The 118,259-nt window shown below is 40.9% G+C and overlaps 4 protein-coding genes across 11 annotated transcripts; 3 read left to right on the top strand and 1 right to left on the bottom strand.

Annotated features, from left to right (window-relative positions):
* Window positions 1–945: 945 nt before the first annotated feature.
* Window positions 946–13,581, top strand: c14h1orf198 (chromosome 14 C1orf198 homolog). The gene is made up of 4 exons (XM_078557415.1): window positions 946–1,350; window positions 6,933–6,983; window positions 10,096–10,692; window positions 12,042–13,581. The coding sequence occupies exons 1-4, from the start codon at window positions 1,015–1,017 to the stop codon at window positions 12,096–12,098; spliced, it is 1,041 nt and encodes a 346-aa protein (XP_078413541.1). The 5' UTR covers window positions 946–1,014; the 3' UTR covers window positions 12,099–13,581.
* A 2,311-nt stretch (window positions 13,582–15,892) lies between these two features.
* On the bottom strand, window positions 15,893–79,729 carry ttc13 (tetratricopeptide repeat domain 13). Of its 6 annotated transcripts, none has more exons than XM_078557408.1 (24): window positions 79,522–79,717; window positions 73,782–73,838; window positions 72,330–72,424; window positions 69,948–70,023; window positions 68,520–68,590; window positions 68,019–68,084; window positions 66,860–66,952; window positions 66,613–66,729; window positions 65,374–65,484; window positions 64,160–64,242; window positions 60,349–60,490; window positions 56,026–56,200; window positions 52,911–53,067; window positions 52,060–52,190; window positions 46,052–46,184; window positions 44,197–44,289; window positions 41,747–41,830; window positions 38,878–38,962; window positions 37,511–37,620; window positions 36,736–36,871; window positions 35,415–35,494; window positions 34,189–34,267; window positions 21,097–21,176; window positions 15,893–17,489 (listed from the first exon to the last, which is right to left on the bottom strand). In XM_078557408.1, exons 1-24 carry the CDS (start codon window positions 79,706–79,708, stop codon window positions 17,375–17,377), a joined length of 2,556 nt encoding a protein of 851 aa, XP_078413534.1. In that variant the 5' UTR covers window positions 79,709–79,717; the 3' UTR covers window positions 15,893–17,374. The 6 variants fall into 6 exon arrangements, with proteins under 6 accessions (XP_078413534.1, XP_078413535.1, XP_078413536.1 ...); XM_078557409.1 differs by having other exon boundaries at window positions 37,511–37,617; XM_078557410.1 differs by lacking the exon at window positions 73,782–73,838 and having other exon boundaries at window positions 79,522–79,729.
* Window positions 79,730–79,828: 99 nt separating this feature from the next.
* Window positions 79,829–89,209, top strand: arv1 (ARV1 fatty acid homeostasis modulator). Of its 3 annotated transcripts, none has more exons than XM_078557422.1 (5): window positions 79,829–80,090; window positions 83,576–83,692; window positions 84,045–84,198; window positions 86,059–86,283; window positions 88,618–89,209. In XM_078557422.1, the coding sequence occupies exons 1-5, from the start codon at window positions 79,995–79,997 to the stop codon at window positions 88,722–88,724; spliced, it is 699 nt and encodes a 232-aa protein (XP_078413548.1). In that variant the 5' UTR covers window positions 79,829–79,994; the 3' UTR covers window positions 88,725–89,209. The 3 variants fall into 3 exon arrangements, with proteins under 3 accessions (XP_078413548.1, XP_078413547.1, XP_078413546.1); XM_078557421.1 differs by having other exon boundaries at window positions 79,830–80,090; window positions 83,573–83,692; window positions 88,621–89,209; XM_078557420.1 differs by having other exon boundaries at window positions 79,831–80,090; window positions 83,573–83,692.
* A 9,283-nt stretch (window positions 89,210–98,492) lies between these two features.
* On the top strand, window positions 98,493–117,041 carry LOC144689910 (synaptojanin-2-binding protein-like). The gene is made up of 5 exons (XM_078557416.1): window positions 98,493–98,657; window positions 107,317–107,453; window positions 110,598–110,696; window positions 112,102–112,167; window positions 116,866–117,041. Exons 1-5 carry the CDS (start codon window positions 98,579–98,581, stop codon window positions 117,007–117,009), a joined length of 525 nt encoding a protein of 174 aa, XP_078413542.1. The 5' UTR covers window positions 98,493–98,578; the 3' UTR covers window positions 117,010–117,041.
* The last annotated feature ends 1,218 nt before the right edge of the window (window positions 117,042–118,259 follow it).

The raw sequence follows: 118,259 nt of genomic DNA, 5'->3' as shown, positions 1-118,259 counted from the left end.
TGAGTGCCAGCTATTAATTTAGCTTTATGCCCTGTCAATTTTATTTCGCAGTCTTGGTTAAAAGTTAGGATGAATATTCCCTGACAGAATCAATAGTTCAGCCTGCCCACAGACGTGTGGAAAGCCAACCCAGAACAGGAAAACCCTGGGTAGAACTTGTGGGGAAAAAAAACGTCTATTTGATGCTCAATGTAGATTATAAATATTTTAAAGAGCAGATGAGGAATGAGAGTTGGAAGTTGACCAATTTTGTGCAATGTTCTGTGATTCTTAGTTGTGGCTGATGTGCATTATTTGTGAAGAAAGATGAAACGCCTATATTAATATTGAAGGGTAGAAATGGTCCTTATACTCCGCAGCCTCCTGCTCCACCATGTCAGGGAGTCGCCCAATGGCTTGTTTCTGTTGTTCTTCTGGAATCTCTTTGTCTTTCACTGACACCGCCTGGGTGACGTGGGTGGGGGAGGGGGAGGAGAAACTCGTGCTCCGAGCCTGTCAGCCCGAGGTTCCCGCTCGGGTAACGGTGGAGGGGCTCGCGAGTGAGTGACGGTTCAGGGGCTGAGGGGCGGGGCTTAAGCTGTTGAATGAATGGCAGTTGAGGACGGGGCCTTGTGTTGGCCAATATATGAGCGACAGTTGAGGGGGGGGGGGGGCTCCAGCTGACCAACGCGTGACGGTCGAGAGCGGCTCACGTTGAATGAGTGACATTTGAGCGTGGCTCCAATTGGCTAAATGTGCCACGCTCAGAGGGCGGGCCAATGAATGACGGTCAAGGGTGGCGCGCGCTGAATGAGTGACAGCTTAGGGTAGCACCCGCTGGCCAATGAGTGACGGCTGAGGGCGGCTCCCGCTGGCCAAAGAGTGACGCCTGAGGGCGGCTCCCGCCGGCCAATGAGTGACGTCTGAGGGCGGCTCCCGCTGGCCAATGAGTGACGTCTGAGGGCGGCTCCCGCTTGCCAATGAGTGACGCCTGAGGGAGGCTCGCGCTGCCAGAGGTTACCTCCATTCGCATCCATGGCGTCCGCGGCGGTGGTGATGAGTCGCGAGGTTGGCGAGGCGATGGTTGCCGCCGGCGCTGCCGGGCTGGAGCAGAAGAAGTTCGAGTACTTCTCCTCCATCAGCCCCATGGCCCGGCGGATCATGCTGGAGAGGCAGAAGATCCGCGAGAAGTACGGGCCGCGCTGGGAAAGGCTGGAGCCCAGGCAGCAGGAGGAGATCATCGACAACTGGATAGTGGACCCCCAGATCCGCAGCCGGTACAACCTGCACCGCAGCCAGAGAGAGGAGACGGTCTGTTACCCCCGGCTGCAGCTCCAGACCGGCCAGAAGGTTGTACACTTCGGAGAGGAGGTGAGGGAGGGGCGGGGTGGGCGCTGCTATTTTTCCTGTGCTTTCTAACCGCGATTTAAAAAACTGCACCGTGTCCAGTGGCAAAGGAAATTGGGCCAGAAATGGGACTGACAACAAAGCCCTTTAAAACTTTCGGCACCAAAAAAAAAGGCGCAATTTTAAAACGAAAAAGTGTAAGAACATCCTTGTAGTTTGCCCACTTGAGGGTTAATCCGCCTTTAATCATGCCCCAGTCCGCAGTATGTCAGGAATGTGTCCTGGATCTGTTACAATTAAACCTCTGTGTGGTTTTTCTCTTATTTTCCTTCCAAGACTCTTGCCTCCCTTAAAGTGTTTCTTTGAACAAAGCTTTTTTTTTGTTTCAAGAAATAGATATGCAAGATAGCCAAGTTGTGCAGGGAATTACCAACATCACTTTGCCACTTACCATTTTAGTCATTATTGCAATTTTAAAACTTTTTACCAAACAAAGTTGGAATTAAAAAAAAAACCCAGAAAATGCTTGGAAATACTCTGCAGCAGACCTGGCAGCATCTGTGGAAGGGGAAACAGTTAATATTGAAACGTTCTTTCCAGGATGAAGGAGACGTGGTCCAAGAATTGGAGCCAGACCTTAAGAGTTAAATTAGGAAACACTTGTATATACAGAGGTGGTGGAAGTTTGGAACTTTCACAAATGGCAATTGATGCTAGGTCAATTGTAAATTTTAAATATGCGCTTGATTTTTGCTAACCAAAGGTGCTAAGGGATATGGGGCAAAAGCAGGTATAATATGGGTCATAATCAGCCATGATCTGGTGGAACATACTAGAGGGGGCTAAGCATCTGCAGAATTTGCCATTGATTAAAATATCTTGACTTGTCTACCTTTCAAGTGCCAGCATTTCTTGATTCAGAAAGTTGTGGGTTTATGCCTCACTGTAAATGCTTTCAGCACATAAAGTAGGCTGTATATAAAGGATGATGGAGATTAGTAAACAAAGTGCAAGGCACTGGGGAGCAAGTGGTTACCCATGGGGGAAACAATGTGGTAGTAAGAATAGGCGAGTGATGTTTGGGAGTAGTTTGGATCGTGTTTACAAAAGAAACTGAGTTCCGAATGGTATGTTGCTTCCCAGATACTAGGATTTGGGATGCCATAGAGTAAATGCAAATGATCCTGGAATAGGACAGCAAGCAGCCAGAGTGTGTGGTTCACATGGGGACCAATGACATAGATAGGACTGGATTCAAGTTGCCACAAAGGAGCTAAATTATAGATTAAGGAGTAGAGCTTTCTGGGTAATAATCTCTAGGATGCACACTGAGCCAGACAGGAGAGAAAGATTACAGTTGTCAGTGTTTGCCTGGAACGATGGTGTAGAAGGGAGAGTTTCAGATTTCTTGGACACTGGGACCACTTTTCAGGCTGTACTGACAGAAGAGTCTTCACCCTAAAATGGAGAGACACCATTGCTTGTGGAAGGGGTAAACAGAGCAATAAAATGTTTAAACTAGTTAGTCAGGTGAAAGGGGAAAAATCAACACTGTCAAAAAAAATTGATAGAAAAAGATCAGCAGGACATGTGGGCATGGTGGGGAGAGTTACCCAGAAAAGAGTTCTGGCACACAAATGCGCAAAGCATGAAAAACAAAGGAGTTCAAAGCACAGATTCAATTTAAAGAGTATGATGTAACCTGAGCATGATTGTATGAAATGTAATAAAGTAAATATTCCAGACTTTTGAATTTCTGGAAAGAATGGGAAAAGGAGAGGGTGGCAGTAGTAAAAATTTGCAGGGCAATGGGGACAAGGCAGAGGAGTGGGATTAGATGAGTTCTTGCGAGAGCCGACGTGGACACATCGGGAAGAATGGCCTCCTCCTGTGCAGTAACCATTCCATGATTCAATGTTGATAAAGGGTATCTGCAGTAAAGAGAAAGGAATTTCAGTAAGAATGATCCGGCAGTGGATACGCCACAGGCAGAGTTCAGGATGCAAAACCTCTGATATAAATTGCTCATAACCTCTTGATAATGAGGTCAGGGAAGCAAAGGGTTATATTGGGAGATTTTAATTTTCACAAGTTGGGAGAAACCAAACAGCCCGAGTAGTAAAGGTAATGTTTCTCGAATGTAGTCAGGGTTGTTTTCTGGAAAAGTATGCTTTAAACTCGATAGGTGAACAGGTTGTACTGTATTTAATGATGGGTAATAAACCAAAATAAGTTAACTATCTTACAACAAATGAACATCTTGCAATTATTTCTGTAACGTGATTGAATTTGATATTATGAATGAAATAAGAGTCACAAACCAAGGTTTTAAATTTAAGTAGGCAAACTTTGAACAGATGAAAAATGATTTAACTCCAGTAAACTGGGCTGAACTGTTAATTGGTAAACCTACAAACAACAGTATGAAGTATTCAAAGAAATGTTTGGTACAGTGCAAAATCTGTGCATCATGTCCCTAAAATCCGTATAGGTAAGCAACAATGGTCAACAAACGGAGTTAAGAGAGAGTTTCAGTTTAAAAGAAAAGGCTTGCTGAAATGCAGGGATAAGTGGTATTCCACAGGAATCTGTACTGGCGCTCAGTTTTTCACATGGTAATTGCTTGGATGAAAGATTAAAGAAGTATATATCCAAGTTTGCAGATGAGACTAAATTAGGAGGCACAGTAAGCTACGTAGATGGAAGCAGGGAGTTATAAATGGACATAAGATTGATTGAGCGGGCAAAACTATAGCAGATGGAGTTCACTGTGGGAAATTGAGATCATCCACTTTGGAAAGTCGAAAAATTCTTAAATGGTGAGAGTCTCTGAGCTATGGAGAGTGTGGGGTAATCATGTACCCAGATCGATATAAGTTAGTGTTGAGGTACAAAAAGTAATTAAAAAGGCTTAGTGGAATGTTGGTCCTTGTCTCAATACCAAAATTGAGGAACTCTTGTTTCAGTTGTATAGAGCCTTAGTCAGATCCCATATGGAGAACTGTATGCAGCTTTAGACCTAAGGGTATATTGGCCTTAGAAGGGTACAGTGCAGATTCACCAGAATGAAACAAGGGCTTAAAGAAAGACTTCCATGACCTCAGGATATCCCAAAGTCCTTTCCAGCCAATGAAGTACTTCTGAGGTGCTTAAGGAAGAAAAAAGGTGGCAGCAGGGAGAATTAGGGAGCGTAGGCAGCTCTCGCCCTGTGTTGATTTATGCATGTTACCAGCAGGCGATATCAAGAGTTCAGGTTGCAATTCCTGATTCTCACCTTTATTTTTCATGTCATTTGTAACACCTGCTGCTGCATCCAGCTGAGATCAGCACAGCAGCAGCAACAATTAAATCTGGTACCTTCCATGCTGTATGCTTTAGTACTATATTGAGTGGTGCTTTTATTCACTAGGGGAGAGGTGGTTTCAATAAGCACATATGTGAAGTTCTTGAAAGTTTAATTCAGTATTTACTTTTGTTTCATATATGTCTTGTGTGTAATTTTAGTACTTGAGATATTTATTCATTTCCATCACTTAATCCTATTTTAAATGTAAACCAGTTTCTCTATATACAGTACATGGTAACAGTAACAAGGATAAAACTAATTAGTGACTGCAGATGAAATTCATAAACCACAAGAAAAAGGTTTAACAACGCACATTTCAATGATTGTCATACAACGCACACTAATGTTAATGTTATCTTGTATATGTGTCTTGCTATTGTTTTTGATTTTGGTTTTGTGTTCGGTAGCTCAGGATAGTAACTTAGACAGCTTTTAAGCACGAATAATTTTTGTATTGGAGACATCTTCATCTGCAATCAAGTAGAGCTTTAATTGTTTTTTTATATATTCATATTGTGGTGTGGGTATCGCTGGCTAGACCAGCATTTAATGCCCATCCCGAATTGCCCTTGAGAAGATGGTGGTGAGCTGCTTCTTGAGCTGCTGCAGTCCACATGGTGGGCTAGGCCATTTCAGAGCACATTTAAGAGTCAACCACATTGCTTTAGGTCTGGAGTCACATGCAGGCCAGACCAGGCAAGGACGGCAGATTTCCTTCCCTAAAGGACATTGTGAACCAGATGCGTTTTTATGACAATCGACAGTGGTTTCATGGTCATCATTAGACTTTTAATTCCAGATTTTTTAAGTTAAGATTCCACCATCTGCTGTGGTGGGATTCAAACCTGGGTCATGCAGAGCATTACCCTGGGTCTCTGGATTAGTAATCCAGCGACAATACCACTCTGCTTTATTTACAATAATAATAGCTGTCATCTAAGTGATGATAAAATAGTTGTCAATTAATCCAGTTGATACCATATATTGCTTTATGACTGCTACTTGAGCTGTTATCTGATGTTTGATTAGAGCTTTGGAATTGCTTCTTGTTACTAATTGTTGTTTTGTGTATAATCTGTTTTAGCTCCAAGTTTGTCACCATTTTTTTCTGCTGGCAGATACTGTCCAAGTAAACAACAGTTGGTGCACACCATGTCATTGAAGTGTCATCGTATTTCACTGGCAGAGGAATAATATGCTGAATGTTTACTGAGAATTGATCTGCAGTTTGTTTAACATTTTGTGCACATTGTACATTGGCCATATTTATCTATCATGATGGTGGCAAAAATATACAACAGGAAACTTGCACTGGATATGAAATGATCAAACAGAAAGTACAGAATCCTTTGCAGTTTTTTGCTTCGTGCATTCTTACTAATGGTTTCTGATGGTAAATTAAGTAGGAATGATACCTTATGGAGCACTATTAGACCTTGTCTGGCAGGTAGCAGAACAGTGAAGTAGGATTGTGAGAATGTTTGAGATATGGCATCTTTTCCTTTTTTTTCAGTCGTTTTTTTTCTTGAAGGCCATTATGTTAACCATTTTTAACAAAAGCGCTGAGGTATAAACTGATGGTCTCTCTCTTTGAGAGCTAACAACAACTGAAAATTCAACTCTGAATTCAGATGGAGTTGTGTACAAATTATCTCTTTGGTCCTTCAAAGACCCTATGTGAAATCAAAGGCTAGTAGGATTTTAACCCAACCATTGCAATATTACAAGGAAACACTTAAACTTTATTTTAAAATATAAAGTAATACGGTGGTTCAGGTTGATTTTAAATATGATAAAATGAGTTTTAAAGAAAGTGAAGGAAAAGGGCAAAACAAGAAAAAAAAATTGGACGAGCAGCAGAAGTTTTTGTGCTTACTTCAGACCTTACTTGGTGTTAGCCATGATTCAGTGAGCAGGAGTCAGGAGGTTTGGGGGCTTAAGCCCCAATCCAGAGATTTGAGTATATAATCTAGACTGACACTTTTGGTGTAGTATTGAGGGATTGCTGCACTTTGAGGTGTACGAGTGGTTAAATTGATGGCCTATGCATTCTCAAAAGATTTGTGAAACAATTCAAAGAAGAGCAGGGAACCTTTTCCCGGTGCCTTGGCCAATATACTGTCAATTATCTGGTCATTATCTCATTTCTGTTTGGGACTTCAAGATGTGCAAATTGGTTGCTGCATTTCCTATGTTAAAACAGTGACTATGCTTCAAAAATGGTTAAATGGTTGTAAAGCACTTTGTTTTACCATTTTAGGATATTACATGGCAAGATGAACACTCAGCTCCATTCTCCTGGGAAACGAAGGTAAACCATACAAAGTCTCTCTTTGACATAGTAAAGATTGGTCACTTGTTTTCTTATATAAAATGTAACATGTACAAAACAAAATCCTGTGCTGAAAAATATGAAATCACTTTTGCATACAGTGTATCTTCGCTGCATGCAAGGGCAATTTGAACTTTTACTTTTGTCTTTTTTTAGTGGAGGAACTTCTGGATATCATCAAATAGTAAAAAGTAAAGTACATGAAATCTGTATATTTGAGGTGCACCAGGAAAAACCCCTTATTTGTGAAATTAATTAGTCCAACTAATAACTTGTGATATCAATGTACCTTATCCTGAGATCATAATTATTAATGATGTTGTTTCAAATTGCTGATTGTTTGTGCCTTGTCACAGCAGAGGTGATGCAATGGCATCAAGTCTTGTGGCACTCCTGTTTAGACACGAGGTCGATCTGGGTTCCCAAGCTTTTTGCTTCTGAGACCCCATCCCCCCCTCCCCTTCCCGTGTTAAAGAATTCAATGTAACAACACAAGTATGTTTTCTGTGTTAAAAATAATTGTACAACTAAACATCAATATTTATTGTTTTACTTGTTTAACATGAAACCTGTTCCTGGTGCTGAGCAACAATTGTCTTCGACAAGCACGCACATGCCTGTCTTGGTCAGTGTTCGTTTTGGCTCGGTACTTGTTTTCATTGATGTAAAGTGTCAGTTCAGTTCATAGCACACGTGCCTCTGAGTCACAAGGTTGTGGAGTTAAGTCCCACTACAGAACCTGAACATAAAAATCAAGGCTAATGCTCCAATGCAGCACCAAGGGAGTGCTACACAGTTGGTGCCGTCCTTCGGGTGAGACATTAAACAGAGTCTGTCCTTGCAGTTAAGTGTAAAAGATCCCATGGGGCTATTTCAAAGAAGAGCAAGGGAGTTCTTTCTGGTGTCTTGGCTAATATTTATGCACAATTAACATCACAAAAACAGATTATGTGGTCATTATTACATTTCGTGTGTGTGGCAGCTACAACATGGCATCTATCTGACGATGTGGAAAATTGCCCAGGTATGTCCTGTTCCCAAAAAGCAGGACAAATCCAATCTGGCCAATAACTGCCCCTTCAGGCAACATACTTCTATCACTGATGCTGATTGAGTCATCGATACTGTTATGTGGCAGTTGCACAGCAATAACCTGCTCCCCGATGCTCAGTTTGGGTTCCGTCAGGGTCACTCGGCTCCTGATCTCATTAAAGCCTTGATCCAAACATGGACCAAAAGAGTAAACTCAAGGTGAAGTGAGAGTGACTGCCCTTGATATCAAGGCAGCATTTGACCAAGTTTGGCATCAAGGAGCCCTTGCAAAACTAGTCAGTGGGAATTGGGGCGGCTGGAGGGGGAGAAACTCTCCGCTGGTTGGAGTCATACCTAGCACAAAAGATGTTTGTGGTTGTTGGAGGTCAATCATCTCAATCCCAGGACATTGCTGCAGGAGGTATTCAGGGTAATGTCCTAGGTCCAACCATCTTCAGCTGCTTCATCAATGACTTTCTCTCCATCATAAGGTCAGAAGTGGGGATGTTCACTGATGATTGCACAATGTTCACCATTCACGACTCCTCAGGTACTGAAGCAGTCCATGTCTATATGCAACAAAACCTGGACAATATTGAGGCTTGGGCTGATGAGTGGCAAGTAACATTTGTGCCACACAAGTGCCATCTCCCCATTACATTCATTGCCATTACCAGCGCTGCATCCCCCACTATCAACATGCTGGGGGTTATTGTGAACCAGAAACTGAAGTGGACTAGCCATATAAATACTGTGTAACGAGCAGGTCAGAGGCTGAGAATTCTGTGGCGAGTAACTCAACTTTCTCCCCAAAGCCTGTCCTCCAAGGCACAAGTCAGGAGTGTGATGGAATACTCTCACCTTGCCTGGATGAGTGCGGCTGCAACAACACTTGAAACTCGACATCATTCAGAACACAGCAGTCCACTTAATCAGCACCCCATCCACCAACTTAAACATTCGCTCCCTCTATCACCGACTCTCAGTGGCAGCAGCAATGCACTGCACTCGAGGTTCCTTCGACAGCACCAAGAAGGACACAGGCAGCAGATGCATGGGAACGCTACCACCTGTAAGCCACACACCATCCTGACTTGGAACTATATCACTATTCCTTAATTGTACCTGGATCAAAATCTTAGAACTTCCTTCCTTGCAGCACAGTGGGAGTATCTGCACCAGATGGATTGCAGTAGTTGAAGAAGGTGGCTCCTCATCACCTTCAAGGGCAATTAGGGATGGGCAACAAATGCAGGCCTTGCCAGTGACACCCACACCCCATGAAAGAATTTTAAAAAAAATCAGGCTCTGTATTATGTAATTATTTTGGCAGACCCCTTGAAACCTTCCTGTGGACCCTTGTTGAGAATCCAAGGTAGGTTACATAAACTTGTCAGGCAGAATGAGCTTGTATTCTGTAACTCTTGTTACTAACTTCAGGTTATTTTGAGATTGAGTTCAGTAGGGTTGTAGTTACATTTTGGTTTCAGCTTCGTATGACTACTTCGAACTGCAGTTTGCCAAATACATTCCATTTTTAATCAGAATATGGTTATGTATTATTATTGTATTGGAAAGATTTATACACAGGTTATAATGGGGAGAGTACGCTGATTCAAAGTAATTCTCCATTTTAAAGAAAATTAATATACTTACCAGAATGTTGACAATTTTTTTGGACCATCCTTCAACCTTGCCGGATCACTCTGGTGAACTCATCAGAGAAGCACCCCTTGATCCCAAATTGGCTGTATAGAAAACAAAATGGAGGTTGAGGCTTTGAACTAACCTGAGACACAACCTGAAAAAACACACTGCACACTAAAGGCTTGGAATGCAGAGTAACTAGTCTATAGCATGTTTCCTGTGGACTGGGCTCCTGTTCAGTCCGTCAGTGGTCACAAGCTCCACTCTTCTCCATGCAGCCACTACAGAAAAATCTTATATTGAATAAAAGCAAAAAAAAAAATCTTCATTACTGTTAACTTTAAACTTAAGAAGTACTTCTTCTTAGACTCACCTTATCTTTTTGTAAGTTAAAATAATTTATCAATTACAGAGTCAGATGGAATTCAACTTTGCCTCCACGGCTGCTTCTGAACAAGGGGTTTCTGCCCAAAGTGAACAACGCCAGCCAGTCAAGACATCCCAAGGAAATCACCAACTTAAAGCATCCCAGGGAGGGCAGCCAATCAAACCATCACAAAATGGAAAGACACCAAGCATGGATGGTCTTGCACAAGCCAGAAAGGAAGAGTCGTCGTCCTTCTGGAAACTGAGTACTGAAAGATCCAGGCTGGAGGGTGAACAGTCTGATTACCAGTGTGTAACCCCAAGTCAGATCAAGTCAATGGAGAAAGGAGAAAAGCCACTTCCTTCCTACTTGAGACAAGAATCACTGTCAAAGGAGAAAGATGAAAATAAATCTGAGAAACCTTGGATGAAGAAGCAGGAACGAATAATTAACACCAGTGTCTCATCTGTGTTTATTGATTTGGACAGGCCTCGAACAAGCCAGCCTTCAGTCAGTGTACTTGATGATGTTTTCACTCGTGGCCATCCTGAGAAATCTCCAGATAAAAAGATTGTTTCAAAGGAATCTGAAGATGAAGAACGAGATGACTCCTGTGCATCTGATGCACCCTTTTTCTCACAGGTAAGGTTTAATGTGAATATAAATAGAAATAATATGGATATAATATGGGCCACAGAGTTTTTGAGTATAATGGTAATATTTGTGCATCTGTGAAGAATGTCAAATTGAATGGCAATATTTTGTTATTTTTAAGTAATTGAAAATGATGCAGCATAACAATACAACTCTTTCCACCCCCCCCCCCCCCCCCCAGCCAATTCAAATACTGATAGATAACGTTTAGGGGAAGGGCTCTGTCTTGAATCTCATTTTCTTCCAGGTTTAGAAGGTTTATGGACATTAATGATAATGTGTTGAAAATTTGTGGCCATAAAAGAAGAAAAATATTAAACATTTTTAAGTGAAAATATGTAAAATGTATGTAGATAGGGAAGGGACTCCTTGCACATCTGCAGCGTATAAATTTAGAAAAATTCTTAGATTCAATGCATTGTTTAAAGAAAATTAAAATTCTTGTCTTTAGAACCCTCCGGGGTAGTGGAACAGCTTATCTGACCTTCCCCAACCTTGGGTCTCTTCTCTAAACCTTCAGTCTTTTTTATGCACTGCCCAGCTCCTTTTAATAGTTTACATTTGCCTCTTCACGTTTCCACTTGCCTTTCCATCTTTTAAAAACCTTCGGGAAACCCATTTGGCCAAATGTTTTGTCATCCTTTCTAACACTGCTTCATGGCTTAATGTTAGTTCTGTTACTAATTTCCAACCCCTTGAAGTTTTTAATGTTAAAATTGTTATATAAACATAAGGTATTGTTGCAGTTGGCACCAGCTCTGTAGGGAGTTTTGCAAATAATCCTTTTCCACTCTGGATGGTGATTATAAAATGAGAACAAAGGAATTGTAGCTCAATAGATTTCATAGGTGATGTGATGTCATTGTACTCCGTGTTGAAGCTGGTAAATTGACTTACAAAACAGCTAACCAGATAATGCTGTCCATTTAAGAAAGTATCATTATTGTGAAACTTTTTGTTGAGGCATGTTCCGGTATGTAACTTTCACATTTTTGAATGTTAGTTTTGTAGACACCATTTTTAAGGATTTTATACAGACCCCTTGATTTATCTATTCTTCACAAAAGGTGGGCCTGAATTCTCTTGACCTAGTCTGTTTGGGAGCGTATTTGCACAGAATTATAAACAGATGGTTTGCTGCATTCGCAGGCTGTTGTGAATTAAAATATTTTCATTCCAAGCCTAGCCAAGGTAAATGCAAAGTCTGATAAAAGGTGCAACTTCAAATATAGTGATGTGAGATAATATTTAAAGATACATCCTTTGTGTAGGAAAGGTGATGACCCTAAAGTCAGAACTGTTGTAACTTTTAATTCATATTGTCTTTTCCTCTACAGATTAATACGAGTAGTTCTATTCTAAAGACTGGATTTGATTTCCTGGATAATTGGTAATTTCTCCTGCTTCCTTCACAACCCAAAAACCCACTTTTTGGCCAATTATTATGAAAGTAACACTTCGTTAAAAGTTCTGGAGTAGAGGTGGATGAAAGTGAAAATATTACTCAACTGAATCCTCAGCAGTTATTCTTCTAGTCAACCAATTAAGATAACATTGCAGTTAGTAGTATATGATATGTTTAAATTTGTTTTCTGTATGTGAAAATTAATCCCTTGAAATTATTAACTGGGTATGCAAACATTGAATTGAGTTAATTTACCCTTTAAAATGCTCCACGGTGAGATTCAAGTGTATATTTCAAGCCAGGATTCCTGCTTCTGCTCATCATTCCATGGACATCCAGTGGAGATAGGATTGGTTCTCTTGATCAATATTTGAAGAACTGTAACTTTACGAAGCAAAGAACCCCAGATCAGCGGAGGAAGGGAAGGAAAATAAGTGGAAAGTCTTGATACCGTACAATGTTGAATATGCAAGTACAGAAGCTAAGGGCAAGTAAAACCCAGCAGGTGTAAAGTTGCTATCTTCCAAATTGATGAATACAAGGTTACTCCAGATCAGTTTTTATATTTATGCATGCACACATTATGTAAAAAAAAATTCTAAATATCAGTTGTCCTAGAGGATTCCAAAGTAAGGAAAAGTATCCATGGTGCTAAGAAGTGAATTAGTGGCAAGTTTCCTGTACAAGGAATGACTGTACTGAAGGTCAGGTGATCAGAACTACATTTTCATATAAAATTTGCAGTGAAAACAAAGTGAAATAGCCCCACTTAGACTGACTATTCAAACATTGGCTACAATGACATTTTACAGAAAGTAACATGTTAGTTCATCCAATGTAAATGAGTGAAAACTCAAGTTGAAAATCACTTTATAACAGCAAGGGGGATTCATTGCTTAAAAGACCGTATGGATTACAAAATAACATTCCAGGGTTGTTTTAACTTTTGAAATGGATATAAAGTAAATTCCTTAGCATAGGAAGAAAACATTCTTGAATCATCTCGCTTGGGGACATATTAATGAATGCCACATGCACTTACATCTACACTAAAGCAATAAAATCCTTCAGAAAATTTTGCTTGTTATTTCTGCATTACATCTGCTGGAATTATAAACGTGTTCAGTAGTACTGCAGATTCAAACAACAGCTAGCCACTTTAAATACTTTCATGTGTGTGACAACTATTAACCTCAATTATAAATAGTGATTAAGATAATTTAAAATGTTGAGGCTGTTGAGTGTAACTAATAAATCATATTCAAGTAGAGAGCTTACTTGTCCTGACATTTAGGTTGTAAATGCTGTTGATATGTCTGTCTTGCATCATAGAGGATTCTTGTCTTCCACAGGCCTTTTCTATAATATTGCCTATCCAATCAGCTGTGCCAACTTGTATAAAAGTGTAGTTATCAAATGGCTTAATGTTTTTACTGAAATATATTATGTTGCAGATAAATTTTTGAAATACCTAGTTATCTTGTGTTTTATTCTAATGAACTGCATTCATTTTCAATTCAGCACTCTACCCACTATTGCAGGTTTGAGCCTGCTGTACCCTACCTGCTGAACTTCAACAACCAGCAACACAGCCTTTGTTCTGCTCCACACTTGAGGTGTAATCAAGACACAAGTTGGCTGGTTCCTGAAACCTCCTTTGTGATGGCCTTGAGCAGAGCTAATGCCTTGCGAAAACTGAACAGATTGACACTTGGTTCCATTCCAAGAATGTCAGCACCATACATGAAAGGTACCATACCGTACAGGCAAACCCTTCACTACCTCACTGCTATGGTACTCTATAACAGGCTCCCTTTGACATCTTTAGCTTAGCAGCAAAGTTAAGGTCACAAATTCAATATGGCACTCTAATTTGCCCCGATACCATCTTCAATCAAAAACCTCAGCCGCCGCCTTAGTCTCAGTGAGAACAATGTTAAGTCTGCACTTTACCTGCCTTTCTCCACCATAAGGGACTTGGAAATGGCTCTTTATCCAGTGACTGCATGTGACTCTGCAGACAATGACTATGCAAAGGCTACCTGTGTGATTACATAGCATATGCAGTACAAAAAGAGGCAATTCAGCCCAAACAGTATGCTGGTGTTTATGCTCTCTCATCTTAACTAAACTTCTATTTCCTCCTCTATGTGCTTTTAGAGTAGTTATTTATGGCATAGAAGGCCATTCAGGCCATCAATTTAATCAGTTCCCTGAAGAGCACACCTGGTCTGGTCCCTGTAGCCCTGCAAGTTTATTTCCTTCAAATTTCCTTTTGAATTAATTGATTATTTCGGCATCCACCACCCTTGTGGGTAATGAGTTCTAAGACATTATCACTGTGTAAAAAGGTTCTGGAGCTAAAAATAAAAATGGAGTCAGTACTGTGGAATTTTGACCTTCCCTGTTTGCCCATTGTGACTACACTGGGACCAGCTTTCAGTATACCAAAGCCATTAGTTAAGAAGTGTGACTGGTTACTACCTTCAAACCCCCACTGACTGCAGCTCATTAATCGCCAGGCATTTTACACCTCAGCTACATCCTATCCTTCCCAGTCTGAGTCAAAAATCTCTGGATTTAAGACAGCCAGTGTGTGTGGGTGGGTCTCTATCTTTATCTGCCTGTGTTCACATTCTGAGAAGGGCTGTACCAGATAACCTCTTCAGAGTGGCAAGGACTTCCAAACATGAGTGAGAGATGCTCACCAATTACCGACAGGCTAACACTGCAGTATTTATCAATAGTCTTGGGGTGGGAGTAATTTTGACTGCTGAGCCAGGCCAGAAGACTGGCATTTATAAGAATTATCTTAAAGGTGAAAATTACACACCCTGACCAATGCATACAAAACAACGATGGGGGCTTCCCAATGAGATCTCCCATTTTCTAGGTTCCCCTTAAACAATAATATTCACCATGTTCTCACCGCTATCTAGCTAAAGGATGAATTCCCTGGTGATTATCCTATATTTTTGGCCTCTACTTGTGGGGAAGAGCAAAACTAGAAATATTGTCTAAAATTAAAGGTTTTGATATTAGGTCACTCTTCAACCTTCTCTTTTCAAGAGAAAAAAAGATCCAGCTTGTTCTATTCCTGATAGAACCTCAGTTCCAGTATCATATTTGTAAATCTTTTCTGCATCCTCTCCAGTACCTCTAGATTTTAATATGACAAACAGAATTAGGGAGCCATATTCATCTATCCATTCAATACTGTGGCAACCAAAAGTTTGAACACTTTGCCTCCACTGCCTTGCAGGGAGTTAATTATTTAACAGTTGCATGCAGTAGTGGTGGAGAAAGGGGATCTAGGAGGAGGCTGCTAAATGACCTTCCTCATCTGCATCTGTTCAGTAATCATCTTGAAATCTCAGTGGTTTAGCAAGATGACAGGCAAAACAAAAAAAAAAACAATAAAATTTCAGAGTTGACATACCCTAATCACTCTTGGGCCACAGATTCACTCTTCTTGCTAGGGAGCAGATTATCTTATACAGGGAACATCTCCACCAATAGTTTAATAGATGCTGAAAACCTAGAGCTTTTCTGAAATGGAAGTAATGTCTTGAAAGAAGACCTTCAGCACAAAAAGATTGCAACAAAACATTCTTTTGCAAGAAGCGTGCTAATAGGTATCTGTAATAGAAATGTGAAATCTTAGAGCAAGTTTTTCCCCCTAACAGAAATAGTACTTGCTCTAAAAAGTAGCTGACTGTATTTGACAAACATGCAACCAGCTACCACTCCCACAGCTTTGTTTGAGAACATACAATAGGCAACTCAAGATTGATCAGCACTTTTAATTAGACAAAATTAATTTCCTTTACAAAATGTATTATGAACATTAATTTTAAGTAAACAAAACACATACAAAATGCCACTGAATGTTCTACCATAATGTAGAAGAAAAGCATGTTTGTAATTAGGAGTTTCTGCAAAAAAAGTTTGAAAAATATAGTGCAAATTTAAAACTGAATCTCAGTGGCATTGTGAAAAGAACCAAACATAAAGTTGAATCGATGGAAGGTTAGATGTTCTGGAAGATGGCTGGACCATATGAAACATGTTCACTTTATTTTAGGGGGTAAAGTACAGCTCTCTGAGCAATTATTTTGAGACAAAAAACAACAAAAACTCTACTGGCAACCAAATCAACGTCAACCAATTTGGCTTTCCAGCAAAATAAGTTATTTTTTAGTTTAAAAAAATACACATTGGTTCAGAATCTTATAACAGTTATTTAGCTGTAAACTTCCCATATGAGTGATGCCATTGCACTTACCCATGTGAACATGTCCCAGTTTCCAGTTCCCATTCACACAAAAAACTGCAAGCAGAAATGTGTGTTAAAAGCCCACTGGTCTGCATGACTTTTGAAATATAAAAGTCTAATAGAGGCCATGGAGGTTATAGCACCAGAGCGAGATGGACGTGTGCTACAAGAGTTGGCTTCTGTCTGTTTCTCTATATCACATAAGGCGAGAGATGTTTTTGTGACCCAAACTGAATTTTGTTTTGAGTTTATGGGGATGACAGTGAATCTCTTTTCAGATTAGGATGCCCCATAGCAGTGATAGCTTTGAAACTCTGTTGAGGTTTCTTATACAGCTCTTGAGCCCTTATTTGCCAAACTGCTTTAGTTTGAGAGCTCCTAAAGTGTATAAATTCATAGCAATTCAAGTCACAGATCCAACAATTGCACAATGCTCCTCCAATTCATGATGGCCTACGGAAGAAAATCCACCAAAAAACAGTAAACCAAACCAGGAAAAACTCCAACTAAAATGTAGAGCTTCTGAAATGTAGAGGTGTTACTAAAAATTGTTTTATGCAGACGAGCAGAGTCTGAAGAGGTACATGTAGAAAACATATTTGACAGACCTGCAGTGTTGATGCAGGAATTAGTTAACCAATATCGATGTTTATAAAGACCTGATCTGAAAGTAAATTGCTGTCAGCACTTTGATCATTGATAAAATTACTTGCATAACGTAGTCAGGTAGTAGTCTGTTTATAAATTATCAACCCGTTCTTTAAGTACAATACCTCTCAATATCCTAATAAGAAATAAGCAATACCCATTCCTTATATCATGAAGAAATCCAATGAAGAGGTTAAAGTTTTTTCTTCCATATATTAAATTAAGCAATATCAAAAAGTACCAAAAATCAAAAGGATCTCATTCCTTTACATCTTTTTTATTATAAAAATAACTTAATATGAAGCAAAGAAAGCTATACTTTGTTCAGTCTTCAGGAGCTCCTATGAGTTTTTGGGACAATGAGAAGAGGAGTCTGTATTAAGCACTTCTATCATTGTTCTTTTTGTTGGAAAAGTCTCCAATACAGCTGGAAGACTGGAGTACGATGCTGGTAGGCTAAAGGGTTGAAATAAATAACAGTATTATATACTACACCAGTCAGTTCATGAATTTTTAAAAATGCTTCAAAGTTTAGAATGTCACTTTTTATGAAAAACAGTACCACTCAATCATAAACCTAAAAACTTGAAAGGTTATTGCAGACAACTGGTTTAGCCATCCACCACCCGATCACGCTAAAGCACAATTGGGATCTGCTCTCGTTTGCTGAAACTGCATCCTGGAATGCAAAAATAAACCCCCAACTTATTTTTTCTCAACAGATCATCATCTTAAACTCCTCTCCCTATCCTCACCAACAATAAGTGTCAGGAGCTCATGGACTTCTTTGTCACAAAGATAAAGACTATCCAATCAGCAGCCACTTCTGCATCCCTCTTCCACTTGCCTACCAGGCCAAACTTCATCTAAAAATCTCCCCTGGCCTAGTCCTGAACTCACAGCTTTTTCCAGTTTCTCTCTTATCTCCCTCTTATCATGCCCTCTCCGAACTCATATTTTCCAGGAGGCCCACCACCAGCTCCCTTAACCCTATTCCCACTAAACTGTTGACCCAGCTTCCCCTTCTGGTCCCCATGTTAGCTGATATTGTAAACAGCTGTTATAGTCAGGTGTTGACACTTTCCTTTAAATCTGCCATCATCACCCTCTCTTCAAAACTTCAACCCTTCACCCTACTGTCCTTGCAAATTATTGCCCCATCTCCAACCTCCCATTTCTCTCCAAAGTCCTTGAATGTGCTTTCACCTCACAAATCCATGCCCATCTTTCAATCCATCCAATCAGGCTTTCACCCTGCTGCAATTCTGAAACAGCTCTTATCAAAGTCATAAATAACATCCTATGCGACTCTAACGAAGGTAAACGATCCCTCTTCATCCTTCTCAAATTGTCTACAGCCTTTGACACCGCTGTCCATTACATCCTCCTCCAATATCTCATCACTGTCGTCCAGGTGAGCAGGACTGCTCTCACCTGGCTCCATTTTTATCTACCTAATCAGAGCCAGAGAATCACTTACAATGTCTTCTCTTCCTGCACCCTTACCTCTGATGACCCCCAAGGATCTATCCTTGGCCCCCACCTATTTTGCGTCTACTTGCTGCCCCTCCATGTCATCATCCAAAAGCATGGTATCAAGTTTTCACGCAAACATTGACGACACTCAGTTCTAATTCACTACCACCTCTCTCAGCTCCTCTACTGTTGTTAAACTATCAAACTGCTTACCCAACATCCAATATTGGGTGAGGAGAAATTTTCTTAATTAAATATTGGGAAGACTAAAGCCACTGTTTTCAGTCCCCACTCTAAACTTCATTCACTAGCTAACAAATTCATTCCCTTCTCTCCAGAATCTCCTCCTCACACCCCTCTACTTCACCTTCCTTCTTTAAACCACTCCTTAAAGCCTATCCTCTTTGACCAATCTTTTAGTCATCTGACATAATACCTCCTTAAGTGACTCAGTGTCACATTTTGTTTTATTCCAGAAGGCATTTGATTAAGTGCCACATCAAAGGTTATTGCAGAAAATAAAAGCTCATGGTGTAGGGAGTAACATATTGGCATAGATGGAAGATTGGCTAGCTAACAGGAAGCAGAGAGTTGGCATAAATGGCAATCTTTCTCTGGTTGGCAGGGTGTAATGAGTGGTGTGCCACAGGGATCAGTGTTGGGGCTTCAACTTTTCACAACTTCTTTAAATGACTTGGTTGAAGGGACCGAAGGAATGGTTGCTAAATTTGCTGAGGACATAGATAGATAGGGAAGTAAATTGTGAAGAGGACATAAGGTGGCTACAAAGGGATATAGGTAGGTTAAGTGATTGGGCAAAGATCTGGCAAATGGAGTATAATGTGGGCAAATGTGAAATTGTCTATTTTGGCAGGAAGAATAAAAAAGCTTATTATCTAAATGGTGAGAGATTGCAGAGTTCTGAGATTCAGAGGGATCTGGATGTCCGAGTGCATGAATCATAAATGGCCAGTACGCAGATAATTAGGAAAGCTAATAGAATGTTACCATTTATTGTGAGGGGAATTGATTACAAAAGTAGGGAGGTTATGCTTCAGTTGTACAGGGCACTGGTGAGAGCACATCTGGAGTATTGTGCACAGTACTGGTTTCCTTATTTAAGGAAAGATGTAAATGCGGTGGAAGCAGTTCAGGGAAGGTTTACTAGACTAATACCAGGAATGGGCATGTTGTCTTATGAGGAAAGGTTGGACAGGTTAGGCTTGTATCCACTGGAGTTTAGAAGAGTAAGAGGCGAGTTGACTGAAAGCTTTAAGATCCAGAGGGGTCTTGACAGGGTGAATGTGGAGTGGATATTTCATCTTGTGGGAGAATCTAGAACTAGGGGTCACTGTTTAAAAATAAGAGGTTGCTTATTTAAGACAGAGATGAGGAGAAATTTTCTCTCTCAGAGGGTCATTGAGTCTTTAGAACGCTTTTCCTCAAAAGGCGGTGGAAGCAGAGTCTCTGAATATTTTTAAGGCAGAGCTAGATAGATTCTTGATTAACAAGGGGGTGAAAGGTTATTGGGATAGGCAGGAATGTGGGGTTGCGGTCACAATCAGATCAGCCATGATCTTATTGAATGGCAGAGCAGGCTTGAGGGGCCGAGTGGTCTACTCCTGCTCCTAATTTGTACGTTCGTACATTTTATTAAGCTCCTGTGAAATGCCATGGGACATCTTATTAGATTAAAGATGGTATATAAAAATAAGTTGTTAGAATGAGTCAATGATTCATTTCCTTTGATATTTGCAGTATTTAATGGTACAAGGATTACAATCAATTCCTTCATACATCAGGGAAGCAATTTTAACCAATGGTCTCCATTTGGTAGTTTCCATGCTGAAACAACACAAACACAGAGGGCAGATGTCACATTTTAACATTGGAAATGACCTTATAATAAACATTTTGTTGTTGCGTTAGAATTATTGCCTTCGATTAAATAAAGGACTAAATGAAACATAGTAATGAAACATATTAACAGGAGCAGTGTGGAACATAGTCATGTGCTACTGCTTGCAACATTCAAACCTAATTCCATGGAAAAACATAAATGTTAATGAGATGGTTATTAAAGTCATTCAGCACACGCACAAAGCATCTTGTGAAGTACAAACATACCAAAACAAAAAATGCTGAATTTAAACCTTGATTGCAAAAACAAGCTTGTGCTACTTTAGCATTGGTCCTCCTTGTTAGGCTTAGGAATGTTGTGTTTCAACAAATACCAATCCACATGACACGAGATTTTTCCTCTCAATGATGTAATCTCATTCTTCTAGTCAGCTCAGCTAGGATCAGAAAGGGACGCCTTGTTACTGCACTATGCTATCAAGATATGCTTGGCATATTCCTCTAAATGTGCACTTTATGTTATCATTAAGTGCCATTTATGGTATGATGGTATAAATCAGCAATGTGCCAAAAAGCTCTAGTCAAGTTAAAAAAAAAATCTAGTGTTCGATTTGGGATATCAAATCCAAATTCAATTTTTAGTTAAAAACCTGATCAATTTTCATGGAACCCACTGTCATTAAACTCAAGACTCAAAGCATTATCAACTTGTTCCTAAATTTCTTACCTTTTCAAATTCATCCAACTTTTTCCTATTTTACTGAAAGCCTCTGGACTTGGTGTTGTCATAGCTTCAAAATCTACTAACTGAAAATAATGAAAGAGTGATTAAAATACTCATCTAAAACGTTAGCTAACAAAGAACGCGTTTTAACAAAAGTCAACAGATTAATACATGGGTGTCCAAACTGTGGCCAAGCAGCCATTGAACTCAAACAATGCACCTCACGAAGCTCATGGAAGTAAAGTTGTGATTTTCTTCTGTATTTGTCACAATTTGAATTTTGTCGAGTTTAGGAAAGGGCTGTTCTTAGTGCTAGTACTCACTCTTGGACAAATCCTACAATAGAAAATTTAGGTCTGTCAATATCTGCAGCTGGAGATAAATACATAAATGGACACTGACTGCAAATTGATATTTGGCACTTAAAGTTCCAAGTTACCCACCGAAGCAGTCCATGAGGTCAAAACATTGGATAAACTTGCTTCAACAGCTTTGTGTTTAATTGCCTTATACACTTTTTAAAAACATGTTTGTAAAAAGCAAAATATTGATCACATCATGGGCTAAAACTAACCACAATCTACTCAACATTGAGGTAGCATGAATCTGAATTCACAATTATATTGAGACAGTTCATAATGTTGTGGTGCTTGTTGCATGGCTCATTTGCAAATAACAATGTTGAATTATCACCTAGTCACTTTCAATAGTTTGGCTTTTCAGACCCTTGAGTCTTCACGTTATGGAAAAAGTGAATAATGTTTATTCACCTTATCTCCCCATCCAACTCCAGTGAGATTAAAAAACATTTCAAATAGACTGAGGACACAAAGCAAAAGAAGACCATAAGACATAGGAGCAGAAATTAGGCCATTTGGCCCAAAGAGTCTGTCCCGCCATTCAATCATGGCTGATAAGTTTCTCAACCCCATTCTCCCGCCTTCTCCCCATAACCTTTGATCTCCTTACCAATCAAGAACCTATCAATCTCGGTCTTAAACACACTCAATGACCTGGCCTCCACAGCCTTCTGTGGCAATGAATTCCATAGATTCACCACTCTCTGGCTAAAGAAGTTTCTCCTCATCTCTGTTCTAAAAGGTCTTCCCTTTACTCTGAGGCTGTGCCCTCGGGTTCTAGTCTCTCCTACTAATGGAAACATCTTCCCCACGTCCACTCTATCCAGGCCTTTCAGTATTCTATAAGTTTCAATCAGATTCCCCCTCATCCTTCTAAACTCTATCGAGAATAGACCCAGAGTCCTCAAACGTTCCTCATATGTTAAGCCTTTCATTCCTGGGATCATTCTCGTGAACCTCCTCTGGACCCTCTCCAGGGCCAGCACATCCTTCCTGAGATACGGGGCCCAAAATTGCTCACAATATTCTAAATGTGGTCTGACCAGAGCCTTATAAAGCCTCAGCAGCACATCCCTGCTTTTATATTCTAGTCCTCTCAAAATAAATGCCAACATTGCATTTGCCTTCCTAACTACCGACTCAACCTGCAAGTTAACCTTAAGAGAATCCTGGACTAGGATTCCCAAGTCCCTTTGCACTCCAGATTTCTGAATTCTCTCCCCATTTAGAAAATAGTCTATGCCTCTATTCTTCCTACCAAAGTGCATGACCTCACACTTCCCCACATTGTATTCCATCTGCCACTTCTTTGCCCATTCTCCTAACCTGTCCAAATCCTTCTGCAGCCTCCCCGCTTCCTCAATATTACCTGTCCCTCCACCTATCTTTGTATCATCTGCAAACTTAGCCAGGATGCCCTCAGTTCCTTCATCTAGATCATTAATGTATAAAGTGAAAAGTTGTGGTCCCAACACTGACCCCTGCGGAACTGCACTAGTCACCGGCCGCCATCCTGAGAAGGACCCCCTTATCCCCACTCTCTGCCTCCTGCCAGACAGCCAATCTTCCATCCATGCTAGTACCTTGCTTCTAACACCATGGGCTCTTATCTTACTCAGCAGCCTCCTGTGCGACACCTTGTCAAAGGCCTTCTGGAAGTCCAAGTAGATAACATCCATTGGCTCTCCTTTGTCTAACCTACTCGTTAGCTCCTCGAAGAATTCTAACAGATTTGTCAGGCATGACCTCCCCTTGATGAAACCATGCTGACTTTGCCCTATTTTACCATGCACTTCCAAGTATTCTGAAATCTCATTCTTAATAATGGACTCTCAAATCTTACCAACGACTGAGGTCAGGCTAATCGGCCTGTAATTTCCTGTCTTTTGCCTCACTCCCTTCTTAAACAGGGGGGTTACATTAGCGATTTTCCAGTCCTCTGGGACCCTCCCTGACTCTAATGATTCCTGAAAGATCACCACTAACGCCTCCACTATCTCTTCAGCTATCTCCTTCAGAACTCTGGGGTGTAATCCATCTGGTCCAGGTGATTTATCCACCTTCAGACCTTTCAGTTTTCCTAGCACCTTCTCCTTGGTAATGGCCACCATACTCACCTCTGCCCCCCTGACTCTCTTGAACTTTGGGGATGTCATTCGTGTCTTCCACCGTGAAGACTGACGCAAAGTACCTATTCAGTTCCTCCGCCATTTCTTTGTTCCCCACTACTACTTCTCCAGCGTCATTTTCCAGCAGCCCAATGTCCACTTTTGCCTCTCTCTTACCCTTTATATATCTAAAAAAACTCTTGCAATCTTCTTTTATATTACTGGCTAGTTTACCCTCATATTTAATCTTCTCCCTCATTTCTTTTTTAGTTGTCCTCTGTTGGTCTTTGTAGGCATCCCAATCCCCTGGTTTCCCACTGCTCTTCGCCGCGTTGTATGCTTTCTCTTTAGCTTTTATGCTGTCCCTGACTTCCCTTGTCAGCCATGGTTGCCTCGTCCTCCCTTTAGTATGCTTCTTCTTCCTAGGGATGAATTTTTGCTGTTTCCCCCAAATTACTCCCAGAAACTCCTGCCATTGCTGTTCCACTATCTTTCCTGCTAGGCTCATCTCCCAGTCAATTCTGGCCAGCTCCTCCCTCATGCCTCTGTAGTTGCCTTTATTCAACTGTAATACCGTTACATCTGTTTCCAGCTTTTTCCTCTCAAATTGCAGGGTAAATTCTATCATATTATGGTCACTTCCCCCTAAGGGTTCCTTCATCTTAAGCTCCCTTATCAAATCTGCCTCATTACACATCACTAAATCTAGAATTGCCTGTTCCCTAGTGGGCTCCACCACAAGCTGCTCCAAAAAGCCATCTCGTAGACATTCCACAAATTCCTTTTCTTGGGATCCACTACCAACCTATTTTCCCAGTCTACCTGCATATTGAAATCCCCCATGATCATTGTAACCTTGCCTTTCTTACACATCTTTTCTATCTCCTGGTGTATCTTGTGCCCCACATCCTGACTACTGTTCGGAGGCCTGTACATAACTCCCATTATGGTTTTTTTTACCTTTGCGGTTCCTCAACTCTACCCACACAGATTCTACATCATCTGACCTTACATCATTTCTTGCTATCGATTTAATTTCATTTCTTACTAACAAAGCAACCCTGCCCCCTCTGCCAACCTGCCTATCTTTTCGATAAGATGTATATCCTTGGAAATCTGTGTCAATAGGCAATAATAAATATCCACAAGTTTTAACAGGACTGTCCTCAGCAATGAACTAGACAACAACTTGTATCGTATACACCTTTAATGGAAAAACCTATCAGATCTTCACAGGAGCATAACAGAATCATTAAGGGTGAAATATCGCTTTCTCAATGAGCAAGTAGATAATTTGCAGAGCCTTGTGTTTTACTGAGAAGTACGAGATGTACTTAGGCACAGCAGCAGCAGTGTGTACCATCTACAAGATGCATCGCAGGAATTCACCAAGGCCCCTTCAACAGCACCTTCCAAACCCACAACCACTACCATCTAGAAGGACAAGGGCAGCAGATGGATGGGAGTTACCCTCCAAGTCACTCACCATCCTGACTTGGAAATGTATCACCGTTCCTTCACTGTTACTGGGTCAAAATCCTGGAACTCCCTTCCTAACGGTACTGTGGGTGTACCTACACCAGATGGACTGCAGCACTTCAAGGAGGCAGCTCACCACCACCTTATCATGGGCAACTAGGAACGGGCAATAAATGCTGGCCCACCAGCGAAGCCCACATCCCATGAATGAATTAAAAAAAAGAAAGTCGAAAGTTTGATCTTCAATTTGTGTTCAGCAAAGCTAATTTCAGCTGGGGCTCTAACTGAATACAACTGAGCAATCTGTGGTAAATATTTGCACAAACTTGTGAGTAAAGTATCCTTTGAATTGTTCAAAGTCCTGTGAAGCTTTTCAGTTAAATATGGAAGGAGTGCTTCAGATTATAACAATCAACTGGAGAACTTGCAGTGAGGGATAGATGGCTTAAAATCAAAGAGAAAACCACCACTATTGTGTATGACTTAAATTTATTATGTGATGTTATGAATATTTCAAAGAAAAAATCTTTTTTTTCATTTCTGTACTATTCTAAAGATGAGCAAAAGGAGTTATGTTTTGGAATGTGTCCAATTTGTGCTTTCTACCCCCCCCGCCTCAGAAGTCAGGCACCATTAAAATCCTAATCTTCCTAAGAAATGTAAACAAAAATTATTTAGCACATGACAGACTACATTCTCCAAATTCTTACAAATCCAAAAGGCGAAGGTTGCAATAGTCCATTTTAAAATTCAGGAGTGCTGCACTGAGGTGAGGACAGCCGACAGGATTACAAATTACCGGTAAAATCTAGAATACTTGAAATGTGAACCAAAACTCCTCAGTCTGTGACTCCTCAGAATGTGCACTTTTTTTCCCACTGCCCAACTTTCTCCAATCAAAGATGGATTGAAAAATCCAACTCCTTAGGGTAGAAACAGGTTTTTCCTTTATATATGGAATAATCTGTCAAATTATACTTATTGCCTTATGGTTCATGGTAACTGGTGTTTGGTATAGTTTTCAGATCCTGCCAACTAAAAATGCTTTTGTTAAAAAATTGCTGTCCAATCTTGTTTCCACACCTGTATATCATTTTACCACTATTTACATCCCTTCCCATCTTCTGAAGAGTTAGATCAATTTGTCCTAGCTTTTCCTCTCTCCTTCTCCCTCCCCTATACCGATTATCCCACCCATTCCCTAACCAAGATTCCTGGCCATCTTGGAACCTGCTCATTAAACCCGGTTAACAACCAAACAAGCTTGCATCCAAATGCAAGTCATGTCAATCATTTGCTGGATCAGGTGGAGGACATCTCACTCTACTGGAACATTTTCATATGAGGAAGGGCAGAATTAAAAAAAAAGGAGAAACAGGTATGGAAAAAAATATGACTTGCTCTCTGTTCACTGAAAGGTGCCCCGTCAGATCAATGAGTTGAATGATTGATGAAAATTAATGAGGAGAAAGCCGCCCATAGGTGATCGTTACTAGTTCAGTCACTATCCGTTGTCAGATTGGGATGTTGAATGGAGCACTATGCGAAGCAAACTTGTTCCATCTTGAGAAATTTATTTTTACATGTCTTTAACTACATCATGAAGAAAATATAGATTATACACATTTTCAACTAAGTTTCAGAAAAATCCACACCCTTTCTATTGCGCCTGCTGAAAAAGGCTATTTTAAAAAATTCATTCATGGAACGCGGGCTTCGCTGGTTGGGCCAGCTGTTATGGCACATCAGACGGTAAATGCTGAGCTGCTCAGATCCCAAATGGAAACTTGAAACAACTGTTTTGCAATTTGTATAAATTTCGAGATGCATGCCTTGAAATCAGTAGTAATAAGACCGAGTCTTATAGATTTCTTATAAAACTAAATTAAACCTTTATTAATAAAAGAAATTATTTTAAGTACACACACAGATCTACAAATTACCACTATGATAATTTCTAAATCCCCTAGTTAACCTAACTCCCAGTTATACTTTCGTTAAGGCAACAGTAAGACACACAGGTTTTAAAAGACCCAGGCAAAGAAACACGATACCCTGAACAATCCAATTCAAAGTGAGTTTTCTTAACTTCAGTTCCTTGTAGACAGCAGCTTGAGGCTTAGATGCTGGGGGCTTTTTCACACTTGTTTTAGATCTTAGAATGCCTGCCCTTACACACAATCTTCGCTCCTTTATACATATTTTCCCTATTGTTTCACTACCTATTTGGGCTTTACCTCCATATTAATAAAACCCATCAAAGTACCAATTTTACCAGTAATCTTTGGGAAAACGAAACACTGTTTCTTAACTTCTCCAGATGAGGTGAAACATTTCAACCCTCCTTTGAAATCAATCTAGTCTGGTTTATTTAAAAATGCAAATATTCCCTTTACACCTATGTTTACCTACTTCACATTTCAAACCTAACTTAACTTCTGTTACAACAAAGCCTTCAGACCAGCTGCCTTTAATTAAGGACATCACTGCAGGAGTTCCTCAGGGTAGTGTCCTTGGCCCAAACATCTTCAGCTGCTTCACTAATGACCTTCCTTCCATCATAGGTTCAGAAGTGTAGATGTTTGCTGATGATTGCACAATGTTCAGCACCATTTGCGACTCCTCAGATACTGAAGCAGTCCAAATGCAGCAAGGCCTGGACAATATCCAGGCTTGGGCTGAGAAGTGGCAAGTAACATTCATGTCACAGAAGTGTCAGGCAATGACCATCTCCAACAAGAGAGAATCCAACCATCGCCCCTTGATGTTCAATGGCATTACCATCGCTGATTACTCCACTAACTACATCCTGGAGGGGTGGGGGGGTACCTTTGACCAGAAAGTGAACTGGACCAGTCATATAAATACTGTGGCTACAAGAGTAGGTCTGAGACTAGGAAGTGTGCGATGAGTAACTCACCTCCTGATTCCCCAAAGCCTGTCCACCATCTACAAAGCTCAAGTCAGGAGTGTGATGGAATACTCCCCACTTGCCTGGATGAGTGCAGTTCCCACAACACTCAAGAAGCTCGACAACATCCAGGACAAAGCAGTCTGCTTGATTGGCATCCTATCCACAAACATTCACTCCCTCCACCACTGACGCACAGTGGCAGCAGTGTGTACCATCTGCAGGAATTCACCAAGGCTCCTTCGACAGCACCTTCCAAACCCACAACCACTACCATCTGGAAGGACAAGGACAGCAGATAGATGGGAACACCACCACCTGGAAATCGCCCTCCAAGTCAATCACCATTCTGACTTGGAAATTTATCGCCATTCCTTCACTGTTGCTGGGTCAAAATCCTAGAACTCCCTTCCTAACAGCACTGTGGGTGTACCTACACCAAACGGACTGCAGCGGTTCAAGGCGGCAGCTCATCATCACCTTCTGAAGGGCAACTAGGGATGGGCAATAAATGCTGGCCCAACAAGTGACACCCAAATCCTGAGAATGAATAAAGAATAAAGAAATGACGTCACAGTCTCTCTCACACACAGACAGACATAGACACAGAAAGACAGACACAGACAGACATAGACACCACTATTACTCTACAGCAAATTCCAATAACATTTTGAAAATTATTATATCCTCCTGACACAGCATTTATTGCCCATCCCTATTTTCCTTGAGAAGGTGGTGGTGAGCTGCCTTCTTGAACCACTGCAGTCCATGTGGTGTAGGTATACCCCCAGTGCTGTTAGGAGGGGAGTTTCAGGATTTTGACCCAGCAACTGTGAAGGAATGGCGATATATCTCCAAGTCAGGATGGTGAGTGACTTGGAGGGGAACTTTCAGGCGGCGGTGTTCCCATCGATCTGCTGCCCTTGTCCTTCTAGGTGGTAGTGGGTTCAGAAGGTGCTGTCAAAGGATTCTTGGTGAATTCCTGCAGTGCATCTTGCTGCCACTGTGCATCAGTGGTGGAGAGAGTCAATGTTCGTGGATGTGGTGCCAATCAAGCAGACTGCTTTGTCCTGGATGTTGTCAAGCTTCTTGAGTGTTGTGGGAGCTGCACTGATCCAGGCAAGTGGGGAGTATTCCATCACACTCCTGACTTGTGCCTTGTAGATGGTGGACAGGTTTTGGGGAGTCAGGAGGTGAGTCACTCGTCGCAGGATTCCTAGCCTCTGACCTGCTCTTGTAGCCACAGTATTTATATGGCTAGTCCCGTTCAGTTTCTGGTCAATGGTAACCCCCCAGGATGTAGATAGTGGGGGATTCAGTGATGGTAATGCCATTGAACATCAAGGGACGATGGTTGGATTCTCTCTTGTTGGAGATGGTCATTGCCTGACACTTGGGTGGTATGAATGTTACTTGCCACTTGTCAGCCCAAGCCTGGATATTGTCCAGGTCTTGCTACATTTGGACATGGACTGCTCAGTATCTGAGTCGTGAATGGTGCTGAACATTGTGCAATCATCAGCGAACATCCCCACTTCTGACCTTAAGCAGCTGAAGATGGTTGGGCCTAGGACACTACCCGTGAGGAACTCCTGCAGCGATGTCCTGGAGCTGAGATGACTGACCACCAACAACCACAACCATCTTCCTTTGTGCTAGGTATGACTCAAATCAGAGGAGCATTTTCCCCCTAATTACCATGGATTCCAGTTTTGCTAGGGCTCCTTGATGCCGCATTGGTCAAAAGTGGCCCCGATGTCAAGGGCAGTCACTCGCACCTCACCTTGGGAGTTCAGCTCTTTTGTCTATGTTTGAACCAAGATTGTAATGAGGTCAGGGGCTGAGTGGCCCTGGTGAAACCCCAAATGGGTGTCAGTGAACAGGTTATTATTAAGCAAGTGTCACTTGATAGCACTGTTGATGACCTCTTCCATTACTTCACTGATGATTGAGAGTAGACTGATGGGACGGTAATTGACAAGGTTGGATTTTGTGTACAGGACATACCTGGGCAATTTTCCACATAGCCGGGTAGAAGCCAGGGCTGTAGCTGTACTGGAACAGCTTGGCTAGGGGCACGGCAAGTTCTGGAGTACAAGTCTTCAGTACTATTGCCTGAATATTGTCAGGCTCCATAGCCTTTGCACTATCCAGTGCCTTCAGTCATTTCTTGATATCCCATGGACTGAATTGAATTGGCTGAAGACTGGCATCTGTGATACTGGGGACCTCTGGAGGAAGCTGAGATGGAACATCCACTTGGCACTACTGGTTGAAGATTGTAGCAAATGCTTCAGCCTCATCATATGCACTGATGTGCTGGGCTCCCCATCATTGAGGATGGGGATATTTGTGAAGCTGCCTCCTCCTCCTGTGAGTTGTTTAATTGTCCACCACAATTCAAGACAGGATGTGGTATGACTGCAGAACTTAGATATTATCCTTTGGTTGTGGGATCACTTAGCTCCGTCTATCACTTGCTGCTTGTGCTTTTTGGCACACAAGTAGTACTGTGTTGTAGCTTCACCAGGTTGACACCTCATTTTTAGGTATGCCTGGTGCTGCTCCTGGCATGCTCTCCTACACTCTTCATTGGACCAGGGTTGATCCCATGGCTTGTGGGGGATATGCCAAGCCATGAGGTTACAGATTGTGTTTGAGTCCAATTCTGCTGCTGATGATGGCCCACAGCGTCTCATGGATGCCCAGTCGAGTTGCTCGATCTGTTCGAAATCTATCCCATTTAGCAGTGTGGTAGTGCCACACAACATGATGGAGGGTATCCTCAATGTGAAGGTGGGACTTCATCTCCACAACGATTGTGCGGTGGTCACTCTTAACTAATACTGTCATGGACAGATGCATCTGCAGCAGGCAGGTTGGTGAGGATGAGGTCAAGTACATTTTTCCCTCTTGTTGGTTCCCTCACCACCTGCTGCAGACCCAGTCTAGCAGCTATGTCCTTTAGGACTCAGGCAGTAGCCACTCTTCATGATGTACATTGAAGAGTACATTCTGCACCCTTGCCACCCTCAGTGCTTCCTCCAAGCGATGTTCAACATGGAGGAGCACTGATTCCTCAGCTGAGCGAGGGTGGTACATGGTAATCAGCAGGAGGTTTCTTTGCCATTTTTTGACCTGATGCCATGAAGCTTCATGGGGTCCAGAGTCGATGTTGAGGACTCCCAGGGCACCTTCCTTCCAACTGCTTACCACTGTGCCACCACCTCTGCTGGATCTGTCCTGCGGTGGGACAGGACATACCCTGGAATGGTGATGATGTCTGGGACGTTATCTGTAAGGTATGATTCTGTGAGGATGCTTAATTAGTCTGCCAATTTTGGCACCAGCCCCCAGGGTCGTTTCCGGTGTTGTTTCTAGGTCGATGTCAGGTGGCACCAGAAACAACCGATGCCTTTTTTGAGATTTTTTGGCGGTTTGATACAACTCAGTGGCTTTCTAGGCCATTTCAGAGGACATTTAAGAGTCAACATGTAGGCCAGACCAGATTTCCTTTCCTAAAGGACATCATTGAACCACATTACAACATTAGACTTTTAATTCCAGATTTTTATTGAATTCAAATCGTCTTCGTGGCAGGATTCGAACTTGGGTCCCAATTACTCTGGGTCTCTGGATTACTAGTCCAGCAACAATACCATTACGCCATTGCCTCCCACATATGTAGAGGAGACACCCATATTTGACTCATTCCAATATTCAGGTAGCCTGGATGATGAGTTCATGAAGTGTTTAGAGCAGCATGTTTTAGCACCAACCAGACAACAGGCTATACTGGATTTGGTAGTGTGCAATGAGACAGGATTAATGAATAACCTCAGTGAAGGCGCCCCTAGATAGCAGTGTTCATAATATGATTGAATTTCACATTTAGTTTGAGGGAGAAAGGAGTGGATTTAATTTCACATTTAGTTTGAGGGAGAGAGGAGTGGATCTAAGACTAGTGTTTTAAACTTAAATAAGGGTAATTATGTGGGCGTGAAGACAGAGCTGGCTAAAGTGAACTGGGAAATTAGGTTAAGGGATAGGTCAGTAGAGATGCAGCAGCAGACATTTAAGGAGATATTTCAGAATACTCAAAAGAAACATTCCAGTGAGAAAGAATGACTCTAAGGTAAGGAGACAACATCAGTCACTAACTAAATTGGTTAAAGATAGTAATAAATTGAAAGAAAAAGTGTATAATTCCGCCAAGATGAGGGACAGGTCACAAGATTGGACAGAATATAAAGAACAGCAAAGAACAATTAAAATATTAATAAGGAGGGAGAAATTAGAGTAGGAGAGAAAGCTAGCTAGAAACATAAGAACAGATAGTAAGATTTGCTACAGGTATTTAAAAAGGAAAAGATTGAGCGTTGGTCCCCTAGAGTGTGAGGATGGGGAATTAATAATGGAAAATAAGGAAATGGCGGATCAACTGAACAGATATTTTGAATCCGTCTTGACTGTAGAGGATACAAATAACAGAAATAATTGCGAATCAGGAGGTGAAAGGGAGGGAGAAACTTAAAACAATTACAATCAGCAGAGAAAGGGTACTGAGAAAATTATTAGATCTAAAACTGACAAGTCCCCAGGTCCTGATGGACTTCATCCCAGGGGCTTAAAAGAAGTGGCTGCTGAGATAGTAGGTGCATTGGTTTTTAATTTTCCAAAATTCCCTAGATTCAAGAAAGGTCCCATCAGATTGGAAAATAGTCAATGTGACTCCTCTAGTCAAGAAAGGAAGGAAACAAAAAGCAGGAAATTACAGGCCAGTTAGCTTAACATATGTCATAGAGAAATTGCTGGAATCTGTCATTAAGGAGGTCATAGCGAGGCACTTAGAAAATTTCAGTGCAATCTAGCAGAGTCAACATGGTTTTGTGAAAGGGAAATGTGTTTGACTAATTTATTGGAATTATTTGAGGAAGTAACAAGCAACATGGATAAAGGGAAACCTGTGGATGTGCATTTCCAGAAGGCATTTGATAAGGTGCCAAATCAAAGGTTACTACGCAAAATATGAGTTCAAAGTGTAGGGGCTAACATATTAGCATGGAGAGAGGACTGGTTAGCCAACAGGAAGCAGGGAGTAAGGATAAATAGGCCTTTTTTGGGTTGGCAAGATGTAACAAGTGGATTGCCACAGGAATCAGTGCTGGGGCCTCAACTATTTACAATTTATATCAATGACTTGAATGAAGGGACCAAATGGATGGTTGCTAAATTTACTGATGACCCACAAAGATACGTAGGAAGGTACATTGTGAAGCAGACATAAGGATTCTGCAAAGGGACATTGATAGATTAAGTGAGTGGGCAAAAATTTGGCAGATAGTGTATAATGTAGGAAAAGGTGAATTTGTCCACATTGGCAGGAAGAATAGAAAACAGAATGTTATTTAAATGGAGAGAGATTGCAAAACTCTTGAGATACAGAGGGATCTTCATATCCTGGTACATGAATCAGGGAAAGTTTGTATGGAAGTACAGTAAGTGCTTAGGAAGGCAAATGGAATGTTGGCGTTTATTGCGAGGGGAATGTGATACAAAAGCAGGGATGTTTTGCTACATCTGTACAGGGCATTGGTGAGACCACATCTAAAGTATAGTTTTGGTGTCCTTATTTAAGAAATAATATAAATGCATTAGAAGCAGTTCAGAGAAAGTTCACTCAACTGATAGCTGGGATGGTGGAGGGGGGGTTATCTTATGAAGAAAGCTTAGACATGCTGGGCTTGTATCCATAGGAGTATAGAAGATTTAGAGGTGATCTTACTGAAATATAAGATCCTGTGGGGACTTGACAGGCTGGATGCTGAAAGGATGTTTCCCCTTGTGAGAGAGAACTTGGGGACAGAGTTTAAAAATAATGGTCAGATGATCCATTTTAGAGACTAGAACGAGGGTGGGGGGGTGGAAAACACAGTTTAAAAATATGGGGTCTCCCATTTAAGATAGAGATGAGAAGTAATTTTTTCTCTCAGGGGCTTGCGAATCTTTGGAACTCTCTTTCCTAAAGCGAGGTGGAGGCAGGGTCATTGAATATTTTTTAAGGCAGAAGTAGATAGATTCTTGACTAACAAAGGAGTCAAAGGTTATCAGGGGTAGGTACAATGTGGAATTGAGGCCACAATTAGGTCAGCCAAGGTCTTATTGAATGGCAGAGCAGGCTCGCGGGGCTAAATGGCCTACTCCTGCTCCTAATTCGTATGTACATGTTCAGACTTACCTTTCCTTTGGGGATTCTCCCCGTGATCTCCTTCCCACTAGCCATTAGTGCTCCCATGATTACTGAATATGCCACCACACTAGAAGACAAAGCACATTACCATCAAAACACAGAAGCATTCAATATGGTTTAAAGCAGAACGTAAATCTACAGGGTCATACCATGTATGCTAAATATTTACACCCCTGACCAGTATCAGATTTTACAATCCTCCTCTGCAGTAATGTGACCTTGAAAGGCAGTTGCAATCATTACAATAGGCGCCTCATCGAGTCCAAGACAAATGGCCATTCTCCAACTAAAAAAAAATGGTCATGGAGCTTCGCTTGGATCATGTCCAGTAATGTTGGAGTGTAGCAGGCCTGTTTAGAGACCAATTGAAAGTGATTTTCAGAAAAAAAAAACTCTCCTGTTCCCCACCCCCCCAAACTTTTTTTTAATAAATAAAAGCTCAACAAGAAATCAGTGGGACTAATTGTTGTATTTTCCTAAAAGAAGTTTCTAATCTTTCTGCTAATGCACCAGCTGCATTCCTGATAAGGCAGAGGTAGCAGACACAAAACACTACAGCATGAATATTCAAACTGTCCAGGGATAAACCGAGTATCCACCTGAAAGCTCCTTCAAGAACTTTCTGGAAAGTAATGGCAGACAATCGAAAAATAAATCACTGAGCAAATTGCTAGGAAAAATACTGGCATTTATGTTGTAACTTTCATGACCTCACGATATGTCTCAGCCCTTTACAGTCAATGAAGTACTTTTGAAGTGTAGTCGCTGTTATAATGTAGGAAACACAGCAGCCAATTTGCACACAGCAAGCTCCCACAAACAACAATGTGACGATGAACAGATAATCTTCTTCTGGTGTTGTTGATTGAGGGTTAAATATTGACCAGGTCAATGTATACCCTGTTCTTATTCAAAATAACATCATGCAATCTTTTAAATCCAGAAGAAGGCTGAGGGAGCCTCAGTTTAACATCACATTCAAAAGACAGCACCTCCAACAGTTCAGGACTCCTTCAGTACTACTGAGGTGGGACTATCTGTCTAGATTTCTGTACTCAAGTCATTGGAGCAGCGTTTGAACATGCCATATTTTGACTTAGAGGTGGAGTCCTATCAACTGACCAATGCTGACATTTCTCATTCCCAAAGTACTTTTTTTAAGACTTACTTTCTCCTTTAGCACATTTAATAGCAAAAAGTTATACTCTACTAACCTGGATCCTCTAGAGAGAGGCATTAGATTGTAAAAGTAATACACCAAAGAAAGGATTAGGTTGCACACTGCATCTGCCTCCTGGTTTAAAGAGAAAATAAAACAAACATTATTCATGAAAACAGCAGTTTTTTATCAATTAAATATAGAGAGAAGGCACAGTACGCTTCTTATGGGTAGAGAGGGTGGGCAACTTGCTTGTAGGCCTCATTATTGAACTGGCTGCTTAGAGGCACTTGAGAGCGATTTCAGAGGTGACTTAAACTCCCCTTCTTTAACTTCCATTCAGCATACCCACACAATAAGGCTGCATTTATGAATTATGTGCAGTCTAATCTAATGTCAGATTCGAAGATACATGCTGCCACTGCACACTGATGCTCCAATGGCCCACAGCGATAGAGTTGTATGATTTAAAGCAAAAATAATTCCCATTTTAACGAACTTTCATTCAATAAAGCAAACATGATCTTGAAGCAAACCTCAAATAAAATTGAACAGTCTAACTGTTAGAAAATAAGGAAAACTGCAAATAGAAAATCAATGGACAAAACTGAACAATCACCAAGATTCACTTCTGTTGCTGTTAGAGATGCAAGGTTAGATTATAGGCACTTGGTGTCTCGAGTCCCCATTAACACAGACTTGACACTGTTCCCCTACTCACAGGTGCTTCAAATTAAACTGATTCTTTAAAAAAATCATGGGACCTGGAGGGATGGATTGGTCATTAGAGAATGGTATTCTTTATCCTCAATTCTAGACAACTTGGAAGCCTACAGATAAAATAGTCCTAGCTTGGCTTACAGCAGGAAGATCTTTGTTGGTAAGCTAGCCGGTATTAGACAGTTAAACTGCAGCATTACTTTTACGTGTAGTTGGAAATCCCTTCGCCTCAGTCCTTACCATTCTGTGCTCAAGTAGCCCAGATAAATGACCAAAGTCCACTCCACATTAGGCAAGCAGGAACTCTACATATCTAAATAGCTTGGCTTGGAGATTATTTGGCATGACGATGGGTTTCTGTGTATATCACATGTCTGATCACTAAAAGATTGCAGCTGAATATATACTGTGGATACTTTATTATCCTAACCAAAAGTGTAACCTTTTAAGATGGTTATTTTGAGGGAATGTAAGTATGGACAAGTTATCATATACAAACTATAGGTTGAGACATAGTGGGAAGTTATGTCCATCTTTTGAAAGAGTAAATAATAATCCCCATTGCACCATGAACTAGAAATATTCTTAAAATCTTCAGATTATATGCCATGCCTCCAGAAATTGTGATCTTAAGGAAAACACCATGTTGTTCTTACCCCAAGCTCAGTGGAAAGTATCAATGCTTTTCCTTTGCTACTCAGGTCTTTATACAATGCTTCTATTTCATCGTGGTATTGCTGTGTTCTCTCTTCTGTTGTTTGGGTTTCCACAGAAAAGAGCATGTTTCCAACTCTAGTGAAAAAATAAACGACACGGAAAGCATTGAAGGGAAAGTTATATTTAATGTATTGTATTTCTTAATGACAATTTCATAGAATAAGTCAATTCAGAAACAAACTTTGATGCTCATCAAGGGATGGCAATGGGACTTTGTCCTTTGCACTGAGTACAATCATCAGCACCCTCATGTCAGATATACTCTGCTCTATTGCAACAATGGGATGGAGGCACAATCTCAAAAAAACGTACACACTTCTGCACCCAATTGACACCCGCATTCTCCACACCAGCTATTCATATATGCTAAGTAACCAGCCCGATTGTGTGCTGAATTTTGGATGGTATTGTGTACTTAGGAACTGGGTTAAGGCTGGCTAAAAACAGATCACTTAGGCCACATACTGACAAAACAGAAAGCCAGGGCAATTTTATCCATCAGTCCAGCTGGACAGAGATGAAGAAATGCCATTTGGCCCATCAAAAGTCATTTCTCTAGTGCATAAACTCTTCTATCTTGACATCGGATTGTATTTTTGATAACTCTTGCCTTGTCTTTATACATGTGCCATTCCTATTCAATAATAATTACAACATGAATAAAAGTCAAACTTTACACCAATTATTTATTCACTTGTAGAGAGTTCAACCAACCTGTCACCCGTTATGGTAATGGTGAATCCATCATACTCCTTTCCTTGATTTTTTAAACTGGGCACCTTTGTGTTTACTGTGAAGCCATCCCGAGTTTTGCTGTTGAACTGCTTCCAAACAAAGAAAAAATGTCAAGATTACCATTGGCAATTTTCAAGTCGTGCCAAAATTTTAAAACCTGCATCTTCCAAAGAATTCCTTCCCTCCTTCCCAATAAACTTAAAGGTCATAAGAACTAGGAGCAGGAGTCGTACACACACAGCCCCTCGAGCCTGTTCCACTAGTTAATACAATCATGGCTGATATTCTGCCTCAACTTCACTTTCCCTCCTGCTCCCCATATCCCTCGATTCCAAGACACCAAAAATCTGTCTATCTCAGGCGTGAATATGCTCAATGATGGAGCGACCACAACTGTCTGGGGTAGACAATTCCAAAGATTCAGAACCTGAGTGAAGAAATGTCTCAACTTAGTCATAAATGATTGATCCCTTATTCCTGACACTATGTCCCTGTTCAAATACATTATCTGTTTTCTCATACAAAGAACCTTAACTTAATGATGCATTGGTTACATATGCAGAAAGTTCCTGGTGTCTCAGCTGGTAAATTTCACTGTCTAGCATGGAACTGAACCATACTAATTTAATCAGTTTGAGGTTTGATTTGCTGAAATTGCACATTATTAAGTGTTGGATTGTTGCAGGTTATGCATGCAAGGTTTACCAGTTGGTCAAATATCTTCCAATAATCCACCTTGGCAAATTACAGATTCACAGAACAAGCAATGACACATCAAAATATTGACTATTTGCACTTTCTTTGACAGAGTTTAGCAAGTGTTAGCAAAAAAACAGCTATCTCCTAAAAATTTGGAAGGTATTGGAAAGACAATGCTTTTAGAATATGTCCTACACCATCTACTGTTTCTCCCCAGAGTAGACAACTAATGTGTTCCCAGGCCTCAACCTCACGATTTGACTGCTATTCCCAAATTACTGATTTTAATGTTATTTGAAAGTGAGGTTGTAAACTGGATGTGAATCCAGACAGGTCTCTGGTCATTTTCAGATTCTAGGATACTGGCATCAGTACTACTAAATCAAGCTCCCTTATCCCAGCAGCAGACTCATAGGTCTTAAGGTTTACACCAGTAGATACAGCAAGAACCAGCTCATGGAACCTGAGTTAAAATAAGGTCAGTAGCTTCCAGAGTCAAATAGTCACTCATCCTGCCATCAGGGACCCATTCAAACCCAGGTATCAGAAGTGAAATGCAGTCTTAACATCAATATCTAATGGTCCAAGTTTCAAAACAAATATCAAATATTTTAATATTGTGAAAACATTTTCTTTGACAAATTTACTTTCATAATTGGAAGAAGGTCTTCAATTTTTTTCACTTTCTCCAGGGCATCTCGCACTTCGGAAAGGCCTTTGGGATTATTAGCACTAGAAGAGAGGAGGGAAAAATAACTTCTATTTTTAGAAAGACATCTTAATTTTAACTGAAGTCAGAAAGTCTCATTCCCAAGTCATTTTCTACATACTTGAAAACTACAAGCATTCAAAATTGAAGAGCAGGAAAAGACCGTCTGGCCCATCAAGCCCGCCCCACATCATTAGGGACAAACATTTTCTCTAAAAAAAAACTCTTCCTTCCCTCCACATCATTGATGCGCAATATCCGGGGAGAGGCAAAAAGAGAGAAAAAAAAAATGAAGAAAATCCCAGGACGAGATTGGGGAAAAAAATACTCTGGGAAATTCCTGACTGCACCCTCCGCTACCCCAGCAATTGAAACTAGTGCAGGAAATCACGAGACAAAATGATGTCTAAAAGACACTACAAAACCAGGCACACTGTTAGATAGATTAAAAAGTGTGAAATTATACTGCCTTAATTAAACCATCTGGTAATGGTAGCATCTAAACTGAACCCTACAGAATAGAAATTGCAAGGATAGATTCTTAGCCTGTGCTTAAATTAGTTCATCTTAGCCACATTGCTGTAAGCTAGATGCAACACCCCTGAATTAGGGACAGAAAAGCAGAAGAAAGTCAAATTTCTTTAGCCAAATCAGAATGAATGACTAGGGCTAAAAAGAGCACGAGGGGGGATACTGAGTGAGGGCAGTGATGGGCTCAGCTGCCATGTCCCCTTGGTAGGACAGCCTGTCAACACTCAACTATATAAATTCATACTTGAAGAGGGGGTATGCACTACAGAACATGCCCAACAATTGTTAATCCCTCAGACAAGGAAATGGTGAGAAAATAGGCACAAAAAAAAATTCAAAGCAATAAATCCATCAGGTTTAGCAGGCATGTTCAAAACCTTGGACCCATTATTAAAACAATCACCATGGGACAAGAGTTATATGTAGGCCAAACCAGGTAAAGACCCCTTGCCTGAAAGTCATTAGTGAACAAGCTGGGTTTATACAATAATCCAACAATGTTTATGATTATTTTCTGATGCCAGCTACAAATTATCAGACCTAATGAATTCAGTTTCATAATTTGCCATGGCAGGATTTGAACTCTCAATCTCTGGGTTACTGATCCACTAGCATAACCACCCCCGACCCCGGTATTAATTGTTGTATTAAAAGCTCAGGTGGGGTTTGAACTCCTGGCCTTCTCTACCACTTAGCAACGTCTGCCAGGAAGCAGTGTTGTTTAGATATTGTGACAGGAACCAAGAATTATTCTAAGAACAGGTAAAAACTTTATCACAGGGTAAAATTGGCTCAAGTAAGTCCGACCTTGAAGTTGACTGAAGACCTACCAAATCATTGACCTCAGATCAAGTCAAAGGCACAACCATTGATTTAGAGACAAGGGTGCAGAATCCAGAAACAGAATACTGTAAACTAAACGTACCACTTTCTAAAACCTGGCATATCTATCAATCAGGTCCAAACCTTACTAGACCTTTACCGCAGTGAATAGTTCTTTTGTTTAAGCTACTGGCTGGTCAGGCAGTCCTTGAGGTAGGGAGCTCCACCAGGTTCCTCAGGTAAGGAACTACAGATCAATAATACATTCAAAAGCTTTCCTTTGCTGCAAAAGGAAACTATGCTATAACTTACAGGCAGATTGCGCTATGACAGCGAGGTTTTATAAGATGATAATGTTTTGGGATTGTCTCTCTAATTCCAGGTGAAATGGAATAGTAAAGAGGGTCACATGATCTGCTTCAAATTCTGCCCGACAACAAGATTGGGAGGCTTGGTTACCATGCGGAAAGGGGAGGTCCCGGGTCAGACTTACTGGGAGCAAATTGTAAAATGTTCACACATGAAAACAAAGGTAAAAGCAGCTTGACTAACAGTGGATGGACTTTCAGTCTCCAAGTTTTGGACAGAAAAGGGAAAAAAGAGAAAGGTCTCAGGGAGAGACACAAAGGCTGCAGTTGGTGTGATCAGCAGGGGGAATAAGGCTGCAAGCTCTCAAATGTAAAAATGAGAAATGCAGGAAGAAATACTGTCTCTGGTCAAAGAAACGCATGCCGTGGCAATTTAAGGAGTCTGGAAGATTCATCCTGGTGTGGCCGGGGGATGGGGAAAGAATCACTGGAGTGGGCCTTACTGCTAGTATTTGGTTCAGGACTTCTCCAGAAACTGAGAGAAGTGCCTTGTGACGGTCACTCGACATTACGACTTGTTGAAACGGGGAGAAGCAAACCTGTGGGAAGCTGCAAGTGATGTTGGACTATTTCCTGTAAAAATTACAATGCTGTAGAGAGTGAAATACAACTGGGGCATGGAGTTTAATTGGGGCATGGGGTTTTCGGTTGTGTTAAAAAGTTAAAGGGAAGATATCTTTTCTGTAGTTTAAAGTGTTAGTTGCCTATCAAATAGTGTTAAGTCAATGTTGCTTTTACTTTGTTTGTTTGAAATCTTGCCATGTGACCCTTTCAGTTGGTCACTGGAAATTCAAATCTTATTGAAAGTTCAGTCTCTACAGGAATCATAACAATTGAAATAGCTTTAATAACACCTCCACATTTACAAAACAGGTCAAAATAAGCCAAAGCCACCCAACACAGCTGCCATTATACTTATATTGCTGTAACTCAAAAGCATCCACTGTAGTTGCAGATCCCTTCAAACACACTGTATTTTGGAAGTGCTGTTGCTAAAGTCTTTTTTTTATTATAGAATAACACAGCATGAAAGATTAGCCTGCAACTCTTTAACTGGTCCAGCAAAATAAAAGAAAAGTGAATTACCCGTGATAAACGAGAATTCTGTCTTTTATAAAATTGAGTATTTTGTCGAAATATGCCAGGTACCGCATATTAATGATTTGACCCCTAGGGAAGAAAGAATACAATTATTTACTACTAATATAAACACTACATAATAGGATTTGCAGAACACAAGAGCTTTAAATACTTCAATTGACAAGCACATGGAAACCTCATATTAACAGGACTTGGAGGTTCCCTTATACCAGGAAATCACTATATCCGAAAGTAAGCTGAGGGGGCTAGAAGATCTGTTCTGAGTGTTTAGATGGTGTACAAGTGGTATACTTATTTAACATTTTCTCTGTTTTCTTCACACTCACTTGCTCTCACCCGCAAGTATACCAGTCCTGAAACTCACCATGTTGACTATCACAGGAGCAAAACTGAATTTTATCCTTCAGTGGTGCACGCTGATTAATACAGACCGACAAGGTTTTGTACAGTAGTTTCGAAGACCACATACCTCGGGGACTACACAACGCTTAAATCAATGTTCCCATTCACATGCACATATTTGTGGTTGCTGATACTGATAGATCTTGGTGTTCTGATTTAGGACTTGCTACCATCCAGCCATTGCCAAACCATCGGGCTCACATTATTTAAACAAACTAGCAAACAAGAATCATAAACATAAGTGGGACTGAGCTGACTGGGCTTCAAGGGTCATAATGGGGTATATGTCTGGCCCATATGCCAGAGTCAAGAGACTATTTTAGTGAATCGAGAGCTGCAGCAACAGACTGTTCCAATAATAGCTTTTGAACATATCCTTTCCAAGGACAACAGTAGTATTTCTACATCCATTCCCCTCTTCCTCCACTCCCTCCAACACAAGCATGTTGGATTAATAAATTAAGACAGTCTTGGGACAGAACCCAAACATGTCACAAGTTAGTCTATTTTGTGTACCAACAAAGAACAGCACAAAGTTTCAACAGTTAGCATCCTGCAACCCCACAATAAGCACTTTTGCTTTACTTGTCCCCATCCTCAATATGCCAATTCGCCAGGTGGAGTATCACAGGAGTAAAACTGTGTTCTGTGCTTCAATGGTGTAAGCCAGGCCTGTCCAACAGGTCGAATCGTGGCCCACAAAGCCTCTCTATGTGGCCCCCAGAGCCATTGTTCAAAATGCCGGTAAGACAGGCAATTGCTGAAAAAGAGAGACTTTTTTTGTCAAAGCTTTTCATCTTGCACTCATCAGGACAATTCGCAAGAATACTAAATGTAAAGTGAACAATGATTTATATTGTCGGAGAAGAGAGCGCTGATTGGTTGACAAGTGGACTGTGGTAGAGGTGTGTGTGTGTGTGTGTGTTTAGGGGGGGGGAGAAGAGAGAGAGGGAGTGAAGAAGAGAGAGGGAGTGAGCATGGGAGAGTGAGTGACAGTGTGTGTGTGGGACAGAGTGAGGGAGTGTGTCAGAGAGTGAGTGAGGGAGGGAGTGTGCCTGGCTCACTCCCAATCTCAGGATTTTCAGTCACCTTCACCACCACATACTAAGTGGGTGAGGGCGAGTGAGTTAACACCATGAGACTGGGAGTGAGCTGGAGACTCTCTTGCAGTCTTATGGTCATTTTTATTAATTACTTTTTTTTAAAAAATTGATTTATTGCTTTGATATTGCTTTACTTTTGCTCAGCAAGTGGTTTCTAACCTTCATACTCAACTTTTTTTAAAAAAATTCATGTATATTTCTGAAATCTGTTCATCAGCCCTTTGAGTGAGAAAAAAACAGAAATCCGGCCCCACCACACAAAAAGGTTGGACAAGTCTGGTGTAAGCTCAGGTTGGGGTATCAGTCTTGGCTCAATGCTAGCACTCTCATCAAGTCATGAGTTCAAGCCTTAATCCACAGATTCTTACAATGTTGCAGGTGCTATCTTTCGGATGAGACATTAGAGCAGGTGGGACCTCAGTTTATCTGGAGAACGTAAAAGCTCCCATGGCATTATTAAAAGGGCAAGGGAGTTCTCCTTGATGTTCTATCCAACATTTACCTTTAAGCCTTATCACTAAAAGTCTGGTCACTTGTTTCATTGCTGTTTTTGAAGCTTGCTGTGCTTATATTGGCAGCCATGTTTCCTAACATTACAACAATGAGTAGACTTCAAAAGTACTTTATTTGCTTTGGGATATCTTGAGGTCATGAATGGTGCTATAAAATTGCAAGTTCTTTCTTCATAGCCTCTATGAAGGGACAACATTATAATTGTTAAACAAAGTGCTCTTTCCTTTAAACTTCCATGCCAACTTAGTCATTCCCATTATGTTGCCCTCAGAGTGAGAAAATCAATTTTCATTGGGAAAATAAAGCCAATAGAAAGTTATAGAAAACAAAATAAATAAGTAATTGTCAAAAACAGAGTTAAAAACTTCCATGATTTGAAATAATCAATTTCACTTGTTCAGCAAAACGAAGATATACCTGATGAGGTTTATATGATTATTGAAGCCTCGGCTTAGGCTTTGAGCTGGCATCTGGTCTAACCATAGTACTGGTTGATCAGGATCCGCAATCCTATGGTTGAAGTGCAAAAAAAAAGCTCAATTAACTTATGCAGTAAACCCAAATGATCCAGAGTCAGCCGCTTATCAACACCGCCAGTTTAGCCTGAGCTTTTTGTAGTGTGCCAAGTGAGTCAATGTTTTCTGTGGCAGCAGCTACAACAGCAAAAGCACTGTCCAGTCAAGGGTCGACTCCATCGTGAGGGACTGGATCACTTCTAGCATGAACCAAGAATATTTTTGACTCCGGTGTGACCCTCAGGTTCAGTGAAATTTAGGCATAGACAGCATTTAAGCGGTGTCATGATTGCAACAATTAAAGCTGGTGATGGCAGTTACCTAGGCTCCTTGGGACAGAAGTGAAAACTTGCTTTTCTTCATCCTCTCATTAAAACAATATATCTCACTATGCGAAGTGTCATGGCCACCAGTACCTTACCAAAGTCATTATTCTTCATTTTTGAGGCTGCGTAATGTGCTCATAGACTACTGTTCCATGAGGATCATCACATCAATGCCCAATCGCATCCTCATCCAACATACACATACTTTAAACTGCAAGTGTCACTCAATTACAATCTGGAGCAGGAACGCAAGGAAGATTTCTCTCCCGCCCCTTCACCAGGTCTTTATTCTATATTTCAATTGCACCAGTTAGTTGATTATTGCCTTTCCTCATTGAACAGGTGGTGCTATCACAGTTTACATCCACTAACATAGCGGATCATGGATTAAACTTGGGAACTTCCTGATTTTCTGGCTCAGGCCATCATCCATGCAGCGTATCATGAACGAAACTCCAGTGAAACCAGTCCACAGCTTTACCAAATATTTCAATGCTAGGGAACATGGATCAGATGGTGCATCCTATGAGGAACGACTAAATAAACTGGGCCTTTATTTCTGGAGTTTAGAAAAATGAGAGGCAATCTCATTCTAACATACAAAATTCTTACAGGGCTCAACAGGGTCGATGCAAGAAGGATGTTTCCCCTGGCTGGGATGGTAAGAACCAGGGGACAGAGTCACAGAACAACAGGCAGGTCATTTAAGATTGAGATGAGGAGGATATTCTTCACTCAAAGGGTGGTGAATCGCTGGAATTCTCTACCCCAGAGGGCTGTGGAGGCTCATTGAGTTATGTTCAAGACGGAGATTGACAGATTTCTACATATTAAAACATCGAGGGATGGTGCAGGAAAATGGTGCTGAAATAGAATATAAGCCATGATCTCATTGAATGGCAGAGTGGGCTCAAAGGGATGAATGGCCGATTCCTGCTCCTATTTCTTATGTTCTTATTTTGAGGGGACAATCAGTTTTGACGAACAGGTCACTTAATTTGACAAATGCTTCAATTTCAACACCTCCAAAGATGCATTTACACACAAGGTATAATCCAAATCCTCACCATGTTGCATACTCCTACATGACGCACAGCACTGATAAAATAAAGAGCTAGAAAATAGGATTCCTTAAACAAACCAAAAGCTTATCTATATTGTCAATCAAAACGTGTAGAGTGATGACTGCGCTAAACGATGGAATTTATATTATGGATTGGACATTTCATGCCAAAATTGGCCAATATCCCAACAACCGGCTACCAGATTCAGCTGTTGTTTTTATTTTTTGATTTTAACATGGTTCACTGCTATAATTATTTAGTCACAAGTATATTTTGTTATAAGCATTGAGAAAGCACTGAAATATGTTGTAGCTGAAAAGATCACCCCATTCTCAGTTTGAATCCTATCATCTCTGTATGCCATTACCTCCTCCATTTCACAGCAATATCAAACATGTCCTTCCACTGCATCAGTCTTGTTTTGCCATTTACACGAATTTTTGAATTTGACCATGCTCGTTGCACAACCTGCATAATTTCTAATGTTGCAAGTCCCATAGCTGCAGAGACACAAAATAGTTGTAAATTAAAACAGAACACGTTTGGTATAAATATTTATGATTTTTCTATTGGATTGGTGTATTTTATTCCTTAGTTCCAAATCTTCTTGCACCACACATCTTTCACACATGAAGCTGAAGTGCAAGTGTTGGTAACTATTCAACTGTAGAGGCCCTCACATCCAAGCTTCATCTTAGTCCATCATCTCTTCTTTTTAGCAATGGTTTCTCTGCTGGGAACCCAGTGATTTCTTCCACCCGACATCCTTGGCCCAGAAGCACAAATGCAGCTACCCATGTTGAGATCAGTTAATATATCAGAAGGTGCACCGAACCCGGGAGCCCAGGATAAATCCACCATCCATTCCATGATATATTCGGCTCATCTTCAGCAAACTTTTTTCTTCAGTGTCTTGTGAAGATTCAACAATAAGATCAACTTCTTCTGTCACTTTACAATATTCAGTTGGATATTCAGAAAGCATATGTCCACGGTAAAGAACTATATGAGGCCACCATTTAACGGAGAACTATTAACTGCACAGAATTAAAACTCAAAATAGCCGAGGTCAGACCTTTGGTAAGAAAGCCAATCATAGATTGAAATCCAATGAAATGAAGAGAAAATATTGTTTTTTATAAAAAAAGATACGCAAGAGGAGATTAGGTTTTTTTTGTTTTACAAAAATCATGATTACAACAGGGAATATTTCAAACTTAAAAGGTCTTGAAGACAAGAATTCAGCCAGAAGTACACTGTACCAGTACAAAAAGACAACGCTACTGCAAATATGGATGATTAGAAACACAACCAGACAGAATCATTGGGATAAATGGGTCTAGCAAAATATTCTGTTCACAAACTGCAGAGGGTGCCATTGTGCATTAGCGTACCATGATGTTAGGCACTGAAAACTGTTTCTCAAAAAAAATTAAGCATCGACTATTCCGGTACATAGCAAAATTTTCAATGAGTGTTCTTCTTATTGAGGGATTTACTGCTGAGGTTGGGCGAAGGGGAGACAGAAGTTGAGGCAGTAGGGTGCACAACCTGGCCCACCCAGGCGACAAGATTCTCCGCTAGAACCATCTCAAGAAGCAGTTGAACCTACTGAGCGATGAGGCGATGGCCCAGACCCTGCTGTGGGAGGCGGTGTAGTGGTATTGTCACTGGACTAGTAATTCAGAGACCCAGGGTGATGCTCTGGGGACCCAGGTTCAAATCCCACTACAGCAGATGGTGAATTTAAGTTCCAGATATTTCTTGAATTGAGAGTTTAATGATGTCAGGAAGATATAGTAATGTTATTGGAATTACTGTAAAATAGTGGTGTGAGAGAGGGAGACTTAATTCGATTAAAGGCAGCTGGCCTGAAGGCTTTGATGTATTAGAAGTATGAGCTAGGTTTGAAATGTTTAGTAGGTAAACATGGGGGAAGTTTAGAATGTAAGGTGTAAAAGAATATTTGCATTTTTAAATAAACTAGGCTAGCTTGAATTCAAAAGAGGGAGTGAAATATTACACCTAACCAGCAGAAGTTAAGAAAGTCTGTTTATTTTTCCCAAAGATTACTGGTAAAATTGGTACTATGATCATTTTTTATGATCAGGGAACTAAAGTCTAAACACATAGTGAAACAATGGGAATTTGCATTCAAAAGGGGAAAATATGTATAAAGAAGCGAAGGCTGTAAGGGAAGGCATTCTAAGATCTAAAACAAGTGTGAAAAAGCCTCCAGCATCTATGCCTCAAGCTGCTGTCTACAAAGAACTGAAGGTAAGAAAAATCACTTTGAATTGGATTGTTCAGGGCATCGTGTTTCTTTGCCTGAGTCTTTTAAAATCTGTGTGTTTTACATGAAAGTGTAACTGGCAGTTAGATTAACTAGCGGTTTTAGAAGTTATCATAGTGGTAATTTGTAGATCTATGTGTGTACTTAAAATCATTTCTTCTATTAATAAAGGTTTAATTTAGTTTTGTAAGAAACCTATAAGACTAGGTTACTACTGAATTCAAGGCATACATCTCGAAATTTACACAAATAGCGAAACAGTTGTGGCAGTTGTTTCAAGTTTCTCTTTGGGATTTGAGCAGCTCAGCATTTACCATCGGCTGTGCCATAACAATGATGACCATGAAACCATTGTCAATTGTCGTAAATAACGACCTGGTTCACTAAATGTCCTATAAGGAAGGAAATCTGCAGTCCTTGACTGGACTGGTTTACATGTGACTCTTGATCCACAGCAACATGGTTGACTCTTAAATGCCCTCTGAAACGGCCGAGCAAGCCACTCAGTTGTATCAAACCTCTACAAAGTCTAAAAGGAATTAAACCGGCATCGGCCTAGGCACTGGGAACAACAACAGCAAACTCAGCCCTGTCGATCCTGCAAAGTCCTCCTTACAAAATTGTGGAAGAGCTGTCTCACAGACTAGACAAGCAACAGCCTGACATAGTTATCTTCACGGAATCATATCTTACAGGTAATGTCCCAGGCACCACCATCACCATCCCTGGGTATGTCCTGTCTCACCAGCAGGACAGACCCAGCAGAGGTGGCAGCACAGTGGTATACAGTCAGGAGGGAGTTGCCCTGGGAGTCCTCAACATCGACTCCAGACCCCATGAAGTCTCACGGCATCAGGTCAAACTTGGGCAAGGAAATCTGATTACCACATACCGCCCTCCCTCAGCCGATGAATCAGTGCTCCTCCATGTTGAACAGCATTTGGAGGAAGCACTGAGGGTGGCAAGGGCGCAGAATGTACTCTGGGCGGGGGACTTCAATGTCCATCACCAATAGTGGCTCGGTCGCACCACTACTGACCCAGCTGGTCGAGTCCTAAAGGACACGCTGTTTGGAGAGTGCAGGAGGGCATGCCAGGAGCAGCGCCAGCTGCTAGACTGGGTCTGTGGCAGCTGGTGAGGAAACCAACAAGAGTGAAAAACATACCTGACCTTATCCTCACCAACCTGCATGCTGCAGATGCATCTGTCCATGACAGTATCGGTAGGAGTGACTACCGCACAGTCGTTGTGGAGACAAAGTCCCGTCTTCACATTGAGGATACCCTCCACCATGTTGTGTGGCACTACCACAATGCTAAATGGGATAGATCCAGCACTCAAGACTGGGCTTCCATGAGGCACTGTGGGCCATCAGCAACAGCAGAATTGTACTTGAACACAATCTGTAACCTCATGGCCCGGCATATCCCCCACTCTACCATTACCATCATGCTAGGGGACCAACCCTGGTTTGAAGAGTGCAGGAGGGCATGCCTAAAAATGAGGTGTCACCTTGGTGAAGCTACAACATAGTACTACTCATCTACCAAACAGCTTAAGCAGCAAATGATAGACAGAGCTAAGTGATCCCACAACCAATGGATCAGATCAAAGTTCTGCAGTGGTAGAATTGTCTACCACTATTCAGTCATGAATGGTGGTAGACAATTAAACAACTCACTAGAGGAGGAGATTCCACAAATATCCCCATCCTCAAAGTTGGAGAGCCCAGCACATCAGTGCAAATGATAAGGCTGAAGCATTTGCTACAATCTTCATCCAGAAGTGCAAAGTGGATGATCCATCTTGGCCTCCTCCGGAGGTCCCCAGCATCACAAATGCCAGTCTTCAGCCAATTCACTCCACGTGATATCAAGGAACAGCTGAAGACACAGGATAGTGCAAAGGTTATCGGCCCTGACAATATTCAAGCAATTGTACTGAAGACTTGTGCTCCAGCACTTACCGTGCCCCTAGCCAAGCTGTTCCAGTACAGCTACAGCACTGGCTTCTATCTGGCTATGTGGAAAATTGCCCAGCTATGTCCTGTACACAAAAAGCAGGACAAATCCAACCGGACCAATTACCAGTCTACTCAATTATCAGTCCACTCAATTATCAGTCTAATCTCAATCTTCAATAAAGTAATGGAAGGGGTCATCAGCAGTGCTATCAAGCAGCACTTGCTTAGCAATAACCTGTTCACTGACCCACAGTTGGGGTTTCGCCAGGGCCACTCAGCTCCTGACCTCATTACAGCTTTGGTTCAAACATGGACAAAAGAGCTGAACTCCCGAGGTGAGAGTGATTACCCTTGACATCAAGGCTGCACTTGACAGAGTGTGGCTTCAAGGAGCCCTAGCAACCTGGAGTCAGTGGGAATCTGGGGGGAAACTCTCCACTGGTTGGAGTCATACCTAGCACAAAGGAAGATGGTTGTGGTTGTTGCAGGTCAGTCGTCTCAGCTCCAGGACATCACTGCAGGAGTTCCTCAGGGTAATGTCCTGGGCCCAACCATCTTCAGCTGCTTCATCAATGACCTTCCTTTCATCATAAGGTCAGGAGTGAGATTGATCACAGAGGATTGCACCATCCGTGACTCCTCAGATACTGAAGTAGTCCATGTCCAAATGCAGCAAGACCTGGACAATATCCAGGCTTGGGCTGGCAAGTAACATTCACGCCCCACACGTGCCAGGCAATGATCATTTCCAACAAGAGAATCTAACGATCGCCCCATGACATTCAATAGCATTACCATCGCTGAATCCCCCACTATCAACATCCTGGGGGGTTACAATTGACCAGAAACTGAACTGGACTAGCCATATAAATACTGTGGCTACAAGAGCAGGTCAGAGGTTAGGAATCCTGCAGTGAGTAACTCACCTCCTGACTCCCCAAAGCCTGTCCACCATCTACAAGGCACAAGTCAGGAGTGTGATGGAATCTCTCCACTTACCGGGATGAATGCAGCTCCAACAACAACTCTCAAGAAGCTTGACAACATCCAGGACAAAACAGCCCATTTGATTGGCACCCCATCCACAAACATTCACTCCTTCCATCACCGACGCACAGTAGCAGCAGCGTGTACCATCTACAAGATGCACCAGAGGAACTCACCAAGCCTCCCTTGAGAGCAGTTTCCAAACCCACAACCGCTAACATCTGGAAGGACAAGGGTAGCACGCACATGGGAGCACTACAACCTGGAAGTTCCCCTCCAAGCCACTGACCATCCTGACCGTCCAAATGTCATTCCTTCACGGTCACTGGGTCAAAATCCTGGAACTCCCTCCCTAACAGCACTGTAGATGTACCTACACCATATGGACTGCAGCGGTTCAAAGGATGCATGTCCATCCTACCCAGATAGACGGAGACATTTCTATTGAATAAACGAATTTAGCAGTCACTATTACATGCAGCTGTTTACTCCAGTTGGATGGTGGTAGATGTCCATAAACATATATACAACATACACAGATCACTGCTCATCAACCTGACTGCCAGCAAGAGCATTCCACTGATAGAAAAAATATGAGATGGTGAGTCATTCCTATCATTAAAACTCAATGATGGTATATTGCCCAATTCCACCCACAGAGTTTAAAAACTACAGTTCATGCTGCAGCGAACTCACAGTAATAGGGGTGCAGAGTTGTGCATCTTGGGTTTATGCAGTTTACTACAGCAACAAAGACCGAGGTGAGAAGAAATTCCTTTACCGAGTTGTGAATCTTGGAATTCTTTACTCCAGGTAGCTGTTGATGCTCAGTTGCTGAATTACATTCAAGACAAGAGACTGATAAGATTTTTGGGTATGAAGGAAATTAAGGGATATGGGAATAATGCGAAAAGGTGGAATGAGGTAAATTATCAGCTATGATCTTGTTGAATAGTGCAGGAGGCTCAAAAGGCCCAATGGCCTACTGCAGCTTCGACTGCTTTTGTTATTAAAAGGGGTGCGAAATGTTACGAAGGCAGGAGCAGATTCAAGTTTAGTCACTACATGGCTCAAAAAGCACATCAGAATATTCCGAAACACACTTCCTCAGCTTGAGCACCTTGCAGCTTACCTCTATGTATTCTTTTGTTTGGAAGAAAGCCAGGTGTGTCATACTGCATAAGGGAACCCAAGCGATCTGCAGTGCAAATTAGCTCTTGGACCTCTACACCATAGCTTTCAAAGTTCTGAGGTAAAACATCCCTGTGATTAGAAAAACAAAAGTTTTCAATCAAGCTTAGTATACACAGGGAGTACATAAGTACAATAATATTCAAAATAGACAAATTTTTGAGAACCACAAGCTAATGTGATCTGGAAAGCCATCTTTTCTTTCTTTTCTCGTGATCAAATGGCTCCCCTCCAATCACCTCATGAAGACATTGACAGCTTTCTGAAGTTTCAGCATCAGGAACAGAAATTGTTCTCAATTTTTCCTTTCATAAGTCAGGAATGCCAACACCATTTGTGTATTTACTTAGCACAGTTGGAAGCTGGGATCTGCGGGTTGGCAAAACTTCACTCTGCACTAGCTAACTTCATGGAGCAATCATGAGAAGTCCAAAAAATCCTATTCTAAATAAGCTGCGTTCAATCCTATCAGTCTATATTCATCTTCCTTCAAGTTGCATGCTCTCAATCCTCACAGCCTCCAATTCAGCCTCCCACTATCAAATATGGAAGCACAGCACCTTGATTTCCTTAATATCTTTTGATGGTGCACTGAAAATCTCTTCAATTCTTCGAAGACACAGTGTATTCATTTCTTTCAGCCCCTTGCAATAGTTACCCATACTCACCCCTAATAGCTCCACCCTTAAACATCATACACACCCAACAAAAGGTCTGACAGAGGAAGCAGAAGACAATCAATAGCTTGACAATATTACGCTGTAGTAGTTTTTTTTTAAGAATCAAACTCACTTTATGTGAGGCTGTAATCCTGGTTGTTCTTCATAGTCTTCTATAAGGAAGGGAAGGTTTTTGGCCCAATGATCCTTGAAATTACCAGGAAGGTCAAGGTCTATATTGTACTCTGTCACCGGCAGATCGAGGTGTGCATGTAAGTAACGTGAATATTCTACAAAGGGTTAAGCAACAATATGCAAAGTGCTTAGAAAAGCATCCATGCTAATTCAAGACTTGTTCAGATTTCCCACAAAATTCAAGCCCGTATAATGCATTAATTGGTGCATTACTAACTATTAAAGTCTCTAAAATGTTGTGACAGGCTTTGCTGAAATTTTTGAGCTAATGTCTTCGAAAGCAGTTTCACCAAAATGAAGAGTGCCGGTGGGGTGGTGACCTTGACAGCACATGTTAGAATTCCAACAAACTATGACATGCACAGAAATGAGGGGTAAACAGCCACCTTCTATGCTGTGCTATTCCATGATTCTATGAATGAGTAGGTTTGTGCACAGGGCAAGTTTAATTTCAGCTGCATTTTCCTGTGCAGAAATATCAAGCAAGTTAGGTACCCATCATAAGGATGGAGTGCAAAAATCAGATAATCACTGCTATGCACTCTTGCCTATCTCATGGAATTAGCAGAGGCTTACCAGCCCTCTTCCCATCTCTGGGATCATGTGAGGCACAAAAAGGACAAAGTAGGAGAAACAACAGCAGCTATTTTGTTGTAAGTAGTAACAAAAGGTCACTGCCCTGATAGTGAACGAGCTGCACAGATCAGGAATGTCCCAGGTTCGAGCGAGGTTTGCAAAGGCAACATTATAATTAGCCTCAGTACTCTAGGCTAAAAAGAAAAATCCACCAATGTTCCTATTTACAACGATTATCAAGCAATCCTTGCTGGAACTACATGTGCCAACAATCGCACAAATGATGGCCACTAGGGTGAATGACAGGAGGGTAACCTACAGCTATGAAATTACTTTCAGGAGAAGGGAGCAGAGAAAAGCTGGCATAAACAATTGAGAGGAAATAAGGAATGAGAATTGAAAAGAAAAGTAGGGAGGGAGGCAGTCTAAACTAGCATAAGTAGCTCATCTAAATGAAACTATATGCTAATCTCTTAAATTCAATGGTCAGTCAGTCTACAGCTGACAATGTTCAATCTACACTGTAAAGTGATGGAGGAGATCATTTGAAAATGAAGCTAAAGACAATAGCCCTTCTGTGCATGATCAGTAGCTACATAGAAAAACATAGAATGGTTACAGCTGACTCTCTGAAAGAGCAACTCGCTTAGTCCCAGTTCCCAGAGTCCTGCAAAATTTCTCTCTTCAGCTGCTTAACCAATTCTCTTTTATAAGCCAGGGCTGAATCTGCCTCCAGATAGTGTATTCCAGATCCTAACCACTGGCTGCATAAAAAAACGTTTCCTTCATGTGGTTGGTTCTTTTGCGACTCACCTTAAATTGGTGTCGTCTGGTACTCAAACCTTCACGGTAATGTTTCTCTTTCTACTTTATCTAGACATCTCATGATTTTCACTACTTCTACCAAACTGCCTCTCAACCTTCTCAAAGCAGAACAGCCCCAGCTTCTCTAGTCTATCTGCCTAACAGAAGTACCTCATCCCTGGAACCATTCCCATGAATATTTTCTGCACCCTCTAAAGCCTTCACACCCTTCCTAAAGCATGGCGCCAAAAATTGGATACAAAACCCCAGTTGAGGCTGAACCAGTGTTTTATCATCATGACTTCCCTACTTTTGTACTCTATGCCTCTACATATAAAGTCCAGGATCCCATATGTCTTTTTAAACCACTTTCTTAACTTGCCCTGCCCTTTTCAACTTCATATCCATGCTGCAACTTTCCCTTCTATTCCATGGGCTTTAGCTTTCTAGCAAGACTACTACTTTATCAAATATCTTTTGAACGTTCATATACACCACATCAATCACATTACCCTCATTAATCCCCTCTAGTACCTCATCAAAATACTCAATCAAGTTAGTTAAACACGATCTGCCCTCAACAAATCAGTGTTGGTTTTCCTTAATTAATCTACACTTGTCCAAATGATTGTTAATTTTGTCTCAGATTATTGGTTTTAAAAGCTTTCCCATCACCGACGTTAAACTGACTGGCCTGCAGTTGCTTGGTTTATCCTACCACCATTTTATTAACAAGGATGTAAAACATTTGCCATTCTCCAGTCCTCTGGTTCCATCACCGTCTCTAAGGAGGATCAGAAAATTATGGCCAGTACCTCCTCAATTTCCACCCTCATTTCTCTCTATGTCCTCAGATGTATCTGATCAAGGCTTGGTGACTTATCAACTTAATGTACAGCTAGTCTTTCTATGTAATACCCCCTTTTTACCAATTTTTAGCTCATCCAACTACCTCCTCCTCCACTGTGACTTTGGTACCATCTCCAGCCTTGGTAAAGACAAATACAAAATACTCATCATGCCCTCTGCCTCCATGTGTAGATCCACTTTTTGGTCTATAATTAGCCCCACCCCTCCTCTTACTAACTTTTGCTATATATATGCCTATTGAAGACTTTTGGGTTCCCTTTTATATTAGCTGCCAGTTCCTGCTCATATTTTCCTGTTGCCTCACTTATTTGATTTTTTAATTTCCTCTCGTAACTTTCTATATTCAGCCCAATCCTCACTTTCATTATCAACCAGTCATCTGTCATTTGCTCTTTTTCTGCTTTGTTTTGCCCCCAATTTTTTTCATCAATCAAGGAGCTTTCATGCAGATAAGATAGGACTGAGAAGGTTTTTAAAATTTAACAGTTATTTAAGGATTGAAGTACTGCTAGTTAAGTATAAATAGCTCCAGTGTTTTGCATTGCAATAGATTTCATAAGAACAATGAAATAAGCAAATTTTACAATACTGACTTTTCATAACAAACCCCAATACAATGGACTAAGCTGTGCAACAATTTGCTTAAATTAATACAGTAAGGTCACAGAACACAATATCTATTCAGTATTCCCAATATGCTGGGAGTAATACCTTGAAAATATCCGCAATGGTGTTTGTTTTTTAAAGTATATCTGGCTTAGCGTCAGAAGATTAGACTTAAAGCATAACAGAGGGCAACTCACCTCTGAGGTATTTCACTTTGAGATACTCCGAACTTGCCTTCTGACCTGGAAGTGGGTCATTTAACATCACTTTAGTCTGAGCTTTGATTCCCTCATAAAACTGGCCCATAGCAACGTGGCCCAGGCCTCTCATGTACTGGCAAACCTCATTGTACGGTTCCAACTGCAGGCATCCCTATATTAATTTTTTAAAAAGGGAACCAAGCATATTTGCTGAGTTAATTTCTTAGGCTTCATAAATTCTGTGGCAGTATTTGTAGAAATAGATACTTAAACAATATTAAACAGGTCTCTAGTTCCTTCACTGTACTTGCACAAAGGAATTGGCAGTAACAGTTTTGAGAAAATTGAAGAGTTGGGAAAGCATGCAGGGATGATGTTCAAACCAAAGAAAGTTTGTTACTAAGAACGAAGGTTGTAAAACATGCCAAGTTCAAGGTGTGAGAAGACAATAACCCCCACAATGTAGTGTTTCAGTTAACTTAATATGGCTTCTGGAAGACTACTACAGGGTAAGATAGTGCTGCAAATGGTTTAAGGTGATGGGCAGGCATCTAAACATACTTCATTCATGTATTATATGGGGTTGATAGAGTTGCAGTATGCATTAGTGAAGAAATTTAAGTGTTGAGAAGGTCACCCGATGCAGAAAGTGGAACGGTACGGAAGAGAGAATTAGCCACTTAAGAATACAAAATTCTTAGAACCAACTAAAGCAGTTGACAGACGGATGGCTATTTATAGACTGACAATACGCTGTTTTAAGCAGAAGACAAGATGTAGACATGAATTGGTAACAGTGAACTAAGAACCGATGAAGATAGTATAAATTGATAAAATATCTGAAAATAGACAAAATAGGTTAGTAACAGTAGAATCAAAAAACTGCATGGATGAAGTGGCATAGTCTGGAGAAGTGAATGGGATAAGTGTGGAGAAATATATCAAGGAGCCAGCTTTGGCCAATGGATCAAGTTTATGTTCCTGTTTTGGTTGCAGGGCAGGAAAGAAAAGCAGGGGCAGAGGGAATTGACAGTGGAGGAGGGGAGGGCATGCTATCAACTGGAGCAACATGGCATTATGGATCTATATATAGGCAGGGTGTGGCCACTTTGGAGCACAACCTGTTGTTACAATAATTATGTGTTGGAGGTGGAATGCAATAGAAAAAGTGAAGATAAAAATGTTAATCAATAATGAGCAGTGACTGAGATTGTGAAGGAGGAGAAGCAGATTAGAAATGCTTGGAAGAACAAAAGATAGATCTTATGTTCTTCTATTCTTATCTTCATAAAACATTAGAAATTCACAGCAGTTCTCGGGAGAGCAGACACTTCTCCTGCGTTTCAATTTCAACTCAGATATGTTGCTGTGGTCAGAGTGGATAAACAGCATGCACACGGTGGAGCTAATGGTTTTTGTTAGATACACGGATCAAGAGGTGTAAAGAAAGCTGAAACATGCAGAGCAGGCAGCTAAGAACAGAAATAGAGTAGACATATGAGATGTCAGTGGAAATGAGATGTTCCGGGTTTGCAGAAGCATGGATATGGAGATTCTAAATGAGACTGGAATTGAGAAACAAAGGCTGATACAATGATTAAGAGAGTTGAGAGTGCAGCAAAGAAAGCATAAGGGTGCACTGCTAAGCATCACACTTACTATTGAGGGGTCAAACTACTGTGCAGTGGTTTGTAAGGGGTTATACACTGACAATTTCGTCAGCGGGACTATTGTGGGGGCTAAAACCACATTGATACTTATCAACACATTGACATTTGAATGGGGGAGGAAGTGACCATTTTCCCTGTTGGTGAGATGCATCTAGGTTTTGTGTTTAACACCAGGCTTTAAATGCATTATCAATTGTAATTTAAGACAAATGACACGATTTCTTTAAACCTCCAAATTGGAATGCGGATTTTCATTTTCCAACATATAGATAACACATGGAGATTTAAGTACCTTTGATATTTACCAAAGAATCTCAACTCAAGTGAGGTATCATACATTATGCCTTATTAATAGCCTGGTGCCAGATATGAGATCACATTTTTCATGTCAATGTCATCCATAAAAAGCATTTGGTCAAATGGCCACAGCAGTCCTCAAAAGTATGCTTCTTCTTATCGTGTCCACGGACAGTATATACATGGCCTAGCAAGAACTGGACACATTTTTGCGCCTTGTTGTTGAATTCGGCAAGATCTGCAACAGTGCAGGGTTCCTCTAGCGATAGGCATTGCGGAAGATGTTGCATAGTCTGTGGCTCAGTTCCACATTCACAAGTTGTCGGGCTGGTTGTATGTCCCCATTTGCTTAGTGACACCTTTGAATGACCTACACCAGTCCTAAGTCTGTTAAGGCACTTCCAGGTTGCCCAGTTGCAATTAGCTCCTGGGGGAAGGCTTTCATCCGGTAGAATTTCCATCGCTGGGGGTTGTTCGAGACTGGCGAGCCGGTCTTTCCACAAGGCGATGCGGGCTTCAGATGGGGTTGATTGTAATGGAACAACACTGTTCATGAAGCTCTTCCTTGACTTTAGGCGGCTGGGTGTAGGTGTATGACCATGTAGAGGGTGCCTCTCATCTGATGTTTGACGGAGTTGCTCTTTCTTGCTGGCTACCGTTCTTCTTATATCAGGGGGAGCGATACCCGCCAGGATATATAGGCTGTTGGTGTTTGTTGGTTTTAAACAACCTGTGATAAGTCAACAGCTTGCATTCAGAACGGCATCCATCTTCTTAGCATGAGTAGATCTTTCCCATTCAGGGCAGGTGTATTCAGCAGTGGAATAGCAAAGAGCAAGTGCACTGGCTCGCAATGTTTCCGAGCTTGCTCCCCATTTTGTGTTAGTGAGCTTATTCAGGATGTTGTTTCATGCGCTCACTTTTGCCTTTGTCTTTTCGATGTGGTTCTTGAAGGTGAGGCATCTGCCAAGGGTGACTCCGAAGAAGATAGGGTGCTCGCAATGCGTCAGTGTTGCTCCACACCAGGTTACTTTAAGCTGGCCCACCAAACACATCTTCCCTTCACCCCCCTGGCGGCATTCCGCAGGGATCGTTCCCTCCGGGACACCCTGGTCCACTCCTCCATCACCCCCTACACCTCAACCCCCTCCCACGGCACCTTCCCATGCAACCGCAGAAGATGCAACACCTGCCCTTTTATTCCCCCTCTCCTCACCGTCCAAGGGCCCAAACATTCCTTTCAAGTGAAGCAACATTTCACTTGCAGTTCCCTCAACTTAGTCCACTGCATTCGTTGCTCCCAATGCGGTTTCCTCTACATTGGAGAGACCAAACGCAGACTAGGTGACTGCTTTGTAGAACACCTTCGGCCTGTCCGCAAGCATTACCCAGACCTCCCTGTCGCTTGCCATTTCAACACTCCACCCTGCTTTCATGCCCACATGTCCGTCCTTGGCTTGCTGCATTGTTCCAGTGAAGCTCAACGCAAACTGGAGGAACAGCACCTCATCTTCCGACTAGGCACTTTACAGCCTTCCGGACTGAATATTGAGTTCAACAATTTTAGATCATGAACTCTCTCCTCCATCCCCACCCCCTTTTCGATTTTCCCCCTCCTTTTTGTTTTTTCCAATAATTTATATAGATTTTTCTTTTCCCACCTACTTCCATTATTTTTAAGTGTATTTCCATCCATTGTTTTATCTCTACCTTTTAGCCAGACCTGCTGAGTTTTTCCAGGTATTTTTGTTTTTGTTTTCGATTTCCAGCATCTGCAGTTTTTTTGCTTTTATTTTACTTTAAGCTGGTGTTTGGCTTCACAGTTTCTGAGATGGAATGCACAAACTTGTGTCTTTGATGGGTTTACGCGAAGGTGGTTTTTTTCATAGTAGGATGTTAGTCCCTCCAAGGCCTCAGAAAGCGTTTTCTCCACGGTGTTAAAATCAGTGACACATAAGTCATCAGCATATATAAAATGGCGTGTGACACCGTCTATAGGTTGGTATGCTGAAATGTGTTTACGTTTTTATTCATAAAGACATTTTGTCAAAGCTTTTCGTCTTGCACGCATCAGGACAAATCACAAGAATAGCAATGTCAGGGGAAGCAACAACATTATACTGTATGAGAAGAGTGTGCTGATTGGTTAGCAATTGGACTCTGATTGGTAGAGGCATTGGCAGAGGTCAGGGAAAAAGCCAGATACCTTCAGATTCCCTCGGCCCAGAGTACTCCATGCCAGGATAGTGGGGTGCAGAGGTTGGGGGAAAACAGAGTTGGAGGAGGAGAAATGAATCTAAAACACTTTATACATCATTTGAAAAACATTCAAATATCTTCAAAGATCCTATACCTTAAAGTCCTTCAAGGCCTCCTGGAGACTACCATGGTGATAAAGCATCATTCCTCTCAACTGAAGGGACTGAATGTGGTTCTGATTCAATATCAGTGCCTTTTGGAAACTTTCCATAGCTGCTTCAAAGTCACCCAGTTCTCTACAGAAAAATGCAACATCGCAAAAGAATGCATCAGCCTTTCACGCCAGCTTTTCCAATAAATATATCTGTTACCCATAAACTTGAAAAAGTTGCCACTATCATGAGTAGCTTATGGCAAATAAGGCGGCAGTCCACTTATAATAAACACCATTTGTTAGTACAAAATAGTTCTGACATTGGAGGACAAACCGGAAGGTTAAATCAGGTACAAAGTTGTCTGAATAACACTTAGACAGGATGTGCTTCACCTTCATGCTGGCTACAATTTAATTCCAACTGGCGCAAAGCAAAGTCTAGAATGATCCCTTTTAAAAGTTCACTTTGAAGCTTTTCAATGTTAGTAGTGAGTCAGCAACTGGATACATCCACACGGTCTTGGCTAGAGAACAACGAGGAGCCAGTAACATAACACTTAATTTATTGTGCCTGTACCGCTCAAAGTATTGCACACAAACCAAAGCATGACATCCTATAATTCTTTATAGTTCAACCTTCTTATATTTTTCTCTGCCAATCTGATTTTAAACACATTGGCTGAAATAGAGACCCCCACTCATATCAGGATTGGAAAATTTTTCAAGCTTGTTAGCATGTTCAGTATCAGTAGATATATAATCCCTTCCTGTCCTCCTTCAGTTTTAACTTTGTAAACTAATTCAACATTCTGAGCTCTCTCAAAGGCTTTGGGATGGATTTTCCTGCCCAATTCACTTGGAGAACACTCAGGGAATATAGCTGGGCTAAGAAAGCAGCTGTATGCTCCTGAACTGAGGTCTGAGCTTGCAACTAAGCAATCTGTGAAAGTGACAGATGCAGTAGTTTACATCTCTTGTGCACCTGTTACGAAGGGAGCATAAAATGAAGCAAGCAGTGCACTAGAGAGTTACAAATTTTACTAAGTACCATCTAATTCAACTTTTAATGAATGTCACTGTTCTTTTATGCATAACTTGAACAGAAAAATATTACAATACCACAACCTAGGCCAGACATGTTAAAAAGAAAAAAATTCTAAAATTATAGGCATGATACTGATAACTGTACAGGTGCAAATTATTTTATGACAAATGAAACCTAAATGCTCAAAATGTGAACAGAAATTTAGCACTGAAAATAAAATATTGATTTATATTGATTTAAATATTAAATATTGATTTATTATCTGTACTTCAGACAGACCAGCGTTTCTCAATTTCCTTCTTTCTACCCCCCTGTTTAACATCTAATTGGTTCATTAAACTTATGTGCAAAAAAATAGTTTACAGAACTAATATCAATGCTGTCAACATTTTTCAAATATTGAGAAACCTAGAGGAAGGGCTAAAACCCATCACAGAGGACAAGCCTATGGCTGAAAAAAGTTAAAAGAGATGTGGTATTTCACGAAGTAGCGATTAGACAAGGTCGAACTTGTGATTTTTAATCTTGGGAGATTGAAAGACGACAGGGTGAGGGAAAGTAAAAAAAAAATTCAGTTCTGAGATTCTAGAAAAGAACAAGCTAGAGTAGCAGACTGAATTTTGATTTTAACATAGGGAGGATTCTTGGTGGAGGGTGAACACTGTGAAGATGGATGTTATTATGTTATTATTTCAATATTTTGGGAAATATGGTGGTATTCTGTAAAGAAGGCTGTGTGTGTGTGTGTGTGTGTGTGCGCATGCGCGCATGGTTAATTAAACTAGGGGAAGGTTAGTAAAGACAGCTTGCCTATGGGAGCTGAGAGATGAAAGGTAAAGATGTTAGATGCATGCATTTGTAATGAGAGACTATGATGATGTTGAAATTACAAGTAAATAAGAAATTTGCATTAGGTGATAGGTAAGGGCTTGACTTTTCAGCTGCTCAATTTTAAAGGGATTTTAAGGGGCTTTTACAATTTACAAAGGTTTCATAAGTAAACAAGGGAAGGTTATTAAATTTTATTTGATGTGAAATTGGAGGCAATAGGAAGATAGATTTTTATATTTTGGAAAAATTGAGTTCAAAGAGGTGCTTAGGACAATTGAGTCTAGGTTGAAAGGGAAAAGAAGATATTTAAAGAAAGATGTTTATATGAGTTGAGGTGGCTGTGTGGGGGAGATGTCCTGAGACCAGCTTCGTGCTAAGAAAAGTTGTGAATGTGAAGCAGCAATCCAGTTTCAAGCCAGAAAAGTCTTTGTTTTCAGAAAGCAGTCTGTTTCTGAGCTTCATTTGGATTTCCACAGCAGAGTGGAAGAGGGTAAGAAGTCATGTGGTCTACTTTATTAAACTAGCAGCAGTTTTTGTCTTGGGTAATATTACTGGATTTTTATAGCTAAAAATCTATAAGGGATCCAAGTAGTTTACTTGTGTGTTCTTACCAAGTGGGTATTTTTTGGGGGAATTTTTTGTGAGGCTGTTTCAACTGTGTAGTTTTAGTCTTGTATGTTTAAATAAGCTTCTTTATCTTCTTGTTAATAAATCTTTTAATTTTAAAATCCTAGAAGTGTTACTGGGATTCTATGCTTCTGGGATCAGTAGTTTCCCCTTGTTTTCAAAATACAAAAAAGTTATGATTAGTAAGACAAATTTGGTCATAACAATGCATAAGATGCCATATTTAGAGCTTAGAATTTACTTCAATTAGAATATCTGCTTAGAATAGTTGCTTTCATGGGTATCATTCCCACCGAACTGGTTATTCGTAATCATTTGAGGGCTGCATTTGTTCAGTTTGGTAAGGAAACTGCAGCTACAGTTGGCCATGTACCCTCAAGTAGTGAGCTAGAGGGTCTGAATCCACAAGACATGATAAAAGTGGTTATGTTGTGAGAGTAGTAATTCAGAGAGTTGGACTTTTGATCCTGTGACATGAGTTCAAACCTCAGTGGACAACTGGGGAACTTAAATTCAGTTGATCAAAAAAATCTGGAATATAAAAGGTGACCATGTAACTATCAGATTGTCGTAAAGTCCAACTGGTTTACTAATGTCCTTTCTGGAGAGAAATCTGCTGCCCTTACCTGATCTGGTCCATGTGACTTCAGACCCATAGCAATGTGGTTGACTCTTAACCGCCCTCTGAAGCAGACTAGCAAGCCACTCAACTGTCAAGGCGGACTCACCACCACCTTCTTGGGACAAAGAGGGTGGAGCAATAAATGCAGACTTTGCCACTGATACCCACATCCCATGAGCACAAAAACAAATACTCTAAATTTGACAGAGGCAGTCAATAAAATGAACAGGTTAACAGGATGGATGATTGAAGTAGACTCATTAAAAAAGAACTGTTATAATGGGAAGATATTAGATTTAGCATTCTGGAAAATTAGCTCAAAGGAGCTGAAGGGAATGTGGAGTTGCGGTTACAAGCAGATTAGCCACGATCTTATTGGATGGCGGAGCAGGCTCGAGCGGCTGAGTTGCCTACTCCTGCTCCTAATTCGTATGCTCTTATCTATGTCCAGCCAAAGCTGATGTTCTCTAAAGGGTACAAAAATATAACTCTTGATTTTGTTTAAACAGGATCATTAAAAAAAAAAGTTACCATGGAGGAGCAACTGGAGAGTAAAACAATCTGTGGATCAAACCACAGTAATATTCAGATGCTGGTTTGGTGCCTTCATATTTGTTCTAATTTATTACCAAAAAGAATCAACTACAAATTACTGCGCCCCTTTCCAAAATTAAAACCAAACCAACCTGTAGGCTTGCCCTAGACTTCTATAAGCATCTGTAAAATCCGTTTTGAGTTTAACGGCATCTTTGAAAGCATCAATTGCTTCCTACAAGATAAAAGAACAAAAAGACTCTTCAGTTTACCATGTAGTCACAAGGAACAAATACAAATCTGCCAATTTTTATCTTTGAGCAGAACTCTTCTCTAATTCATTATTTACATCTATCAAGCAGATTATCGCACAAACCGCAAGTAATTTACACTATTCACTAAGAGAAGAGGATAGATTTTAAAATACCTAAGGCAACATTGTGGCCCAAATTACTGAGTCTCAATACACTGTAGCAAATATTAGTAAGATGTCAGTTTGAGCTGTGATCCTAAATGTGAACTCCCTGTCTCAATCATAGGGATTGCACGGAGCTGAAGGAGGGTGTTGGAGAAATGCTCTAAGAATTGCCTTAAATGAGTCCTCCAGATGCAGTCGGTAGTCTGAATGAATTCTAGGAAAGAAAAGAGCTAATGCTAATTAAACCAGGAAGGGTCAATAAAACAAAACATGCTGTACCAGGCACTGAGGCTCTGCCTTAAGTACACCTATGTGCAATCTCTTTCTTAGCAAAGACTTTTGAAGCTATAGAGTAAACAAGGAACTTTGCACGTCAAGGTGCTAGTGCTTCATTGCTCAGGGATTATTTAGTTAAAATTCTTTTAGTAGTTTTTGTAGTAGTCTTTGTAGAAGCTGCGGGAGTACTATGTCAAATATGTGTAAAATGGCATAGCTGCAAAATCCTAAGTACATATATGACAGAGACAACAATTCCAGAAGTTAAAATCATATAGCTATAGCTCCCAGATATGAGCATATTATTTAGAGGTACAAGTTCTTTCAAGATCAAGGGAGAGGAGATTAAAGCCAGCATGGACGGTGAATTGACCCAGGAACTGAAATTCAAGAAGAACAGGTAACACCTCTACGGATGAATGTTCATCACTGTTGCATTTTTAAAGGCCAACTCCATTCTCCCAGAGGAAAGTGAGGCAACTAGCTCATGATGTGGTCATATAAATTGTGGAAACATTGCTACCTAAAAACATATAGATTTTAATTTGTCAGCCATTTAAAGCATCTAATCCAAAATTGACCCTTCAACGATATCTGTAATTCTGGATTTAAACAGACATCTAAAGCAGACAGACCTGGTTTAAATTCCTTATTCTTGCATAATACACTCACCTTCAGCATACCTCTGTGATAGAAGGTTAGACCTTTGTACAACATCGCAATTGGCTGATATTTTTTCATTTCTAAGGACAGTTGGAAGTCATCATGTGCTGCTGCATAATCCTGGATGATACAATCATACAAAAGTTAAAAACCTACTGAAAGCTTGATAATAAAACTGATAGAATTTTTTTAAAAAAAATTGGTAGCAGAAATAACTATTTTCCCAATTCTAATATGTGAATGCATATCTTCCTTACAATGGAGTTCAGCATGATTGAGCGCCATTGTGCTTTGTCACACATCGAGAGATCCTAATCAGTCATGCCTTCATGCCAAAGGGCACAGTTGCCCATGGTGGAAGAGGGAAATGAAAAATATCCTGAAGTCCATTGTCAATAAAACTTCAATTCTTCCAATATATTATTTGCAATAAGTGTACTTACTCACACACCAGCCCCCTCTCTTCTCCCTTTCCTGGTTACAGTTCCACACTTTCTGGTTGCCCTTTAGTATTTCTTCATGCATCAACCTAGTGTGTGCCTGTAGGGTGTTTCTTCAGAGAGAGCCTAATCCTCATGCAACATATATATCCATGCACTTATAGTCAAAATTGATGGATAGCGATCAGGGTGTCATCTCTGACCAATTTTCCATTCACCAACTGCACTGTACCAAACTGTAACATCCCTGACATCATTCCAGGTGACAGCAGTTAATTTAGTATAGACCTGTAATCAGATATGAGGGCATCCATGCTGTGTCTGGCTAACCTACCCAAATGGGGAAATTAAAAAGTGTATGTATTTGTGAAGATACGCTGAAAAAAAAACACATTTCTTTAACCAGCTGATCCATCAAATGTGCTCGTCTTCAGATATGTTAATGTTTGAGCAAATATGGCAAGTGTATAAAAATTCATCTGCCTCAAAAATTCGGCTTTAATGTGAGTCTTGCGAACTGTCATTTATGGTCATAAGGTTCTTTGCAGACTCTGAAATTGTAATCTGGTTTTACCTTTTCTATATTTTTCAACATCTTATATATTTGGATGAGCTCCTCCTCTGCTAGACTGCAGGGTTTAGATCTCAGTTATATTTCTATAACTGTGGCTGAAATTTTGTTATGTATCAAACAATATTTATAACATTTACTAAAGTTAGTTTTTATGGCTGGGTTATTAGCTTGTTACTGCAGCATAATAGAAAAATTATTGATAACTACAAGAAGCATAATCACCTACGTACATACCTCCGATATAAAGTAAAGGGTGCCTCTATGTCTGTACAAACGTGCTGATGGTCGCAACTGAATGGCCCTGCTGAGATCATTTAATGCCTCACTAATTCGACCCAGTGGGGACAAAATCTGCAGAGTCAAAAAACAGAGCCACCATCCAATATCATGATATGCATGTAAACCTTCCTAAATGCTATTCATAACAACATTCATGTCATCAGAAATAAACAAGGAGTCATTGAACAAACACAAATCTTACCTCTGCTCTCTGCTCAAATACCTCGGGTGCATTCGGTTCCAAAGTTATAACTCTGTTCAACTCAAAGAGGGCAAGCTCAGCATTTTTGATATCCTGAAACACAAAAGTCACTTCAAATACCGGCACTCTCCAGTAAGTTCAACACGGATAAATGTGAGGTAGCGCATTTTGGTAGGAAGAACAGGTAGGTCACTTATTGCTTGACAGATGCAAGTCTTGATGGGGTAGAGGCACAAAGGAATCCAAATACAAATACACCAATCACAAAGTTGTGCCACAAGTTAGCAAGGCCATAAAAAATGCAGACCAAATTTGACGTTTTATTTCTAGGGAGATAGAATTGAAAAGTAGAGAAGTTATGTTAAACCTGTATCGAACCTTGGTCAGACCACACTTGAGTAGTGTGGGCAGTTTTGCTTGCCTCTGGAGAGGTTACAGAGAAGATTTACAAGGATGATAGTGGAAATGCATGCGTATACATATCAGGAAAATGACTGGCTGGCTCTCTTTTCTCTTGGAAAAAGTCTGAGGGGTGCCTTAGAGAGCATTAAAATTCTGAAATGTTTTGATAGAGTGAATACGTACAGAATGTTTCCTCTTGTGCGGCAGAGCATAACTAGAGGCCATCAATGAGATAGTCACCTAGAAATCCAAGAAAATCGAGAAGAAAGTTCCTTCCCCAAAGAGTGGTGAAAATGCAGAACTTGCTACCACAGGGAATGGTTGAAGTGAATAGTATAGGTGCATTTAACGGGAAGCATAAGAGGGAGATGGTTACGATAATAGATTTAGATGAGGAAAAGATGGGAGGAAGCTTGAGTAGAGCATTAACACAGCGTGGCCAGGTTGGGCTGAATGGCCTGTTTCTGTGCCATATATCCCATGTGCGGGTCATTTCCCTTTGGTCCCCCTCCCTTATGCTTATATGAGCATTTCTGAGTCTATCGTGGTAGATGGTGGTCAATCATTAAGAAACAACGATTGGCATAAATAGATTTGTTTATACCTACCTTTACCACATAGATTAACTTATTGGGCTTGCATAAAAATCATTCAGAACTTGTAAGCAAAAATCAAAGCTCACGACAAATTCATAGAAATACCACAAGCTTTCCTAGATCACATCTCAGGCTTTAATTCAAACAGGAGAAATACTGACCTGTAAACCCTTCTTTCCATACGCTATTCCCCTTCCGTAGATGGCACCCACAAGTTCCGGGTTTCCCTACTCTCAGACATAATAATAAAGGAAAGGCAAGAAGCAGAAATGTAGCTGTTTCAGACAAATTTGCATTGTAAACAGTTGCTACACCTTCTGTGTCATTATGACTGACACCAATTGTAGTTTACCACCTAATTATTATATATTCAAATTGAATGTATCCCATCAGAGGTATTTATTCAATGCCTATGCCCCAATTTTTCCAGCTAATCTATCAGGTCTGAAGAAAATACAGAATATGTATGACATGCATATCACATTCAATATTGGCTCAGCGATAAATATTCAACTACTCAGTCTTCCCATGTTAAAAATTTGCTTCTCAGATGACAGGGCACTCATCTATTGGATACAGAAAACATGATGCAAACGCACGATAAGTGTGTAAGGTTCAAGCTGTGTCACAGTTTTGTTGTAATTTTGATAAAATGTACATACCTGTAGCAGTGCTGAAAAGTGTTTTATTGCTTCATCATACAAGCTGTTTCCAATCAAGGCATAGCCAAATGCTGGGAAGAAACAAATATGGATTAGCACAGATTTTGAATTATTTTTAAAATTAAAGTGATGTTGCAATTCATTTCCAATGAATTCTGAATGCTATTTTATTTTGTTTCCTCTTTTTGTAATTTTTAAGCAATTAAGCACTGACAACATCAAACGGCCAGCTGAATGCAAGACTACGAGGGAAATGGATTTAACACATGTAAATTAAAGATCAGCACCTTGGTTAATAACTGAATGAATAATTCTTAACAGCAACAACAGTCACTAACTGAGGAAAATTCAGCAAATGGGTAATTTCAACGACTGTATTTCAGCTCTGGAATGACTGAGCTTAGCACAGGCAGTCAGTAGCCCAATAGGGTCATCAACACTCAACAATATTCAAAATCAGCAAAGACACAGCAAAACAACGTTAAATTTACTGATGGTATTTTTCTGTCAAATCTGAAGAGATATTGAAAGTGAAATTCATTAACTAAAAACTGAATGCAATATAAAACAGAAAGGTTCAAGGTTCAATCCCTATCCTACGCTGATGGCTGATCTAGAGCAACAACAACTGGCTCTGGTGCCCAAAACAAAAACAATGCTTCTTGATCACTATCTAACAACCATCTCAAAGATGTGGATGCAAGGTGTATCAGGATCATGTTTGTCCATGTTGTCCCTCGCAACCAAATACCTTGACTAGGTAGGCCTTCACCGTTGAGGTTCACACATTAACAATGGCCCTTTGGGATACATATCAAAGGGTGTAATGTATTTATGGAACTAACCTTCAGGAGGTTACAGCAAAAGAAATTGTCAGGGTGCAAAACAACGTTTTCCTTCTAATGGTGTCACGGTTGTTAAAACTTTTTCTATAACCAACGATTGTCCAAATGCATCACAGATATCAACTTCAAATACAACTACCCAACTCAGCACAGCCGACATAAAAACAGAAAATGCTGGAAAAACTCAGCAGGTCTGACTGCATCTGTGGAGAGAGAAACAGAATTAATGTTTCGAGTCTGTATGACTCTGCTTCAGAGCACAGCTGATCCCAATTGGGCCATTGCTGAAATGCTGCATCCAAGAACATCTTGCAATAATTAGATTAGATTTGTGAGATTTGCATAGCACTTCCCACAAGTGGCAGGTGCTAATGGAAGAGTGTGTCTGCTCTCGCACTTTTCCAAACAGTCAGCTCTGGAACAACATTGGTGGCTGCTTGGTAGCAGCTCCTATGACCATTACCTCAGTGGGAAATAGGACATAGCTAAAACAGTACAATATTTTTCCTGCAGAAAAAAAATGGCTTTTCCTTAATTTGACAATCCAGATTAAAAGTCACTGACAACTCAAATTAATACATACCCAATTCCTCATTTGTATTTGCATTGATAGTAGAAAAGGGGAACCTCTTTTGTTCAGCCAATACTTTAGCCTGACTCTGAAATTGAGAAACGTAATACTTTATAGGTATACTTTGCAAAGTACAAAATATGTTACTTCCATAGTTCAAGAAGTTATCTTGACACAGCATCACCATCACTAATCCTCAAAGAATGCAGCCCAGATACTTTGTGCTACTTAACCGATCTTACATTTGTTCACTACTACAAAAAATTCAATATAGTCCAATTGAGGCCATTTATGATGAAATCCTGTTGAATACTCCTTCCCCTTGTATAAATTAGCCTCTGCTCACGATATGAAAAATAATGGATCTGATTAATTTTCCATCAATTCCTGTTGACAATTACGTTTCAGGCTATTGTAATTTAAAAAAAAAATCTAATTCCTGGTGCTCCTTGCAAAAGACAATAACTTATGAATCAATGAGAGAATTAAGTGCTTTTTCCTCAGTGGTTTCCCAGTCTTCGCCAGTGGTGGAGAAAAGGCAAGAGAGTGAGCAACCTCTCTTCTGCACCTCTCAAGAGCAGCATGACAGGGCCAGAGGGAGAAACTCACCAATTTGCATCGTTAGTTGAATATTGGTGGCTAGTGGAGGGCTTCTAATTTCTGCCTTTGCAAGCCATATTAGCAAAGGGATCTTCCATAGCCACAAACAAGCTTTAGTCATTTGTTAAAACATGCTGTTTATGCTCAACCGGAGACTATTACAATTCTGGAATATTTTCTACACTGCAATATTTGGAAGTCATCACATAAACTACATTATCTTCATCCACCCTCTCTGCCATCTCATCAAAAAATTCAAGCAACTTTGTGACCTCATGGAACATGGAATAAAAGGGACAGTCACAATATGGATACAAAATTGGTTGAGTGACAAGAAACAGTAGTGATGAATTGCTGTTTTTCAGACTGGGGAAAACTTTATAGTGGAATTCACCAAGGGTTGGTGTTAGGACCCCTACTCTTGATATATGTTCATGATCTAGACTTTGGTGTACAGGGCATAATTTCAAAATTTGCAGATGACATATAACTTGGAAGTATTGCAAACTGTGAGGAGGATAGTGCAGAACTTCAAAAAGACATAGGCAAGCTGGTGGAATGGGCAGACAAGTGGTAGATGAAAACTAATGCAGAGAAGTGCGGAGTGATTCATTTTGGTAACAAGAACAGGGAAAAGCAACATAACTTAAAGGGAACAACCGAAAGGGGTGCAGGTGCAGGGTGCAGGACCTGGGGAATTGTGTGCACAAATCATTGAAGGTTGCAGGGCAGGTTGAGAGCACAGTTAAAATAGCATACAGGATCCTGGGTTTTATAACTAGGGCATAGGAAAGCAAGGAAGTTATTGTAAACTTTTTAGTTTGGCCTTAACTGGAATATTACGCCCTGTTCTGGGCATCTAAGGAAGGATGTGAACGTATTACAGAGGGCGCAGATTCTCGGGATGAGGAACTTTATTCACATGGATAGGTTGCAAAAGATAGGGATGAGAACAGGAAGTTTGAGAGGAGATTTTACAGAAGTATTCAATATCATGAGGGGTCTGGACTGAGTAGAAAGGAAGAAACTATTCCCATTGGTGGAAGGATCGAGAACCAGAAGACATCGAGTTAAATGATTGGCAACAGAACCAAAGGTAACATGAGGAAAAACTTTTTTTTAAAAAAACACAGCTTGTGGTTAGGATCTTGAATGCACTGCGTGAGAATGAGACAGATTCAGTTACTGCTTTCAAAAGAGAACTGGATAATTATTTGAAGAGGAAGAATTTGCAGGGCTATGGGGAAAAGGCAGGGAGTGGCACTAGGTAAACTGCTCTTGCAGAGTGCCAGCAGAGATACGACATGCTGAATGGCCTCCTTATGTGTTGTAACCATTCTGTGATTCTATGATATTTACTATGAACAATAGCACTCTACTTCTTTATATTATACCCCAGAAACCAAACTTAATTTAGGCCATTCCAAATTAATTATGTTTGGCGCCTGAAAAATCTAATGTCTAGGAGCAAAGACAAAATAAATCTATAAAATTTCTGAATAATGCTGGTACTTACTATACCCAATGCTACACATATCTTTAAAAAAATAAAACAAATTTAGTTATAAAATTAACAGATTTTATGACTGGAGCTGATCCAGCTGGCTTAATCCTTTTCATTTGAAATTTTTATGGCTCATTAAACTGCAATAGTAAATTGCAGGTACAAATTATTTAATCCAAGACTGAATTAATCATCTATTTCAAAACAATGAAACAAAAGCACATTCAGATTCAGACAATGGATTTACTCCACCCATGCCATTTCTTTTTAAAAGAAACAGAATAACATACCAGGATTTTCTCTGTGTCAAGGGACAGCACTGGTTCACATGGTGGAGCCCCACTAGGCATACAGTCAGTGTCTTCAGGATTCAGAAATGAAGACTCTAAAACATTAAGCAAAACAAACCTTTCACTAAGTCACTTCACACTTTAACCCCTTTTCTCTTTATTTTTACATTCAATCTCAACCTTCAGTCTGGTGAAGGGTACACAACTGAATCATAATCTGTCTTAATTTTATGAGTGCTGACTGATCTGCTGCATAATATGGACATTATTTGTTTTTATTTCAAACTTGTTTTGTAAAAACTAAATCCCACTTTATTTTAAATATTTGCTTCGTGAGTTACTTAGAAAAGCAAAGCTTCACAGGACCACTGGGAAGATAAAATAGCATTGTGGCTATATAAAACTGAAAAAAATGTTAAAGTTTTCACATACATATAACATAGAATTTACATAGAATCTGTTGAATAACAAAACCAGAGGTCAAGGGTCAGACCAGCACTGCTGTATAGTACTAACTGCTAGCTAGCTTCATTATCAGGCATTAGGCAGAGGTCTCTTTGCCCTGATTGTTCACGTGGGCATGGAGGATCCTATGGTACTAACTGAAGACTGGAGAAATCTGCCAGTACCGCAATGTTACTTATGGGGTGCTGTTGGTACATAATGGATGCCATGTTGTTCTGCATAAAACCTGGCACTGCAAAGTATTTAATTGTGTGACATAATTCATGCTGTTTTATTGCAATAAGATGGTAGTGATGTAAGGACTTTTTAAAAAAAAAGTATAGCAATGGGCTAAGTGCATACCATTATACTGCTATTTTACATATTCAAAGCAATGAACACACGCTAAACAAAAATTTCCACAGAATAGACTATAATATTTAAATATATTTGTTTCTATTTTTAAAATGTGCATTTATACATGCGTTATTACACTGTAACATCACATGCATGAAAAGACTTTGCATCAAATGAACTATCAAACTGTAATCAGTTACCTATAATCATAGAACGGTAACAGCACAGATCGTGGTCATTCAGCTTAACGTATCAATGCCAGCTTTCTGTAAGAGCTGTCCGGCCAGTCCCACACTCTGCCCATTTACCGTAGCCTTGTATAATTTCTCTCTTTAGATAATTAACTAATTCCCTTTGAAAGCCGTGATTAAATCTGCCTTCACCACACACAGGCAGTGCATTCGCGATCCTAAACACATGCGGTGTGAAAAAGTTTTTCCTCATGTCGCTTCTGGTGCTTTTGCCAATCACCTTAAATCTGTGCCCTTTGGTTCTCAACGCTTCCGATGGGAATAGTTTTCTCTCTGTTTACTTTGTCCATTCTCCTCATGATTTTGAACACCTTGATCAAATATCCTCTCAACCTTTGGTTCTCCAAGGAGAACAGCCTAGCTTTTCCAATCTATCCACGTTAACTAAAGTTTCTCATACCTGGAACCACTCTCATAAGTCTTTTCTTGCACCCTCTCCAATGTCTTCTCTTCCATCCTACAGTGTAGTGCCCAGAATTGGACACAATTCTCCATTTGAGGCTGAACCAGTGTTGTATAAAGATTCACCATAATTTCCTTGCTTTTATCTCTATTTATGAAGGATTCCATATACCTTATTAACTGCTTGAAATAGATTAGCAATTGGGATCAGTAGAACTTTTGAGTGGAGCAAGAGTGAAACTACTTTATGTACATTTCAAATGGTTAATCTACAAATAAAATTCTCTACTGAGTATTAAACTGAAGCAGGTTTAAAAGAACAAACTGTATGCTCTATTGTAAATGAAAGTGGAGAGAAAATGAAACTTTTAGTACCACCAGTTGTCCTGTGGTGCTGTGTGGGGTAAAATGCTGATCTGAGGTTGAAAAAGAGAGACTATAACAGAACTTTTAATAGCCAATTAAGCGGTTGTTGGAAATCTGAAGTAAAAAACAGAAAATGCTGGAAAACTCAGCAGGTCTGACAGCATCTGTGGAGACAGAAACAGAGTTAACGTTTCAAGTCTGTGAGACCCTTTTCAGAGCTAAAGAGAGGTAGAAATGTGATGAAATTTATACTTTTTAAAGAGGGTGGAGCAGGTGAAGCTGGAAAGAAGGTCAGCCATAGGTGGGGGCTAAGGAGACATTGACAAAAATGTCATGGACAAAAAGACAAAGGGAGTGTTAATGGTAGTGGTAAGGGCTAAAGGAGGTGCTGATAGTGGCATAAAGATAGGGAAGCAGAATGTGTTAATAGCAGAACAAGGGTAGGCACTCTATGAAAGAACATGGAACAAGTAACAGATGGCCCTTTAGGGAGTGGGTGGGGGAGAGGGCGGTGGTTGAGGAAAGATGGATAAAAGGGGACTAAAAAAGGGTATAAAACAATGAATAAATGAATAAAAATGAAAATTGATGGATAAAAAATAAAAATACATTTTAAAAAAGGGGATTAAAAAAGGGGGTGAAGATAGAGGAGAGAGTTCATGGTCTGAAGTTGTTGAACTCAATGTTGAGTGCAGAAGGCTGTAAAGTGCCTAATTGGAAGATGAGGTGCTGTTCCTCCAATTTGCGTTGGGCTTTACTGGAACATTGCGGCAGGCCAAGGACGGACATGTGGGCATGAGAGCAGGATGGTGTGTTGAAATGGCAAATGTCTGGGTCATGCTTGCGGACAGACTGAAGGTGTTTCGCAAAGCAGTCACCCAGTCTGCGTTTGGTCTCCCCAATGCAGAGGAGAACACATTGGGAGTAGTGAATGCAGTAGACAAAATTGCAGGAAGTGCAAGAGAAGCACAACTTCACCTGAAAGGAGTGGTTAGACCTTGGACGATGAGGAGGTAAAGGGGCAGGTGTTGCACCTTCTGTGATTGCATGGGAAGGTGCCGTGGGAAGGGGATGAGGCATTGGGAGTGATGGAGGAGTGGACCAGGGTATCCGGGAGGGAACGGTCCCTATGGAATGCTGATTTGGAGGAGGGGGGGGGGGGAATGTGTTTGGCTGTGACATCATGCCGGAGTTGGCGAAAATGGCAGAGTTTGATCCTTTGAATGCAGAGGCTGGTGGGGTGAAACTGAAGACAAGGGGGGCCCCTATCATGGTTCTGGGAGGGAGGGCAGAGGCACGATGGTTGAAGGCCCTGTCAACCACAGTGGGTGGGAAACCTCAGTTAAGGAAAAAGGAAGACATGTCAGAAGCGCCATTTTGGAAAGTGCTTTGGTCGTGAGTCTTTGGGACTCTCTTTCTGGAAGGGTGGTGGAAGCAGAGTCTTTGAATGTTTTTAAGGCAGAGGCGGATAGATCTTGGTAAGCAAGAGGGTGATAGGTTATCAGGGTAGGTAGGATGCAGATTTCAGTTTACTATCAGATCAGCCATGATCTTATTAAATGGCAAAGCAGGCTCAAGGGGTTGAATGACCAATCCCGCTCCTTGTTCGTATGTTCATATATCTATATGCTAGTAGACTGTTGAGAAAATTCTTAACATCTGTCTTAGTTGTATCTGCAATTTAATGTGTAATTTATAGTTTATAATCGACCACAATTTGCTTGCGAATTCATGTCTGACATATGTTGATGCTGGGTTTGAGTATAGGTTGTTTTCTAAGACATTATTTAGTGTTTGCTTTGTTTGACTCTTGTATTGTTAAAAAGTCTTCTGTTTTAAATTGTGGAATCTTGTGGCTTAATTCTTTTAGTAAATAACTGGGATTTTGGATTTTTTTTAAAAAGAAAGTTATTGGTCTCTACCGAGACCGTAACGGTGCATACTCTTATCCAAGTCTGGAGATCTTAGATACAGTTAACGAGAGCCAAAGCTCAGATCCTCAAACGCGTGCAGTTGTGGTGCTGAAGATTAGACAACTAAAACCAGGCAGCTTACTATCATGGAGCATTTGGTTAAGCTTCCTGCTACTTATCCAGCCAAGATCATAACTGGATTACTGGATGACAGGGTTACCTGGGCATAGGCAAGGAGCCACCTAGTCCTCCAGGTTCCACTGATGTGCCAATAATGACAGGTCAATTAACTGCTATCTAGATAACTGCAGTACTGCCCAGCTCAGCTAGTACATGACTGAATCTACAGTTTTAACTTAGTTTAGCTCAGGATTAGCTTTGTTACAATCTTCCATCAGTGGGCAAGTCAGATGAGAGCCATATCAACTCCAAAGGGGCCATGATGCATCTATTTCCAATCAATATAATTGATAAATGGTGCTGAACTAAATGCTGTGAGAAAGGGATCCAAGACTGATAGCAGGAGGATCAACATTTACTATGTCCAAGCAATTAGGAATGGGCTACAAATGCAAACAGTGCTATATTGCCAAATCATTATGGTATAAATTTGAGGTTGCTGTGGGGAGTGTTGATGAGAGGACAAGTGCTCTTCATTGGTGAGTTAGATGAATAATTCCTTATTATTCTTGTGCATCTCCTTTCAGCTAGATTCAGGAAGTAAAAGCAAAAATGTAGAAAGGAGAAAATAAGCTTTTCAAAAGCTTCCCATGTCTTTCTCCAGTAAGCCTAACTAGTCTGTTACTGGGTTGTGTTTTAGATGAGACATTAAACAGTCTTCCCATCTGCCCTCGTAGGTAGACATAAAAGATCCCATGGCATAATTTGAAGCAAAGCATACTTTGCTTCTTCATCACGTCCTGGCCAATATTTGTCCCTTAATCAACATCACTAAAACAGATTATCTGGTCATTATCACATTGCTGTTTGTGTACCTTGTGATGTAGAAATCAGTCACTGCAGTTCGCTGATGATTGCACAATGTCCAGCACCATTCGCGACTCCTCAGATAATGAAGCAGTCCATGTCCAAATACAGCAAGACCTGGACAATATCCAGCCTTGAGCTAACAAGTGGCAAGTAACGTTCGTGCCACACAAGTGTCAGGCAATGACCATCTCCAGCAAGAGAGAATCCAACCATCGCCCCTTGATGTTCAATGGCATTACCATCACTGAATCCCCCACTATCAACCATTGACCAGAAACTGAACTGGACTAGCCATATAAATACTGTGGTTACAAGATCAGGTCAGAGACTAGGAATTGTGTGATGAATAACTCACCTCCTGACTCCCCAAAGCCTGTCCACAAGGCACAAGTCAGGAGTGTGATGGAATACTCCCCACTTGCCTGGATGAGTGAAGCTCCCACAACACAAAATAAGCTTGACATCATCCAGGACAAAGCAGTCCACTTGATTGGCACCACATTCACAAACATTCACTCCCTCCACTACCGATACGCAGTAACAGCAGTGTACAAGATGCACTGCAGGAATTCACCAAGGCTCCTTCGACAGCACCTTCCAAATCAATGACTACTACCACCTAGAAGGATAAGGGTAGCAGAGAGATGGGAACACCACCACCTAGAAGTTCCCCTCCAAGTCACTCACCATCCTGACTTGGAAATATATCACGTTCCTTCACTGTCGCTGGGTCAAAATCCTGGAACTCCCTTCCTAACAGCACTGTGGGTGTACCTACATACACCACATGGACTGCAGTGGTTCAAGAAGGCAGCTCACCACCACCTTCTCAAGGGCAATTAGGGATGGGCAATAAATGCTGGCCTAGCCAGCCAAGCCCACATCCCATGAATGAAAAGTTCCAGTATTAAAACAATGACTACACTTCAAAAGTTAAAGCGTTTTGGGATTTCTTGCGGTTGTGATAAGCACAATATAAATGCAGGTCTTACTTTGTGTTGATGTGGAATACACCACCCAAAAGATTCACCCCCCAATCAGAGCAGCAAGAGGGCAACTCCTAATTTCCCTCAGCTCTTTGGATTAGAGAAGGGAAAACAGCCTGAATTCCCACCCCTCATGGTTGTCCTGTGATCTTGCACAACTAACCTCTCAACATTCATAGTCAAAGCTCACACACACAAATAGCGAAACAGAGTGAAACTGCACTCCTGAGAAAGTAGCCAAAAAAATATTCCATGGCAATAAGCAAGAGCTTACAATCCCTTTTATTTTGCAATGGTAGACGAACTCATAAAGATATATAAATACAAGTTGTATCACTTTTAGAACAATGCAGTCAATTGAAAGTGAAAGGGATCAAAGGGTATGGGGAGAAAGCGGGAGCAGGCTATTGAGTTGGATGATCAGCCATGATCATAATGAATGGCGGAGCTGGCTCGAAGGGCCTACTCCTGCTCCTAGTTTCTGTTTCTATTTCAACATCATTAGTATCTCATCATTGTACATAAACAAATGACAAATAGTTTGCTAACAATTTTCCATAAACCTGGTGCCTTTTTAAAATAGACACCAACAAACAGGTGACTGAATCGGCAGTAAATACCAATCCTTCACAATGGAGGCAGTAAACAAAATTGGCTAACAGCAGCTGTCCTCTCCACATGACTGACATTCTTTACAGTTATGTTTTCAGTATACTAATAACAGTGTCACTTATCTTCTAATAAGACACTGGAGACAAATTTACCATTTAGGACAAAATATAAATATCTTTCCTAGTATTCAAAGTGTACACATTTCAGCTCAAAGCGTCCAGGATCAACACACCTGTTGTCCATGCTCTGCATTACCGTGACAGCAGATATACTGCTTTACCAAATGAATGTTTCTATTTACTATTGAGAATTCCAATTGAACCTTGAAGTCATAACTGACTTTTCCGATAGTCACATTTGATTTTAAAAAACACCCATCGCTGACCTCACTATAACTCCCTCCGTCAATCCCTGTAGTTTCCCATTTCTCTTACCTTCAAAAACCTTCTTGCCTCTGCTTTTGATCACCGCCCGTATTTTTCCTATATAATTGGTGACCACGTGAAGGACCTTGACATGTTCACTACATTAAAGGCTCAATTTGCTGTTGCGCTTGTAAAAGGGATGAGGAAATGAAGAATGCACTAATAAGATCAGATACTTTTTGAACAGTCATTAAAACTGAACCATTGATTTGTTGTGCACAAGAACAGCCCAAACTGCTTTTATAAATGTCACTTTTTCCCCAGAAACTTCAGAGTATATGGAATGCATGTTTAAGAAAATAAATCCATAAATGCCACCCTGCCTGGACCCAATCGCCACAGTGACTTTAGCAGGTACCTGTCCTGACTGCGGATGCGGAAATCAGAAAGAATTCGCAATGGGCAAAAAAAAGGACGTGGCAAAAAATAAAAGTCCAGGCTCTCACCGCACTCCACGAAGTCTTCCGAGTTCCCAAATTCAGACTGAGTGACGCAGCCTTGCTTCTGCATCTGGCTATTGCTACTAAAGGACAAGAGGGAAGAGAAGTATTCGGCCCATGCCGAACGACACAGAGAAAACAATAAAAATTGAGCAACAACCGCCGCCGCGACTCGCTGACTGGCAGCTGCCATCTTTTTTTTTTGCCCTGCTACTTCTTCGAAACATAGGGGGGAGGGGAAGTGGCGGCACTGCCGCAGTGCCCTCTGGGTCATGTAGTTCTCCCGAGTCGAAAGCGAGTTTACATCATCGGAGGGAGACTACATCTCCCGTCGGGTATTGCGCGGCGCCCTCTCCAACGACCTCTCCACCGCTCCCAGCGCCGCGAGCTGGTAACCAGGCAACTGCGAGGTGCTGGGGTGGGGGACGGACGGTTGGTCTGGGCCTCGCGCTCTTGAAAGTGAACAGCCGTTCGTCGGAATGTCGGCGCCGCCGTACCGGTGCGTTGAATGCAATGAGGAGGCGTCGGAACTGCACAGGGACTACAGCCATGGCATCATCAAGATAACCATATGTGTAAGTTCAGAATCCCCCCCCCCCCCCCAAAGTGCCATCTGTAGAATCACATAGTATGGTTACAGCATAGAAGGAGGCAGTTCGGCTAGCTGTCGCTGTGTTGGCCCACTGAAGGAGCAGTTCACCTAGTGCTATTCCCTCGGCCTTCTCCCTGTAGCCTAAACATTCTTCCTTTTCAGATAACAATCCAATTCCCTTTTGAATGCCTCAATTGACTCTGCCTCCACCACACTCTCAGGCAGTCCATTCCAAATCCTACCCATTTGCTGAATGAACACCTTTTTCTCATGTCTCCATTGCTTCTTTCACCAATTACATTAAATCTGTGCTCTCTGGTTTTCGATCCTTCCATCGTGGGACTAGTTTCTTGCTATCTACTCTTTCTATGCCCCTCATGATTTTGAATACCTTTATCAATTCTCCTCTCAACCTTCTGTTTTCCAAGGAAAACAATCCCAACTTCTCCAATCTAGCCAAGTAACTGAAGTTCTTCCTTATCCTGAGACATTACCCCTGTGTTTTCGATTCCCTGACTAGCGGAAATAATCTCTCAGCATCTACTGTGTTAAGTCCCTTCAGAATCTCATATGTTTCAATGATATCACCTCTCGTTCTTCTAAACTACAGAAAATATAGGCTGAATTTAATCAGCTTCTCATCATAGGCCAACCCCATCATCCCAGGGACCAATCTAGTGAACCTTTGCTGTACCACCTCCAATGCAAGTGTACCTTTCCTTAAGTCTGAAGATCAAAACGACACAGTATTCCAGATGTGGTCTCACCAAAACCCTGTACAATCGTAACAAGACTCCTTTGTTCTTGTACCCCAATCCCCTTGCAGTAAAGGCTAACATGTTACTTGCCTTCCTAATTGCTTCCTGTACCTGTATGCCAACTTTCTGTGTCCCTTATCACTTGGGACTTGACATGCAAGTTCTTCTGATTGTCAACATTTAAGTTTTACACTTTAAAAAAAATACTTTGCTTATGACTAAAGTCAACAACTTTATACTTCCCCACATTATGTACCTCATCTGTTATCTTGTTGCCCACTTACTGAACCCGTCTATATCTCTTTTCAGCCTCTGTGTCTTCCTCACAGCTTACCTTTCTGCCTAGCTTTATATCAACAGCAAACTTAGATCCATTGTTCTCTGTCTCTTAATCTAAGTCATTAATGTAGATTGTAAATAGCTAAGACTCCAGCACTGATCCTTGCAGCACTTCACTAGTCACAGCCCATCAACTTGAAAATGCCCTGTTAATACCCTGTTTCCTGCCTGTTAACCAATTCTCTATCCATGCTAGTATATTACCCCAAACTCCATGAGCCCATATCTTGCCTATCTGGAACTGACTCACTGCCTAAAAGGTTGGTGGAGGCAGAAACCCTCATAACATTGAAAAATTCTTGGGTAAGTGTTTGAAGTGCTGTAAACGCACAAGACTATGGACCATGAACTGGAAAGTGGGCTGAGGCTGACTAATGGTTGGCCTGTGTGGACATGATGGGCTGAATGGCCTCCTTCCATGCTGTAAATTTCTATAATTTCAGATTTTAAAAAAATTCTTTCACAGGAAGTGGGTGTCGCCAGCTAGGCCACCATTATCTAATGGCGTGAATACAAAACATAGACTATCCATTCTCCCCACTTTTATTTTGGAGTCTAAAGTCATGTGTTCATTTCTTTTCTCCATTTGATTTTGGGATCTTGAGCCAAGACTTCGTTTATCGCTCATCTTTGTCCTGAGAAGCTGGTGGTGGGCCTTCTCTTTAAATTGTTGCAGTCCTTGTGATCATGGTGCCCTCACAGAGTGTTTGGTCCAGATTTCCAGGATAGACCCAGCAACGGTGTCAGCTGTGGTTTAGTGCATAAGCACTCCTACCTCTTGAGTTGTGGGTGCAAAGCCAGAGTCTTGAGCACGTAATCTAGGCTAATACTCCAGTGGAGTACTGAGGGAGCACTGCACTATTGGAGGTTCCTTTTCTGGATAAGATGTCTTGATGTAAAGGATCCATGGCACTATTAAAAGGGAGGAGAATTCTCACCAGCGTCCAGATGGAAGTTAACGTCAAATAACATAATTAAAATACAATATGTGGTCATTTATTTTGCTGAACTTAGCTTTGTGAAAATTGGTTGCCATGTTTTCTACATTTAGTTTGGAGTTCTCTTATGCAAATGGTAATTGATGCTAGATCACTTAATTTTAAAATTGGGATTGATACATTTTTGTCAAATTTATTAAGGGATATTGGGCAAAGATGTGTACATGGAGCTAAGTCGCAGATCAGCCATAATCTCTGACTGGCGACAGAAGAGGCGCGAGGGGCTAAATGGCGACTCCTGTTCCTATGATGCTATTACATCAGTAACTGCATTTCCAAAAAGTGCCTTGTTGACAGAAAAGTATTGTGGAGGTCCTGAGGTCATGAAAGGCATTGTATAAAAGCAGCTTGTGTCTTTATCTGGGTCCAAGTCAATGGTGGTATGTGACTCAAATGTGGGGGTGGTTGGGGGCATATTCAGTTCAACAATTGGGACATTGATTATGCAGACTACTTTGCCCAGAATGGTTAAGCTCCGAGTGTTTTTGTACGTGCACCAATTCCAGGTGAGTGGTGAGTATTCCATCAAACTCCTTTCTTGAGTCTTTAGATAGTGGAGAAGCATTGAGGCATCAGCAGGAAATCAGTTTGTCACAGATTCTCCCTTGCTATCGTAGCTACATTATTGATAGGCTGGCCCAATTAAGTAACCCCCCCAGATCTTTATGAAAGAAAGAAAGAAATTGCACTTATGTAGCAACTTTCGCAACCTCAAAATATCCCAATGTGCTTCGCAGCCAGATTGTTCCTTTTCTTTGAGCATTGGTAAGGTAAGGAGACCTGGCAGTCAATTTGTGCACTCTAAGGTCTTACAAACAGCAATAGAACAAATAGTCAGTTAATCTGTTTTGATGATGTTGGTGGAAGGGTAAATCTTGACCCAGCTGCTGGGCAAACACCATGCTCTTTGTGATGGACAAGGCACGTGGAGCTTTGGTTTCAGGTCTTATCTAAAAAATGGCATCTCTGATAATGCAGCACTCTTTTGCGCCAGGAATGAATTTTTTAAAAAGACAGACTCCGAACTCCCAAGTGGGAGAGTGGCACGTAATTTAAATTTTGGCCTGTGCTACATAAAAGTCCACATCCATTTTCTTTTTTGTGCAATTAATTTACTTCACACACTGTTACATTTTTTTAACTTTAGTAATTATCTACTCTTATTTCTTACATTCCTAGCTCTTATTTCATTTAATCAAAGTGCTTTTTTTCATTAATATACAATGACATTATAGCTCTAGGGTCACTGTAGTGCTTATGTCATATAATTTGTCTACAGATCCACAAATGTCATCCAGTAAATGTTAACCTAATAGAGCAAATAATAGATCAGTGGGACTGAAAAAAATAATTAAAATTTTTACTTTCAGAAGTCATGCCAGAAACCGGTTGACAAGTATATTGAATATGACCCAGTGATCATTCTCATTGATGCAATTTTATGTAAAGTTCAAGCTTATAGGCATATAATCCTCAATACCAAGATTAATGTAAGTACTTTTAAATTTTAGTACTACTTCACAGTGAGTTCCTCGGTAATTACAAGAAAATACAATACAAGTATCCTTGTTGTGCATCATATGACTGATTATTTTCTAGTAAATTTAACTATTGATGATAACACCCTTCTTGTCACAGTAATCAATATGCTGTCTTATTTCCCTTCACAATTTTCTACCATTTCTTCCTGAAGGCATTAACTCTGTATTGAGTGTTCTGTTAAAAGGCACCAAGAAACACACTCCTTCAGTTTCCATTATTCATGCATAAATCTTTTTGTTTAGCCTTTTAAAATATGAACATGGTTAATTCAATGATTTCTTTGGTAACCTTTTCCTTCAGATTCATTGGAAGCTATGCATATTCTGCTTGTTGTGTGAAGCATATCTTAGGTGGTCACAGCTGCAGGATTCACAGCAAACTGTTGATCCTACAGATATAATTCGTTATGCCAAAGAGTGGGACTTCTACCAAATGTTTGGATTAGCTAGTTTGGGTAAGATCACTTTGTTTTACTTTATAAGAAAAATCATCTTAAATGCTCATCCTTCATGAGTGAAAGAATATCTAACATTTGGATTGGAAGGGACCTGTTCGTGTCTCAACCCTGTTGAGCAGATATAATGTATATATGTGGACCTTGTTCTTGCTTTAATAAAATAAAGTCCAGTTTGATTGTAACAGATTGAGACATATTCAGCTCCCATTTCTCTTCCTCTGCATTTCATAATTTACATTCTCCCACCCACCCCCAATAGAAGATGTACATTTGATCCTGCATGCTTTTGAATTCTAAGTCTTTCCCATGCTGCTGGAAGAAATTCTGTGCCTCAATTGGTGACAGGAAGTCAATGGAGACCACAATAGCCCTTCTGACAATGGACTTTAAGCAACATTGTTACAAATGTGAAATGCAGATCACGTACCCATCTTATCACAGTTAAGGTGACCTGGACAAAGCAGGTGAACTAGAAAGAAAAAACTACAACAATGTTGCTTTTTGCAGTAAAAACATAAAATTATCCACTAATTTGAATTAAGGTTATGTAAATAACAATTTAAAGTGGGAATGTTCTCTCACAAATTCAGATTACCAGATAATTGAATTTAATTGAAATGAGGAATAGACAACTTTCAAAAAGTGAATTGAATCATCAGTTATACTTTGTACAAGTTATACCTCATCTGTTCCATTATTACCTAACTATTCATAACCAAAGAATCAGCTGCATTGGTTTCTCTTCCTGCTTCCTCACTGTTACCTCTGGAGCCCATGCAAGGATTAGCGTGGTCTTGGTCCCCTCCAAACTCACATCTACATGCTGCACCTTGGCAACATCATCCAAAAACATTGTACACTGATGACACTCAGCTCTACCTCACCACTACCTCTCTTGACTCCTCCACTGCCTGATTTGTCTCTCAGCTTTTCTGATATCCAATACTGGATGTGTAGAAATTTCCTCCCAGCAAAATATTGGGAAGGTTAAATTCATTGTCTTCAGTCACCGCCATAAACTTCATTCTTTAGTTATTGATTCTATCCCACAAACAGATTGTTCAAAATCTTGGAGTCCTTTTTGATACTAAGACAAGCTTCCAACCACAAATCCACTCCATCGTTAATGCTACCTACTTCCACCTCCATAACATTGGCCATCTCTGCCCTTGCCTCAGCTCATCTGTTGAAACCTTCATCCATGCCTCTATTACCTCTAGACTTGAAAATTCAAATGTCCTCCTGGTCAACCTCTTACCTTCCACTCTCCATAAACTCGAGATCATCCCAAAATATGTCTGCCTGTATCTTAATACACCAAGTCCCTTTCACGAGTACCCCTGTGCTCACTGGCCTATATTGGCCCCAGTCCAGCAACAACTTGATTTTCAAATTCTCATCTCTATTCTCAAATCCCTTCATCGGCTTGTTCCTTCCTATCTCTGTAACCTCCTCCAGTTCCACAACCTTCTGCAATCTCTGCATTACTCTGACTCTGGCCGCATGCACATCCCAGATTTTAATCGCTCCAACATTGGCAATTGTGCCTTCAGTTGCCTTGACCCTCAGCTGTAGAATTCCCTCCCTCAAACTCTAGGCCTCTCTACCTCTCTCTCCGTTAAGGCACTTCTTAAAAACTACCTCTTTTTGACCAATCTTTTGGTCCCCTGACCTAATATCTCCTTATGTGGCTCTGTGTTGAATGTTATTTGCTTATGCTCCTGTGAAGCAGCCTGGTACATTTTACAATGTTAGAAGCAGTATATAAATTAAAGTATTTTTGAAAAAAGTACCGCTTATAACAGTTCTGCAAAAAAAGAAGACAAATATGCTGTAATGTTATTTTTTTATTTTTAGAGCTGGCAGCATTCCTGAGTGGGGCGTTTTTTTTCTTGTGGTTAACAAAAGATGATTTCATCCAGAAAAAATCAAATCGCAACACGTTACTAATAGCTTTATTATTGTCTGGTTATGGGAAACTCCTTGTGATTCCAGCTGTGATCTGGGAACATGACTACTCACCACTATACATTAACCTCATCAAATTCTTTGTTCTTGCATCAAATGCACAAGCTGTCAGAGGTAATCTGCTCATGATATCAAATTAATTAATTAACATATTTTGAAGAAATGTTAATGGCATAGTCTTCTGTGTTAACTGTATTTCACTGTTGCTTGTAACAGCACCCACTTGACTTATCCACCTCCCGTATCAACTCTTTAAAAAGATTTTGAATGTGCTGACAATCAGTTTTACAGCTAATTCAAAATTGTAACAGCAATTTGTATTTACTGTAAATTAGGCTAATTGGCTTTGAAGAACAGCCATCTGATAACTTTTATCATTAAAAGCTAAGTGGATGTAGATTTATTTTTTTTAAATGTATGAATATTCATGGTTGAAGCCGCTCCCTTTGTGCAGAGTTCAGATTTGTCTGAGTCTGTTGCCTTAGGTTAGATTGTTCGTACCCTTTTCCAAGCTTCAATTTTAATGGTGAGGAAATGTCTTCTGCATCTGCCCACGCTCAAAAGACAAAGAACTTGGATGAGTTTTTTTAAAAAAGATTTTGTGTCTAGGGTCTTCAAGTATCAACTGACATTGTAGACGAATGCTAAATTTTTCACTCTTGATCTATGGAAGGAATGGACTTGGAAGCAGGAGTGAAATAATATAGTCTGAGTCCTAAATTAGCAAATGGGGCCCTCTGTACGTCATATAACTCCGATTTGTGTATTACAAGTGTCTACCACCTAAAATAGGCAAGCCCATCAGCTGTCCAGTGGCAAGCCCTAGGGAAGAGGCATAGCCACACCAGTGGCTGGAACAAGGTGGTAAGATATATCCCAGCATTCTCAGTGCAGGACCACCCTGGTTCCCCTGAGTGGAAGTCCTTCAAGTTTCCTTGATTCTGAGCCCTCATTCTTTTACTTCTTTTCTGTATTTGCAGTGATATGACTTGCCACACTTTATGGAATCAGAAAAAGTAATTTGCTGAATGTTTTTTTTTCTACTGGTACTTGTGAAAAACTTGGATAGTAGTTCACCATTCATTTCACAGTTGTTGAGATAAAAGCCTGTCCACCATCTCTACAAGGCACAAGTCAGGATTGTGATGGAATGCTCCCCACTTGCCTGAATGAGTGCAGCTTCCACAACACTCAAGGAGCTTGACACTGTCCATGACAAAGCAGCCTGCTTGATTGGCACCACATCTACAAACATTTACTCCCTCCACCAAGGTACAGTAACGTGTACCATCTACAAGATGCACTGCAGGAATTCACCAAGGTTCCTTCGACAGCACCTTCCAAACCCACGACCAATATCATCTAGAAGTTCCCCGACAAGTCACTCACCATCCTAACTTGGAAATATATTGCCGTTCCTTTGCTGTCGCTAGGTCAAAATCCTGGAACTCCCTGCCTGACAGCACTGTGGGTGTACCTACACCACATGGACTGCAGCGGTTCAAGAAGGCAGCTCACCACACCTTCTCAAGGGCAACTAGGGATGGACAATAAATGCTGGCCCAACCAGAGAAGTTCACATCCCATGAATGAATTAAAAAAAAAATACAGCATGTAAAATACACCCTTTTCCTTACCAATTTTTCTTTGCCAATTTTCTCCCATCTCTTAATATATCAATGCCATTGATGCTGCAGTCTGTATCCAGACGTTATATGTACCATATGACTTTGAGATCACTTCTGCCAACGAGCAGAAATCAATTTACAGGGGTCATATACTGGCACAACCTGCAACCTCCACAGCCCCTCTCCACAAAAAATATATACTGTGCAGGTATTCTTAAGATATTAAACATGGCTAAACTCTGATCTGTCACCCTAACCAGATAGTGTTAATGTTTAAATATTCAGCACAGATCAATTGCTGGTCTGTTAGAAATTCTTCTCTTTACCTCCATGAAACTCATGAAATACCAACTTTTACTTTTCATTTTCATTTATTCCTATCTATTAAGCTGAATTTATGCAGTTACTTTGCATTTTTTTTCCTTATTCTTATCCTTGTATGTCAGCCTGGGCTCAGAGGTAGCCTCTGACCGTGGGACATTGTTAGGTTGTGAAAGGTGCAATATATGTGCAAGTTCTTTGCTTTTATGTGTCTCTTGTCAACAGCTTATTTTTATCTTCACCCATTCCCACAATAACAGTGCACCATCTTTTAATTTTCTTTTTCTTTCTGCACTGTTACTGTGTTGAGCCTCCAATCTCTAGGCACCAGACTGCCAATTAGTAATGGCATGGGACCTTCAAAAATAATTCAAAATCCTAACTGGTAATTTTAGTTCAAGGCCCAATGTTAAAATATACTTACTTGTTACATAGTTATGTTCCTGAACCTGTCCTGTGTTTATTTTAATGCCTTCTAATGGTTTGTTTCCTCTTACAGTAGTGCTGAATAGCAGCAGGAGGTTTGCATTATCTGTCATTTTCGTTGGATGGATGGTGGAGCAGTTTACAGCCTGCATCTTTCAACAGCTCAAATTGAGCACATAAACATATGTTGGAAATATCTAAGAGCACAAGTATGGGATACATAAACAACTGGCTCATCAGCCATCTGACATTGAAAACTGTAAAAGTTTTGTCAGATACAACACTGATACACACTTTCCGCACAAATCTCCTGAACGATTTTAACAGCGACAGGTAAAATATGGAAAAAAAGCAAGATTGTGAAATGTCTTTCTGATCATAAAGGCAATCAAACATAAACTTCAAAATCTCCATCTAACAATCACTTGACTGCAATTTATGGTCAAAGTCATATTCAGTGACTTTTGCATATCGTGGACATAATGGGCAGAATTACTGTCTTATATTGCATGAAGATAGAATTCAGATTCTGAGGAGTAACATGGCTTTTTGTACAAAATAACAGGAAATCTGCCCAGATTTCCCACTCATTGACAGCTGTAGTAGCATAGGTTTGGCTATCCATTGTTTATTTCTAACTAATAAATAAGATTGTGAATCTTGAATATTCTCTTGATTTTTGTACATAGGAATTATTACATGATAATGCAATAATTATTCAAATTCACCCCCTCAAAAAAAATCATTATTATTTTGCCAGTTGTATTTACCAAAAAGGAAAACTTTTAAAAAGAGCAAACTTTATGTCAGTAAGGTCTGCACTGCAACCCACAGGTTTGTTGCAAGCTCAATTGGTTAAGTTTCTGAATGATTCCAATAAAGAGGTTTAATCTGCTATGGCACTGAAATAACATTGACCACTGCTGCTGGTGAACCTTTATTGTTTTCTTCAGAAATCTTTACCTTAGTTAACAATAATTGAAATATGTGTGATATCATATCACACTGATTTCTTCTGAAATAACTTAATTTGTGCATTGGATGCAGGCATCGCTGGCAAGGCCCGCATTTATTGACAATCCTTAATTACCCTTGAAAAGGTGGAGATAAGCACCTGCTTCAACTGATGCTGTCCTTGTGGTGTAAGGAGGGAATTCCAGGATTTAATCAAGCAACGGTGAAGGAATGCGATTTTTTTCCAAGTCAGGATGGTGTGTGACTTGGAAGGCAATTTGTAGGTTTTGGTGTTCCCATGTGCCTGCTGTCCTTGTTCCAGATGGTAGCATTTGTGGGTTTGGAAGGTGCTGTTGAAGAAGCTGATGGGTTGCTGCAGTGCATCTTGTGGATGGTACACACTGCAGCCACAGTGCACTGGTGTTGGAGGAAGTGAATATTTAAGATGGTGGATGGGGTGCTGATCAAGCAAGCTGTTTTGTGCTGAATAGTGTTGATGATCTTGTGTTGTTGGAACTGCACTCATCCAAGCATGTGGGAAAGTAATCACTCATGACTCGTGCTTTGTAAGTGGCATTCAATAAGGTAGGACACAAAGATTAATATGCAAAATAAGGACTCCTGGATTTAGGGTAATAGATCAGGATTGATAGAGGATTGGTTAACAGACTTGAAGCAAAGAGTAGGGATAAACAAGGCATTTTTAAGTTGGTAGGCTGTGACTAGTGGAGGAATGCTGCAAGGATCGTTGCTGGGGCTTCAGCTATTTACAATCTATATTAACGACCTAGAGTAGAGACAGTAATGTTAAGTTTGCTGACTATATAAAGCTAGGTGGGAATGCAAGCTGTGAGGCAGACAAAAAAAGGTTGCAAAGAGACATAGACAGGTTGAGTGGGCAACCAGGTGATAGATGTGGTAAGTCTGAAGTTATTCACTTCGTAAGACTAAAACAATATTTTTTAAAAGGTGTGAAAACTTATAAATAGTGATGTTCAAAGGGACTTGGATGTAGTCGTACAAGGAATACAAAGTTGGCACGCAGGTATAGCAAGAATTAGGGAGGCAAATGACATTTTGGCCTTTATTGCAAGGGGATTGATATACAATAATAAAGGAGTCTTGCTGCAATTATATAGGGATCTGGAATGCTGTATGCAGTTTTGGTCTCCATATTTAACGAAGGATACACTTGCATTGGAGGCAGTGCAGTGAAGGTTCACTAGGTTGATCCCTGAGATGAGAGGGTTGTTCTATGATGCAAGGCTGAGTAAATTGTGCTGATGCTGTCTGGAATTTAGAAGAATGAGAGGTGATCTCGTTGAAACACACAAGATTCTGAAGGGTCTTGACAGGGTAGACACTGAAAAGCTGTTTCATCTTGCTGAAGAATCTAGAAAATGGGGGTACAGTCTCAGGATAAGGGGCAAATCATTTACGACTGAGATGAGAAATTTCTTCACTGGGCACTGTTTTAAAGTTATGGGACTCCCTTTTAGGACAGATGAGGAGACATTTTTTCTCTCAGGGTTGTTCGACTTTGGAACTCTCTGCCTCAGAAGGCAGTGAAGCGGGGTCATTGTATATTTTTAAGGCGGAGGTAGATAGATTCTTGTTAGGCAAGGGAATCAAAGGTTATCAGAGATAGATGGAAATGTGGAATTCAAAACCCAACCGGAACAGCCATGATTTTATTGAATGGTGGAGCACGCTCGAGGGGCCGAATGGCCTACTTCTCTGATTTCATATGTTTATATGTTCACCTTTGGAATTGTCTATCCCAGGGGTTTGTGGATGCTCCATTGTTGAATATATTTAAGGCTAAGATAGATTTTTGTCCTCTCAGGGAATCAAGTAATATAGGAGCAGGCAGGAAGGTGGAGTTGAATTCGGAAATCAGCCATAATTGATCACATTGAAGGCAATGCATGCTCGACCAGGCCATATGGTCTATTCTGGCTCCTATTCCTTACATTCTTATGTTAAAGGCTTTGTGGGAGTCAGTGTGTCCAACAGATCGATATGATGGGTGGAGAGAGTTAGCATGTTTTCCATTTTTATGTGATAGTTTTATTCTCATTTTCAGCCCACACTGGTGGCTAGCAGCAGTGCGAAAAAGAGAACTAAACGTGTAAGTCTCTTCCTTTAGTTCAGAGCCTCTCCGTTGGCAAGTCATCAGCTGTACCTCCCCATAGCAACACACAGAAACTGGGACACTTGCAGCCCCAGGCTAAAGCTTCAGAGGAACTCTGAGGAGGCTTGGCCCACGAAGATAGGCAGTATGCAGGTCCACTGGCATGTGGAAATGCCCTGGCACTCAAGAATTAAACCCACAGCTATGGCCAAATAGCTCCAATGCCTTGTGGATAGCTCAGGAAGACTAAAGGAGTAAATCCTGACAAAAAATCTGGAGTAGAGCCCAAAGGCAGACTAACGTCTAAATATGTCATCTTTTTGGCAACTCCAACCAAGCCGGTGCCAAACATAGTGCTTTGCATTCCTTTGGACTCAACTGGGGAGGTTGAGAGGAGGACTCTAATGTTTGGGCAACCCAGTGTCTCCCTGGAGAGGGCACCCTAGTTTCTCTGCAGCACATTAACACGACATGGGGGACAGCAGTTACAAGTGACACTCCCAACTCGATTAGTTTAGAGAACAGGTGCTATGGGCTGTCCTGGACATTGGGAGGGACCATCATGTCCCACTAGTCAGCCACTGCCCATCTCAAGACAGCAGCCCCTGTCTAGTAAGGTGCTGACCCAACATGGTCCCTCTGCTTCAATGGTGCATTGGAGTCCTGAGTCTCTGCTCTACAAATGGACAGAATCCACCGCACTAAGCAAATGAAAAGAAAGATGATAACTGTTAGCTTGATAAATTGGCTAGCTGGAACATCAGGACCATGTGCATGGGACTGACCAATGACTTGCAGCTGGTCAATAATGAGCACAAGACAGCCATGATTAGCATGGAACTTTGTAGGCTACAACAGACCAGGCTCAATGAGAGCAGATCACTCTCGGTGGATCAAAGAATGGATCAAAGAAAAATGTGTTCTAGCAGGGGAAGAGTTCAGAGGAAACGCATAAGCAAGTTGTAGGTTTTTCTGTAAAGAACTCATTACTGTAGGTGATAAAACTTCCACAAATGGTTCAGAAGGCATCCTCTCCGCCTCTCAACGTGCTCCACTACAGAGGCAAAAGACCAGTTCTATGAGGTGCTTTATGCTGGCATCAGCAGAATCCCTAAGTCAGAACATCTTTCCTACTGGGGCATTTCAACGCATTGTGAGCGCAGATCATGAGGCCTGGCCCTCGTGCCTTGAACACCATGGCCTATGAAAGATAAATGAAAATGGACAGAGACTACTTGAGCTTTGCTGCTGCCATGAGTGTTCAGAACAAACCATGCCACAAGCTGTCCAGGAGACATCCAAGATAAGGGCATTGCCACCAGCTGGATCTGATTATCATTCTCAACACAAGCAGATACAGATCACTACCTAGTGTGCATCTGGGTTAGGATGCAATTCTTCAAGATTTTTTCATTCAAAGCAGAAATGCCATTCTTGTATCAACATCAGCCATACTGACTATTCAGATAAAAACCAAAAGTTTTGCAACTCGATTGAACAGGTGCTCTCCAGCATTCCCACACGGTGCAGAAGTGAAATAGAACATACTTTGAGAAACCATCTACAATACTACACGCTCAAGATATGGGCAATGAGCAGAAAAGTGCTGACTGGTGTAAGGCTAACATTACTGTGATTGTAATTGAAGCCAAGTGGTCTACTTATTAATTACAAGAGAGATTTGAGTGAGAAAACTCTGAATGGTTCTTCGTGCGTTCAAAGTAAAGTCCAACAAACTGCTAGTTTGCGGTGTGCCAATGACTACTGGTTACAACTCTGCCAAAATATCCAGATGCCTTTTGACAGGGAATGTCAGGGGCATGTACGAAAGGATCAAGAAGGCAACAGGTCCATTGGCTCCATTGAAAACAAAGACGGAAGGTAATTGCTGACTGAAATAGACAGTTGGAGAAATAGGTGGAACACTGCCTTGAGTTGTACTCTAGAGAGAATACTGTCACCAAAGAAGCTCTAGACACCATAGAAAAACTGCCTGTCATGGCAGAGCTAGATATCGAACCTACAAAGCTTGACTTGCTTGCCATAGGTGCTGATGCTTTACCACGTGAACTCCTCCAGCACAGGAAATCAGCACTTCTGCAGCATCTGCACCAACTCCTCTATCTATGCTGGAGAGAGGGGGCAGTGCCTCAGGAAATACATGATGCAAAAATTGTGACCCTTGTTATGACCAGGTGAGGAGGAGTGAACAGGCTTCCTGTATTGAACCTCCTCAGTTGGTCACAACAAAGGTTTAAGTTTCTTTTTCACAAGGATATGTCCTTTTCAAATCAGAATGTATTTACCTATTTATGCAGTGAGAAATAAGGAGTCAATCAAACAAGGTTTTCTTGAGATAAAGAAAGAGCAAATTTATTAATCACTTAACCTGAGAAAAATAATAACGTGAGGTCACACACACAGGTATCAGAAATAAGGGAAATTAAAGTCCAATAAAAAGTTAAAAGAATATATGAGGAAGTGTCCTTTGATTTTCAATGAGGCATAGATTTTAAACGTTGTGGCTGATTTAGGTTAGCTGTTTTCTTCAGTACAGTCAGATGTAGAAAACATTGTAATTATTACAAGATCTCGGTTCGCTGGTAGGTTTCTGGTAGTTGACTTCTCAAAGTGGGTGACACCACTTTTTCCAAAAGGAAGAGGGAAACAGCACAGCTTTTCAGCCTATTTCCTCTGCTGAAAACATTCTTACCACTATCTGTGTCACTTGCAATCTCTCTGCAGTGGCTGTAGTCTGGCCTGTTGTACTTCACCCAAGTGTACTTCCAAGAGATTTTGGGTGGCTCTGTCTGTGGCAGCCATTGTTTCAATATCTAGCATTTTGCATTTTAGTGTCTCTTCCTTAGATATGATGGGTTTCTCTGAATTATAGGCAATATCCCTCTCTTCACATTCCTTGTTTTGTCTTGTTTGCTTTGTCACCTTCACCTCGGAAGGTGGCCTTGCATTTTTAAGTAGTTTGTTCTGTCTCATTTCAAATTGCAACATTTCCAGTCAGTTGAAAGTTGAAAAGTCATGTTTTCAAAAATAAAGTGGCATAGCCTTGTGCCACCCTGTACAAGAACAAGGGCAACCACAGCAAATGCAACAATTATTGAGGCATCTCCCTGCTGAGTATCATGGGAAAAGTATTTGCCCATATTGCCCTTGTCAGACTGCAGATCTTGAATGAGTGGATCTATCTCAAATCCCAGTGTGGTTTCATACTTGAAAGATCTACAACAAAAACAAAAATAGCTGGAAAAACTCGGCAGGTCTGTCAGCATCTGCAGAGAGGAATAGTTAACGTTTTGTATACCCCACCCCCACTAAGGCTATCTGTCACTTGCTCATCCTGCTTTCCACCCTTAATGTCACACCATTGGCACATTCCATAGCTAATATCACCACCATCAACACCCCTTTGTCCTTTTGTCTATGACATCTTTGGCAATCTCTTCTTTGCCTCCACCTATTACTGGCCCTCTATCCAGCTCTACCTGTCCCACCCCCCTCAACCAGCTTATATTTCATCTCATTCCTATTTTCCCTTAGTTCTGATGAATTCATATGGACTCGAAACGTTAACTGTATTCCTCTCTGCAGATGCTGTCAGACCTGCTGAGTTTTTCCAGCTATTTTTGTTTTTGTTTCAGATTTCCAGCATCCGCAGTATTTTGCTTTTATCTTGAAGATCTACAATTGACATGATCTACTCAGTTCAGCAGCTGCAAGAGAAATGTAAATGAAGAAATATGCGTCTACCAAACCTGCATCCTCAGTGCACTCCTCAACAATGGTGAGACCTGGACAATGTACTAGGCAGAAAAAAAGGCTGAACACTTTCCACCTTCGCTGTGTGAGACATATCCTTGGCATCTCTTGGCAGGACAATGTCACCGACTCAGAGATCCAGGAGTGTGCTAATTTCATCAGCATACACTCATTGCTAAGCCAGTGACATCTGTACTGTTTCGGCCACATCCATTGGATGGATGACGGCCGTTTACCCCCAAGACCTTCTGTATGGTGAATTGGCCACTGGGTCATGACCTCTTGGGCGTCCATACCTCCGCTACAAGGACACCTGCAAGCAAGATAACGGACATTGATGCTGACAACTGGGAGACTGTCGCTGATGACCATGACCTCTGAGGCTGACTGTCTGTTTGGAAGGGCATTGGAAGAGGCAAGCAGAAACGAAAAGCTCACTTGGCCAAAAAAAGGGCCCAGGTCAGTGAATCTGCACCTTTTCTGCCCACTGCCTTTCTCGCAGCAAATGCGGCAGACACTCCCATGCCAGAGTTGGGTGCCTGAGGCACACCAGGCGATGCTTAACAAAGTTGACCACCATGTCACAAGCCATCATCTTTTGGAGTCAGGAGATGTGTTACCACAGAATCCCCAGCCTCTGTCCTGTTCCTGTAGCCACAGTACTTCTGTGGCTGGTCCAGTTAATTCTCTAGTCAGTGGTAACTCCTATTTCCATTGAAGAGACAAATGGTTATAGCTTGAGGGGCACCAATCTGCATCAAGCATGGCTGACAGGAAACTTCTAAAGTGCCAAGGTCTCACTCTGCCACAGGTGTGTACTCCTGTGCACAATGCTGTCAGTGTCATCGGTTGACCCAGGAGATTTCAGGCACTTGAGGGTAGACCTTACGTGAACTATGAATGGATGGTAACCCCCCCAGGATGTTGATGGTAATGCCATTGAATGTCAAGGGGAGATGTTTAGATTCTCTCTTTTTGTAGATGGTCATTGCCTGGCACATGCAAGTAACATTCATGCCACGCAAGGGTAATGAAAACTACTCTTTGTGGAATTTAACCATAAATTTAAATGAAGGTGAAAGTTTTGTTAGGTTAAATGACCTCTTGTTCCTAAATTCCTAAGATAATTTCTTTAGGGTAAGGGAGTTTTCTTCTCTTTGGATGTTCTTTTGTGAGCCATCAATGTACACCCAATCGAGAACAGATTGGATTTCTGCCATTGTTGTGTGCAAATAGAGATATTTCAGACGGAGCCTCAGTTTAATATCTCATATGAAGGACAGCACCTCGGTTAATGCCGCACTCCCTGATTACTCCGCTGAATTGTTGACTGGATGAGATGTTTAAATCTCTGCATTGGAATTTGCATTACACTTACTGCTGTTAAGGTATAGCCTGGTTGAAACATACTTACAACCAGGCAGGAGCTATGTGATGTAACTCTATTTGTCCTGCAGGTGCTCTTTCCCCATTGATTAAACATTAATATTTTAACCAAAGAGGGGAAGAATCCTTTTCCATTCTAAATTAATGTCAGGTAGAGTTAAATAAAGTGCTGGTGGTCCAACAAATACTTTGGGAAACTGGTTTGACTGAATTTGTACTCTGTGGTGTCAAACCCCTGTGCGTGCATCCAAATTTAACTCCTCAGTGAGTCTCTTTTCTGCTTCGCTCCAGGATCAGATTTGGCCCTGAGTACTGGTTAACATAGCAGGTTTAACATTGAAGCAAAGCAGAAATTCTACACTTCCAGCATAAATGTAAAATGAATCAGGATAACCCTCCCTGTGGTAAAGCACATGGACTGTCGTCTTCACCTGCACATCAGGCTGCCTTGCCAACAGGAGTGCTTTGCAGGTGGGCATCTAATCTGCCTTTGGTGTCCCAGTATAGAGGACACCACACCGTAAGCAACAGTAAGAGTACATTAATTTAAAGGAAGTTCACATAAAGTTATGCTATTGAGTCAAAGGATTATGGACTCGAGTCCCATTTTAGAGTTGTGCATATAAACCAGACTGACACTCCAGTGAAATGAAACAGTGCTGTACTGTCCTTTATATGACATGTTAAAATAGGTGGTGGCATAGTGGTATTGTCACTGGACTGGTAATCCAGAGACCCAGAGTAATGCTCTGGGGATCTGGGTTTGAATCCCACCATGGCAGATGGTGGAATTTGAATTCATTAAAAACAAATCTGGAATTAAAAGTCTGATGATGACCACGAAACCATTGCTGATTGTAGTAAAAACCCCTCTGGTTCACTAATGTCCATTAGGGAAGGAAATCTACTGTCCTTACCTGGCCTACATGTGACTCTAGACCCACAGCACTGTGGTTGACTTTTAAATGCCCTATAAATAAGGGCAATTAGGATGGGCAATACATGCTGGCCTAGCTAGCAATGGCCATATCCATGAAAGAATAATTAACAAAATGAGGCCCTTGTCTGCCATGTCAGAAGATTCCACTGCAGATCTGACCAACAGCAAGGGAGTTCTCCCAGTGCCCTAACAGCTTTGTGCAAATTGGCTGCACCCTTTCGGCATTACAACAGTGACTGCATATCTAGGAGTACTTAATTGATTGTAAATCACTTAACCGATGCATTAAGAAACTGCAAAAACTCAGCAGGTCGGACAGCATCGGAGTGGTGCGGACTTGAGGCGTTGGTTGTGTTCCTCTCCGCAGATGCTGTCGGACCTGCTGAGTTTTTCCAAGTATTTTTGTTTTTGTTCTGCAATGATAGACCTTACTTCCAAGTTAAAAAGAGATTCCTGGGGAGTAAATTTGCAGCGTTTATGAACCTCGTATTTTTATTTGATGAGGCAGTATACGATTTTACCGAATAGCCGATCTCGCAGCTGTTTGAACTCTACTATTTTGAGATATGACATGCAGGTTATCCCTCTTTTAAGGCTAATTCGCTCAATTACAATAAGTTAAATTCGGATCAATTTCTCAGTTGCGATTATGTACCGACTAAGTGGAAAAAACACCAATTAGACCCACAGAGAGGTGATTTTTTTTTGTATTTTCTCTCGCTGTCATTTTGAATCGTCGTGCAGAAGCTGCTATGACGACGAGTGTGTCAAAGAGACGCAATAAAGTGTCTTTGTATGACTGACTAATGTCTGACAACAGCGCTGAAGCTGGTTGGGAGTTACAACATGGTGACCAGGGGCAGGAGAGACTTGCTCCGCCTGAGAACGGAATCTCACATCATAATGTTGAAAAGAGGAAATGCAGGTCAGCAGAGAAACTCTTTGGCATCCTGCGTGCTCAGTTCGGAATGGATATAAATTGTTACGCGTGACCTAGCCGGTCTGTATCCTGGAACAGCAGCTCTGGACTGCTAAGGTGCATCCAACATTTGAAAAAATTACATTTTTACAATATTTGAATTCTCACACCAGTATTCTGTCCTTACAAAGACCGTGAGGGAAGGAAAATTAGTCTAAAGATTAGAGCTTGCATTTTAATAACATTTCCTAAAGCGTTTTACTGTTAATAATGTACTTTTAAAGTGTAGCCATTGTTGTAATGTAGGAAGAAAGTTCCTGCAAATTGCAACGAAATAATGACCACTAATGATTGATGTTGGTTGATAGATAAATATTGACCAGGACGGACGCCTTGGTTTGATTTCGCATCTGAAACGTCATCTCCAACATTGCAGCATTCCTTCAATACTGCACTGAATGCTAGACTGGATTGCATGATCAAGTCTCTGGAGTAATCTATATAAAATTCTGTGAAAAATAAGCACATTTATCTGCTTTACTGCAATAAGGAGAACAGTTCCCAAAATATCCCAAATCTCTTTTGATCCTAAATTATAACCACAGCATATGATATACTGAGAATTTCTGCAGTAACAAGCCAATCTTCATTAATTTTGTACTGCTGAAACTTTTGAGGTTTGATGTGCAACCACTTTTGAGTTCTGCTGGCCATTTTAGTTCTGAAACCCTACAGATCTGAGCTAAGTTTTAATTACTTGTATAAGGGATTTTTATATAGCAACACAGTTGGATAATACACTCTTCCATAATCAAAGGAATTTTATACCATGGAACAAAGGTGCAAAGTATGTTAATGGTTACATCATATAAAAGAGGTGGGAGTTAAAAAACTTTATGTTGTGTGGTTTGAATTTGAAAGTTGTTGCCACACAATTGTTGAAGCAGTGTCTATAAAGCCTTTTGAAAAGCAATTAGTTGCTGGAATAGGAGGAATATTTAAACAATATGGGAAGTTTACGCTCCATGATCTTGAGGTCATCTAAAACTCTGTTCATGTGCTAACTCATCAAGTTCACCCATCACCAATGTGGTCACTGACCCCAATTGGTGCCTGGTTAAGCAACTCATCTTTTAAATTTCTTTCCTTATTTTCAAATCCCTCCCCTGGCTTCACCCCTACCAATCTCCTTCAGTGCTACAACTGTTTGAAATAACTGTGCTCCTCCAATTCTAGCCACTTGAGTTCCACCCTTGATAGCTATGCCTTCAGTTGCCATGGCCTGAAGTTGTGGAATTTCCTCCCTAAAGTTCTCCACCTCTCTAGTTCCCTTTCCTCTCTTAAGACAGTGCCTCTTCAACCAAGCTTAGAGGTGTCAGCTGTGGCTCAGTTCATAGCACCCTCGCCTTTGAATCAAGAGGGTTGTGGGTTCATGTCCCACTCCCGGAAACCAAGAACTATGATTGTACTTGAACGAGTTGCAATCTGTGACTGTTGATAACTCGAAAGAGTTTCAACCAAGCTTATGGTTATCTGCCCCCAATATCTCCCTATATGGCTGGGTGTCTCATTTTGTTTGCTAACTCTTCCGTGAAGTGCCTTGGCATGTTTTGCTTCATTACAGGCATTATAAAAATACAAGTTAATGAATAGATTAGAATAACACCAGGTACAAGCTTGATGGGCAGAATGTCCTGCCTCTGGTATAATACTTTGTAACTCTAAAAAAAACATTTTGTCAACATCATCTGAACAATGAGGTCGAACTGCCTTGAAACAGAAGTAAGCTTTTCAGCCCTACAAGTCTGTTTCATCATTTGTTAATCTCATTTCACTGCCCTTCATTCGTCTACATTCCCCAGGAAGCACCTGTGTCCCTTTTAAACATCTCAATTGATTTTGCAACTATGGTTGTCTAGACCTATACACTCCACATTGTCACAATCCTTTGTGTGAAATGTCTTCTCTTGGATTTAATTTAAGCTTTAATTTTAAGATGCTAGATTACAAATTGAAATGAAAAGAAAAGGTAGATTGCAAAATAGGTTGCTGATTGTTATCCCCCAATTGCCTAAAACAAATTTATACTCCTGTATCTCCAGGCTGTGATCTGTAATATATTAAAAATGTTATTTATTTTTGTTCACAATTAATTATCAATTTTGTGGTTTCCTGGAAGCAAGGGTACCAAACAGACAGCAAGAGATGGGTAGCTACAGCCTGTGGCTCAGTTGTTAAAGGCATAGTGTAAATGAGCCTTACACATCTGAAAGTTCCCCATTTAATTCCATGGCTGTGCAAAGTTGATTGATACCAGGCTTAAATGATAGTTGCATTCATCACCCCAGGTTTAGGAGAGGAAGTCCAGTTGGGGATCCCACTCCTATTAACTATCCAGTGATCACTGCCAAAAAGCCTTTAGAAGTTGGGTGAAAACAAAATTGAATTTGGCTATGATACGTCTACAGCAAAATAGCTTGCTAACACTCACTGTTCAGATTTTCAAAGGAGCAATGGTAGGTTTGTTGAGGTACCTGAAAGTGATTTGTGCCCTTAGAATCATACAACAACTGATTTGATAGGGGTGAAACCCAGCTTCAGGCCACAAAAAAGTGGTAGTGGATTGGCTGCCCATTATACACCCCACCGTATTTCCTTTCCTATAACTGTCCCTCTCTGCATCCCTACTGAAGTTGAATTTCATCTCTAATGTCTTCAGACGAAGAGAATGGGATAAATTATATCACAATATATTTTACTACTTGTTAGTAATGAGGATGTGGCTAATAAACGCAAGCTCATTTTTCTAATAATAGAACGGAGGTTCTAAGAGCAGTAAAATATTGAATGGTTCAGATGACATCTGCATTAACTGAGTGGTCCATCAATCTTATTGGAACAAAAACAAAAATACCTGGAAAAACTCAGCAGGTCTGACAGCATCTACGGAGAGGAATACAGTTAACGTTTCGAGTTCGTATGACTCTTCACCAGAACTAAAGAAAAATAGAAAAGAGGTGAAATATAAGCTGGTTTAAGGGGGCGTGGGACAGGTAGAGCTGGATAGAGGGCCAGTGATAGGTGGAGATTGCCAAAAGATAGACAAAAGGACAACGAGGTGTTGATATTGGAACTCAGATTTATGATATCCTTGAAACATGTTCCAAACTTTCACATTCTGTACACTCCAAACAGAAGCAGTTCATCAAGCACAAATTTATTTCAGATAATTATGTTTCTTCCCCCCACCAGATGACTTGAAATGAAGTGATTAGGTTTAATTTTACTGCTTGTTTCACCCAGAAGACTTGAAATTCAGGAATTAGGTATAATTTTACTGCATGCTGTATTGTAAATCGATTTCAAATAGCAATTTGTGAAATTTGGACAAAAGTAAGATGAATTTGAGGCAAAAGGAAGAAAGGACTTAGGAGCAGGAGTACACCGTTCAGCCCTTCAAAGGGAGATAATTGTTTTGGAGGAAAGGTTCTGACCTGCAGCAGCCTCATACCTCATACTTTAGTGGGAGTCAGCCTTTAGGCACACATTGTTCTTGGCATATCAGCAGTACTGGAAAGGCGGTATTTATTGCTCAACCCTAATTAAAGGGGATTAAGAGACAACAATGTAGTGTGAGAGTGGAGACGCATATAAGTCACATCATGTACGAATGACATGCTCCCTTCCCTAAAGGATGTTAATCATTAGAATGGTGGACCTAAACGGAGTTGGTGTGTTTGGTGACTGCTTTCGTACCTTCAGAAATGTCTTGTTTGGTCAGTTCCCCTGGTAGCATGAGTTGGATGGAGCCCTGGATCTCCCTGGCCTAGATGGTGTGGCACTTGTAACAGATGAGGTGGAGGTCTTGGAGACAATGCGCTTGAAAATATCAACAACGAAGGAGTTTGTGACACTCATTGCCTTGGACAAGATCCTGGTGGAAGGGTGAACCTGGGTCAGCACCCTGTATACACAAGTGGAATAGTTCAGCTTGTGAGATTTTCTCCATTTCTTGGGCAGCTTCTTGATGACTTTAGTCAGCGACTGATTTGATGCCTTGCAGGATGCACCATCCTTAGCCACAGCCACACCAGTATTTTTTTTTTACAACATAGCAGCTTATATAGGAAATAGGAGCAGGGTGTAGGGTGTTTGGCCCCTTGAGCCTGCTCCACCATTCAACTAAATCATAGCTGATCTTCTGTCTCAATGTCATTTTCCTGCACTCTCCTGATTTCCCTTGATATCTTTAATAAGTAGAAATCTATCCATCTCTGATTTGAACATGTTCAATGACTGAGCCTCCACAGACCTCTGGGTTAGAGAACTCCAAAGATTCATCACCCTCTGAGTGAAGAAATTCATCACCTTGGTCCTAAATAGCCTTGTTCTGAGACTGTGTCCCCTGGTTCTACATACTGTCTACATCAACCTTGTCGAGACCTGTAAGAATTTTGGATGTCTCGATGAGATCATCCCTCAGTCTTCTAGATTCTAGAGAATATAGGCCAAGTCTCCTCATAGGACAATCCTGCCATCCCAAGAATCAGTGAGGTGCACCTTTGTTGCACTCCCTCTATGGCAAGTATATTCTTGCTTAGGTAAGGCGACCAAAGCTGTACACAATACTCTAGGTGCAGTCTCACCAACCAGGTCCCTTTGGACCTTTTCAATCTCTCACCATTTAAGAAATATTCTGCATTTCTGTTTTTCCTACCAAAGTGGATAACTTCACATTTTTCCACATTAAATTCCATCTGCCACGTCCTTGCCCAGTCACTTAGTCTGTCTAAATCCCCTTGAAGCCTCTTAGCATCCTCCTCAAGACTCAAACTCCCACCTAGTTTTGTATCATCAGTAAACTTGGAAATATTACATTTGGTCTCCAAATCATTGATATAGATCGCAAATAGCTGGGGCCCAAGCACTGATCCTTGCAGTACTCCACTAGTCACAGCCTGAGAATGACCCATTTATTCCTACTGTTTGTTTTCTGTCAGTTAACCATCCTCAATCCATGTCAGTATATTACCCCCAATCCCATGTACTCTAATTTTGCTAACTAACCTTTTGTTTGGAATCTTATCGAAAGCCTTCTGAAAATCCAAATACACCACGTTAACTGGTTCTCCCTTATCTACTTGTTACCTCCTTAAAAAACTCAACATGTTTGTCAAACATGATTTCCCTTTCATAAATCCATGATGACTCTGTCCAACGCTACCATTATTCTCTAAGTGTCCAGTTATCATATCCTTTATAATAGGCTCTAGCATTTTTCCGACTACTGACTGATGTCAGGCTAACAGGACTGTAGTTCCCTGTTTCCTCTTTCCCTCCTTTCTGAAATACTGGGGTCATGTTTGCTACCTTCCAGTCTATAGGAACCATTCCAGTATCAATAGAATTTTGGAAGATGATCACCAGTGCAGCCACCTTTCTCAATACCTTGGGATGTAGATCATCAGGTCCAGGGAGAGGATTTATTAACATTCAGTCCCATTAATTTCTCTGGTATGCTTTTCCACTAATACTAATTTCTTTCAGGTCCTCAATCTCACTAATCCTTTGATTCTCTAGTATTTTAAAGAGGTTTTTTTGTATTCTCCTCCATGCAGACAGACACAAAGTAATTACTTAGTTTCTCTGCCATTTCCTATTCCTCATTATAAATTCTCCTGTCTCTGCCTGTAATGGGCCTACATTTGTCTTTCCAAACTTTTCCTTTTTACATATCTATAGAAGCTTTTACATTCCATTTTTATGTTTCGTGCTATTTTACTTTTGTATTCTATTTTTTCTTTCTCCATAGGTTTCTTGGTTCTCCTTTGCTGAATTCTGAAATTTTCCCAATCCTCAGGCTTACTACTATTTTTCTGGCAACTATATAAGCCTTTTCATTCGATCTAATAAAATCCTTAACTTCTCATGGTTGGATCACTTTTCCTGCTGGGTTTTTGTGCCTCAAAGGAATGTACATTTGTTGTAAACCATGTATTAATTCTTTAAATGTTAGCCATTGCTTGTCTACTATCTTACCTTTTAATGTTGTTTCCCAATCTGCTACAGCAAACTTACCCCTCATACCTTCATAGTTTCCTTTGTTTAGATTAAAGACATGAGTTTCACTTTCAGACTTAATATAAAATTCCATCATATTATGGTCACTATTTCCTAAAGGTTCCTTTACAACAAGATTATTAATTAGCCCTTTCATTGCACATTACTAGATCTAAAACAGCCCATTCTCTAGTTGGTTCCTCAATATACTGTTCTAGAAAACCATTTCATGCACATTCCAGGAATTCATCATCCACAGCATTAGTGCTAATTAGGTTTACCCATCTATACATAGGTTGAAGTCTGCATGATTGCTGTATTACCCTAGTTACATGCATCTCTAATTTCCTGATTTATACCATGCCCTACATCACCACTACTGTTTGGTGGTCTATAAACAGATCCTACCAGCGTTTGCTGTCCCTTGCTGTTTCATAGCTCTACCCAAACTGATTCTGCATCTTGATCTTCTCACTAATAACCTCTTTCACTAACATACTGATCTCATCCTTTATTAACAGGGCTACCCCACCCCCTTTTCCGTTTTGCCTACACTTCCTAAATGTCGAATACCCTTGAATATTCAGTTTCCAGCCTTGGTCACCCTGCAGTCATGTGTCTGTAATGGCAATTAGATCATATCTGTTTGCTTCTATTTGTGCTATCAATTCATCCTTATTGTGAGCGTTGCATGCATTCGGATAGAGAGCCTTTAATTATTTTTTATTATTTTCACAACCTCTAGCCTTATCTGCAAGCACACTCTTAAGTTTGTATGCTCTGTCCCTTCCTGCCACACTCTATCATTTCCCTTAATGCTACCTTACTCTCTTGTCCTCTCCTCTCTTTTCATGGTTATTTTCTGGCGTTACGTCACAAATGACCAGATTTATTGAATTCAGTCTGCCATGTGGAATTTTAAATCATGACCTCTTGGCTGTGAATCTAACAGTACTACACTTCTAAAGTAATTCCTTTGTTGGAAGACACTTTGGAACATCCTGAGGTGGTGTTAAGGTGCTAAATAAATGCAAGCTCTTTCTAATAATGAACAGAAGGTGCAGGACAAAATGGGTTGATGCAGGTTTGTTACATGAGAAAACTATTTTCAAAACTCATGCATGTTAAAGCATTTGCCGTGAACTAGTTGTTGAATGGAAGTCAGCATTTTAATTTAGGCAAATTTTAGGCAGCACCAGTGAACTGAATGCTTGCTGAATGTAAAAGCGGCTGTTAAAATAGCCAGCTAGAAACTTTCTTCAGTGTTAAATGGGTGAAGAGGAACTGAACAGCAGCACTTCAAATCTCAGCGGTGTTTAAAATTGAAGTACAGAGATGGGAGAAATGATCTGCATGCAGCTGATCAAAAATATAGTTTCCAGTCCAACTGTCCATAAGTATCACTACACTAGGATGTACTTGCTGTAGAGCGAGTGCAGCAAAGGTTTACCCAACTGATTCCTGGGATGGCGGGACTGACATTTGAGGAGAGATTGAGTCGATTAAGATTATGTTCGCTGGAGCTCAGAAGAATGAGGGGGGATCTCATAGAAACCTATAAAATTCCAACAAGACTAGACAGGGTAGATGTAGGAAGGATGTTCCAGATGGTGGAGGTGTCCAGAACCAGGGGTCACAGTCTGAGGATATGGGGTAGACCATTTAGGACTGAGATGAGGAGAAATTTCTTCACCCAGACAGTGGTGAGCCTGTAGAATTCGTTACCACAGAAAGTAGTTGAGACCAAAACATTGTATGTTTTCAAGGAGTTAGATATAGCTCTTGGGGCGAAAGGGATCAGAGGGTATGGGGAGAAAACAGGAGCAGACTATTGAGTTGGATGATCAGCCATGATCATAATGAATGGAGGAGCAGGCTCAAAGGGCCGAATGGCCTACTCCTCCTAGTTTCTATGTTTCTATTTGCACTGTACTGATCAGTTATGATCTGATTGATTGGTGGAACAGGCTGAATAGCCTGCTCTTGTTTCTGAAGTTCCATTTCACCTCCTAATGCCCTGTGTTTTCACCAATTGCCCAAGATCAGACAGCAATTTCAAATTTTCCCAGTAATGTTTTTTAATCATCTTTAGGAAGTGGGAACTGCTGGAAGTTATTGCCCATCGCTCGTTGACCTGACTTAGGGGCTTGTTTATTAGGCCTTTTCAGAAGGTTGTTAAGAGTTGACCGCATTGGCGTGGGACTGGAGTCACTTGATTAAGGACTGCAGATTTCCTTTCCAAAAGAACATTGGTGAAAAAGCTAAGTTTTTACAACAAGCAGACAATTTCATGGTCACTTTTACTGACCGGATTTCATCTGAATTCAAATTCTCAAACTGTCACAGTGGGATTTGCACTAACACTTCTTGGATTATTAGTTCAAGCCTCTGGATTATTAGCCCAGTAACAAACACCACAATACCCAATATCTACCCCATGAATTTTTTGATGTTTCAATTCACTTGCCTTAATGATTCAATATAGTATAAATAGATGATAATTGCTATCTCCAGTGAGGGCAAGATTATTATTGAGTTCTATTGTACCTAATATTACAATTCCATATCATTTTGTTTTACATTCATGCTTGGTACTCACTTACAGGATTTGGGTTTAACATCTTGGGAGGAGCGGATAAACCCTGTTATCCTGGAAATTGTGGAATCTACGTTGCTAAAATAAGAGAAAATGAATCAGCAGCTCTTGATGGAAGACTTAAAGAGGGTGACAAGATCTTGGAGGTATGTTCTTGCAATTGTTCCGATCAAAGCATGAATTATTTTTTGGAATTATGGATTTTGGACAATGAAGAAAAACAAACTGCAAAATCAAAATAGAAAATCAGGTAAAACATAGTAGGTCTCCCAGCATCTGAAATGACAGGTTAATATTTTGTATTTTTTGTCAGAACTCAAAGGTCAGTGAGCTTCTTTAGAGAACTAATCAAGAGAGGCAGTTAAATGGTCAGCAAACAAGTTTTAGTTTGTTCATGTGATTTGAGCGTCATGGCATGGCTGGTTGTAATGACGTGGCAGATGATGTGTGCCAGGTGGATCAAATCCACAAGAGAAGCTTGATCACACTATCACAATGGTTTTGCAATTTGTATTTATTTCAAGATCCGTGCCCTGAATTCAGAGTCCACCAGGACTTCAGAGATTTTTAAAAAATACTACATTAAACATTTATTAACAAAAGAAAAGATTGCAAGCACATACATAGGTCTACAAATTACCACTATAATATCTCCTAAAACCCCTAATTAATTTGGCTTCCAGTTACTAGCCCATTAAGGCAACAGTGGAAAAAAAATAGATTTAAACAGATCCAGGCAAGTCAACACAATACCATGGACAGTAGAATTCAAAGTGGCTTTTCCCAGCTTCGGTTTCTGTAGACAGCAGGCTTAATGCACAAATACTGGAGGCTTCTCACACTTTTGTTGGATCTTATAATGCCTTCCTGACACAACCTCATTCTCCATTATACATGTTTCTTCCTTTTAATGTAAATTTCACTGTTCCCATATGTCTTTGGAACTTTACTTTTCTCATAATATAAATCTTTTCATGGTGCTAATATTGTCAGTAACCTTTGGGAAAAATAAACACACTGCTTGGCTTAGCTTCTCTGGCTAGGTGTAAACATCCTATCATCTCTTTGAAATTTAAACTGCCCTGATTTATCTAAAAATGCAAATTCTCCTCACCCTACATTCTAAGACATCAGCCATGTTTACATATTTAGCGTTTCAAACCTAGATTCTTTTAATGAATCAAAGCCTCCAGACCAGCTGTCTCCAATTCAATTAAGTCCCACGCGTGTGCACACACGCGCACAGACACACACACAAACTATCCAAACCCCACTATCAACCTACTTTTACAATAAATCACAATAATAATATGGGAATTATTATCCTTTCATGACACTGGTCCTATTCCTAATTACCCTTGAGCAGGTGGTCATGAACAGCTGCAGTCCATGTAATATAGGTACACACACAATGTTGTTAAAGAGGAAGTTCCAGGATTTTGACCCAGTAGCAGTGAAGGAGTAGTGACATATTTCCAAGTCAGGATGGTGTGTTATTTTGAGGGGAACTTGCAGGTCGTGATGTTCCCATGTGCCTAATCGCCTGGTTATGATAGGTAATAGAGGTGGTGGGTTTGGAAGTGTCATGCTCAGTACAAGCATGAGGATATTGGATATTACGAACTGTAAGATCATACTTTACCAAAGTGACCACAAACTCTGTTAAGGTGGCTGCAACTTAACATGTGACAATGGGCATTTAAACTGTGGACAGTATTCAATTCTGTGGCCAATATTTAGTTAAACATGGATCTGAATAAGGTGCTTTGCAGTCACCTATGAAGTTTACATATTTCATTGTTTGAGGATGAACCAGCATTTGGGGATTATGGGATCTCTAGACTGTTGATTTCCAAGTGTCATATTGAACAAAAGAGACTATTTGAGTTGGGACAGATAAGAGTGGATGGCCATTGTTAACTGCTATTGTATCTTGGCAGTCTGGACCCTAGAAATGTTAACCCTGCAGTCATGTGAATGAAACTAACTTTCAGAGACTGCAGTAAAATACACCATGAACAAAGCAAATCTGGCAGGGAGAAATGTCTGAACATCTGAACCATCACAGCTGAAAGTCTTCTGATGCAGCCCAAAGTACTGAACTTGTTCCAGTTTCCAAGTCTGCCCGAGAACCAATCTGCTTGCTATTTTTCTACACGAGGCTTCTCAGCTTCATGAGAATCCTTTGTTTCTAAAGGACCTTCACTCCAACTAAGTATCAACTAAGAAGATATGAGGCTGCATCGACATAGATACTTAATTATAAAAATTGAATATTTATAACAAGAGCTTTAACTTCACCTGTATCTAATCTTGCGTGTGATGGTGTGAGCGAGATGAGCGATTGAGATGTTGCATTTCAAATATCTGGGGCAAGTGTGTAATAATAAATAATCTTCTTTATTTTTTTAAATCACCAAAAAGCCTGCTGCTGGAATTTATTTTAAAAATAAGAAAACATATCCGAAAGTAAGGAAATACACACACACACACACACACACACACACACCTTACACACAAACATCCTGATCATGGCCTGGAAGGGACCACACAAATTCTGTCCATAACAGAAGGTGCAGTCATAGGAGCCTTGGCAAGTTGCTGAACTGTATCTTGTAGATAAAACACACTGTAGCCATGGTGCCCCAGTGGTGGAGGGAGTGAATATCTAACAAGTGCTTAGCTATGCCACTTGTGCTGGTGAAAATTAACTTTGTCAGTGGCAAAATTATGGGGCTTTCTTAAAAACCATCGTCATCTATAAACTTATCCACAAGGATGATGCCTCCAGGCTTCCCCCAAACGTTACCTGAAGCTATGCCTACAAGGCAATCATTTCCCACTTTCATTATTGGCAAGGTGCTTGGAAGGCATTTGATAGCCATTTTCAGCTCAACCATCAAGGTATGACACAACCAAGATCGAAGAGATTAAAAGACAAATTAAATAACATATCGTTTTGATGCTAAGCAAAGTTTAAATGTTGAAAATTGTAGGAGAAACTAGAAGGTAAGGATTCTCACAGTTTTAAAGATTGAGTTATTGGTCAGAGACTGTGCAACAAAGCTTAATTTAAACATGTTCAGTGGGGGAAGAGGCAAAGCATATAGACAGAGAGAAGAAACTTTTGTCTTCTGCCTGGGCTACTTATGAATCCACAATCTAAATGTAAAAGGACAGCATGCTAACCCATTGCACAATCTAGTCCCCATCCAATACTTTCATTATAAATAGATCACTTCCAACTACACTGCTACTTCATTGTATCTGTTTTGATCTCCTGTCTTTAGGCTGATGGAATTTCACTTGTTAATATACTGCATGAGGAAGCAGCAGAGGTATTTAGGAACATGACCAATGATGAGTTAGTATTACGAATCGAGAGGCAGGTAAGGAACAATTCTTTGTGATAGATTTTTGTGAATAAAGTAACTGATGGTTGGTAACATCAGTATGGACCCATGGCACACCTCAATAGAAAGCAAATAAGCTCCATCACATCCCAACCAGGGAAAGCAGAGTAACACAAACCAATTCCATGTCAGATCAAGGTAGGTTAGCCCTGAACGCTCTGTTCCTGTATGCTAATAGATCAATTGAATAAATATATGGTCATTCAATTATCATGTAAGCAAAACGTGTAGCACTTTTGCCAACATGTAAACTAATTTCAAATTCTGCATAGATTTTAAAAATGTATAATGGAACTCTTTATTTTTGTGTTTTCAGTAATACAGTAATAATGCAGTAATACAGTAATGTGCAGCATGTCTTTCATAGAGATACTTTCATAAAGAAACTGCTTAGAACCAGATTTTGGAATTCTTAGTTTCTTCCTTAACTGAGCCACTGGTTTCAACCTATACTCCATGGTTTTGTATTTAAGCAAAGCATGCACATTACCCACAAAGCAACAGGATAGAATATAATGTTGCCAGAATATTCTAGAAGCAAAAGTATTGGACATTACAAAGAGATAAGGAATTTTTTTTCCTCTTGTTGATGAACAACTCCCTTTTCTTTTCTATAATTTTTTTTTTGGTCCTAGGTGTTCACACCACATATCCTCAGTGGAGAGTGAACAGCTGATGCATTCTTTGCACAGAAATTAGAAACAAGGAGCTGGATTATACCATCCCCCACCAGGCATGTTTTCACCAGGAGGACAGCACGTAAAATACAAGGGATGTCCCCCACCCCCCGATGTCCCCCACCCCCCGATGTCCCCCACCCCCCACCAAGCTGTTCCCCATAACACAGTAGGTAGGCAGCTGCTAAAATCAGCCTGCCATATTTAAATAAATAATTAAGGGTCAATTGAGCTTATTAACAAGCCAGTTGACCTGGACAATACATTGCTCACGCTGTAATACAGTTGGCATAGGCAGGCAGGCAGGAGTGGGCAAATGTTTAAAAGGCGGGGAGGAAGGGGTACGACCTTTAAGGAGTGCCCTGTGTGCGCATTGGGGGAACACCCCTCCCTCCCCCAAAATTTTAACCCTCCCTGCAAAATCAATTTCCCTGCCAGCCCCACTGGGTCACTGCTCCCTCTGCTTCCTGACCACCCCCCCACCCGGCTTTTCTCATTGGCTGAAGGTCACTACGGTGCCAGCAGTGGCCTGATCTTCTGTTGCACTAGCCTGTTGCTCTCAGCCGCTCCATGGTTGAGACATGATAGGCCCAATATCAGAGATGCCTCAACTCTCACCATGCAGGCATGCTCAAATTTCTCAGCCACTTTTACATGTCACACAAAGCATACATTTAATAAACTGTTCATGTGTCGTTTTTCAGGTCAGATATGAGTTTGGCGATGAGGTGTGTTCAACAGCTGAATGGAAGCCACCACAACTCTGGCAGGTAATTTGAATATCTTCCTCTGTGTGTTAAAACAATGTGATAGAGATTTTATTGTACAGCTTTCTCTTGGGCTCAGCAACAGAAATTTCCATTTATATAGTGCTTTAATATGCAAAAACATCCCAAGGCGCTTCACAGGGACATTATAAAACAAAATATGACACCGAGTCACAAAAGGAGATATTAGGGCAGGTTGGTCAAAGAGGTAGGTTTTAAGAAGTGTCTTAAAGGAGAAAGGTGAGGCAGAGAGATGTAGTGGGAATTCCAGAGGTTCACATCTATCTACAACATATATTAAAAACAGAACATGCAGAAATGAAACTTTATTGCAGATGCAAACAAACTTAAAAAGCATGAGAAAAAAGAGGTAGTTACATAATGATAGGTACTTCTGATCTGGCACCAGAACTGACCACCATATTTTTTAAAGTATCCTGGCCAAACTGCAATTAAACTGAGTGATTTTACATCATATTTACTTAACAAGTGGATTTTATTGCTTTAAAGAGACACAGATCCTCCCACCCAAAATAGTACTTAATGTTTGGCTTGGTATAAACCCCTCCATCCTTACAAAGCAGCATATCCTCTGGCTTACCTTGAACAATAACACTGGAGACATTTTGATATTTAAAATGGTACATGTGCATCCAGACCAGAATGATAGCTGGATTTAGAAGATTAAATTATGAGCTCAGCTTGCATAAACTTGGCTTGCATTCCTTTAAGTATAGTATATTGAGGGGTGCAATCTGATTGATGTCTTCAAGACATTAAAAGGATTTGATAAGGTAGATAAATAGAAACTATTTCATCTGCTGGGTGAATCCAGGAGGAGATACAAAACGCAGTAGAAATCTCGAATTCTCACACCCAAAAAGGGAGAAAGCGGGAGAAGGCTATTGAGTTGGATGATCAGCCATGATCGTAATGAATGGCCTACTCCTGCTCCTAGTTTCTAAAAGGCTGTGAATGCTGGGACAACTCGAGTTTTCAAGACTGACTGATAGATTCTTGTTAGGTAAAAGTATCAAGGGTTATGGGGTTGAGGTACAGATCAGCCACGATATAATTTAATGCTGGGACTGGCTCGAGAATTGAATGGTCTACCCCCGTTCCTACATTAGGTTTTCAGAGAAAACTGTCCCTAGTTGTTCTACAAACATGCACTTGTCTAAAACTCTCAAATGAGGTGAGAAATCCATGGAATATCATGAAGAAAGGATAATCCAGAAGCAGCAACACATTATCATCACAGAAAGTGCTGGAAAAGCTCAGCAGGTCTGGCAGCATCTGTGGAGAGAGGAACAGAGTTAATGTGTCGAGTCGAATGTAACTGTTCTTCAGAACTGTTCTTTAACAGATAGACTCATTTCTGCTTATACAAGGTTCTATTGGTGCTGATTGCCTCACTAAATCTCCAAGAGTTGGGCAAGGGGAAACATTAGCACAAAACCAGTGGTCGTGTATCAGCAGGCTGTTTAACACTCCACCATTGAGGTTAATGACAAAGAAAATTGGATGGAATATAAAAAAGAGCTTTGTATTACTGTGCAAGGTAAATCTCGCCCCTTTCACGTCTAAACCTAGACACTGACTCTCTAGAACAACCTACTGTAGAGGGCATCACAGTCAAACCCAGTACATAACAAAAGCAAAATACTGTGGATGCTGGAAACCTGATATAAAAACAGAAAATGCTGGAAGTACTGAGCAGGTCTGGTAGCGTCTGCGGAAGGAGAAAAAGAGTTAACGTTTCAGGTCAAAGACTTTTCTTCAGAACTGAAGGGAGATAGAAATATATTGGTTTTAAGCTAGTGAAAGGGTGGGACGGGGAGGGGGAAGGAAGAACAAAAGAGGTCTGTGATAAGGTGGAGGGCGGGAGAAATCAACTATCAAAAATTTAGTGGTACAAACGGCAAAGGTAATGTTAATGGTTGTAGTAAAGAAACATAAGATTTGCCCAGAGTGGGTGTGAATGGCAGAATAATGAACAGCTGTGTCCGAAAGCAAAAACATGAAAAATAAGATGCAGGGGTGTTGGGGGGAGGGGGCACGGATGTGTGGGTGGTGGAGACAGAGATTACAGTCTAAAATTGTTGAATTCAATGTTGTGTCCAAAATGTGCCTAATTGACATGAGGTGTATTCCTTGAGTTTGCTTTGAGCTTCACTGGAACAATGCAGCAGGCCTTGGACAGAGATGCCTGCATGGGAGACAGGTGGAGAATTAAAATGCAAGCCACTGGAAGCTCAGGGTCATTCTTGCAAACTGAGAGGAGGTGTTCTGCAAAGCAGTCACCCTGATCTGCATTTGGTCTCCCCAGTGTAGTGGAGACTGCATTGTAAGCAGTGAATACAGTATACTAAATTGAAAGAAGTGCACGTAAACCACTGCTTCACCTGGAAGGAGTGTTTGGGACCTTGCACCATGAGAGGTCAAAGGGCAGGTGTTACACCTGTGTTTGCATGGGAAGGTGCTGTGGGAGAGAGATGAGGAATTGGGCAATTGAGAAGTGGACCAAGATGTTGTAGAGGGAATGGTCCTTTCGGAATAGTGACAGGGAATATTGAATATTGGCTAATAAACTACCAACTATTATCAACTAATATTCATAATAAGCCACTGACTCGGGTATCTCAACTACAGTTCCTCACACCCTGCTTCCTGTAAGGACTCCATTCCATTCTCTCAGTTTCTCTGTCTCTGTCGCATCTGTTCTGACGATGTAAGTTTCCACAACAGCAATTCTGATATGTCTTCCTTGTTCCTCAACCAAGAACTACTCCTACCCTGGTTGACAGGGTCCTCAACAGTGTCCAACACATTGTCCGCATTTTTGTTCTCACCAGGTCCCCTCCATCCAAAACAGCAAAAAGGTTTCCCTTGTCCTTACCTTCCACCCCACCAGCTTCCGCATTCAATGGATCATCCTCTGCCATTCCTGCCACCTTCGGCGTAATGCCACCACCAAACACATCTTCCCTTCCCCTTCCCGGTCAGTGTTCCGAAGGGACTGTTTCCTTCGTTACACCCTGGTCCATTCCCCAATCACTCCCAACAACTCAACCTTCCCATTCAAACACAGGAGATGTAACACCTGCCCTTTTACCTTCTCTCTCCTCACCACCCAAAGTCTCAACACTCCTTCCAGGTGAAGCAGCTATGGTTGTTTGCTTCTTTCAATTTAGTATACTGTATTTGCTGCTCACAATGCAGTCTCCTCTATGTTGGGGAGACCAAGCACTGATTGGGTAACTGCTCTGCGGGACACCCCCACACAGTCCGCAAGTATGTCCTTGAGCTTCTGGTGGATTTCTATTTTAATTTTCCACCTTGCTCTTACACGGACATCTCCATCCTCAGCCTGCTGCACTGTTCTAGTGTAGCTCAATGTTAGCTTGAGGAACAACATTGCATCTTTGGATTAGGCACTTTACATCCATCTGTACTCAACATTGAGTTCAACAGTTTCAGACCATGAACTCTGTCCCCCCCATCTTGATTTTCATGTTTTTGCTTTTAGACACAGCTGTTTGTTATTCTGCCATTCACACTCACTCTGGGTAAATCTTTTGCTTCTCTACTACATCCATTACCATTGCCTTTGCCTTTTGTACCATGAAATCTTTTGTCAGTTAATCTCTCCCGTCCTCCACCCTATCACAGACCTTCCCTTTTGTTCTCCCCCCTCCCCCACCATGTCGCACCCGCCCCCACCCCCCTTCACTTGGTCAAAATTTCCATCTCCCTTTAGTTCTGAAGGTCCTTGACCTGAAACATTTAACTCTGTCAGACATGCAGAAACAGCTTCTGTTTTTATTTCAAGCCCATTACTTTCCTTGCTGCGTTTGGCTAACATCGCAGAGACCTGGAACCATCTTGTTCCCTATGGGTTAACTCCTCATTGACTCAGTATGTGGAACTGCACTATCATTCTGAGGGTGAATGGCGAAAGAACCAAAAGCAACATGAAGAAATACTTTTGTGCCTGAGAATGTGGTGGAGGTGAAGCAATCATTGCTTTCAAAAAGGAAATAATTATCTGAACATAAGAGAATTGTAGGACTTCAGGGAAAAGGCGGTGAATGGGACTAGCTGAGTGTTGCTGTTGCAGAGGGCTGGCATAGACACAATGGGCAGAATGGCCTCCTGTGCTGTGTAACCATTCTATGATTCTATATTAAACTAGTGGCCAAAGTCCTCTTCAGGTCCCCAAGATAGGGTGTCAGCAGTCACAAGTAAATAGTGACAAGTAAAAAAGTTTCTTCCTGATGCCTGAGCAGCTAATTGTTTACAAAGCTTCACAGATCCATGAAAAAAGGTAGTGACTGAACAGAACCAAGAACTAGGACTAAATAGCAACAATGAGGATATGAGACTGAATGAATGGTGACAACTTTTGTCTGACCAACCTGCCAGTCCTCCATTCCCTGATACAGTTGAATGTTAGGGTAACTGAACTGATATGATAACCTGCAAATTTCTGCCTTTATCCATCCACCTGTTGTACAATTTACTGCCTCACAGATTGCACAATTAAATCCCAAAGGCTATGAAACTATAACAAATCATTTTTTGCAACAAATCACCCTTCTAATTTCTTGATTACTGTTTACTTCTAGTTTATGCAGGTAATAACAATAAAGCACTGTCTTGTACCCTGATCCCCTAACTTTCTGGTTTTATTCTTGGCAGCACTCTGGAAAGGAAACTCAAAAATGGCATCACAATTCAAGGACTTTCAGCAAAGGTAGATTGCCATGGATCCTTCTAGCAACTTCTGTAGTGACCGTAGTCATCGCGATGGGGACACTGAAACTCACAGCAGTAAAGAAATGAAATAAATCCCCAATTATTTATGCAACAACCTACATGATTGCCAGTATCTTCATTCTTTTATTGGAGCAGAATTCACAGCCACGTCGAGCTAAGTGAAGATAAAAGGATACGTGGTAGGAAATGGAAATAGGGTTTAAAAATGCAGATTCTGGAAACCTGAACCAATAGAGATAATATCAGGATGATATTATGGTCCACAGTGAGATTAGGCAGCATTTGAAAGAGGAAGAGAGGTTCTCATCATTTCAGAGAAGGCTGCTGTGTCAAAGCTGTTGCACACCTGAAAAGGTATTTTCCAGGTACTGAAATGAAAGCAAAAATGCTGCGGATGCTGGAAATCTGAAATAAAAAAACGTGACATTCTGGATAAGCTCAGGTCTGGCAGCATCTGAAGAAGTAAGTCATACGGACTCGAAACGTTAACTGTTTCTCCGCAGATGCTGCCAGATCTGCTGAGTTTTTCCAGAATGTCATGTTTTTCTTTCCGGGCTTTCCTAACTTGCTGTGCCACTTCCAGCATTTAATGTTTTGCTTATCAGAAAACTCCATTTGCTCTGGCGGAACTAAGTGTTAGGTGTAGTCCAGTGGCAGCACCTAACTGATTGCGGTTCGCTGAAACCCTTTGGTACATCTGGAGTGAATGGCTGGACTGTTACATTTGGAGAAAAACACCTTCAATTATATATACAAGATTCATCTTCAGCTTTACATATGCATTTGGTGGCATTGGAACTTGTTCTATTTGCGCATATAGACTATTGTGAAAATTAATGACAACTGTAATCCTAATTTAGATGTCTACACTGTAACCTTCTGTGTTCTCTCCCTGACTGCGAATGCATTCGATTTCCTCAGCCCTGCGCTTCTGTGGGGCGGTCGCTGCGAGTCGCAGTCGCTCCCTCCTCCTGGGGGCGGGGTCTCCATCAACACTTCCTTCTCCTGCTCCGGGAGGGGGAGGTGGAGACTGGATTTCCATCACCACCAACTTCCTCCTGCGTAGCGCCCCCGGGCGGTGGGGAGGGCAGAATTTCCATCGTCACCGCCACCGCATCCTGCTCTGGCGCCCCCGGGCGGTGGGGAGCGCAGAGTTTCCATCGTCACCGCCACCTCATCCTGCTCTGGCGCCTCCGGTTTGGATGGATTTCCATCGTCACTGCGACGTCCTTCTTCTGTAGCGCCCCCGGGTGGTGGGGAGGACTGGAATTCCACCACCTGCTGTAGCGCCCCCGGGTGGTGAGGAGGTCTGGCTT

The sequence above is a fragment of the Cetorhinus maximus genome, chromosome 14 (genome assembly GCF_964194155.1).
Source record: "Cetorhinus maximus chromosome 14, sCetMax3.hap1.1, whole genome shotgun sequence".
Classification (NCBI taxonomy): Eukaryota; Metazoa; Chordata; class Chondrichthyes; order Lamniformes; family Cetorhinidae; genus Cetorhinus; species Cetorhinus maximus.
This window is presented reverse-complemented; position numbering and strand designations above follow the sequence as displayed.

What these genes read in the sequence shown, in the direction of transcription:
- c14h1orf198 (XM_078557415.1), top strand. Translation starts at nt 1,015, where the DNA reads ATGGCGTCCGCGGCGGTGGTGATGAGTCGCGAGGTTGGCGAGGCGATG. An exon ending in TTGTACACTTCGGAGAGGAG is followed by an intron (nt 1,351 to 6,932) that starts GTGAGGGAGGGG and finishes TTACCATTTTAG; the next exon opens with GATATTACATGGCAAGATGA. An exon ending in ATGCACCCTTTTTCTCACAG is followed by an intron (nt 10,693 to 12,041) that starts GTAAGGTTTAAT and finishes TTTCCTCTACAG; the next exon opens with ATTAATACGAGTAGTTCTAT.
- ttc13 (XM_078557408.1), bottom strand. Translation starts at nt 79,708, where the DNA reads ATGGCAGCTGCCAGTCAGCGAGTCGCGGCGGCGGTTGTTGCTCAATTT. An exon ending in AGTCTAGGGCAAGCCTACAG is followed by an intron (nt 60,491 to 64,159) that starts GTTGGTTTGGTT and finishes ATTTTTCTGTAG; the next exon opens with AGAACTGGGTGACTTTGAAG. An exon ending in AAACAAAAGAATACATAGAG is followed by an intron (nt 46,185 to 52,059) that starts GTAAGCTGCAAG and finishes GTGTCTCTGCAG; the next exon opens with CTATGGGACTTGCAACATTA.
- arv1 (XM_078557420.1), top strand. Translation starts at nt 79,995, where the DNA reads ATGTCGGCGCCGCCGTACCGGTGCGTTGAATGCAATGAGGAGGCGTCG. An exon ending in TCCTCAATACCAAGATTAAT is followed by an intron (nt 83,693 to 84,044) that starts GTAAGTACTTTT and finishes CTTTTCCTTCAG; the next exon opens with ATTCATTGGAAGCTATGCAT. An exon ending in GTTTGGATTAGCTAGTTTGG is followed by an intron (nt 84,199 to 86,058) that starts GTAAGATCACTT and finishes TTTTATTTTTAG; the next exon opens with AGCTGGCAGCATTCCTGAGT.
- LOC144689910 (XM_078557416.1), top strand. Translation starts at nt 98,579, where the DNA reads ATGGTGACCAGGGGCAGGAGAGACTTGCTCCGCCTGAGAACGGAATCT. An exon ending in TATTACGAATCGAGAGGCAG is followed by an intron (nt 110,697 to 112,101) that starts GTAAGGAACAAT and finishes GTCGTTTTTCAG; the next exon opens with GTCAGATATGAGTTTGGCGA. An exon ending in AGCCACCACAACTCTGGCAG is followed by an intron (nt 112,168 to 116,865) that starts GTAATTTGAATA and finishes TATTCTTGGCAG; the next exon opens with CACTCTGGAAAGGAAACTCA.